The sequence below is a fragment of the Dysidea avara genome, chromosome 2, assembly GCF_963678975.1.
Source record: "Dysidea avara chromosome 2, odDysAvar1.4, whole genome shotgun sequence".
In the NCBI taxonomy this organism is placed as follows: Eukaryota; Metazoa; Porifera; class Demospongiae; order Dictyoceratida; family Dysideidae; genus Dysidea; species Dysidea avara.
The window spans coordinates 20,194,790-20,316,685 of record NC_089273.1 but is presented as its reverse complement, the minus strand read 5'-3'; the positions used below and the strand labels follow the sequence as shown (position 1 = coordinate 20,316,685).

Genomic DNA, 121,896 nt, shown 5'->3' with positions numbered 1-121,896 from the left:
GTGATGACAGATTTGTTCATATGCTAGGCAGCATACTCGACCCCCAATGTGTGGCTTTGACCCACACCCTGCGCAGATCACAGGCTGCTGGCTGGGTTGAGTAGTTGGTGGCTGTCGCCGTTGTTTAATTGCCAAGACAGCTCCAGGGTTTGCACTGTTCATTTCACTCCGCTGTTTCTTAGCAGCCTCCTGTGCTCTACACATGGTTATGGCAGTATCCAATGTCAAGTTTGGTTGCTTCAGTAGGTTCTCAGTGACATCACCATCGAGAGAGCCTTCAATTATCTGGTCCCGTATGCTTTTTTGCGTACATTGCTCTGAGCAGAAGCCACATGTCTTTGCTAGCTCGCGTAAGGAGACCAAGAAATCATCAAAGCTCTCACCAGGTTGCTGTGTGCGAAAGCGTAGATTACGTCGCTCTACAGATTCGTTGATATGACCATCGATATGGCGCTTTATTGCTGTGATGATGGCGGATGGGTCTTGCCGTTGCTCCGTAGTGAGACCAAGATTATTAACAATGGCGAGGGTTTCTCGTGACAAACACAAAGTTAATACTTGTACCTTAGTTGCTGCGGACTCCTCTGCCAGCCCTGAGAGGGTACAGTACGATGCCCATTGATCCTTCCACGCCTCAAAATCGGACCCTCTGTCTACTTGTATGTCGAGATTGGGCAAGTCAGTTTGCCGGAACACGTATGGCATCTTCTCCGGGTAGTTTTGTATCTGTCTACAAGGGAGCACGCGACAGAAACGACTACAACTTGGTTAAAATCACCTTTACAGGTGCCTCGACCGGCACAGGGATATAGTCTGGTGGTTCCTTTACAGTTGCCGAATAGCGGTAAGTCGCAACTGCTCAGTTTTGAACTGCTCACAGCGCCATGTAGGAAACACGAGGTCAACTCTCTTTATCACGTCATCACATAATAACGTACACACATTAATAGAATTACTTAATGTTACAAGTATGTATGCATGTAAAGTAAGTGTTACAGTTTACTGTTCCTACAATAGATTACAAGTTACTATATTTAAATCTGAAACGAGCGTAGATATGCCAGCCCTGTCACATCAAAGTGATGATAGTTTGGAGTTTTCCTGTATACAGGCCTTGCGAAGTGGCCAGTACTCAAGACAACTACATATATAGCTGTTTGCTACTTGATTTCAGTATATAATGCTGAAGAATCAGTGCTTGAATTTATTGGGATACAGCTACGATGAAAGAATCAAGTAAACAATGTTAGAGAAGTCTTTAGGCTGGACCACTCAACAGGTTGTGGTAGAGTTAGTGGCTGGTTACAGGAAATGGTGCTCTTACTGTGTCACAGTTTGAGTGGATGAACTGGTGTCATGACAATTTTGTGAATCACAGAGTGGTCAAGACACGTTTCAGCCCAAGTATGAATCAGCTGTGTTGTTCATTTTATGAGTTGAAGAATCTACAGTTGAAGCATCCCTATGTGTGGGTTGTATGGCATGTGATGCTGAAGTCCCACAATCAATGCATGCATCATAGCTAAAGCCAAATAGCATGAAGTGATTGTAGGCTAAAATGAAGGAAAGTGCTGCTAGGAAAATTAACACCTCGATATGGTTTTGTTGGATGAAGAAGAAGACAAGTAGCCTGATTGAAGATAAAATAACTGTGTATATAGCTATGTATTGTACTTTTCTACAGAGAGGTTTACAAAACGTAAAAAAAAAAAGAAAAGACAAGGCGCAGTCGTCATTGTTATTGTTGCAAAAAATGGTGGCCATGTGCTGCAAATTCTATATCTGGCCACCTGTAAATGTTTTGTTATACTTTATGCTGTTTTGTATATTATATGGACTAGTACTATTCCGTAAAGGTGATTTTAGTTGTGTAAAATGTCTCTAGGGTAATTTTAAAGGCGGAATTTTGGGTGCCGCAACAAATTTTTTGAGCGATCCTTATTTAAACAGTACTGTTTGATTAACACTGAAAATGTTAATATTGAAAAGATTATCCCAAAATAGTTGCTACTTTGGAATAGTATGGATGCCTCTCATGTTTTGTGCCTCTGAATGTGCTCCAATTAAACAGAACAGTGATAAAGGAACTTGTACAGCTGGAACTGCTGTTGTGTTTCATCTCGTTTCTACTGTGACCATTATTTAATTTTCAACACCAATTTATTACCTCCTATCACAGAATCCTTAAGTACACTAAAATTGGTTGATCCAATAAGTAAAACCACAATTTGTTCAGTGCTAATTTAGTTTAATTTCATATCCACACTGATATAACCAAGCCAGCTGTGCGTGTTTATACCATATTCATATATGGTATAAGCAGAAAATTTGATGAGGAATTAAATTTGGCAGTTGGTCATTTTCATGAAATTGACAAATTTAAATCCACCAAATATCTGGCCAACTAAAGAGATCAAAAACACAGAGAAATCCAAGGGAAGACATACACAGCTAATTCTGACAAAGCCAACATTGGAAGATATACTAGCTACTTAGAATGGTCCCATAGCTGCAGCCAGACAATTGCTTTCAGATCATGTTTTTCATATGTCGTAGGCCCGAGCATAGGGGCACGTAATCTATGGCCAGAGGAACCTGCAAGGTGTTCTCCTACCAAGTGACTACTGATACGATGCAGCTATAGTACTCAAAGCTATTGCTCAAGCTGCCATGAAGCTGTCATGTTGCCATCTAAATGTGGTCCGTGCCTTGGTCTGTGCATGATTAGTGTAGGCTCCTGTGAGCAAGGGGAATTGTCAAATTTAAATTTGTCAAATACGTAAACATGTTGTTTGATTCTCCAAATATTTTTCCTGTCAATATATTTCTGCTTTTACGGCAAGCCACTATCATGGCAATATAGTAATGCCCAGAGTATGCATAATGTTTAATAACAGTTCTGCTCATCTTGATGGCTCTATTTGTGAAAATGACCACAAAAAACCCTGCATTTATTTGCTACTTAAACACTGCCAAAGTGAATCATACCAACTTGTAGAATGACTAATAAACTGTTAAACAAATAGAATGTGGAACCAATAATATTTACTTGTGGCTTAATTATGTCTTTAATTTATATGATTTTTTCATTTATGGCTAACAGGTGCTGTACTTGTATGGTTCCTCATAGTGGATAGCACACTATATTACAGCAAGTTTATACCATGCATTATCAGTTACTGTCAATATGACTTACCAGTTAGTGTTGTTGCTGCTGGTACATTCAGTCATTGGTATTCCTCTACAAGACTTCTTTCCATTCAATGGATCTGCTGTTTGCTTGTATGATACTAGTACAGGATTAGTCCATACTAGTAATGTGTTGGATGTTAATGGAGTATCTGTTGATGATGTGACCGGAAGAGATTGTGAAGAGTTTAGACTTACTCCTAATGATGATGGAAGCTCATATAGTATTAGCATTGGGTTTAGTTTTCCATTCTTCACCAAGAAATTTAGGAATGTTTTTGTAAGTTAAAAGTTAAAGTTGTTACATTTCTGTGTTCAAAAATAAACCATGAAATTTATAGTTGTAATTTATGTAATTATTTTTAGTTCATACAGCATACGTAGTTCACTAATTCCAGCAATTCTCATCATTTATTGAACATTAGGTTTTTACAAGTATAGCACAAATTATTACATAAACTCTTTCTTCCTGGCCCGCTACAGTATCCTACTCAAGGAGAACAATAATTATTTGGAGCCTGCCTAATAGAATTAATCTGGAGGCATGGTGTGAATGTGATGGATGACATGTAACAGTAGCTCCTTAATCAGGGTAGTAAAAAAGATAATGTAAAAGCAATGTGCTCTGGCACGGCTTGCTAAGGAATCATAATTGTGTGATGTTTACCAGAGCAATTTCATTGTTCACAAAGATGTTTTTGCGGAGGAAATTTTCTTTTGGTTAAGTATTTCACATAATATCAAGTTGAAGCATTAGGTATTTCCCATAAAGTGCATAATCATATTGTACCTGGTGTGTATAGTAATATTGGTACTATCAGGAGTTCATAATTAAGTGCCACAAGGTGTGAACACACATTAAACACACATTACTTATCACACTTTCAGCGCTTATAAGCTCCTCATATTATCAAACCTATACAGGGTAAACTGATAATGCTAATAACACTTGTGGATAGTGTAACCAATGCTGTATGAAGTGGTATATATATGCATCCAAAACCTCAATGTTTGTTTAGGATGTGGCTTCTGGTCACCAGTAATTCATCAACAATTTGAGTAATTAATTACCTGTGGCCATTTTAAAAAACATAGTTGCTATATAAAGATGTACTGCACTATTAAGAAATTACACATGTATCGTACTGTACAAGGATTGGTTCTGCAGATAACACTGCTACTATACAAGACAGGGGCAGATCCAGGGGGTTTGTATATTCAGGAAAAGATTTGCAGATCTAAACATTCTAATAGAGCTGTCAACTATTTAAACAGTCACATTTTGTAAGTTGAGTTAAAATAATTATTATCTAAAATCATGTCTCAGTGTGTCCAAGACCTGAAAATTTTCCTGGAGCATCCCCTCAACCCCCATAATGGCATCTGTGTCTGTTGCATGTTTCAAACTTCACATAGCTCCACTTCTTAACTCATTAGCGTGCTCCTGATACTATACCAGCATAAGCAGCTGCAGCCTATATCCATCAATTCCTAGCGTGTCAGCTTAAAGGTTTGTTTGGTGAAAGTGGTTACCAGATTCAATCTCAGAATACATAAATTTCAAAAGTTTCCTGGGGGAGCATGCCCCAAGACCCCCTAAATTTAAGTGTGCATGCAACAGAAATTTTGGAAAACCTGCTGCCAAAATTCCTGGAGCCACCCTTGCAAGACTCCTACATGTTTTCACTATGAACTTCATACAACAGACTACAAAATTGTATTAGTAGCTGTGTGAACTGCAATTGTTGACCATGCGGTAGAAAATCCATTGACAAGTTTCAACTGGATTGTAACTACCAAGTCACGTAATATAAGGGTTAACTTAACCTTTGTGATCTCTACTAATAAATAGTACAAGTGTACTATATATAGCAGATATTTAGCTAGCTTGAGTAATGGCAGTGTTACGTATGTTGACATTACATTACTACTGTAAAATCAAATCTGCACAAAAAACAGCCAAGCTGTGAAAAAAGGTACAGCCTTAAAAAAACCTGGGTGAAAAAAGTTGTGAAATCAAAGGTGGCGGCCAACAAATGGCTGCCATGATGTTAATGCTAATAAATTTTAACAATGCGCATAGCTAAATTTATTAGCATAACATCATTGCAGCCATTTGTTGGCTGCCACCGTTGATTTCACAACTTTTTCACCCAGGTTTTTTAAAGCCGCACTTTTTTTCACAGCTTGGCTGTTTTTGTGCAGATATCAGTTGTTTTTGTAATTGCAAGTTCCAAAGCCAGCATATATGGTTGGCCTTGATAATTCCTTTGATCTATTCCCCCTTTACAGGAATCATCAAAGTCTACATAGCAAATGAAGAACTAAAATAAGATAAATTTTTGAAAGCACGTATATCTTTTTAAATTTTACTTTTATTCCTAGGGTTATATACCAGCACCCTTTGCCACCATCCCTAGCACTAAAGATGTTAGAAGTGCTAGACAAACCGGTGCTCCTAGTGAAAGTGGTGGACAGCCCTGATGTGTAATCTAGCTCCTCTCAAACACATATAGTGCAGCATAACATAGAATAACTAATCCTGCAACAAAGCCATAATATCACAGGACTCCTTCTGAAGAGACAAGGAAATAAGTCTTCTGTAAAATACAGCAGCAGTAGCACAATCAATACCACCACTGCACCAAATGTTGAAAATACAAGTGAGGTAAAAGAACCCATCTCATTTCCATAGTGCTACATTGTTCATAGTTGCATTGCTTCTCACATTCAAAACATCGATAAAGTGAGGATAATTGGGTACCACGATATGGAGGTGCATTAGCATTAATAAACACTTTGACATCAAAAATGCTTTCCATGCCTCCCTAGAATCCTGAAGCAGAAATGTCTAGACAAGCTCCATCCACCCATTTCACAAAGGCACAGATATCCCAATGATAGCTGGACAGGTTCGACTCAAATTAGGAATGAAAGATACCCTATCCTGAGGAAGCTTCCATAACAGAAAATCGATTACACCAATCAAGACTATGGAGCAACGGATACATAAAACGGCGATTTTTGATTCCATAAAGTGAATATGGCTGCCTACCCACCCACCTACACCAGCTATATTTGGCCGCATGACACACTTGATATTTTTAATTATTTATTTTTTTCCTCTGGTCCCAATGGCACTCCCTTCCACCCACATGTCTCTATGGAAAACAAGCTAGAAGAAAATATAGGCTTTTTTCATAATTTTTGTAGTAGTTACTCTAACAGAGCACACATTTTTTCTGAGCGCTTCAATATAACACATGTAAAATGTTCTAGAATTTCCACTGATAGATCTACAAGTTCTATGAATTACAAATGTTGATGAACTTTCATTTATAAAGCAGAAATAAATTAAGGTGAGCAGCCAACATAGCAGTGGTTCAGCGGTTAAGGATGCAGGTGTTAGATACATATGGAGGTCCCTGGTTCGAACTCTGGTAAATTTTTTTCAACAGTTTTTGTGCACCTTTTTACCCTACGGTGACTGCTCTATTAGAATATCTCGATCCCGCAATTTTAGACATGGTTGGAGATTTTGTTATAATTCCATGGCTGTTAATACAATTCTTTCAAACCACAAAAGGTTTGCACTATGATAGTTACTCCATGTACAGACCGATTTTCAAGTTATTCTGTCAAGCGGTTTACCCTGGAGGCGTGACAACAAATCACCTTCGCGATTTAAAATCAATGCGCATAATTCCTTTGGTTTTTGTCTGATCTGTACCAAAATTGGATTGTAAATGTACAGTATTACACTGTTACTGCCATCCAAATTTTAAGTAAATCAACCAAAGCATGTTTGAGCTATTACAATTTTTCTAGTGTGCAAGACGAAAAAGAAGAATATGACTGCTCTATTAGAATATTTTGATCCCACAATTTTACACATGGTTGAAAATTTTGTTATAACTCTATGACTGTTAGTGAGATATCTTTCAAATCACAAAAGTTTTGCACTATGATAGTTACTCCATGTACACACTGATTTTCAAGTTATTCTGCCAAGCGGTTTACCCTGGAGGCGTGACAACAAATTGCTTTTGGAATTTTGAAAAATTGTGCATAACTACTTTGTTCTTTGTCTGATCTGCACCAAAATTGGACTCTAAATGTACAGTATTACACTCTTACTGCTATCCAAATTTTAAGTAAATCAACCAAAATATGTACGAGTTATTACGATTTTTTCTAAAGTGTGCGAAGAAGAAAAAGATTAAGAAAAATACAAAGAAAATAAGACGAACTTCTCAGTGATGGATGGGTGGATTCACCTCAAATTTGGAATCAGAAGTGTCCTACCCTGAGGGAATTTCCACAGCAAAAATGGTTAATTTCCGTTTAGCCATTATTGAGCGATGAATACATAAAAACGGTGTTTACTTGGTTCCTGTAAAATACACACTTGTCTGTTGCTCTCCCGCACTGGCTGTACTTGGCCGCACGACACACTATCATGTGTCTTGATTTTTTTTTTTACCTTGCGAACTTTTGCAATTTTGCCTAAACATTTCCTAAAGTGATAACACATAAATTTGGAGCCACCTAAACTTAAACCCAGCATTCAAATTATTTTCCAGCACCACTAAAGCAGGTGATGATAACCAGTGTATTATGTAAATGCTTGTACTTTTATCAGATTAACACAAATGGAATAATTTCATTTACTGAACCACAGAATGTGTTTATCCCAGAAATGTTTCCTGTACCAGGAAAATTTTTGATTTCTCCATATTGGGTGGATGCTGACACTAGGGGAATTGGGGATATATTCTTTAAAGTAACATCCAATGCTTCACAGCTGCTAAGAGCAAATGTTGTGATACAAAGGGCTACTGTTCAAGGTAGAGGACTGTTAAGGTTTAATCCTCGATGGATGTTGATTGCCACCTGGTTCAATGTTGGATATTTTAGTACTCAGACTGATAAGGTGAGAATTTCTTGTTGAGTGTAGTGTAAAGATGTAGGTGTGTATTAACATGCACACCCATGTGATGTGCAAAAACCTAACAGCCTATGGGGAACAAAGCACACAGTGTTTCAAAGCATGTAAACAATTGTACTATAGTGATATGTGAGAAATTAAATTAAACTACAGGAGACCAAAGTAGGTGCTCACATTTAGACCACAGCAAGGTAAAATACTTGAATTTCATTGGCTACGTACAAGTATCTATATCCTGTAGATCCCTTGTTTATGTCTCAATAGATCCCTGTCTCTGGGGAAATATAAAACACAACAATTACGACAACGCATTGTTGAACTGGATAGCAAGTGCCATTACAAGTTAAAGTGAGGTGTATTGGGCTTGTTTCTACAATGAACACTACATTTTGCATGTCACAAGCAGCTGTGAAAGTACAACAAGCAGTGAATGAGCTGTGGTCTAAATCAGTTAGACATTGAAACATGGAATTTAGAAACCCTCAGGCCCTGTAGTAGCCTTTCGGGTTACTATATTTCATAGAACCAATGTCTAACTGTTATGTAACTACAGTATGGTATACAATTATTTCTCTTGTCTCACTACTTATTACTTGGATTTATACTCCATAGTGAAATTTTAATTTCTATACTATTGCAATTCCAAAGTAAGGATTTTCTCTGCTGTAGCTGTGAAAAGAATGTAGTTTTCAGGGTTAAAAGGTTATAAAATCAAAGATGGCTACCAAGAAATAGCTACAATGATAATAATGTCAATAATGTGTATGTTGTAACAGCTACCAGCATTCATGTCTTTTGTTTCACTACTTTATTATTGCTGGAACCCAACTTCATTAATAATTTTAATTACACTAACTATGATATACATGTGTGGCTGTGACTGCTTTATTAGAGTACCTTGATCTCCCTACTTATCTTGAGTGAGCTATGCAATGGATTAAGAGGTGTAGTTATCATGTCTTCTTTTCCATACCAACAACTGCATCTAGGTTATTAAGGGTATGGTCTAGTGATGTGCAATATTACATTTTGGAGGTTGGTATTCCTTCGGTAGGATTATTGCTATCATTATTTGATATCGATATCAATATTGGTATTATGTAAAAGCTACTGTACAGTATGTGTATGTTAAAGCATTGCCACAAGTGCTGTATGAAAAATAAAGTACGAGGCATGCGGCTGAGTGCTTTATTTTTCATATAGCACAAGCAAGGCAATGCTTTAAATGATTTATGGAACTTTCTAGTCATCTAGCTTTACCATATGCTAGGACTTGTAATTAACACGCGTTGCACAAACTATTAGCAGCTTGACTGCACCCAAACTAGTTTAACAAAGTAACTCACACATAGTTCACACCATATTTTGGCATAGTAGACGTTCATCACATATTTTGGGAGGTTTTAGTCAAAACCCACAATCAATTCTATTGTGACACATGGTGAAGTATTTCCGTGATATCTCCAGGACCTGTCCTTTTACATTAACAAACATAACAGCAACATTACCTTCTCCCACCCACCCTCGAAGCATTTAGGTATGTCTATAAAAGCAATCCAGTTGTAGAACTTGTATTGGCTGGGGATTGATCACTCAGCGTGGTGAGGCTATCAGCCTTCACCGGTTTGGGTGATCAGTCGTACTGGCATGAATGCTGCAGGCTATTAGCCTGCTAAGGCACGTGGGCAACTGTGCTTTACTTCCCACAAAGAGTGCTTTATTGTACGAATAAAGCACTCTTTGTGGGAAGAGTGCTTTATTGTACGAATGCTTTATTGTGGGAAGTGTGGGAAGAGTGCTTTATTGTACAAAGAGTGCTTTATTGTACGAATAAAGCACTCTTTGTGGTGCAATAAAGCACTGTTTGCCACAGTTAAGTGTACTTTATGAAATTTAAAGTACACTTTTTCCTTTGATCTTGCCAACGCAAAGTTCTATAAGTATATATTTATTTCAAATTGTGTGTGAACATAGTAGTTTCTTTAAATTATAACAATATTATTATAGAATTAATCCATACTACAAAGCTAACATTGTGTACTGTATGAAAGTACTTTTAAAATTATAATAGTGATTAATAATCATGTAATTAGTTCAGTAATTCATGCACAACACAATATTGTACTTATGTCTTCTTGATTTCAACTACATGTTCTTGTTAAGAAACACTGATTCATTAATGTGATCTCCACTTAACTGGGATCTTCTTTGGCTCACTACAGTAATGTATCCAGCTGCTGATATTAGTCTTTCACATAGCGTTAACATGGCTGGTATTGCTAGATACTCCCTTGCTATCTGTGCCAAGGTAGGATAATGGTTCTTGTTTTCTTTCCACCATGCTAAAGGATCCTCCTTTCTATCAATGTACTCAACACTGCAATATAATGACAATTCATGCTTGTTTTTGTCTTGACTGATTGATAGTTGCGTAGATTTCTTCTTTTTGGGATACTCATCACATTATTGTCTCACAAACACTTCTTCTTCACAGGAGCACCTTCTTGATTATCTTCAGCCTCATCTTCAGCATCAATGACAACACTTGCACTACTACAAACTGGATCTGTATGCATGATGCTAAGAAGTACTCTCTTTGCTCTAGCCAGTGCAGAACTGATGAAGCAGACTTCTTTGAATCTTGGATCTAATAGACTACATATACTATACATTTTATCTCCTCATAACCTAGTCATCTCCTTTCTATTGACGCTATCAAACCTGCAATTACTTGCTAGGTTTCTTCAGAAATAGGAACACTGCTTCCCTGGCTTTCTGGTATCTGGGTTTCATCATTATCAGGAACATGCGTCTCATCCTCGTCAACTACTTTTTTGAGAAGTCCAAACAATGTAACATTCAACAAAGGGATTACTTTACTACAAGATACTCTTTTTTCAGTGCTAAGCTCCCGTGTGGCTTCTTCTAGAGGCTGCAAGATTTAAACAAGTTCTTTCAGCACACACCATTCAGAAGCAGAAAGGCTTACCTGTGGTCCTGCAGAAGAAGCACGCATAACTGTAACTGCCGGCTTTAGCTCCAAATGATGCTGAAGCATGTAGTATGTGCTGTTCCATCCTGTCGGACAGTCTTTAATTAATTTGTGATTAGGCAGGTTCAAATGTCCTTGAAGCTCTTTCAGTCTTTCTGTGGCTTTAGTTGAGCAATTGTAAAAGGACACAATGGCTTTGGCTGATTTAATCATCTCTGGAGACATCTTAATGCCATCATCAATGGCCAGCTGTAGAGTATGGCCAAAGCAGTCCATTCTCCAAGACACAGTGCCAGATCCATATTAGATGCATTGTCTGTTACTACAGCAAATACTGAAGCTTGGTCAATGCCGTAATTGCTAAGGATCTGTTTTAAGCAAGCAGCAATATTTGCACTAGTGTGCCTTCCTGTAAAGTGCTCAACTGCGTGAAACCAATTCAAAGGTTGCTGTCAAATTATAACAGCATAGCCCAAGATAGGCATCATTAGCCTCTGAAGTCCACATGTCAGTTGTGAGAGCTAGTTTGCTTATACTTTGTTGGACGTCTGTGAGCTTTGTTTCAACTTGCTGCTTCATTTCTTGATACATTGTAGGAATGACATACCTCAAAATGTTATCCTGTGGGGTATCTCTTAACGAGGCTCTAATTGCTGCATCAATTCTATAAATCCTTTGTCTTCCACAAAAGAATATGGTTGGAAATCATGTATCATCATTCCAGCTATTCCTCTAGTAATCTACTTATGTAGGGTACTGTTGCTGTCTAACTTTGCTTTTCTTGCAGCCATACCAGGTAGAGTAATCTGTGGCTTGGTAGTAGCCTGGCTGGTTTGCTTACGAATACTCTTCTTTTCATCTGTTTTTTGTCTTGCTACTTCATATACCTTAGGGTGTTTTGTCCTTTGATGGCTCATCAAGTTCGTTGTATTAACTTCTAAAACATTAACAGTAGTCCCACAGTCCTTGCACTTGGCCATGTGATCTCCTCTACCAACTCAGTCCATCTTTTCAAAGTATAGCCATACTGCACTATAGCCAAGCTGTAAAAAAAGAGTGCAGCCCTCAAAAAGGCTATGGTGAAAAAAGATGTGAAATCCAAGGTGGCGGCCAAGAAATAGCTGTGATGGTAGGTTAATGGTAAAAAAAATTAATAATGACAATACAGGTGAATTTTGGTGCCGCTTATTCACCTGAATTGTCATTATTAAAAATTTTTACCATTAACCTACCATCACAGCCATTTCTTGGCCACCACCTTGGATTTCACATCATTTTTCTCCATAGATTTTTTGAGGGCTGCACTCTTTTTGAACAGCTTTGCTGTTTTGGATTAGATTTCACTTTTTGCATTTGTATACCCCAAAGCTGGCCTATGGCTGGCTTTGGGACTTTTTATCCTATTTTTTTTTCTTTATCACAGAAAGAAGAAAAGATGAAGCAGATTTTAAATACTTTAAATATTTCTGGTTTTATCAGTAAATGTACAATTTATATATGTGACCGGATTTGCGAAAAGGTACCTTTTCCACACATTTGACATACCAGCAAACAAAACGCTGTAACACTTGACTCCATATGCTAATTACCTTGCTCTTAGTATCAAAATGTAGCCAGATACTGTAGCTACATTTCTTGAAAATTTCAAGTAATTATATGCCATGATCAAAATGTTATGAAGTTTCAAAGTTCAAAAAATGGGTCAAATTTTGTGTGTGAAAAAGGTACCTTTTCGCAAATCCGGTCACATATATATATATATATATATATAATTCATATATTTATTACAGATTATCTACATGGTTGTTTCTGTGTAACTGAACACTCTACAAGGTGACTTCTTCTAGCTGATGTCTCTACAGGGTCACTTGTTTGTAGTTGAACTCTCTACATGATGGTTTCTTTGAGCTGAACTCTCTTAATGGTAACTTCTTCTAGCTGCTGTCTCTACAGGGTCACTAGTTTGTAGCTGAACTCTCTACAAGGTGACTTCTTCTAGCTGATCTTTCTACAGGGTGATTTGTTTGTAGCTGAACTCTCTACAAGGTAACTTCTTCTAGCTGATCTCTCTATAGGGTGATTTGTTTGTAGCTGAACTCTATACAGGTGATTTGTTTGCAGCTGAAATCTCTACCTGATGGTTTCTTTGTAGCTGAACTCTCTACAAGGTAACTTCGTCTAGCTGATCTCTCTACAGGGTGACTTGTTTGTAGTTGATCTCTCTACAGGGTGACTTGTTTATAGCTGAACTCTCTACATGGTGGTTTCTTAGTGGCTGAACTCTCTACAAGGTGACTTCTTCTAGCTGAACTATCTCTTTCCGTAGTTGAACTCCCTACAAGGTAACTTCTTCTAGCTGATCTATCTACACAGTGAATTGTTTGTTACTGAACTCTCTACAGGGTGATTTGTTTGTAGCTGATCTCTATACAGGTCACTTGTTTCTAACTGATCTCTTGAATTTTCTTCAGGGTGAGTGCTCTATTAGGATGACTGCTCTATTAGAGTATCTTGATCTCGCACTTGCTACACCAAGTTGGATTTTGTGTTATAACTCTGTGGCTTTAAGTCTGATTCTTCTACACCATTGAAGAGCTTTTCTAAGATGAATACTCCATCTGTACAGTGATTTTCAAAGCATTACCCTAAGCGGTTTTTCTGGTAGGCATGACAAGTAGTCGGTTTTTGTTAGCTAATCTCAATTGCATAGTTGTTACACACTGTTGGTTTTTTCATTGTATCTTCCTAGTTTGTATCTCAATTTCTTTCAAACCACAAAAGGTTTGAGGTTCAATAGTTAACCTATTCACCCACCGATTTTCAGCTTCTTCCCGTAAGCGGTTTACCCTGTAAGCGTGACAACATATTGATGTTATTTTTCGTGAATAATCACTAATAACTCTTTGCCTGTTTATCGTATTCCAGCCAATGTTGGTACTGAGATGTGCCGTTATACCCCCTTCTGGGTGCCAAATTTCAAGGCAATCGGATATAGCGTTTGCGTTATATGGCAGTTTTTGTAAGTGTGTGAAAAGAAGAAAAATAAGAAGAAAAAAAATGAAATTTTTGAATTTGCATATCTCGGGAACGCTTGAAGCGATTTCACTCAAATTTGGTATGTGTGGTACTGAAGTTGGAGGGCGGTGCGAAAATTGCATTTTCGTTCTTCTTGTCAATATACCTACAGGTGTTGCGTGCAGGCTTCCTGGGCCGCACGACACACTACCGTGTGTCTTGATACACTGTATATACAGCTGAAAATCTGTCTATCTGTCCATTTGCTTTGTGATGCTGCTAACTTGATAGCTAAAGCACATATTGACACACAACTTTAACAAAATTAAGTGTTCATCATCTGGCAACTACAAGTTTGCTGTTACAAATCAGTCCATGCTTTTGTTTGCTCTCTACAGTGTGTTGAAGGCATCGGTGCAGAGGAAACCTTGAGATACATTCCTAAAGCCAAAGCGTTTTCTACTACCCATGATAGCTTTTTTCTTCTCTGTCCCTCCTCGTCATGACACACTTTTTCATGTGTCAGCTGTTGATGATGTATACTTGGCAATCTGCGCATGTATCAACATGATTCACATGCAAAATGAAATGCTCACTCACCATCTGTTTATGTTGCAAAGTTTATTGCAAGTTTCTACATGCATTCCTTCGTCCACTACAATATATTGAAGGTCATGACGTAGAGAAAACTTCAGCTGCATTCCATTGTTAACCACACATTACATGGCTCAACTGCACCTCCCAATAGCTGTTGCAATTACCGCTGTGTAGGGTGAGAGTTCCATTACTACCAGTGACAAACTATGTTTTTCTGTTTTATATATTTTACTTTGAGGTGCATACTTTTTCTAACTCAACTTTTTTCTTATAGTAGGTTCATAGCATCCAGGTTATTGCTTCATAACATAATATGGACTGGTAGAAAAGTATACAGTAGCACATTTGATAGGTATAAGGCAGGCATGGGCAGATCAATTGGGTGTGTGTTTGCTTGTCTGTTTGTTTGCCCCATGTGTTCTATTAGAGTAAGTACCTTCTCTTTGTAACTTCAAGTTTTTGTGATGTTAATTACTTGCCTAAATTATAAAACAATTAGCCAGGACTGTGTATTAAATTAATTTTGCACAAACCTTTGCTTACAGTATAGCTACAACAAATACTCTTTGTTGACCACTTATTACAGTGTCTGCATGATAAGACAGCACCACATAATTTGCACATGTCTTGATAATTATTGGTTTAGTATATGTGGAATTCTGCTGTTTAGTCAACCTGCATGTTTATATCAAGACACACGGTAGTGTGTCGTGCGGCCCAAGAAGCCGGCGCGTAACACCCGTGAGTATATTGACAGGAAAAAAGAAAACGCAATTTTCGCACCTCCGTAGCTCTGTGCTTCCTTGATGAAACAAGACGATTTTTGCTGTGGATATGCCCCCGAACTGCAGCACTCCACATTCCAAATTTGAGCGAAATCGCTTCGCGCGTTTCCGAGATATGCGACTTCAAAAATTGGCTCAGTTTCTTCGTTTTTTTTTCTTCTTATTTTTCTTTTTCTTGTCGCACACTTACAAAAACTGCTATAAAACTCGCACGCCATATCCAATTGCCTTGAAATTTGGCACACAGAAGGGGGATATAAAGGCGCATCTCGGTACCAACTTTGGCTGGAATGCGATAAACAGGCAAAGAGTTATGAGCGATTATTCACGAAAATTAACACCAATATGTTGTCACGCCTACAGGGTAAACCGCGTATGGGAAGAAGCTGAAAATCGGTGGGTGAATAGGTTAACTATTGAACCTCAAACCTTTTGTGGTTTGAAAGAAATCGAGCTAAAAACCAGGAAGATACAACGAAAAAACCAACAGTGTGTAACAATTACGCAATCGAGATTAGCTAATAAAAAACAACTGCTTGCCACGCCTACCAGGTAAACCGCTTGGGGTAATGCTTTGAAAATCGCTGTACAGATGGAGTTATCATCTTAGAAAGGCTCTTCAATGGTGTAGAAGAATCAGACTTAAAACCACGGAGTTATAACACGAAATCCAACTTAGTGTAGCAAGTGCGAGATCGAGATACTCTAATAGAGCAGTCATCCTAATAGAGCAGTCATCCTAATAGAGCAGTCATCCTAATAGAGCAGTCACCCGAAGAGAATTCAAGAGATCAGCTAGAAACAAGTAACCTGTATAGAGATCAGCTACAAACAAGCCAACCTGTAGAGAGATCAGCCACAAACAATTCACCCTGTAGAGAGATCAGCTAGAAGAAGTTACCTTGTAGGGAATTCATGCAACTATAGAAAGAGATAATTCAGCTAGAAGAAATCACCTTGTAGAGTTCAGCTACAAAGAAACCACAATGTAGAGAGTTCAGATACAAAGAAACCACCATGTAGAGAATTCGTTTACAAACAAGTCACCCTATAGAAAGATCAGCTAGAAGAAGTTACCTCGTAGAGAGTTCAGTTACAAAGAAACCACCATGTAGAGAATTCATTTACAAACTATTGACCCTGTAGAGACATCAGCTAGAAGAAGTTACCTTGTAAAGAGTTCAGATACATAGAAACCATTCTGTAAAGAGCTCAGCTGCAAACAAATCACCTGTACAGAATTCAGCTACAAACAAATCACCCTGTAGAGAGATCAACTAGAAGAAATTACTTTGTAGAGAGTTCAGCTACAAAGAAACCACCATGTAGAGAGTTCAGCTGCAAACAAATCACCCTGTAGAAAATACAGCCACAAACAAATTGCCCTGTAGAAAGATCAGTTAGATGAAGTTACCTTTTAGAGAGTTCAGCTACAAAGAAACCACCCTGTAGAGAGATCAGCTAGAAGAAGTTACCTTGTAGATCGTTCAGCTACAAACAAATCACCCTGTAGAGAGATCAGCTAGAAGAAGTTACCTTGTAGAGAGTTCAGCTACAAAGAAACCACCATGTAGAGAGTTCAGCTGCAAAGAAATCACCCTGTAGAAAATTCTGCCACAAACAAATTGCCCTGTAGAAAGATCAGTTAGAAGAAGTTACCTTTTAGAGAGTTCAGCTACAAAGAAACCATTCTGTAAAGAGCTCAGCTGCAAACAAATCACCTGTACAGAATTCAGCTACAAACAAATCACCCTGTAGAGAGATCAGCTAGAAGAAATTACCTTGTAGAGAGTGAAGCTACAAACAAATCACCCTATTGAAAAATCAGCTTGTAGAAGTCACCTTGTAGAAAGTTCAGTTACAAAGAAACCATTCTGTAAAGAGCTCAGCTGCAAACAAATCACCCTGTAGAGAGATCAGCTAGAAGAAGTTAACTTGTAGAGAGTTCAGCTACAAAGAAACCATCATTTAGAAAGTTCAGCTTCAAACAAATCACCTGTAGAGAGTTCAGCTACAAACAAATCTCCCTGTAGAGAGATCAGCTAGAAGAAGTTACCTTGTAGAGAGTGAAGCTACAAACAAATCATCCTATTGAAAAATCAGCTAGAAGAAGTCACCTTGTAGAAAGTTCAGTTAGAAAGAAACCACCATGTAGAGAGTTCAGCTACAAACTAGCCACCTTGTAGAGACATCAGCTAGAAAAGTTACCTTGTAGAGAGTTCAGCTACAAAGAAACTATTCTGTAAAGAGCTCAGCTGCAAACAAATCACCTGTACAGAATTCAGCTACAAACAAATCACCCTGTAGAGAGATCAGCTAGAAGAAATTACATTGTAGATAGTTCAGCTACAAACAAATCACCCTGTAGAAAGATCAGTTAGAAGAAGTTACTTTGTAGAGAGTTCAGCTACAAAGAAACCATTTTGTAAAGAGCTCAGCTGCAAACAAATCACCTGTACAGAATTCAGCTACGAACAAATCACCCTGTAGAGAGATCAGCTAGAAGAAGTTACCTTGTAGATAGTTCAGCTACAAACAAATCTCCCTGTAGAGAGATCAGCTAGAAGAAATTGCCTTGTAGAGAGTTCAGCTACAAAGAAACCATCATGTGGAGAGTTCAGCTGCAAAGAAATCACCACTGCCCAAATTTCAAGGCAATAGCTCTTTCCAATCTGAAGCTATTAATTGTCAAAGTTGGCAAATTGGATGTGTGTGGAAGGCCCCTTTTTACAAATCCGGTCACATATGTATTATATATATAATTTGTACATTTACTGATAAAATATTTAAAGTATATCTACTTCATCTTTACTTCTTCCTGTAGTAAAGAAAGAAAACATAGGTTAAAAAAGTCCCAAAGCTGGCCATAGGCTGGCTTTGGGGTATACAAATACAAAAAGAAATGAAATCTAATCCAAAACAGCCAAGCTGTAAAAAAAGTGTGCGGCCCTCAGAAAGGCTATGGTGAAAAAAGATGTGAAATCCAAGGTGGCGGCCAAGAAATGGCTGTGATGGTAGGTTAATGGTAAAAATTTTAATAACGACAATTCAGGTGAATTTTTGTGCCGCTTCACAAAATTTACCCGAATTGTCATTATTAAAATTTTTACCGTTAACCTACCATCACAGCCATTTCTTGGCCGCCACCTTGGATTTCACATCTTTTTTCACCATAGCCTTTCTGAGGGCCGCACACTTTTTTTACAGCTTGGCTGTTTTGGATTAGATCACTTTAACTATTAGGTTTGCATGATGGTCGAATAAGGTTCATGCAAAAGATATCACCATGCATACTACTTTAGGATATGACCATTAATGCTTCATTCCCAATGCATTGATTCATGTTATTGTGGTTAATGTGGAGTGTGGAAATAGTACTGCGCACAGGGTAGGTACCAATGTTAGTTTTTTTTAAATATATTTGGCCTTCTGTGAGTGTCTTTTTTTGGCTGGATTTGCTGTTTAATGCACTAAGGGTGGTCCACAATTTTCAGCCTTTTTGCAAATGTACAAACCATATACCAGGGAAGAGGGGGTACAATCACATGTATGCTTTTTACAAATGCCGATCACATGAGTTTGTGAGAAATCTGAATACAGTTCATAAGGCTCCAGTAAACCACTACTGCTACTTAATTAATCCAATTCAGTGTCCATTTACACAGTGGACTAAAGCGAGTTGATGCTGTTAATGCATGGGCCTTAGCCAACATGACTGGAATGGTATGCTTTGGTGAACAATGAAGGGCTGGTTACCAATGAAATGAGGCTTTATAAGTTGAAAGAAAGACAAAGATGAAGCCCATTGCAACATGTTTCAAACTACAGGCTGTAGCTATCAGTGTGATAACTCTACAGGCTTTATATTTATATACTTTTATATAACAGCACTTACTTTCTTTTTCTTTAGCTAGTCTTAGTCTAGCAATTAACACTGGTAAACAATTAGTACTTAGACTATGACATGCATAATATACTTTGAAGTTTAGTCATTAGTATGGTTTTAAAATCCATTAGACTACAGCAAGGTGAAATACTCAAATTTCATTGGCTACTTACAAGTATCTAAATCCTGTAGATCCCTTGTTCATGTCTCAATAGATCCCTGTCTCTGCAGCAATACAAAACATGGCAAATACATGCCTGTAACATTAGCAATGCATGAGTGTTTAACAAGCACCGTTACAAGTTGACAGGGGCCTGTTCTACTCAAGAACGCTACATTTCTTGTGTTACAAGCAGCAGCGAAGGTATAACAACAAGTTGTGGTCAATATTGGTTAGACATCGATACACAGGGCTATTCGGAATTGAGAAACCCTCAGGCCCTGTAGTAGCGCACGAGTGAAGTGAGGGTGCTACTACAAGGCCTTTCAGATTTTTAAATTCCGTAGAACCCCATACCCGTGGGTATGTGTCTAAACTGGTTAGATACCCATGACAATATTTTTGTCACATGTATCACATGTTTTGCTGGATTCCAGTCACAGCAGCCATCAGAAATCACCACTAGAGTGTAAAGAAAGCATCACTGGATAGTAAAGATGATTATATTCATCTAGGAAGCCTACCAGTTAATTGTTTTAGCATTAATTCAATCAGGAAGCCGCCATTATTGGCAGTGACCAGAGCTGTACGAGTCATAGTCTAAATCAGTTATTGTACAAATCCACAGTGTCTTTGCTATTTTAGAGACCTGAGGAATGGCACATAACTACCTCGGGTGATATGTGCCATTCCTCAGGTCTCTAAAATAGCAAAGATTCCTCTGGTCTATAAAATAGCAAAGATACCTGGATTTGTGCAACAAGTAATAGTTGTAACACACCCATGAGGTTTGTATCTGATTTGTAAACACGGTTTGTATCTGATTTGTAAACACGACACCCGAGGGCTGCAGGCCCGAGGGTGAAGTGTTTACAAATCAGATACAAACCGAATGGGTGTGTTCTAACTGATTTGTGGTATGGGGCGTGCGCAGATCAAGGGCGCCCATTTGTAACACGGAAGGAGCATGAACGCAAGGCTAATATTGGGGTATCACTCTTTTCACCCTATTTCATAACCCTACAGAACTTAGACAAATAACGGTAAACCAAAAAGGCGAAAAAAAATTGCAGTCTTGAAGGGGGATTGAACCCAGGATCCCAGTGTGATGGTCCAGTGTGCTACCGATTATGCTACCGCTGCTAGCTCCCTTGATTCCCTTCTTTTGTATCTTATAAATGTGACTAACGAAATAAGCTGTATATAGTAAGAAGAACTTAACCCTAAAGGTGAAGAAGAAACCAAAGCTGAACCCTAACCCTAACGCTAACACTACTAGACGCTTCCCCTAAAGTCTACTACTCGTGGCAACTACTGGACGCTTCCCCTAAAGTCTACTACTCGCGGCAACTACTGGACGCATCCCCTAAAGTCGACTACTCGCGGAAACTACTAGATGCGTGCCCTAAAGTTGAAGAGAGAGAGCAACAACTACAGTAGGAAGTCTGGATGCTTTTGAGCTTAATATTACGTAAGGGTTATGAAAGGTGGTGAAAAGAGTAAAACCCGCTAATATTGGCTACTGCTGAGCGCTGCGTACAAGAAACGATTTTACTCATTAATTACTGTCTTAATGGTTAGTTAATTCATTGTTAGTTAGTTTATTCATTGGTAGCGCGTTTGTTATGCACGAGCGCGAGGTACCATCATCGATGCCAATCATTCCAGCCATTGTACAGCTTCTGAATCATTTAGACGGGTGTAACTGAAGTGTCTGATATTCATTGTTGAGTGGTGCAGCGCTATAATAGTCTTGGTTAGCTTAATTTATTGGCGAACGAGCCTGTGGTAGATTACCGGGCTCAGCCCAGTGGTTGTACTGCTTCCCATTCATTCAGATGAGTGCAGTGTTGTGTGTTCATTTGTTCCAGAGCGGTTTACCTCCTTGTCAGTCCTGGACATTATTAGCCTTGCATTGTGATTTCCTGTGTTGGTCTGGTGTTTGGTTTCGTTTGAAGTCTTTGAACTAATTAGTGGCCAGACTGTGTGGCCAAAAGGAGGTACTTAGCCATGCTACAATTATTTGTAAACCGGTTTACAACTGATTTGTAAACCGGTTTACAACTGATTTGTAACACTGGCGGCAGCCTTTGATCTGCCCATGCACCATACTACAACCTATACATACATAGCTGCACTGCTTGTTGCTTTTATTTACTACCTGCAGAAAGTGTTGTGGGTTTAGGAATACTATTGGGTATGGGAGGCTGGATTATGTGGGTACTAATTTGTTTACACTACATATAGTTGTGGTAGTTGTAGGTTGCCCATAGAGAAAACCTGTCTCTGCAAATGTACCCTGACTCCAGTCAGGGTACATTTGACTATGGTGAAATGCCCAACAAACTACTAGTACTCCTTTGCTACTGCCAGTGGTGAGATGGTGTTGTATGAACACATTGAAGAAAGTCAAGAATGAGTTGCTTCCATAATGTGTATATAGACATTTGCAAATGTGCATCAGTTTAATATTAATGCCTGTTGTGTGTAGAAACATTTCCTTCAGGGTATCAGTTTTAAAAGCAGCAAAATGATAAGATGCCTAAAAGACAAATAAACACCATAACATGGATTTTGCAATATTAAAATAATATCCATGTGTTTGTTCTGCTATACAATACATCCATACAGCATGTGTCAACATTTATACAGTACGCTTTGGGCCGGGGGGAGGGGTTAGAAAGAGGAGTACCCGTGAAATGGTTTAAAATTGTGGACCACCCCTAAGATTCTCACTTTTTGTCACATATGATACTCCTACCCTGTACTTCTGTGATGGTTTGATTGGCAGTATTTTGAATGGCACTGTTCATGTTTAGGGGAAACAATACTACCATACTGTTTGATTTCTAATCCCTTTACTTGGTAGCTACTGTGTGGTGCAGAATTAGAACCAGATTTGCATAGCTGGTCATGTGAATGTGGTATTCTTACTTAGTTCACTCACACACAACTAGATACTGACAACCAACAATAGTACAAATGTAACAAGTTCTAGAAAGTTCTCTAACTACACACGCATACAATCATATAATGTACTGTGTGCATTAGTTAGTCCACGTGCTACATGAACAACTATACATGATTTATGTGTATTAAATTTCCAGACTAACACATTCCAAGCTCTACTTGTTACTGATGGTAGACACTCATTTGTTGTTTTCAATTACCTTGATGATGGCATCAACTGGATTGGTGAAGATGCTAGTCAAGTAGATGCTCAAGTTGGGTTTAATTTTGGAGGAGAGATACTAAGGTCATATTCATTTCCTACCTCAAGGACTACAGCTATTGCTGATATTGAAAAAGACTCAAATACTGGTAGTCCTGGTCAGTATGTATACCGAGGTGATAGCACAGTTATAAGGAATGTTCGTTCATTAACAGTATCACAATGTGATGATCTTCCTAGTGAGTGTGGGGAATTAGTAAAACACGGAATACGGAATAACGGAATTGCGGAATAACGAAATATGCAAAACTTATCTTTTGCAGATTGTACAAATAGTTATATGCTCTATAGTAATTATACTTTATTTACCTTGTAACAGCTCTGCATGGCACACCACGGCGATGGATAGAACAGCAGCTGGCTGCATCAAATGGGACGAGCACACAACCAATCATCCTAGCACGATCTACCTTCGCTAACTTTACCTACCTACACTCTTGATTCAAACCTGAAGAGTTTTGAAATCCATTTAAAGACACACAACCACTGGACTTTCCTGCTGAACTCTAGTGTGACTCTAATAAATTCTGTCTTATGCACATGAAGGGCAACTAGTTTAACCTAAGAATAGAACTAAGTCTTGGCGTTTTGTAGCTATATCAACTAAGGAGTATAGATAAGTAAGTTTAGCGAAGGTATATCGTTCTAGGGTGATGGGCTGTGTGCTCGCTCGTCCCATTTAATGCTCGCCCAGCTGCTGTTTAGCTATCCATCGCCGTGGCGTGCCATGCAGAGCTGTTGCAAGGTGCAAATAAAGTATGATTGCTATAGAGCATGTAACTATTTGTACAATCTGCAAAAGATAAGTTTTGCTTATTTCGTTATTCCGCAATTCCGTTATTCCGTATTCCGCGTTTTACTAATTCCCGTGAGTGTGCATGTGTTATACCATATGACTTCAGGAAACCATTTTTTCAAAAATTATAACTTTTAATCTTGATGTTATATGTACATACTACAGGTTTTTGCATTTGAATTCGGCAACTTTGCAATTGAATTCGGCAACTTTGCAATTGAATTCGTCCCGTTTGCAATTGAGTTCATCGCTTTTGCAATTGAATTCGTCCTGTTTGCAATTGAATTCGTCGCTTTTGCAATTGAATTCGTCGCTTTTGCAATTGAATTCGTCGCTTTTGCAGTTAAATTCGTCCGTAACAAGAATGGCAGCTGGAGGAAGCACGAAAACATGATGTAGCAGCTGCTACAAGAACTTGTTCAAGTACAACAGTAGTAAACAACTCTTTATAAGGCAATAATTCTTACTCTACAGGATATCCAGCAACATTCCAAACTCTACTACGCCATTCGCGATGGGTGTGGTCACTCGTGAGCAAGTTAATTAACTTGTGAGACAGCTATCAACTTCGCGTACTACCAGCTTCAATTACTTTCTAGTGTCTCAAGTGTAACTCTCCAAGGCATAAATAGTTCATCTCTTAATGAACGGGTTGGTTTCTTGGAGCCGTTTTGTTTATGACGAATTGTAATGCAAACGCGATGAATTCTATTGCAAAACCGACTAATTCAACTGCAAAACCGACGAATTCAATTGCAAATTGGACGAATTCAATTGCAATACCAACGAATTCAACTGCAAACGGGACGAATTCAATCGCAAAGGCGACGGATTCAATTGAAAAAACCTGTAATATGTACATATTAAAAGAATTTCACCAGTTGTTCAGTTCGTTATAGTATTTAATTTTGTGCAGTGAATGAGATTGTATGTATTTACATCAAATAGCTATGTATTATGTTTAGCCAAAATAAATTGGTGTATGCGTGCCACAGGCAAGTGTGCATTATATATAAATTTTATCACCTAATCACTCGTAATTGAATGGTGCGAGCGAATGTGACGTTATGTTTGAGTTGTACCGTATGCGGCATAGACATAGGACATGAATTATGCTGATGTTTTAATGCTTATTTTCTGTGCATCAGATTATAGGGATTTTGGCTTATTTTGAAACCAAAAGTGTGTAATGTAGTTCTGCAGGTACCATTGGTAGCAAAGCTAAAAGGTGTTCTGGCCATTTAAATTACTTTGATGTCCTACTCTTTTCTTACCAACTGCTACAGGTATCAAGATAGTTTTGTGTCACACATAACACAGATCATCTGGGAATTAAATGAAGTTTATAATTTCTGTTATTCATTATAGCTATATAAGGTCAATTGGAAGTAGTGGAAATGGTAACTGGAAACAAAAAATGGAAATGGTCAAATTGTTATATACGTACGTGTATCCTAGAGTGAAAACCTCACTTAACTCCTCTTTACAAAGACCACCTCTATACAAAGATTACATTGTAGTTAGGTTCTAAAGATATACAGCTAAAGCATACTAAACGATCTAATTGATTAGAACACTACATGGTTACCTTTTATGAAGACCACCTCTTTACATTTGATAAACTTCAAACATGTATTTAGAAAGGGGTCAATGTCAAAGCAACCATTTTTGCTCTACTCTAAATACTTTCTTCTCAAACATTTTCATCATTTTTCTTACCCTTATCAATAACTGAAAACTGAAAGTGTATGATACATTGTAGAGAGAGTCCTGTGTGCAGCAGTGCTACTTTATTATAAAGGAAGTGTTTCTGTGGATACAAACACTGTCATCACACTTTTTAAAGATAGGATAGTTTAATTACCCTTAATACAGTAAAGGAGTTAGTTACTCTAATGCAACAACCAGCCGGGTGAATTGTAGTAGCTATCTAATAGAACAGTCACACATAACAAAAAGTAATAGTAAAGTAAAGGTTTAAGAAATGAATTACTAGACATGATGGGCATAACATGAATGAACCAAAGTAGGAGCAAACCATGAACAAGGAATTCCCTGCATAGTTACTGCACTACTGTGAGGAATTTCCTATTGTGATGCACTTGAATCCGTTATATATTTATCTACACAGTACTAGTGGACCCTGATACACCATCAATCATCAATGGTGGAGTAATGACATTAACTGGACCAAGTTTTGACACGACTAGTAGTCATGAGAAGATCACATGTGTATTCACTGATGATGATGGTGATGTAACTGAAGGTTTTCCACGGGGTTTTACTAGACTCATCAATGGCATTGTTGTAAACTGTAAGGCTATTTGCCCAATGCCATTGTTTAGAAAGTTGGGTTCTCATAATTTAACTGTTGTATTAAATGACAGAAGATATGTTGGAGAATTTGAAGTTGGTAAGTTGATAGAATACTATAAGTGTTGTACAAATAGGATATTCGCATGTTTGAGTATTAGCATTATAGTACCTGTAAAACCAGGTAAAGAAACTTACTTATATACATACAATGCTGTCATTACTTTAGGAAATGGTACTGTATGCATACTTTTGTATAGGATCATGAAAGTTTGTGTTTTCCGATTGAAAATATTCAAAAACCAGCTTCACAGTGTGTTTATTGCATCTTGAAAGTATCGGTTGATGTATTATCAAACAAGTACACAAGGAATTTTAAACTAGAGTAGGAATTAACCATAGCACATCAATAAAAAGTACTGAAACAAGTTGGAGTAGTCCGTGATATTAAATCACAGTAAAACAATAAGAAGTGTTATATCCCTACTGTGCTCAAGATACCATTACAAAAATACAAAGTAGGGATATACAGAGACAAATATAATGTTTTGCAGTAGACTGGTCATAATGTCCTGTCATGTGCTGGCTTGAACGGTAGTGGTAGGACAGAGTGGGACATTTAAACTAAGAGTTAGATTGTGTATGGTTATTAATTCTGGTATCATCGTTCATTACTCTTGTTGTGAGCTACTGTAACATGGCTAATCGAATGGGAGTAGGCCTAGTACATTCATGGCCACCCCCTTGGGTTGTAAGAATGTAGTGTCTCTTAGCAACCAAGTGGTACAGATAAACGGGTAGTTGGAAAAGGCAGATATGGGGTAATGGTAAAAATTTGGGTAAAAACTGGGGTAACTAGAGTAATGGTAAAAATTTAATAACCACAATTCAGGTGAATTTGTGCTGCCTCCTCCAATTTTCACTAGGATTTGGCACAAAATTCACCTGAATTGTTGTTATTAAAATTTTGCCATAACCTACCATCACAGCCATTTGTTGGCCACTACTTTTGATTTCACAACTTATTTCACCCTGGCCTTTTGGGGGTTGCACTTTTTTTACAGCTTGGCTGTTTTGGTTTAGATATTACTTCTTTTTGTGTTGTAAGCCATAAAGCCAGCCATAAGCTGGCTTTGGTGCTTCCTTTTAACTTTTTTTTACTACAAGAATTGTTGAATAAGAGAAGCAATTATAATAATATGTGCATAGCTTTTTGTCTGATTAAATATTTAATAAATGATTATTGCATAATAATAAGGCGACTTATTACATAACTGAACTGTATCTGAACTCTCATTGTTTGTATTTGAACTCTTTACAGGGTGACTTGAAATATAGTTGAATGCTCTACAGGGTGACCTGTTTCCTGCTGATCTCTCTACAGAGCGACTTGTTTCTAGCATTTGATCTCTTTACAAGATAACTTGTTTCTAGTTGAACTCTCTAAAGGGTGACTTGAAATATAGTTGAGCTCTCTACAGGGTGAATTGATCAAGCTGATCTCTTTACAGTTTCTAGCTGATCTCTGTACAGGGTGATTTGTTTGTATCTGATCTCCATATAAGGTTACTTGTTTCTAGCTGATCTCTCTTCAGGATGACTGCTCTATTAGAGTGACCGCTCTATTAGAGTATCTTGCCCTTACACTTGTATAACTCTGTGGCTTTAAATCTGATTCTTCTCAACTATTAAGAGCCTTTCTAAGGTGATTAATCCATCTGTACACCAATTTTCAAATCATTCCACTGAGCGGTTTGTCTGGTAGGCATGGCAAGTAGTCAGTTTCTTTTGCTAGCAAATCTTGATCGTACAATTGTTATACACTATTGTTTTTTCTTGTATCTTTGTGGATTTTAGCTCGATTTCTTTCAAACCACAAAAGGTTTGAGGTTCAATTGTAAACCTATCCATATATACCAATTTTCAGCATCTTTCCACCCTGTAGGCATGACAATATATGTTATTTTTGTGAATAATGACTCCTTGACTGCTTATTGTATTCTAGCCAAAGTTGGTACCAAGATGCACCTTTATACCCCCAACCCTCCTTCTGTGTGACAAATTTCAAGGCAATTGGATATTGCATTTGTGTTTTATGGCAATTTTGTAAGTGTGTGAAAAGACGAAGAAAAAGGAGAAAATGAAGAAACTAAGCCAATTTTTGAAGTCTTATATCTTGGGGATGCTTGAAAGGTGCCCACAGCAAAAATCTTAGTGTTTCATAAAGGCAACATGGAATTACAAATTTTCTTTCTTGCTGTTAATATACTTACGGTGTTGCATACCAGCTTCTTGGGCCGCATGACACACTACTGTGTGTTGTGGTGTTATAAAATGGAATTTGAAAATTGCACCAACATATGTGACCGGATTTAGCAAAATCAACCACATGTGTGCAATAGCCAAAAGTGGGATTCCCCAATTCATGGTGAACACAATGGTGTGAGTTGCAACTCTGTACTGCATTGCATTTGTAAATTATAGCTGTTTTTGTAAACACCTGTAATTTATTTTCCCAATACTTGCTGTACAAATCGATTTTTCTGTTGCTGCTACTTTGTAGGGCTGTAACTCCAAGAGTTGTAGGCATACAAGGCTGAAACCTGGCCAGAACATGCACTCGGCTAAGTAGATTATAAATGTTCAATAAAAAAAAATTTGAAAATGCACCATTATGTCAGGTTTTCGCAGATCTGGTCACAAATATTTTAGGTGTCAAAAGCATCCATATGGGTGATTTTCCAAATTCAGTCACATTTGTAAAATTTATCTACTACAAACTTTAAAATACAGAATAGGAGTTGCTTAAAAATCAGAAGGGATTGCTGAAATAAATCGACAATGATTGTGGTTATATCAAGTAAACTCACAAATTCCTATTGTGACTCAACTATAAAAATTCACTTTAGTTGACACTACTAAATAAGGCATAATGGGAATTTGTGGGTTTTAATTACGTAACCACTATCCTTGTCAATTTATTCCAGTGATCCCTTCTAGTTTCATAGTAATTTTAAGCAATCCCTATTCTTTATTTCAAAATTTTTAATTTTTTTAATATCATATGTGCTATTACAGTGTATTGTATACCGAAAAACTCAGTGTTATGGGTACAGGTAGAGCCTGCTGTTCTCTGCTGAGGTGATTCCTCAAAGCATTCAACAATGTTACAGTTTGTAATATTATTGCCAGTGTAATGCAAGTAATTTGTTTCTAAAAATCAAGAAAGGTTGCTTCTTTGATGTTCTAGAAGGCCCTTAATACAATAGCTTTAAGAGCATTACTTTACTTATGTACAATAATAATACAGTGTCGGTGAGTTCACTGAGTTACTACAAGCTTAATGGACTACATTTACAGTGGTGTAGCCAGAAAAATTTTTTTTACCGAGGCAAAGTTTATACATTGACCTAATTGAGAAGGTCTCACTCAACTGATTTACAAACACTTTCAAGTTTGGCAATTGCAGGTTGACTGGAAAGAAAGTGTTTCAGAAGACTGAACATTTTTCTACTTGTCATAAGTAATGCTCCAGCTTAGTTAATGCTACAGTATACCATGCTTCAATTGTAGTTTGATTGTTTATATCAGGTTTTTACAGGCTTTGCCTTCTTACCTGTACCCCCAATAATAATAATTATTATACTGGAAACTCAGCACAAAAAGCTGGCTTACTCTGGAGATATTTTTAGAGGTCAGGCCATCCATGGACTGCAACGGAGGTCATAGTCATGCACACTATAATACTTTTATTGATCTGTCGTGATGTTTAAATCAGAGATTATCTCTTTCATGTGATATTCAGGTGCATGTCAAGCTAGGAGCATAAGGGCATGCTCCCTCAAGGAAAATTTTTGAAATTATATGCTTTGAAATGGCATGTGGGAGCTAGTTTTTGATTGTAACTGCTAATGCATTATGTGATCATTTCAGTAGCTCAATGCAATGCTATGCAGTTGACTCATTGGAACTTTTGAAAAGTAATTTAAAGACAATTAACATAAATGTAAATGATTTAGACCAAGCAGTGTAATGAGAACAGTGTTAGAGTATCTCGATCTTTTTGATACAAATTCAAGTAGCTGAAAAGTGGTGCAGCCAATGCAGGACTTTGTCACCGTTGGTTCCGGCCTGCTTAGTACTACAGCCATATAGATCATCAACCTATTATGTGTGGTACAGTAATGTTATCTTAGTAGTAGTAAACGTTTGAGTAGAAAATTAGGGGTACCACTGAAAACTCAAGTTGCTTAGCCTGAATTGTTGAACATTTTTTACCAAGGCAGCTGCCTCGGTTGCCTCAATGGTAGCTACACCACTGCATTTAAATTGTGTCCAAAAGTCATCTTTGTAAAATAAGGTCACACATGAAGATTTACCATTATTTTAATACAATCTAATCCAAAACAGCCAAGCTGTAAAAAAAGAGTGCGGCCCTGAGAAAGGCTATGGTGAAAAAAGATGTGAAATCCAAGGTGGCGGCCAAGAAATGGCTGTGATGGTAGGTTAATGGTAAAAATTTTAATAACGACAATTCAGGTGAATTTTGTGCCAAAACCAAGCGGCACCAAATTCACCTGAATTGTTGTTATTAAAATTTTTACCATTAACCTACCATCACAGCCATTTCTTGGCCACCACCTTGGATTTCACATCTTTTTTCACCATAGCCTTTCTCAGGGCCGCACTCTTTTTTTACAGCTTGGATGTTTTGGATTAGATTTCACTTCTTTTTGTATTTGTATACCCCAAAGCCGGCCTATGGCCGGCTTTAGGGCTTTTTATCCTATCATTTTTTTCTTTACTACAGGAAGAAGAAAAGATAAAGCAGGGTGATTTCTTTGTAGCTGACCTCTCTGCAAAGTGATACTTCTAGCTGATCTCTCTACCGGATGACTTGTTTGTAGCTGAACTCTCTACAGGGTGATTTGTTTGTAGCTGAACTCTTTACAAGGTAACTTCTTCTAGCTGATCTTCCTACAGGGTGATTTGTTTGTAGCTGAATTCTCTACAGGACGATTTGTTTGCAGCTGAACTGCTGAACTCTCTACAATGAAACTTATTCTAGCTGAACTCTCTACGGGTGGCTTGTTTCTAGCTGATCTCTCTACAGGGTGACTTGTTTGTAGCTGAACTCTCTACAAGGTAACTTCTTCTAGCTGATCTTTCTACAGGGTGACTTGTTTGTAGCTGAACTCTCTACAGGGCAATTTGTTTGCAGCTGAACTCTCTACATGGTAGTTTCTTTGTAGCTGAACTCTCTACAATGTAACTTCTTCTAGCTGAACTATCTACATGATGGTTTCTTTGTAACTGAACTCTCTACAAGGTGACTTCTTCTAGCTGATCTCTCTACAGGGTGATTTGTTTGTAGCTGAACTCTCTACAAGGTAACTTCTTCTAGCTGATCTTTCTACAGGGTGATTTGTTTGTAGCTGAATTCTCTACAGGGCAATTTGTTTGCAGCTGAACTCTGTACATGGTAGTTTCTTTGTAGCTGAACTCTCTACAATGTAACTTCTTCTAGCTGAACTCTCTACAGGGTGACTTGTTTGTAGCTGAACTCTCTACAGGGTGATTTGTTTGTAGCTGAACTCTCTACAAGGTAACTTCTTCTAGCTGATCTTTCTACAGGGAGATTTGTTTGCAGCTGAACTCTCTACATGGTAGTTTCTTTGTAGCTGAACTCTCTACAATGTAACTTCTTCTAGCTGAACTCTCTACAGGGTGACTTGTTTGTAGCTGAACTCTGTACAGGGTGATTTGTTTGTAGCTGAACTCTCTACAAGGTAACTTCTTCTAGCTGATCTTTCTACAGGGTGATTTGTTTGTAGCTGAATTCTCTACAGGGCATTTGTTTGCAGCTGAACTCTGTACATGGTAGTTTCTTTGTAGCTGAACTCTCTACAATGTAACTTCTTCTAGCTGAACTCTCTACAAGGTGACTTGTTTGTAGCTGAACTCTCTACAGGGTGATTTGTTTGTAGCTGAACTCTCTACAAGGTAACTTCTTCTAGCTGATCTTTCTACAGGGAGATTTGTTTGCAGCTGAACTCTCTACATGGTAGTTTCTTTGTAGCTGAACTCTCTACAATGTAACTTTGTCTAGCTGAACTCTCTACGGGTGGCTTGTTTCTAGCTGATCTCTCTACAGGGTGACTTGTTTGTAGCTGAACTCTCTACAGGATGACTTGTTTCTAGCTGATCTCTGTACAGGGTGACTTGTTTGTAGCTGAACTCTCTACAGGTGATTTGTTTGCAGCTGAACTCTCTTACATGGTGGTTTCTTTGGAGCTGAACTCTCTACAAGGTGACTTCTTCTAGCTGATCTATCTACAGGATGACTTGTTTCTAACTGAACTCTCTACAGTGTGATCTGTTCATAGCAGAACTTTCTACCGGGTGATTTGTTTGCAGCTAAACTCTTGTATGATTGTTTCTTTGTAACTGAACTCTCTACAAGGTAACTTCTTCTAGCTGATCTCTCTACAGGGCAATTGGTTTGTAGCTGAATTCTCTACAGAGTGATTTATTTGAGCTGAACTCTCTACATGATGGCTTCTTTGTAGCTGAACTCTCTATTAGGTACCTTCTTCTAGCTGATCTGACTACAGGGTGACTTGTTTGTAGCTGAATTCCCTACAGAATAACTTGCAATGCTGAGTAAATTATAAATGCAGCTGAATGCTTTATTAGGGTGACTGTTCTATTAGAGTATCTCAATCTCGCATTTGCTGCACATAGTTGCCTTTCGAGTCATATTTATTTATTTATTTATTTATGATTACTGGGCAGTCAGCACAGCTGGTGTTCCCAGGAAAAAAAGGGAATCACAGTATTAGGTACAGTTATATACTAACTAATGTGGTGTTGATTGTTTGTAAAGTGTGATATTAAGTTAGTTGTAAACTCATCATAGTTTGTCATCTCCATAATAAATACAGGCAGTTCATTCCATTCTTTGATTGATCTTGAGTAAAATGATTGTTGATAAGATGTTGTTGATGGTGTGGGCAGGATAAAATGCAAGGGATGATAGTGTCTTGTTTGTCTCTCTACAAATTGATAATATAGGGGAATTGATAGGGATATGTCTTGATGGAGGATTTTGTGGAGCAGTTGCAGTCTAGATATCTTTCGTCGTGTCCGTAGGGTAGGCCAGGATAGTTGATTTAATATTTGTGTCACGGAGCTAGTTCTGTTGTAATCACTGATGACCCACCTGGCTGCTCTACGCTGGATTTTTTCCAATTTGTCTACATCAACATTATAACAGGGGTCCCAAACAACTGAGGCAAACTCCATTTGGGGTCTTACCATGGTAAGATATGCTTGTGCTTTTACTTCTCTTGAACAATCACTCAGATTACGCTTTATAAAATTTAAAGTATTAGATGCTTTCTTAGCTATGTTAGATATGTGTGACGACCATGACAATGTCTTATTCAACATGATCCCCAGGTAGAGATGCTGGTCAGTTTCTTTTAGGAAAGAATTATTAAGTGTATAGTGATGAACTATTGGTGTTAGGGATCTGCTACATCGAATTAGTGCACATTTTGTAACATTTAGTCTAAGCTGCCATATTTTGACCCAATGTGAGATTTGATCTAGGTCTTATTGGAGAATGATAGTGTCTTCTGGAGAGTTAATAACTCTGTACAAAAGACAGTCGTCTGCAAATATTCGTAAAGGCGACTTTATGTTGGTGGTGATGTCATTTATGTGCAACAGGAACATAAGAGGACCGAGGACTGTGCCCTGAGGGACACCAGATGTTACAGCTACTGAGCTAGATGTTATACCATCAAGAAGGATTTGCTGGGTGCGGTTGGAAAGCCATGCCTTAATCCAGTTATAAGTGTCATTCTGAATTCCATAAAAATGAAGTTTGGTAAGGAGTCGTTGAGGGGAGCAGTATCGAAAGCTTTAGCAAAGTCGAGAAGGATTACATCAACTTGCTTCCGGTGATCGAGGGCATATGATATGTCTTCTGTTAGTGTTAGTAACTGGGTGACACAGGAATGATTTGCTCGGAACCCATGTTGATTCTCTATGAGAATATTGTTGTTGTTTAAGTGATTCATGATGTTGTGATATATGATGTGCTCAAGGACTTTGGAGCAAATAGATGTCAGAGAGATGGGCCTATAGTTAGAAGCATCATCATGTCTTCCTTTTTTGTGAACTGGACATATGTTAGCTGTAAGCCAGTCTTTAGGAAAATACCTGTTGTGAATGATTTGGTGAATATCACTTTTAGCACTGGAGAGATTTCTTCAGCACAGTTTTTAAGAATATAGGGAGGAATACGATCAGGACCACTTGCTTTATTTACTTGAAGATTACAGAGTGCTTGCTGTATTCCATTTAAGGAGAATGTGATATCAGACATGATGGGAAATGAATTTCCAGTATCAGAAGATGTGGCCATGGTTGGAATATTGTCGATATCTTCATGAGTAAAAACTGACTTAAACTGTTTGTTGAGTGCTTCAGCCTTGCTTAAGGTATCTGTGTGGGGAGACCCATCAATCATGATTGTGGAGATTGCATTAGTGTCTTCTTTTTGCTTTTATTTACTTCCAGAATTGTCTTTTGTTCCCACCAAAGGAGTTGTCAAATAGTCTTCCATAGTAATTATTGTGGGCATCTTTTAACTTTACATTAATCAAATTCTTCATTCTTTTATAAGCATTCCAGTCATCTTGCCTATTATTCTTCTTAGCAGCGTTATATAGACGTTTTCTAGTTTTCATATCCTTTTTAATCTCATGGTTAATCCAAGGTAGACTCTTGTTAGATCGAACTGTTCTATGTGGTACATGTTTGTCTATGCATTCATGAATAGCGTCTTTAAATTCCGACCACATTGTATCAACGGATTTGGAAGTTGAGTCACTTTGTAGGAAATAATTCGCAAAATCCTGTAGGTCCCTTTTAATATTGGTGAGATCACATCTATGGTATAATGCTACCTTGTGTGGAGGCTTGTGTATGGCTGATTTATGTGTTACTGAGAGTTAAAACTGAATAGCATCATGATCAGAGATTCCTGGAACTACATTTAAATTATGAATATTGTTATTGCTAGATAAGACCAAGTCTAATATGTTGTTCTGGCGGGTGGGTTCAGTGACATACTGCTCTAAACTAGCATCATTCATGGTCTCAAGAAATACATTATTAAGTTCACTGCCATTAGTTGGATTAGGGTTTAGTAGACCATAACCATCTGACCACACAATACTAGGAAAATTAAAGTCGCCCATAAGTAAAATTGATGGTATGTTGAGTGACTTTTCTACTAATTTGTTTAGAGATATCTGAAGTTGTAAAATAGGATTTAAATTGTTGTCAGGTGAACGATAATATGAACAAACATAGATAGGTTGTGTATTAGGAATTGATACCTTAGCCCAAACTAGCTCTGCATTAGTATTTAGTTCACATTCTTCTGAAACATTAAATTACCTTTTCACAGCAATGAAGACCCCCCCAGCTCCCTCAACCCGATCCTTTCTTATTTCAATGTACAAATCAGGAAAAATTTCTGAGGAGTAATAGGACTGGTTAAGGTGGGATTCACAGCCACAGATGATGTCTGGGTTGGATTCGTCAATCAGTGCTAGAAGGCAAGCCTTCTTACTTGAGCTTCTGAGGCTGCAACAGTTTAAACTAAGACACTTAAGATTATTACATTGAGTTTTAGTGGATATTGAGACACGTTGACTAATGGATTGTAATTGTTGTCATTATTGTTGTGACTAGGGATTGATTCTGTAGGGGTAAAATCATCAGGACAATAATATCTTTTATCAGAATTTAGTCATTGGGAATCAGTGGAAGTATTGTCCATAGTTTGGGATGGCTCAGGCTGAGATGTATTTGTACTTGCAGCGTCAAAGGAAAGAGGAGCAAGCTGGCTGAGTTGGTTAAACTTTGAATTGGTGACTATGCCATGTGGCTGATTATTGACATAAATGTGAGCATTACGAATTTTGATAGATTTGCGAGAATAGCCTTGTTGGATAAGCTTCCATCTTTCTTTAAGTAGTAAGGATTCAGTGTTTCTCTCTTCAGGGGTCATATCAGGCTTGGCAAGTATAGGAGGAGAAAGCTTACTTCTATCATACAGGACAGCTTGAGCATCTAGTGCACGGAGAAACTGTATAAAAGTGGTCTTGGGCGTTGCTGAGTTGGTTTGAATTTCCCTAGTCGGTGTAAATCTTTAATTGCTGAGCTTTCAATATTGGGTACAACTGATAGGATGTTTTTAAGATCAGATTGGGATCTAGCAGGTTTAGATGTGTTTGGAGGACATTCTGCGATACCATAAAATACTACATTGCACTTCCTGTCGGATGACCTTTGCTGATTGATGAGGGGAGTTGTAGGTTGATTTGGGGGATCAGGCAATTGGTTACTAGGCAACATTGGCTGCTGGTGTATAGTTTTAGGATGGCTAGTCTGGTTCCCTTCTAGCTTGCTTATTTTGTCAGTTAGGGTCTTTATGGTCTCTTTTAAAGCATTGATTTCATTATATTGTTTGCTAAAGGTGCAGTGTGGACACAAGTATGGAGCGGACTCACTTAGTAACTTCTCAAACACAGGACGAGTAATGCCGGTACAATGTCTATGAATCCACCCCTGACATTCCCCTTCGCAGAATACAGCGTCGTGACCATCTGTGTTTTCTCCAGGCTCTAATATGATGTTGTCACAAATTAAACATTCAATCTGGTTGTCATCCTGAGTTTCCTTAGTCTTCTTAACAACATTGTTGTTAGGAGGAGTGTTGTGAATGGGCTTTTTCCGTTTGATCTTTCTAGTACGTCGACTAGGAGTACTCATTTCATGTATTTCGTGTGGTGACTGCAAAATAACGACAGAAAACACACAGTTCGATTGTTTAGAATGGTCGAACCTTTACAGGTACCGTTAGTGATGTTAGCCACGGTACAACAGCGTAAACGTTTTGGCGGGAATAGTCCGATGTCTGGGACTATAAGATTCTTCCTCGTCTGGTGTCTACGGTTTCTTCTCGTGGTAATTCTTCAGTTTCAGCAGTATAGTTGAGGTCTTACAACACCAGAGGACGAAGAAATACTCGGAGGGAGTCATAACTCAGTGATTTGTAACCTGATTCTTCTGTACTACTGCAAGGACTTTCTATGATGATTATTCCAGTTATATACTGATTTTCAGCTCGTTGCTCTAAGCGGTTTGCCTGGTAGACACGAAACTAAAAGTTTTTTTTATTCACAAAAATCAATCGCGTAATTTTGACACAGGTTGGGTTTTGTGTCATATCTGCATGGTCTTTATCCCAATTCCTTTCAAACCACAAAAAGGCACTCCTACGATGGTTGCTCCATCTACATATCAATTTTCAACTGATTCCTCCAAGGGTTTACCCTGTAGACGTGACAGACCTTCGACCTTAAATTACGCAAATAATCGGTCATAACTCCGTGAATGTTCATCGGATTCCTACCAAAGTTGGTATGGAGATCCGCCTTAATGAGCCCTTTAAGTGTGCCAAATTTCAGCCCAATCAGAGCACGCATTCGTGTTTTATGGCGAATTTTGCGAAGTGTGCGAAATGAAGATGAAGAAGAAAAAACGAAGAAATTAAAACGAACTTTTGTTCGCTCGTATCTCGGAAATGGCTGGAGCAATGTTCTTCAAATTTGGTATGTAGACTCCCCTAACTGGGCGGCATGTCTCTAACAAATTTGGTTCCAATCGGATAAGGGATCACAGAACTACATAGGTGTGCAAATTGCATTTTCTTTCTTCCTGTTAATATACTCACGGTGTGGCGCCCCGATTTCTTGGGCCGCACGACACACTACCGCGTGTCTTGATCATCCATTTTGATTTATTTTGTTTTAGTTCTAGCTGTGTTTAAGACACCAGATGTACATATATATGATGGTGATGGAGAACTAGAATTTGCTCTAATTGAATATGGCAGGCCTCATATGGCTAGATGGAACCCTGAACAAGTAAAGAAGGATCAATTTAAAGAAAATTGTACTATAACCTTTTCAGTTGAAAATTGGTTTTTTTTTTTGGGTGGATGGCAAAAGCGTGGCCATGGACTACCAGTGTTTAACATTGTACACACTGATTATGACAATGGAAATGTTACATTTCTACAAAGAATTAATAGACCAAGAATATTTCATTTTGAAATTTCAGTCATAGTTTTAGTCAAGCACACGAAGAATCTCAACATTATGTATACTTCTTCAATTTTGTCATTTGCTCAAAAACTATTTGGTCAATTTACTGGAGAAACTGCACTACTGAAATACTGTAATTTATGGTTTGCAGAAAGCAATGAAATTATAAAGCACAGTGCTCTTCAGGCTTGTCCATGTACTGTGGAGGGCATTATATTTGATCCTGAATTTGTCTCTGATCCTACATGTTCATCATTTGCTAGAAAATGTCATGAGAATATTAATGCTGCTGTTTGCTATTTGAAGAGTCTTAATGTGATGTAAGTGGCAGACTACGTATTTATATATGTATGCACATTCACATATCATGACCCATGGTAGTGGTTCATAATAGAGGTCACTTACAGTATATATTGTTGTTTTTCCATAATCCTGATAGAACACTCACATAATTACTACCTTAAAATCTCCCCCAACAACAAATGAAACCTTTGGATAATATGAGGTCAAAAGCAAAAAGAGCCTGAGATATGCCATTTTTTTCATTATTACTATTTTTTTCACTGATCTACAGGAAAATGTTCACTGTTAGGCATAACTTTCCTTCCTATGTCTTTCTTCCATATATGTTCCACTTCAAAAATGGAAGGATATGGTGGACCTATTTAAAATCCACTTTTGGATGTGTTTTTTACTCTGTGATATATTCTTCCAATTTTGGATGGAAATAGCTCATTTCCTATTTAGTGATGATGGTTCTGGTCATCCATTTTTGGAATAATCTGTTCCAAATTTATAGTCATCCAATAGTGGATGGTTTTAGTCTTCCAATTTTGAAATAATCTGTACCAAATTGTAGTCATCCAAAAGTGGATGGCTCTGGTCATCCAATTTTGGAATGATCTGTACCAAATTTATATCCACCCATAAATTGGATGGCTCTGGTAACTCAATTTTGCCATTGGCATACCTGCAGAAATAGATGCATGATCTCCCTTGTTTCATCACTTTTTATTTCTATTGTCCAAAGTGAAGCTTAAAAAATTCCTTGTACTTGTACTCATGGCAAATGATGAGTTACAACAAATTTGCTTACTGTTTAAGGCATGGTGCACAGATGATTTTCATTTACAAATGAAACCATTAATTTACTACTGCTAATCAACACCTTACATTGCCAGCAAAAACACATTGAATGCAAAGAAAGATAACTCCATGATGCATACATTCATGCCATCAAATTAATTTTGCGTCTGAGCATGCGCCCCAATAATCAATTACTGAATAGTGAAGTGGCCATTACACTTCATTTTCAGGGATGTTCTGCCTGTTACACAGCATTAAAAATGGAGAGAAGTGCCTCTGCAATTAATCTGGCTACAGGGTTTATGGAAATATGGGTGATTACAGATAGGGAAGCCACTACATGTTACCAGGAATCGACACATTGAGCTGTCAATGAAGAGAAATGGGGCACAAAGGCAACTTAATTAAGTCCATGATGCATGCATTGTACTTACTGTGGTATGGAAAAAGGCAACAGTGGGGGCTGAAGTGACATCAAACAGTGAAAAAATCAAACTCTTAGCCATTATTGAGTTACAAGGCAGTCAGTCATCAGAAAACTCTGCTGTATAGAAAATTTGGAAAATTTTGTTGCAGCTGATAGGTTCCTTCTGTTCCAAAATTCTTGATACCATCTTTGACATTGAACCCCACCTGGTAGGGCAGTCCTACAGGTAAAAGAACTATTTCATTTTTATTTGTACAAACATTGAAACATACTTCAAATGTTTGCTATACTTACTGCAACTAAGGAATGCTGCTTGATATCCATGTTAATTTGGGCTTTTGTCAGTTCCCTTTTCCTCTTCCAGCTCATTGAAAAAGAACTGACTATTTTCCTACACACACCAAGTGCCCGACTGCATCGACTGTCATCTTACACAGCTTTAGTGACAGCAAGGTGTAAGTTGTGGCCAAAACAGGGAAGCCTTAGCCAGTCCACGATCCTTGCAGCAGAAATGATATTGCTACCATTGTCTATTGTAAGGCAAATTTGGTTAACAACATCTAAGCTTCAAGTCTCCAATGCTGCTTTTATTGCTTCTGCCAAATTAGCTCCTGTGTGATTCTCAGGTAAATATTGGGTCTGTAAGCACTCATTACACAGTTTCCATTCATCATTGATGTAGTGTATGGTTTAGCTGATATAAGGTACCATCCTCATACTTGACCACATATCTGTCGTTGATGAAAAATGGCTTATCAAGCTAATTCCTTGCTTAACTTGCTGCTTTACGGTGGCATGAAGGCTTGGTAAAGCTATTCTTGAAATATGATTGTGACTTGGAATGTCGTAGCGTGAATCAAAAGTTTTAACCTTTTTCCTAAAGCCAGCACCTTCGACGGTGTTAACAGGTAAGCAGTCCTTGGTTATGAAATAAGTAATAGAATCGCTTAGTTCCTTCCATTTCTTTCCCTTCCGATCGTATGGCTGTGAGCGGACCATCGCTTCTTGATATGTAGGCTGATTAACCGGTGGAACGCATCTTGCTCGTCGTTCAGTGGAGTCCTCCTTAGCTTTCATTGCATCCATAGCCTCTTTGTACACTGTTGAGTGATTATTCTTTAAATGTGAAAACAAATTTGAGGTGTTTCCATGTTTAGCCAACACGCGTTTACGACAAAGATGACAAACGGCACTTCCATCGTTAACCACTCTCCCATCAGCACCTTTCTCTAAACCAAAATAATCCCATGCTACACTCTTCGTTCCACTTTTATTAACAAGCTCTGCCATACCGTACAAGCAACTGGCTTATTAGCACCAGCTGGAGTAATACCATTCGAGAACTGGTTATTTCCAGTATTCTTTGTATATCGGTATGCGGTATTAATAAATGTTGTTAATCCGTTTTAAAAATATATTGCACAACAACTAAATACCGGTATACTGCCCACCCCTACAATGGCCTGCCAGGTGAGGCTTTCTCCCATCCCATACATGAGTGAAGGTAGCCTAGTTACGTGAGACTAGAGAAACAAGACTATTAAAGTGTTTTAACCAACACAAACTGACCTCCAGCGATTGTAGTAGCAACTTCCAATCATGTTGTTTATTAAGCAGGCGTAGCAACCACTCGTCTTCCAATCGAAATAGTTGCTGTCACCCACTTTCAAGCACTGAACAGTAGTTTGTTTATTTAGTGGGTATCACGTGCTAGTTGGTTTGATTGGCATTAAATAGAATCGTACGTTTCTATCACCTTCACGAAAACACCCGTCCATTTTATGATTGTCTCTTCATACAACATGGATTCTATTCCCAGTGAGTGCGAAGCCTTAGGCCTTGTAGTTTTCTCAAACATTATTTATTATTTATCAAGACACACGGTAGAGTGTTGTGCGGCCCAAGAAGCCGGCGCGCAACACCCGTAAGTATATTGACAGGAAGAAAGAAAATGCAATTTTCGTAGCTTTGTGTTGCCTTGATGAAACAAGATGATGTTTGCTGTGGACACTCCCTCCAACTTCAGCACTCCACATTCCAAATTTGAGCACAATCGCTTCACGCGTTCCTGAGATATGCGACTTCACAAATTGGCTTAGTTTCTTCGTTTTTTCTTATTTTTTATTTTTCTTCCCCTTTTCGCACACTTACAAAAACTGCTATAAAATGCGAACGCCACATCCGATTGCCTTGAAATTTGCCACACAGAAGGGGGGTATAAAGGCGCATCTCAGTACCAACTTTTGCTGGAATACGATAAATAGACAAAGCGTTATGAGTGATTATTCACTAAAAATAACACAAATATGTTGTCACACCTACAGCGTAAACCGCGTATGGGAAGAAGCTGAAAATCGGTGGGCGAATAGGTTAACTATTGAACCTCAAACCTTTTGTGGTTTGAAAGAAATTGAGCTTAAAACCAGGAAGATACAATGAAAAAACCAACAGAGTGTAACAATTATGCAATCGAGATTAGCTATTAAAAAACGACTGCTTGCCACGCCTACCAGATAAACTGCTTGGGGTAATGCTTTGAAAATCACTGTACAGATGGAATAATCATCTTAGAAAGGCTCTTCAATGGTGTAGAAGTATCAGACTTAAAGCCACGGAGTTATAACACGAAATCCAACTTGGTGCAGCAAGTGCGAGATTGAGATACTCTAATAGAGCAGTCATCCTAATAGAGCAGTCACCCTGAAGAGAATTCAAGAGATCAGCTAGAAACAAGTAACCTGTATAGAGATCAGCTACAAACAAGTCACCCTGTAGAGAGATCAGCTACAAACAATTCACCCTGTAGGGAGATCAGCTAGAAGAAGTTACCTTGCATGTGGGGAGTTCATGCAACTATGGAAGCGATAGTTCAGCTAGAAGAAACCACCATGTAGAGAGTTCAGCTACAAACAAATAGCCCTATAGAGAGATCAATAGAAGAAGTTACCTTGCAGAGAGTTCAGTTACAAAGAAACCATCATGTAGAGAGTTCAACTGCCAACAAATCACCTGTAGAGAGTTCAGTTACAAACAAATCTCCCTGTAGAGAGATCAGCTAGAAGAAGTTCGTTGTAGAGAGTTCAGCTACAAACAAATCACCCTGTAGAAAGATCAGCTAGAAGAAGTCACCTTGTATAGAGAGTTCAGTTACAAAGAAACCACCATGTAGAGAGCTCAGCTACAAACTAGTGACCTTGTAGAGACATCAGCTAGAAGAAGTTACCTTGTAGAGAGTTCAGCTACAAAGAAACCATTCTGTAAAGAACTCAGCTGCAAACAAATCACCTGTACAGAATTCAGCTACAAACAAATCACCCTGTAGAAAGATCAGCTAGAAGAAGTTACCCTGTAGAGAGTTCAGCTACAAAGAAACCATCATGTAGAGAGTTCAGCTACAAACAAATCTCCCTGTAGAGAGATCAGCTAGAAAAAGTGACCTTGTAGAGATATCAGCTAGAAAAGTTACCTTGTAGAGAGTTCAGCTACAAAGAAACCATTCTGTAAAGAGCTCAGCTGCAAACATACCACCTGTACAGAATTCAGCTACAAACAAATAAGAGATCAGCTAGAAGAAATTACCTTGTAGATAATTCAGCTACAAACAAATCACCCTGTAGAAAGATCAGTTAGAAGAAGTTACCTTGTAGAGAGTTCAGCTACAAAGAAACCATTCTGTAAAGAGCTCAGCTGCAAATAAATCACCTGTACAGAATTCAGTTACAAACAAATCACCCTGTAGAGAGATCAGCTAGAAGAAGTTACCTTGTAGATCGTTCAACTACAAACAATTCACCCTGTAGAGAGAGCATCTAGAAGAAGTCATCTTGTAGAGTATTCAGTTACAAAGAAACCACCATGGAGATTTCTGTAATCAATATATGTATTATATATCTAATCCAAAACAGCCAAGCTGTAAAAAAAGTGTGCGGCCCTCAGAAAGGCTATGGTGAAAAAAGATGTGAAATCCAAGGTGGCGGCCAAGAAATGGCTGTGATGGTAGGTTAATGGTAAAAATTTTAATAATGACAATTCAGGTAAATTTTGTGAAGCAGCACAAAAATTCACCTGAATTGTCGTTATTAAAATTTTTACCATTAACCTACCATCACAGCCATTTCTTGGCCGCCACCTTGGATTTCACATCTTTTTTCACCATAGCCTTTCTGAGGGCCGCACACTTTTTTTACAGCTTGGCTGTTTTGGATTAGATTTCATTTCTTTTTGTATTTGTATACCCCAAAGCCAGCCTATGGCCAGCTTTGGGACTTTTTAAACCTATGTTTTTTTTCTTTACTACAGGAAGAAGAAAACATGAAGTAGATGTACGTACTTTAAATATTTTATCAGTAGATGTACAATTATATATATAATACATATGTGACCGGATTTGCGAAAAGGGGCCTTCCACACATCCAATTTGCCAACTTTGACAATTGATAACTTCAGATTGGAAAGAGCTATTGCCTTGAAATTTGGGCAGTGGTGATTTCTTTGCAGCTGAACTCTCTACATGATGGTTTCTTTGTAGCTGAACTCTCTACAAGGTAGCTGATCTCTTTACAGGGAGATTTGTTTGTAGCTGAACTCTCTACAAGGTAACTTCTTCTAGCTGATCTCTCTACAGGGTGATTTGTTCATAGCTGAATTCTGCACAGGTGATTTGTTTGCAGTTGAGCTCTTTACAAAATGGTTTCTTTGTAGCTGAACTCTCTACAAAGTAACTTCTTCTAACTGATCTTTCTACAGGGTGATTTGTTTGTAGCTGAACTATCTGCAAGGTAATTTCTTCTAGCTGATCTCTCTACAGGGTGATTTGTTTGTAGCTGAATTCTGTACAGGTCATTTGTTTGCAGCTGAGCTCTTTACAGAATGGTTTCTTTGTAGCTGAACTCTCTACAAGGTAACTTTTCTAGCTGATGTCTCTACAAGGTGGCTAGTTTGTAGCTGAACTCTCTACATGGTGGTTTCTTTGTAACTGAACTTTCTACAAGGTGACTTCTTCTAGCTGATCTTTCAATAGGGTGATTTGTTTGTAGCTTCACTCTCTACAAGGTAACTTCTTCTAGCTGACCTCTCTACAGGGAGATTTGTTTGTAACTGAACTCTCTACAGGTGATTTGTTTGTAGCTGAATTCTGTACAGGTGATTTGTTTGCAGCTGTGCTCTTTACAGAATGGTTTCTTTGTAGCTGAACTCTCTAAAAGGTAACTTCTTCAAACTGATCTTTCTACAGGGTGATTTGTTTGTAGCTGAACTATCTACAAGGTAATATCTTCTAGCTGATCTCTGTACTGGGTGATTTGTTTGTAGCTGAACTCTCTACAGGTGATTTGTTTGTAGCTGAATTCTGTACAGGTGATTTGTTTGCAGCTGTGCTCTTTACAGAATGGTTTCTTTGTAGCTGAACTCTCTAAAAGGTAACTTCTTCAAACTGATCTTTCTACAGGGTGATTTGTTTGTAGCTGAACTATCTACAAGGTAATATCTTCTAGCTGATCTCTGTACTGGGTGATTTGTTTGAAGCTGAATTCTGTACAGGTGATTTGTTTGCAGCTGAGCTCTTTACAGAATGGTTTCTTTGTAGCTGAACTCTCTACAATTTAATTTCTTCTAGCTGATCTCTCTACAGGGAGATTTGTTTGTAGCTGAACTCTCTACAAGGTAACTTTTCTAGCTGATGTCTCTACAAGGTGGCTAGTTTGTAGCTGAACTCTCTACATGGTGGTTTCTTTGTAACTGAACTTTCTACAAGGTGACTTCTTCTATCTGATCTTTCAATAGGATGATTTGTTTGTAGCTTTACTCTCTACAAGGTAACTTCTTCTATCTGATCTCTCTACAGGGAGATTTGTTTGAAGCTGAACTTTCTAAATGATGGTTTGTTTGTAGCTGAACTCTCTACAAGGTAATGTCTTCTAGCTGATCTCTCTACAGGGAGATTTGTTTGTAGCTGAACTATCTACAAGGTAACTTCTTCTAGCTGATCTCTCTACAGGGAGATTTACTTGTAGCTGAACTCTCTACAGGTGATTTGTTTGAAGCTGAACTTTCTAAATGATGGTTTCTTTGTAGCTGAACTCTCTACAAGGTAATGTCTTCTAGCTGATCTCTCTACAGAGAGATTTGTTTGTAGCTGAACTATCTACAAGGTAACTTCTTCTAGCTGATCTCTCTACAGGGAGATTTGCTTGTAGCTGAACTCTCTACAGGTGATTTGTTTGAAGCTGAACTTTCTAAATGATGGTTTCTTTGTAGCTGAACTCTCTACAAGGTAATTTCTTCTAGCTGATCTCTCTACAGGGAGATTTGTTTGTAGCTGAGCTATCTACAAGGTAACGTCTTCTAGCTGATCTCTCTACAGGATGATTTGTTCGTAGCTGAATTCTGTATAGGTGATTTGTTTGCAGCTGAGCTCTTTACAGAATGGTTTCTCTGTAGCTGAACTCTCTAAAAGGTAACTTCTTATAACTGATCTTTCTACAGGGCAATTTGTTTCTGGCAGAATTTTCTACAGGGTGATTTCTTTGCAGCTGAAGTTTCTACATGGTGGTTTCTTTGTAGCTGAACTCTCTACAAGGTAATTTCTTCTAGCTGATCTCTCTACAGGGAGATCTGTTTGTAGCTGAACTATCTACAAGGTAACTTCTTCTAACTGATCTTTCTACAGGGCAATTTGCTTGTGGCAGAATTTTATACAGGGTGATTTCTATGCAGCTGAACTCTCTACATGGTGGTTTCTTTGTAGCTGAACTCTCTACAAAGTAATTTCTTCTAGCTGATCTCTCTACAGAGTGATTTGTTTGTAGTTGAATTCTGTACAGGTGAATTGTTTGCAGCTGAGCTGTTTACAGAATGGTTTCTTTGTAGCTGAACTCTCTACAAGGTAACTTCTTCTAACTGATCTTTCTACAGGGCAATTTGTTTGTGGCAGAAATTTTATTCAGGGTGATTTCTTTGCAGCTGAACTCTCTACTTGGTGGTTTCTTTGTAGCTGAACTATGTACAAGGTAATTTCTTCTAGCTGACCTCTCTACAGGGTGATTTGTTTGTAGCTGAATTCTGTACAGGTGATTTGTTTGCAGCTGAGCTCTTTACAAAATGGTTTCTTTGTAGCTGAACTCTCTACAAGGTAACTTCTTCTAGCTGATGTCTCTACAAGGTGACTAGTTTGTAGCTGAACTCTCTACATGGTGGTTTCTTTGTAACTGAACTTTCTACAAGGTGACTTCTTCTAGCTGATCTTTCTACAGGGTGATTTGTTTGTAGCTGAACTCTCTACAAGGTAACTTCTTCTAGCTGATCTCTCTACAGGGAGATTTGTTTGTAGCTGAACTCTCTACAGGTGATTTGTTTGAAGCTGAACTCTCTAAATGATGGTTTCTTTGTAGCTGAACTCTCTACAAGTAAACTTCTTCTAGCTGATCTCTCTACATGGTGATTTTTTTGTAGTTGAATTCTGTATAGGTGATTTGTTTGCAGCTGAGCTCTTTAAATAATGGTTTCTTTGTAGCTGAACTCTCTCAAGGTAACTTCTTCTAGCTGATGTCTTTACAGGGTCACTAGTTTGTAGCTGAATTCTCTATATGGTGGTTTCTTTGTAACTGAACTCTCTACAAGGTAACTTTTTCTAGCTCATCTTTCTACAGGGTGATTTATTTGTAGCTGAATTCTGTACAGGTGATTTGTTTGCAGCTGAGCTCTTTAAATAATGGTTTCTTTGTAGCTGAACTCTCTCAAGGTAACTTCTTCTAGCTGATGTCTTTACAGGGTTACTAGTTTGTTGCTGAATTCTCTACATGGTGGTTTCTTTGTAACTGAACTCTCTACAAGGTAACTTTTTCTAGCTCATCTTTCTACAGGGTGATTTATTTGTAGCTGAATTCTGTACAGGTGATTTGTTTGCAGCTGAGCTCTTTAAAGAATGGTTTCTTTGTAGCTGAACTCTCTACAAGGTAACTTCTTCTAGCTGATGTCTCTACAAAGTCACTAATTTGTAGCTGAGCTCTCTACATGGTGGTTTCTTTGTAACTGAACTCTCTACAAGGTGACCTCTTCTAGCTGATCTTTCTACAGGGTGATTTGTTTGAAGCTGAACTCTCTACAAGGTAACTTCTTCTAGCTGATCTCTCTACAGGGAGATTTGTTTGTAGCTGAACTCTCTACATGATGGTTTCTTTGTAGCTGAACTCTCTGCAAGGTAACTTCTTCTATTGATCTCTCCACAGGGCGATTTGTTTGTAGCTGAACTCTCTACATGGTGGTTTCTTTGTAGCTGAATTCTACAAGGTGATTTTTTCTAGCTGAACTATCCCTTTCCATAGTTGCATGAACTCCCTACAAGGTAACTTCTTCTAGCTGATCTCTCTACAGGGTGACTTGTGTGTAGCTGATCTCTATACAGGTTTCTTGTTTCTAGCTGATCTCTTGAATTCTTTTCAGGGTGACTGCTCTATTAGGATGACTGCTCTATTAGAGTATCTCGATCTCGCACTTGCTGCACCAAGTTGGATTTCGTGTTATAACTCCGTGGCTTTAAGTCTGATTCTTCTACACCATTGATGAGCCTTTCTAAGATGATTACTCCATCTGTACAACGATTTTCAAAGCATTACCCCAAGCGGTTTATCTGGTAGGCGTGGCAAGTAGTCGTTTTTTTATTAGCCAATCTCGATTGCGTAATTGTTACACACTGTTGGTTTTTTCGTTGTATCTTCCTGTTTTTTAGCTCGATTTCTTTCAAACCACACAAGGTTTGAGGTTTAATAGTTAACCTATTCACCCACCGATTTTCAGCTTCTTCCCATACGCGGTTTACCCTGTAGGCGTGACAACATATTGGTGTTATTTTTCGTGAATAATCGCTCATAACTCTTTGCCTGTTTATCGTATTCCAGCCAAAGTTGGTACCGAGATGCGCCTTTATACCCCCCTTCTGTGTGCCAAATTTCAAGGCAATCGGATATGGCGTTCGCGTTTTATAGCAGTTTTTGTAAGTGTGCGACAAGAAAAAGAAAAATAAGAAGAAGAAGGAAAAAAACGAAGAAACTGAGCCAATTTTTGAAGTCGCATATCTCGGGAACGCGCGAAGCGATTTCGCTCAAATTTGGAATGTGGAGTGCTTCAGTTGGAGGGAATGTCCACAGCAAAAAATCGTCTTGTTTCATCAAGGATGCACAGAGCTACGGAGGTGCGAAAATTGCGTTTTCTTTCTTCCTGTCAATATACTCACGGGTGTTACGCGCCGGCTTCTTGGGCCGCACGACACACTACCGTGTGTCTTGATATATATATATATAATTTGTACATTTACTGATAAAATATTTAAAGCAGATCTACTTCATCTTTTCTTCTTCCTGTCGAAAAGAAAAAAAGATAGGTTAAAGAAGTCCCAAAGCCAGCCATAGGCCGGCTTTGGGGTATACAAATGCAAAAAGAAATGAAATCTAATCCAAAACAGCCAAGCTGTAAAAGAAGCGTGCGGCCCTCAAATTGGCACAAAAATTCACCTGAATTGTCGTTATTAAAATTTTTACCATTAACCTACCATCACAGCCATTTGTTGGCCGCCACCTTGGATTTCACATCTTTTTTCACCATAGCCTTTCTTGAGGGCTGCACGCTTTTTTTACAGCTTGGCTGTTTTGGATTAGATTAATTATTACATAAATCTTTTACTGTGGCCTCTGGTATGGTAGATGTCAGTGTTAGGAACAAGGAGTATGAGTTACATCATTTATAACCTGGCTTTTCAAAGTGTATTGAGTTAATATTGGGCGATTTTAATTTTGTTGGTGATTCTGAGAAACTCACATTTTTGTAGATTGAATGATATTTTCCAGTCTAGTGCCCACTGCTCTAGAGTTTTAAGGTCTTGCTGTAGTCTGTGGCAGTCATCTTGAGAGTGGATAGTAGTATACAGCAGTATGTCATCAATGTATAATTTATGTTTTGATGTTATTCTGTTAGGCTGGTTGTTGATAAAGTAGAGAAATAGTAGGGGGCAAGGACTGTCCACTGAGGAACACCAGAAGAAGTTCTAGATACGTCACTTAGCTAACCGTCAGTTATTACCTATTGAGATCTATTCAAAATGAAGTTCTTTATCCAATCTAATATTGTATCTCCACGGATACCATAGTGATGAAGCTTATGAAATAGGTAGTAATGGGTTACTCTATCGAATGCTTTGGAAAAATCCAAAACTACCACATCAGACTGATCTCCTTTATTAATAAGGCTGAAACGAATAGTACGAATATTCGTTATTCGTTCGTTAAGAAATATTCGTTATTCGTTAAATATTCGTTAATCGGATAATGTACACATTTAACCTTGAAAACATTTTGACAACTGAAAACTGTCATTGTAAAATGTAATTTTTCATCTTGATAATACATGTAAAGGACTTTTCTTTTTTAACATTTAAGGTTTTAGTAGTAATCAAAGTGATTTTGTCCCTTTCAAGCACCTAATTATACAGAAAATTCTTAAAGAATAATTCGTTAATTCGTTTGTTAATTTGAAGAATATTAGAATACCTAAAGTTTAATATTCGTTTCACCCCTATTTATTAAGTGTTTCAGCAAAGTCATTAACAGTTAGTATGAGCTGGTACTCACATGATCTTGATTGTTGAAATCCGTGTTGTTGATCACATAAAATTCTATGGCAAGATAGATGGGTGAATATGTGTGAATATATTATGTGTTCAAGGAACATATACAAGTTAAGGATACAGGCCTGTAGTTACTAGGAGAATCATGGTTGCCCTTCTTGAAATTGGATACAATGTATGCCTTTTTCCAAACTGGAGTTGTTGGAAACAGAGGGTTGAGGATGGCAAGTCACAGAAACAATAACACAATTATGGATTGCTAGATTCTGTTCACTGTTTGATCTTCTGTGCCTTAATTCACTTACTAGCTTTTGATGTTTTTCTTGATCCATTTTTGTTCTATCTGGAGCCAGATACACATTTTTATATTGGTCAAAGTTACAGAGCTTTCCAGGATGAGACAGGAATGTGCCTCTGGCAACCACATCATCAAAACTAATGAGTAGTGGTCTTGATTTGGACTCATTTTTGTGACGAAGGTGACTGACTAGATACATTAACATCATGACCAAAAATGGCGTTGAGTAGTTCTTTAATCTTTGGTGTGTCAGGTTTATACTTAGCATGGTTTTGCTTGGTTTATGAAACTGCGACATCCTGTTTATGGGCTTGTGTTTAGACCACTATAATGAAGTATGCTAGCCTGGAAAATGGCATAAAGTAGGGCTCTGTTAACGGGTGGTTGAGAAGTAAGGCAGTAGCACGGTTGTGCTCTAGGGATGGTTAATAACTTATACCAGCCGTTAATACCCTTATTACGAAGTAGTCGATACCCGTAAGTAATTGTGTGCTCTTCCTGCTATGAAGTGTTGAATTGTTCCATTCGATATAGTGTTTCTTTTATCCATTTAAGCTTTATTTTGATATCATACAGTACGATAGTGACTGTATAGTAGGGACCACAAAGGAGTAGGTGTGACCCACGAAATAATATCACCCGAAAAACAGCCTCAGTTTCCCCTGACGACGATGAGGCAGTATTGGTTAGGTAGAACTAAGCACAAACAAGCTTTCAGATTGACCTAAAATGCTTTCAACAAGTTGCCACAGAATTTTAAAAATAATTTATTTAACAGAATTTTCTACTGACTGAGTAAGTAAGTAAGTAACTGGCTGACTGGTGCCTTCAGACAAGCGTAACTCGATAATGGCTATGGCTATGGGTTTGATTTTTTCACTGTTTGACGTCGTTTCGGCCCGACGGGTGCCTTTTGGCATACCACATGCATTCTTCATGGACTTACCAGTGTCCTCCTTTGTGTCCCATTCATCTTTGCTGACAGCGAAAGTGTCGATTTGACAATAGTACGTGATGGCTTCCCTTTATAACGGAAATTGTCTGTATTTGTCATAGTGGCTATTGTGATAGCAGAGGTATTTTCAAACAGTTCTTGATTCATACTGCTGTGTAACAGATTGAACATAGCCGACAACGAAGCATAATGGATACTTTACTTTTCAGATAATAATTGATATAACTGGGGCGTGCGGCACCATTTCTTTCAGTTTGCGTGGATTGCAGAGGTGCTTTTCGACCAGTTCTTGATTCAAAATGCTGCGTAACTGGTTGAACAAAGCTGACAATGAAGCGTAATGGATACTTCACTTTTCAGATAATAATTTGGCCACACGGTGCCATTTCAGATGTGTGGGTTCACCAGGCCATAATAATTATTTACAAAAGTTAACAAACAAGTACACAGAAAATTTTGGACTTTTCAACTAGAGTAGGGACCATAGCACATTGATAAAAAGTACTGAAACAAGTTGGAGTAGTGCATGATATTAAATCATAGCAAAACAATAAGAAGTGTTATATCCCTACTGTGTATTTCCATTATGGTATCATGAGCACAGTAGGGATATAACACATTCTTATTATTTTACTGTCATTTAATATTGTGCACTACTCCAACTTGTTTGAGTACTTTTTATCAATGTGCTATGGTCCCTACTCTAGTTGAAAATTCCAAATTTTTCTGTGTACTTGTAATATCTAGTGGACACATTGAATATAGGTAACCGAACCAAGTCGTGCTGGCATGGCAGTTTTATATGGGCTGGCCCAGTTTGGCTCGGCTCAGTTCTGTGGGCATTTATACTGTAGTGAAAACTGAGACAAGTTATGCCAAACTAAGTCAGTGCACGACATAAGGCAAGTGTAAATGCAGTATAAGTGTCAGATGACTCGCTTAAATTATAAACAATTAAGTTTCTACTGCTCTGTTCTCTGTCAGCCAACTTGTCCAAGATATTCATTGTAGTTGTAGCAGAGGTTGTTGTAGAAGAGTGGCTGTTAGTTTGAGTGTGGATAATTGATCTCCATCTGTAGATTACTGTTCCTGGAGAGGAGACTTTCAATCTTCAAGGACAAATCACTGACTGACTGACTGTATTAGAGAATCATATGTAGATGAAAGTGACTGAACTGATTTGTTAATTTCCTCAACTGGAGGAAATTCACTTTGTGACAATTTCAAATCTGAAACTAATTGCTTGATACTACTGTTACAGTAGTTAAATTCACAGTAATACAATACGTCGGTGACCTGTGAGAACACAGCATTCGTTTTCATATAACTCACTTGAGATTCCTTCGCACTCATTGTGTACCCAGCAGTGACACAGATCACACTGTATTGCTTTACTTTCAGCAGTACAATCCTCGTCGCAGTGAGGGAATTTCCCACCAGGTAAATTATAGAGCTTGTTCTCATTGGGATTAGCTGCAGAAGCTGGAGATTCAGAGGCTCCTTAGGCTTTTTTCTTGGGGGGTGGGTGTCTCCACCCAGTCAGTCTGAACGTTTAGACATTCATGTTTCACTGCCAATTCTAAATAGGGAACACCACAAGAAAACACTCAATAAAGTGATGTTACTGGCCTTAAAAGGTACCATTATCCAAGAAAGGAATGCCATGGTACTACAGCATTTTCACTAAGATTAGTAAAAAGGTTGATGAAATGACTTCGCCAAAAGTATGAATATGCAACTCATATCATGTGATGTTTTAAAAAAGATATCTTTGGACTTGTCCATTCATCATAACAGATGTAGCTACAACATAGGACTCTATATAATCTATTTCCCATAATCAAATTCTTTTACCCATGCTTATAAAATAAATGGAGTGGTTGAACTTGTGTGGCTTGGTTGACTACTGTTAGCCTTGGATGAGCAATGATCAAAATGAGGTTTGTAATGCTTGAAGTCTCTCTACTAGCAAGTCCCTAACATGGATTTTAAAAACCTCGTTATCTTCCAAAGATCAGAGCATATTATGTAATAAAGGTATATAGGTGTGATTGCAGTGTTGTTCATCTGGCCATAAGCCATAAATTTTTGGTACGTACATTTTCATTCTATCATACCAAACCTAATCTTCTCAAATTTTAAAATCTAGTACAAAACAGTGCATTACAAAATAAAATTAGGACGGTTGTTAGAGTATTAAGTAGTTCATTTGTTGTACTAATATGTGACCAGATCTGCGAAAACCCGACATAATGGTGTATTTTTCAAATTCTTTATTATTGAATATTTATAATCTACTTAGCCAAGTGTATGCACTGGCCAAGTTTTAGCCTTGTATGCCAACAACTTTTGGAGTTACAGTCCTACTAAGTAGCGACAACAGAAAGATCGATTTGTACAGCAAGTATTGGGAAAATAAATTACATGCGCTGGCACACAATGCAGTACAGAGCTGCAACTTGCACCATTGCTCTCACCATAAATAGGGAAGGTAATTACTGAGTAAGTTGTTTCTTCTATTACCATTCTTCACTACATACAGAGACGAAATCAGTGAAGAAAAACCAATTACGTATGATTGTTTCGATGTGATTTAAACAAATGCCCATAACTTACATATCATTTAGTCTACTGCAATGAAACAAAAAATAATATCTTTGAACTCCTCTTGAGTAGGTGAATAAGATATCCAGGTTTTAATCATTGGACTGTTTCTTTACAAAGAACAAAGCATTAAAACTTTATGATTTTTTTTTGGATTACGCAAATATTTGACCTATTGCAATCAATGGCTTATACTGAAAATTTGGGCTTGTGCCATTATGTCGGGTTTTCGCAGATCTGGTCACATATACAAACTTTTGTTTTTATATGTAGTAATTTTGGCCAACAATGTTGTTATGATACTGAAGGAAAATATATTACTACCAATGGACCAGCAGGATCAGCTGATTATTACTTTCCAGGAACACATTACTTACAGCACCAATCATCAGATTATTTTCCATACAAAGTTTGCTGTGTTGATTCTAATCCTACATATTGTGCACAATATTATGAAAGAAGACCAATCGCAAAAGATAATGGCACTGTTTGCACTAGTACAGAATCTAACAAAGGTATGTACGTACGTATGTGAATGGTAGTGGTGTTACTTTGCTTTGTTTCATAGTAAATAAATTTTCGCATGTAACAATTTACAAAAAAAATTACACGATACACGAAAACATCTAGCTATAACTACTGGCCAAAGTTCTCAACTGTGCATGTGGGTAAACTATATTGTATGTATTGGCTTTGTTGGCTGACAATTGTTTTGCTGTATGCTGCGAAAGATTGAGATATACTGTAGTAGAGCAGTCATGTAAAATATATTTTATTAGGTAAATCATAGAAAACATGTTTAAACATATTTTTCTATGTTATAGAATTTTGAATGATATTATTACATGTTATGAGGTAAAGTACAATCCATGCCTAAACCGCCTAGTTGTTATGAACAGTGTGGCCTTCACAAAAAACACTTGGGTTAATAACATTGTAAACACAAAGGAGTTGGCTGCAATGTAATACATACATTTAGCATTGATATCATTAGTCACCCTTTTTTGGTTTTATAACTTTAAAATCCTGGTGTTTTGAAGATTTAAATACTGTAGTAAACAACATAAACAATGTGAGCAATAGGCTATTTATTTACTTATATAGGAGACAGATGCAACTTTGAAACCATATTGAAATTTATCCTTCAGGTGTATGTCATTATGTATATATTGTATCTTGAATCCTGGAGACTATCGCTTGAGCATTAGTGGCACAAGTGATTTGCCTGATAAATACGCACAAGCACAAGGGCTGCAGGCCTGAGTATATCAGGAAAATCACAAAGGTCCATGTTACAACTGGTATTTTCCACTTGGGTGACTCATCTCAAGTGTGGGAAACTGTAAGTACGCTTTTCCAAGTGCATTTTTTTGTGCCATTGTGAAATTTAAATTGTGGGTAACCTACAGTAACACAAGAAAAACCACAAGGTCTTATTGAGGCAGAGCGTAAGTGTGATGATGCTAACATGCAGAAAGCAGTGCACAATGAAGCAGAGACAACCGAAACGCAAGGTTATAATAACTTACTGTAATAGCTGTGAATAAACAAATATGTTGGCACACATTAGTGTCTATCTAAATCCATTAGGTGCCACGTAAAACATGGACTACAGTTTCATCAAAAGAATCTGATGATTCTGGGAAATGCCTGAAAATGTAGTATATCAAAAACATACTCCCTCCTAAGCAGGATGCAGTTTTTTAGTATACTACCTCTATTTCTCATTAATGAACACAGATAGCATTGCCATATGACATTTGTATACTTGTTCTTTCCTTTGAAGTGAGGTGTGAAAATGATGCATTACTTAATACGCATATGTGACTGGCTCTTCGAAAGCTGGTCTTATCGCCTATTTACAAGCATTGAGAAATGCCTGTTTTACATAATAAATTAGAGTGTTATAGCTTGCTATTGATCAGAGCTACCTGTTACTGTATCAGATTTTCACACATTTTAGACCAATTCCTTACCTTCAAGAGCATCCACTGTGCAAGTAGATAACAGCTAAGTTTTCTGCCAGTTAGACAGTTTTTTTAAAATTTGAGGTTGACTGTATTAGGCTAACTCCAAAATGGGCAGTGGATGATAGACGGCGAGAAATTGTTTACAAAATGTAAGAGGAACACATAGGGACCCAGTTATGTGCCATCTAGGGTTTGAAACTGGCTAAAATGAAAGGAAATTTACAGCACAGGTATGGAGCTCTACAGCCACATACAACCATTCCAAGGTTGTCCAGAGCTTCATCAGGACTCTAGACTACTTGAGTGCGAGCTTTTGAAAAGCAGCCAACAAAAGCATGTGACTCAAGTCCAGCTGATTTTGACAGAGAAATTTGATAATGTTTTCAAGTAGTTTTGTGTTCATGGTTAAAAAAAATTCTGCTGTCGTGGGTGATAAGACCAGTTTTCGTAGACCCAGTCATACAATATATGTGACCCAATTTTGGAAAACCATCCTTTTGGGCACATGCAAAATTTGCAGGAAAACTCAATTGAGCAATTCTTTTTAATTAATTTTTTTACACATTTGGATTTTTATTTTTATTTATTTTATTTATTAATGCTTTACAGCACAAGTGCTGAAGGTCTGTAGGACACCTGGTCCTACAGCCTGCTCAAAGACTTTAGCTACATAAGGTATGTTTGAAAAGTTGGAGAAAGGAGAAAAAATCCATGACTGGACCTAGGTAGCCTCGAACCTGCAGCCATCCGATTTACGCTATAGTTACATGATAATAACAAGGAGAAAACATCCTGACCACCTGGTAGACTCCTGGATAAAGCAACTGTGAAATTTCACACCCAAAGCTTCTTTCTGCTAGGAGATATGGATGATTTTATCAGACCATGTAGTGATTTCACTGTGCGTGGGACACCAATCAACTTGCAAATGGGGTGATTTGTTCAAGTGCTAGAATGGTTAAAACTAAGTCTTAGACAATGATACATGGCATTTAACTAAAGAAAAAGACCAGGAATACTTAATTCAACTATCGATTTATAATATTTTTAGACAGTAGGAATGGAATTATTTGTAAACAAAGTGATTTGTCACAATTTGTCATGCTTAATCACTCACAGAGTTCGATGCAATAATATGAAAAATTATTTTGTAATGTATTAGACAGTAAATTGACCATATCTCTGGAACCCTTCAAGATATCAAGCTGAAATTTTGGCACAAGGTTGACAAACACCCAGTGCCTCATTTTAGCTACAAAAGAGAAAATTGACCAATGTGCCAGAAAGTATGGTTTTCCAAAATTGGCCACGTATATGTGTGTATGTCTGAGCCAGTAGTAATATTAAGTGTGCATACTGTATCTACATAAGTAGCTGTTGTGTATTATGATGTAGATATACCTACACATACAATCATGTATAGTTTCTCCACTTACTAGCATCTAATCTCCTAAAGTACATTAGATCAATATCATGATGGTTAACTATAATGGGTTATTCCATGTCAAATCAACAAGTAATTTAGGGTCACCTCTCAGATTTTGATGAAACTTGGTATGTTTGTAGTACCTATGATGCTTATCAATCATGCAAATTTTTAGCTCCATTCACCCCATAGTTTCTGATTTATGACCACAAAAATTAGTCCATCTCTAGTTGCAAAATCGACTGTAAACTTTGGACTGTGTAAATATTTTTAAACACAATTTTCACTGATAAAGACTGTTGATTGATCCTTCCAGGGATCCCTAAATTATGGGATATCTGCTTAATTATGTTTCAAAAGTACTTTATTGAAAAGTTTATTTCAAAAAAGGCTGCTTGAAATTCTTCAAACTTTTTATTGAATAATTACTGGGTCATGGTATAAATTTTTTGTGGTGGGACCACAATGGGCTCAAGAGATATAATGAATTATGTAATACTTTCACACTTCAGATCAAAGGAGCCACCCGGGCTCCATTTCGTATGTAGCCTAGCTAACCGGGCTACATATGAAATGCAGCGAGGTACATCTGAGCAGTGGTTATATAGACATCAAGGCCAAAATTGATTGTGGGGATTGATTAATACTCACATGATTAGGATGCACAACTTGGATTTTGCCATGAAAACCACTCAGATGCAGAGCGTTTTGTTATCCTCGCCATCCTATGATTGAAAAACATTGGGCTAAGGTGAGAACTAGTGTTATAGTTTATTCACCAATCATTTCCACATGTTTTCAAATACGGTCATGCCCCCATCATGAAGCTGCCACTCTGCACGGAGGAACTACTCTACAAGCAAGTTTACCTATCTAGGCCTTCAGTGAACTCCGTACTTTTCCATAAATGATTCAATAACATTAATTAAACAAAACATTAAACTCGCCTTACCAAAATCCTTCATTATATCTCTAAGATATGTCCGTTCATCATAACTGAACGTAACCAGAACGTACTAGCTGCTGACCTGTAATCAAAAATTTTAGGTATGCATATATAATACAGCCAGTGGCTGTACTTGTATTGCCTTGCTCATATTGCCTTGGGTGATTGATCTCCTTGTACAGGCTATCAGCCTGATAAGTGCTACATATTAGTTGTAACACAGGGCATTTGGGCTTTGTATGATATGTATGCCCTCTGCCCTCGGGCCGCAACCAGGCAAAGCCTTCATGCCTGTGTTACAACTATTACTTTGTCTATTATTGCTGTATGGGGGTGTATACTCCAATAACCACTCGCAACAAAGCCATGCCAAGTTTGTCTTACGGAGTGAAGATATCTAAGTAGAGTCTAACCTGTATTAATGACCTCTGTATTGAAAGACCATCTATGTGCTGCAGTTAATTTATACTTCTTTAATTGAATAGTAATGTACAGCTCCAAAGCATCAATCCTTTCTAGTAAATCCAAAAATGGTCCACACTAGACAGGTGGACTTAAAATGAGATCACCATGTGCCATAAACATGTGAATGTTGTACCATCTTGTCAAATCCAACTGTAGTGCACTTATGTCCATACGTAGCCCTACTCCACACTATTCAAGTTATGTACAGGGCTGCATAGGTACAACAGACCTCCTCAAAAATGATACCTGTGTGATAACTAGGTTGATAATTAACATCATGCGATCCAATAGAATAATGCACTACAACATTCATACATTATTGGCCTAAATCATATAGCCTAATTAACTACATAGTACTGTTCCATATGTCTATTGTCAACTATTTCCTACACCTCCCCACCAAGCTTTTCACAAGATGTGAAAAAGCTTAATATGGGCCCTGCCAGGTGGGGTCCTCAATAAGTCTCTGTGGCCTCCTGCTGACTCTGCTAGAATGTCGTGGCAATGATAACTCCATTGATGAAGATTGTTGTTCTTGATATTGAATGAGTGGTGCTGGTTGTGGTAGTAACGACAATGGTACTCTGCGTCGGATGAATCTTCGATTTCTGATGAGGATCTTTCCTGATGATGTCTTAATCGTGTACTGGCGATATGGTCCAATTGCAATGACTTCTCCATAAGTGTCCCATAATTTTGTTCTGGGATTTTGCAGAGCTACTTGGGACTGTAACTGTATGTCTGGTAGTGGGCAAGTATTGCGGTTGTAATAATTTGTGGCCTGTTGCTGGACTTTTTCTGCCTTGACCCTAGCCTGATTTTGTTGTAATTGTGTTATAGGAGTGAATGAACTGGTGTGGGCAGGGAGAGTGTCCTGTATTGGGTGTCCGAACTACTTGTGTGCAGGTGACAGCCTGTCTTTCACTGAAGGTGTATTTCTAAACTATAGCAAAGCTCTGTAAAGCTTGTCACCATCTAAATATCTACCGTTCCAAGCTGTACGGATGATTTTCTTCATGGATTTAATGGTGGCTTCTGCTTTGCGATTACTTTGTGGGTAGTGTGGGGATGACATCTGGTGTTAGAACTTCCATTGTGTAGCAATTAATGAAACTGATTGGAAGAGAATTGTGGTCCTCCATCTGACCAAGATGTATCCGGGGCTGCTGTACTTGCAAATAACTCTCTGAGTACAGTGATCAAATTGGTGGTGTTTGCCGATTTACCCATGGGAACTACGGTTGGTCAATCTGTGTAGCAGTCCACAATAACAAGGTAACATTGGCCTCCATGATAACAGAAATCAGCTGCCAATTCTTTGTTAGGACGAGGTGGAAGTGGCTTTGCAATCATTGGCTTTCTGGTGTTTGATGGCCTATGAACTTGACATTGTGTACATTGTGAGACTATGTTGTCTATATCATTATCCAGGCCTGGCCAGTAAACTGTGAGCCGTGCGCGTTGCTTGGTGTGCACTACATCTTGGTGTGATTCATGCAGTTGGTTGAGGATTCCTCAATGCATCTGAGAAGGGATCAACAGGTGACAATCATATACAATTAAGTCATCATCAACAGTGAGGTGATGCCGCAACTGCCAGTAATGTTTACAAGACTCTGGTAAGTCTCCCCTATGGTTTGGAAACCCCTGCATGATGATGCCTTTCCACTGCTGGTGTTCTTCATCCTGCCTTGCCTGCTGTCGCAGGCCTTGGAGCCGTACACTCTCTTCTGTACTGCTTGACTGTCGGACTCTCATCTCTGAAATGGAAATGATTGGGGTATGGTCCTCCTCGCATTCTGCGATTGCATCATCTTGTGTCGGTTCCTTGATCGGGTAGCGTGACAGTGCATCAGGTGCTGCATTCGTACTACCCTTACACTGAAATTATAAGCCATCAGTCTGGTCCTCGGGTGTTACAATCTAGGGTTATCAATTTCGTCTAGTCGGTGGTTGTTAAGAATGGGCACCAATGGGCTATGATCTGTGAAGACTTGGAAATTCTGCAGGCCATGTAAAAACGTGTTACACTTCATGACTGCCCATGCAACAGCCAACAGCTCTAGTTCTATGACGGCATATCTGGACTCTGCTGGTGTGAGAAAACGAGAGCCTGCCTGTACCATGGACCATTGCTCTGTACCTATCTGCTGCTGTTGTAAGATGAAGCCTACCCCATGTCTACTAGCATCTGTGCATAGTCTTGTTGGTTTGTCTAGACTGAAGTATGCTAATGTGGGGACTTCTGTAAGGTGCTCTTTCACCCTAGTAAATGCTTGCTCATGTTCAGCAGACCATAAAAAGGCATTTTTTGTGCTTAATAGAGGATGCAATGGTACTAGCAGTTTAGCAATCATGTCTGTACTAGATGAAAGCTGATTAACAAGGCTAAAGAAAGAGCGAAGGTCAGAGCGGCTGGAGGGAACAGGAAAGGAGGTTATGGCATCAGTGATTGATGAGTCAATGCGGTAACCCTCAGTGGACAAGTTGAAGCCTGCAAAAGTGATTGTTGTCTGGAAGAATATGCATTTATCATGGTTGAGCAATATTTGGTAGTCTTGGCAATGTTGCAGAAACTGTTTGACATGTGTAATATGACTGTCCTTGTCCTTATCAAATATTACCACATCATCCACCAATCTGCAAAATGCTGATAGGCCTTCAAATACCTCTGCCATGTGACAGTTGTAATGTTCTGCTATGGATGATAGCCCATACGGTGCTCTTAAGTACTTAAACCTCCCAAATGGAGCAATGAAGGTGGTGTACAACTGGCTTTCCTCATCAAGTGGACATTGGTGGTACCCCTTGGCTGCACCAATCACTGTGAAGTATTTTGCTTCACTGGAAGAGATGTCTGCTACTGCCTCTGCAGGAGTTGGAGACTGGTATTGCTCTTGTTTGACGTATTGGTTAAGACAGGAAGGTCAACACACATGCGGGTCCTATCCGACCCTTTCTTAGGGGTTACTACTATAGGGGAGCACCACTCTGTCACTTCAGTAACTGGGGCAATGATGCCCTATTCTTGCAATACATCAAGCTCTGCTTGTAACTTGTCCCTGTAGGGAATAGGATTGACCTTGGCATCTTTACACAGAATGGCACAGCATCTTCCATCAGGGTAATATGGAACTTCTCTCCCTCCATCACGTGGATTTGGCCATCAAACACTGCTGGGTATTGAGCCACTAGGGTTTGGGCCACTGACTGGTTCTTAGTTTGCTGGATCAGCGTACATGCAGTTGTCATTTTCTGAGGATCTCCTTGCAGTAGCTGGACTGCTGGTTGTGGGTAGTATGGAGGCAGTATTCCTAAGCCTTTGGCAGTTTTCCATGAAATTAGTGCACCTGTTACTCCAGGATATATGTGCAATTCATCTTAGTACTTCAATGCACCCAGCTGGATAGTAATTGGTATCTTATCCAGTGGTACCATGCTGGAACCATTCACCGTTCTTGGACTGATGTTTGATAGAAGTATGTTGTCGATGTGATCGCCTAGTGCTTGAAGCATCTCCTGCCCTGCAGCTGAAATGTCTGCTCCTGAATCTGGGAGTACATCAATGTAGTGGGAACCAGCAGGTGATGAAACACAGACAGTAACGCTCGGTGCTGGCTCTGTGGCAGTGTCATCCACTTTGTATAGCTGCAAGTGGTTAGCCTGGCTATGATGCTGAGACTGCAGTCGGATGGCATTTGCACCTGGTTGGAGTTGAGGGACAGCCAGCTCCTGTGTGGTGCCATGGTACTGGTGAGATGGTAATGCCTGTGATTGTGGTGGCTGTAAAGTGTTGCCAGGGTGCTGTCGAATGCCCCTGATCCGACACACTTTGACGAAGTCGCCAACCTTATGGCAGGACATGCACACTTGGTTGTAGGCAGGGCACTATCGGTGTCCACCTTTGTGCATATTAGATCCACATCCTCAGCACATCTGTGTTGGTGGTTGGCTATGTTGGTGTAAAGCTGCCACCATCCCCATGTCCGGCACGTATATGTCTGAGCAATGTTTCTTTGCAGCCCCACGACTACGGCACATACTTATCGTCTTGGCTAGGGTGAGGTTGTTCTCTTGTAATAAATCTTTTATTGTATTGCCATCACTAGCACCTTCGATGATTTGGTCACGAATGTTCCTTTCAGTACAGGCATCAGAGCAAAATTTGCATGTCTTCGCCAGTTCACGTAGTGTAATAAGAAAGTCATCAAATGATTTTCCAGGTTGTTGCACCCTTTGATGGAAATTGCAGCACTCGACGGTTTCATTTAAGTAGCATTGAAGTGCCTCAATAATGGTCGTTATGTCATTCCTTTGCTCGTTTGTAAGGCCTAAGTATTGACAAAGTTTCTCATGAATAACACAAACTTAATGCTTCTACCTGCTTTGATGCCTCCTGTTGAGCCAGTCTGGATAGGCTTCAGTAGGATCTCCACTGTAGTCGCCATGCAGTGAAGTCAGTCCCTCTGTCTATTTGCAGATCAACCTGAATGTGTAGGAGGGCCATGGGGCAGCTTCTGAAGGTGGCGTTGATATCGGGTCCTCCTACACCTAGGAGAAAAACAATGCCAGAAACAGGTGTAACTTCACACTATACAGGTACCTGCACGGGTGCCTCTAACCGGCATCAGGGAATCAAGACTGTGGTTACAAACAGGATCTGGCTTATGTAGCGGTCCCTTTGACAGGTTTCTTGGCTACGTGCAGCTTCACGTGATAACTAGGTTGATAATTAACATCACGCGATCCAATAGAATAATGTACTACAACATTCATACATTATTGGCCTAAATCATATTGTCTAATTAACTACATACTACTGCTCCATATGTCTATTTCCTACAACCTGGGCACCTTGTACAGCAATAATAGTGTTCCAATACTACCTATTCTAACCCTGTCTTTATTTGGTATTGGAACAACTATTTTAAAAATCTCCCTATAATGAGACAAGATGAACCTCAAGTCTATAAATGATTCTAATGTTATTCACTATTGGGGATTGTGGTCTGTTTTTTGTTTGAGCCAAGATAGAATTTTTGGACTATTAGTTCCAACACCTATACATAAATACAGTTAGTTTTTTTTTGTGTATGAATTATGCTGTGTGTTAACCAGGATATCTGTTCATGATCTTACTTTATAATTGTACGTACATTTGGACCCAAGAAAAGTCTGTGGTTTCTCAGAAATGAGCACTGTATCAATGGTCCAGGGAATAGAAGAGTTATACTGTATACAGTAGATGTATTACTCGTACCAAGAATTTTTTCTGTTATAAACACTTGTTTGCACTGCACCTCAGTGTGTGATTTATATAGTACTGTAATAATTAAATGGTTTTCAAAGTATTTTGCATTCACACTTTGAAGATCAGTACAGGTAAATGTTAAATACACATAAAAATGTTTACCTCCTGTGTGAATATGTGCATGAATTTTTGACTTGATCTTCAAAGTGGTCATAAATATAAAGCAATTAATTTCATACATTGGGGTACAAGTAATGCATGTATACGGTAAAACCCTAGGACCATAATAAATTGCTCATATTGCAGAAGCCACAGAAATATCTTGGTCCAAATGTACTAATGGTATGTACACTACTGAAGTGGGAGCGTAAACAGGCATCCTGGTTATCTGGGTGTCCAGGTATCCCTTTGAGGAGTCCTGTTGTACGTACTTACTTATGCAGCCACATAATTAATAAAGAAGGTTTTCTGAAGAGGTGGTATAACATTCACATGCATGTTTATGGACACATGTGGTAAGATCAATAATTACTCAGTCTGTCTAATAGGGACCATTTTTGTATTTGATAGAAAGGGTTGATGCTTTGGTACTATACATTAATGTTCAATTAAAGAAGTATATCAAGACACACGGTAGTGTGTTTTGTGGCCCAAGAAGCCGGCACGCCACACTGTGAGTATATTAACAGGAAGAAAGAAAGCACAATTTTCACACCTATGTATCTCTGTGATCCCTATTCTGATTGGAACCAAATTTGCTAGAGAAATGCCAGCCAGTTAGGGGAGTCCACATACCAAATTTGAAGAAAATCGCTCCAGCCATTTTCAATTCCTTTCGCACACTTCACAAAATCCGCCATAAAACAAGAATGTATGCTCCAATTGGGCTGAAATTTGGCACACTTAAAGGGCTCATTAAGGCAGATCTCAGTACCAACTCCAATGAACATTCACAGAGTTATAATCAATTATTCGCGTAAAATAAGGTCGATGGTCTGTCACGCTCACAGGGTAAACCCCTTGAAGGAATGAGCTGAAAATTGCTATGTAGATGGAGTAACCATCGTAGGAGAGCCTTTTTGTGGTTTGAAAAGAATTGAGATAAAGACCATGAAGATATGACACAAAACCCAACCTGTGTCACAATTATGCAATTGATTTTTATAAACTACTAGTTTTTACTCCTACCAGGCAAACCGCTTAGAGCAATGAGCTGAAAATCGGTGTGTAGCTGGAATAATAGAAAGTCCTTGCAGTAGTACAAAAGAATTGGATCACAAACCACTGAGTTATGATTCGAAACTCAACTACGTGTAGCAAATGAGAGATCGAGATACTCTAATAGAATAGTCACCCTAATAGAGCATTCGGCTACGTTTATAACTTACTCCATTAAAGAATTATTTTACATTGCAAGTTATTCTGTAGGGAATTCAGCTACAGTTAATCTTATAGACAATTCAGCTAGAAACAAGTCGCCCTGTAGAGAGATTAGCTAGAAGAAGTCACCATGTAGAGGGTTCAGCTATAAAGACCCACTCTATAGAGAATTCAGCTGCAAACAAATCACCCTGTAGAGAGTTCAGCTACGAACAAATCACCCTGTAGAGAGTTCAGCTACAAACAATTCACCCTGTAGAGAGATCAGCTAGAAAAAGAATTTACTTTGTAGAGAGTTTAGCTACAAAGAAACCATCATGTAGAGAGTTCAGCTGCAAACAAATTACCCTGTAGAAAGTTCAACTATGAAAAGATCACCGTGGAGATAGTTCAGCTAGAAGAAGTCACCTTGCAGAGAGTTCCGCTACAAAGAAACCATCATGTAAAGAGTTCAGCTGCAAACAAATCATCCAGCAGAGAGTTCAGCTACAAACAAATCACCCTAGAGAGAGATCAGCTAGAAACAAGTCACCCTGTAGACAGATTAGCTAGAAGAAGTTACCTTGTAGAGAGTTCAGCTGCAAAAAAACCATCATGTAGAGAGTTCAACTGCAAACAAATCACCCTGTAGAGAGTTCAGCTGAAAACAAGTCATACTGTACAGAGATCAGCTAGAAGAAGTCACCTTGTAGAGAGTTCAGCTACAAAATAACCACTATGTACAGAATTCAGCTGCAAACAAATCACCTTGTAGAGAGTTCAGCTACAAAGAAACCACCATGTAGTGAGTTCAGCTGCAAACAAATCACCGTGTAGAGAATTGAGCTACAAATAAATCGCCCAGTACAGAGACCAGTTCGAAACAACTCACCCTGTAGTCAGATCAACTAGAAGAAGTTACCTTGTAGAGAGTTCAGTTGCAAACAAATCACCCTGTAGAGAGCTAAAATACAAACAGATAACCCTGCAGAGAGTTCAGCTAGAGTCAAGTCACCCTGTAGAGAGAATCCTGTAAAGAGTTCATCTGCATACAAACAAATCACCCTGTAGAGAGTTCAGCTACATTTCAAGTCACCCAGTATGGAGATCAGCCGCAAAAAAAAGTTATCCTGTAGAGATTAATTGACACGTAATAAATATATGTATTATATATATAATTTGTACATTTACTGATAAAAACAGAATTAGTCAAAATATTTATAAAATCTGCTTCATCTTTTTCCTCTTCCTGTGGTAAAGAAAAAAAAAGATAGGTTAAAAAGCCGTAAAGCCAGCCATAGGCCAGCTTTGGGGTATACAAATACAAAAAGAGGTGAATTCTAATCCAAAACAGCCAAGAGAGTATGGCCCTCAGAAAGGCTATGGTGAAAAAGATGTGAAATCCAAGGTGGCGGCTAAGAAATGGCTGTGATGGTAGGTTAATGGTAAAAATTTTAATAACAACAATTCAGGTGAATTTGGTGCCACTTGGGCTTGGCACAAAATTCACCTGTATTGTCGTTATTAAAATTTTTACCATCACAGCCATTTCTTGGCTGCCACCTTGAATTTCACATCTTTTTTCACCATAGCCTTTCTGAGGGCCACACTCTTTTTTTTTTACAGCTTGGCTGGTTTGGATTAGATATGTTTTAACTGCAGCACATAGATGGTCTTTCAATACAGGTGGTCACCAATATAGGTCACACACTACTTAGACACCTTCACTCTGTGGGACAAACTTGGCATGGCAGTGGTTATTGGTTTACATTCCCATACAGCAATAATAGACTACAAAATTCCACTGCATACCTTATTATATCCCATTGTGGTCCCACCACAAAAATTTTATGGAACATAGACCATGACCCAATCATTATTCAAAAATTATTTTTGAAGAATTTCAAGCAGCTTTTTTCAAAATAAAAAGGAATAAACTTTTCAATAAAGTACTTTTGAACCATAATAATGTAGATATATCCCATAATTTAGGGATCACTAGAAAGATCAACCAAAAGTCTTCCAACAGTGAAAATTGTGTTTGCACAGTCTGAAGTTTCATAACTAGAGATGGACCAATTTTTATGAATCAAATTAATATTATTGTGATCATAAATCAGAAACTATGTGGTGTATGAAGCTAAAAATTTGCATGAGCAATAAGCATCACAGGTGCAACAAACATACCAGGTTCGTCAAAATTTGAAAGGTGACCTTAAATTCCTTGTTGTTTTTACATGGAATGACCCATATTATACTTTGAAAATCAATTACTTTTATACAAGAATCTGTGGAAACCCAATGCAATCATGCAAGCCTGAATTTATGGTACAACCCATTGAATACAATGGGTGAAACATTATTGAAAAATTCTGTCAAATTTTTTGAACACTCTGTTATTAGTGAACGAAGGGCCAAACAGTAATGACTTGGATATCAAGACACACGGTAGCATGCGTGCGGCCAAGAAAGCTGGTGCACCAGACTGTGAGTATATTTACAGGAAGAAACAAAATGCGGTTTTCACGCATACATAGTTCCATGCTCCCTTCTCAAATTGAATCGTTTTTGTACTACAAATGCCGTTCACCTTCAAGACCCCACATACCAAATTTGAGCAAGATTGCTTAATGCAATCGTGAAATATAAGCCTTCAAATTTTGGCTTAATTTCTTCATTTTTTTTTACTTTCTTCGTAACGGGCTTGGAAGGCTTAAATTATTCTTTTTGCACACTTTTCAAAAAACTATTGTAAATGGAAATGTGTAGCTCAATTGTCTTGAGCTTTGGTACGCTTTACAGATGTATTGCAGCACAATCATGTACCAAGTTTGGTGCAAATCTGATTAATATTCATAGAGCTATGGACGATTAATTGAGTTTAAAAAGGCAGATTTGTTGTCACGCCTACAGGGTAGACCACTTATGCGAATAACTTAAAAATCAGTATGCATATAGGTTAACCATCATAGCTCAAACCTTTTATGGTTTAAAAGAAATTGCATTGACAGCTACAGAGTTACAAGGCAAAAACCAAACAACTGTAAATCGTGGAATTGAAATACTCTAATAAAACAGTCACTGCGGGGTAAAAAAGATGCATTAAAAATGTTTATAAAAAAGTAACTGACCAGCGTTCGAACCCGGGACCTCCATACTGAACACCCAAATCCTTAACCACTGAGCCGCTGCTGCCATGACTGATCACCTCACTTTATTTTTACTTTGCAAATGAAAATTCTAGCTAAAATTTACTCAATAGTCAAGTTCATAATTTCATAGATCTTTCATAGATCTACCAATGGAAATTCTAGATTGTTCTAGAACATTCTACAACAATTATGAAAGTACCTGTGTCGTGTGGCCAAGTACAGCCAATGTGCATGGGCGACATACTCATATTATGGAACCAGAAAATGTCATTTTCATGCATCTGTTGCAGCCTCTTTAAGGCCTTCGATATGCAACAGCTAATAATGAGTATGGAGCTCGTGTAGACGTTTATGCTTCAGGATTGTGGGGAGGTAAGCAAACATCTGAAGGCATATTTTTAAATGTCAAAGTTAAGACTATTGCACCTTCAGATTGTGGTATACCCAAGTATCCTCACCATAGTTTATTGACGTTTTGAACGTGAGAAGCAACTGAAGTATGAACAACGAAATTGAGATGGGTTCGTTTACCCCAATTGTATTTTCAACATTAAGGGGTGGTATGGGTCATACTGTTCAGTGCTGTATTTTACAGAAGACTTGCTCTCCTTGTCTCTCTTCAGAAGGAGTAGCTAGTGTCATATAGTGCTGTGATGTCAAGGTGGTGGCAAGAATTCATTAACATGCAGTTTGGTTCTTATTTTTCCAACCACCTCAGGGGAATACGTGTGTGGGGCTGCTCGCGAGCCTCCTAACCGCCCCCGAGCATACACTTACATATCGGCCAGCCCCACCACACCCCCTGGGTGGTTGGATAACACTGAGTTTTGTCACCCCTGAATTCACAGTATTTTACATACAATTATTGTATAAACACCACAACATGCGGGTAATAATGCTTACTTTGCCATGCAGTGTCATAATCCTGGGCTCATCTATTAACCCAAAAGGGGGGGAGGGATCCCAGGCGATGACCTGCGCCTTACCACCCAACCTCCCCCGAGCGTACTGTTACTGGCAGGTCAGCCCCCCCCCCCCCTTGGGTTCATACCTGTAACATTAAGACACATACCATATCTTCAAGCCATATGCAATCATGAAGCCACCTAAGGTATGCTTAAGCAGATAATTTGGACGTAATTGGGAAACTGAGGGGATCACTGGACGCTGTAGTAGCCATACTTATGCAGTATTACACACTAGACAATAAACGGTTAAGATATGCATTGACGGAAGCAGTAATAACGATGGCAGCAGCGGTAACTAGCATGCAGTAGACGTGATCTTCATGCAGCATTGCCCGCAGGATGATAGCAGTGGCAACAATAGCATTCATGCAGCAGCTATAACAGTCATGCAGCAGCAATATTCATGTGGCAGCACCCTCAGTGCAATAGCAGCAGCAGCAGCAATACTCATGCAGCACATGCAGCACCCTCAGTGCAATAGCAGCAGCAGCAGCAGCAATACTCATGCAGCACATGCAGCACCCTCAGTGCAATAGGAACAGCAGCAGCAGCAATACTCATGCAGCACCCTCAGTGCAATAGCAGCAGCAGCAGCAATATTCATGCAGCACATGCAGCACCCTCAGTGCAATAGCAGCAGCAATACTCATGCAGCACATGCAGCACCCTCAGTGCAATAGCAGCAGCAGTAATGTTCATGCAGCGGCACTCCCAGTGTATCATGTAGTAACACTCTTAGTACAATATTGTTCTGTGTATATCTGCACTAGCATTCTGTGTATATCTGCACTAGCATTCTAGTGTTCTGTGTATATCTGCACCAGCATTCATGCAGCATGCAGATATACACAGAACATGATACCGTGGAAAGCTTGTCCGGTAAAGCAAACTTGCCCAAATTTTTAGCCCAAATTACTCCAATTAATTTTATTATTATTATTATTTGATATTCCTCCCTCAGTTGCCCCAGTATCTAACTTGCACATTGGTAAATACCCTAGTTGCGCTTTAGTGTCTATCTTGACTCTACCATTACCCATAAGTGACTACTGCGGTTGCTTTGATCCATACCATACAAGTTAGCCAGTGCAAAAATTACTGATCAGTTGTGCACAATTATGGTAAACAAATAAAGAGGTACATAGCAGCAAGCAGCAATTACATAAGGTACAAGTATTGAGCATGTCATGTTGGTTCTGGTAATTCTAGTTAGATAAATTTTCAGTTAGAAGTATCTGGATCCCATGGTAGTTGATTGGATGTATCTGTACGAGACAGTAGTTGGTGAATAGCTGGAGTTAAATTCGGTTGGCGATGAATATATGAAAAGTAGGCATTGCTTGACCAGCGACCAAAGCTTTTAATTATCCATGCTGAAAGGCCAGCCGGCGCCTATTCGGAAGCTGTGAGAGGCTTATGCCATGTGATTGAAACCGGCTTGTGAGAGAAGTTGGCGAATTGTTCTGGTGATCATTGCACGGGATAGGGGGTTAAACCTGCCAGCTTGGTATACAGGAGCATCAAGTGATGTGTTTATACTACTTCCAGAGTTTCTATAGCGGTTGAATGCGCTGTGCAGACAGGTGGATGAGTTGGTTTTAAAAATATGAATGGTGTGGCCATGTCTGAATGGGTCAGTCTTCGATTGGTGAAGAAATATTGATATGCAGTCCTCGGAGCAGCTTATATCACGCCAACAAAGGTTAACGTATTCACTCACACGCATGAAGCCATAGAATGCCATAGTAAATGCTGCCCATAACATGAGTTTTTCTGTGAAGGTATTTGTGGACTCGCGGAGTTTCTCTTTCAGGATCCGAAGAATGTTGAGGGTGATGGGTTGTCGTGTACGTTGATTATCGCCCTGCCGACGGCGAATGCCTCTGCATACCAACCGGAGAAGATTATCAGTGGTGGGGTCTTGAAAGCCATGTTCAATGTGCCTTAAGCGGATGGCCGCCAGGTACACTTTTATGGTCTTGTAGGAGATGCATTGGGCCTCGTGTACACAGAAGTATTGCAGAGTTAGACAGGACGCTGGCAGTGCGGTTAGGTTGTACTGGTGACAGAGTGATTGGAACTTGGTGAGGCCTGAGTGGTAGGTACGCCTTGTGGAGTGGGCAACTCCATAATACTGGCACTGCAGGAGGCTTGCATGAAGGTTTGCATCAGCCATGCAGGGATGTTGTCCGGTGATGGATTGGCATTGGGGGCTAGTTTTTGGAACCTGTCCATCTGGAAACGGGAAAGAGCATCAGCAATGTTATTACATACACCTGGCACGTGGGCAAAACATACATTAAGGTTATGGTGTATGGCACAGATGTACAGTAGCCGTACTAAAGCCATAGTGTGTGTGGCACGAGTTGACCCCTTGTCCCAGATGTCCAGCACTGACCGGTTGTCGCAGTGGAACAGGATTTTTTGACGGGGTCAAAATGAACCTCAAGCATGCACAGCAGATACTATTGCGAAAAGTTCTTTCCAAGTTATATCCATGTGTTGTTGGGCAGGTGTCCAGCTGGATTGCAGCCATCTTCCCGACCAGTATGCTCCCCAGCCATGTAATCCTGATGCGTCTGTATAAAGGTGTAATGTTGGTGACGGTGTCCATTTATTACTCAAGATAAGGCATTTTCCTGACCATCTAGGTAGGAAGTTGATCCACCACTGGATATATAATTGCGCCTTGGTGGTTAATGGAATGTGATGATTTAACCGTGTTACTGATGTGGATAAGTCAATCATTCTACGGAGAAAAATTCTACCAGCGGGTAGTACTTTACAACAAAAGGATAACTTCCCAATTAACGAGAGTAGTTCCTTCTTTGTGCAACTATCCTTGTGTGTCATCCAGTGAAGCTCGTGAAGTAGTTCATATTTCTTTTCGGACAAGATACTGGCCTCCATAGTAATTGTATTCAGTTGAATTCCCAGGAAAGTCAGTGAGATGGTAGGGCCTTCGACTTTAGACATCTTAATTGGGGCGTTGATCTTGTCACATAATGTTAACATGGCTGTTAAGTTACGCGCACACACTGGTGAATCAGCGGGACCGGCAGTGAAGAAGTCATCCAAGTAGTGGAGTAGATGCTGTACACCATAGGAGTGCTGCAAAATCCAGTGAATAGTAGTTGATAATTCATTGAAGATGTGGGGGGCTGACCTGAGGCCGAAAGGCAGACATGTGTCTATATAGAATTGACCACGCCAACATACCCCGAGAAGGTTCCAGTCCTTTGGTCTAACTGGGATAAGACGAAATGCATTTTTTAGATCTATTTTGCTCATAACTGCACCAGGGCCTAGTGTGTTAATTATTTTGTATGCATCATCTATTGTGCAATAAGATAGGGAATATTCTGTTGGGTCGATGTAATCATTAATGCTACGTTCATGAGGTGCTGAGAGATGATAAATAATTCGCCATCCTCCGTCGTGTTTTGGAACAAGGCCTAAACCAGAGGTACAAAAGTTCGGGAGGGGTGGGTGGCGAAAGGGTCCAAGAATACGTCCGGCTCTGCACTCATCTTTCAGGGTGGTGTCAATTATTTCTGGCTGCTGAGATGCAGAGTGTAGGTTGTTAGCAAAGTACGTAAACTGAGGTCCTACATAGCCGATTGCACAGCCGTGTCGTAAGTTATTAATGAGCCACCTAACAAAGGCTTTGTTGGGATAATTACTTAGCTCACGTTCAAGAATGAATGGTCGTATCGGGGTCCATGGTAAGGGTATATTTAGGTCTGGGCTGCCCACGGAATGGGCAGCTCCTGGCAGGGTGGTCACCTCCACAGCAGTCGCATTTGTGGGCATAGTTGCAGAATGTGCGGAAGCAGCCTGCCTGGTTGTAATCTCGGCAGACGGGTGAGCATTTTTGAGGTATATCTGAGCGAGATGGCTGTCCAGGAGGTGGTCTGTTTCCTGCTCGATTGCTTGAAGGTAAGAGACGAAAAGGACATCTGTCAGGGAAATGTTTTATGGATCCACAATGAGGACATGGCTAGTGCAGTGATTGCATAGCATTTGTGGTAAAGCATTCAAGCCATAGATCAGGGTCACGAGTATCCCATCGTAGAGATGAGTCACTTGCAGCTTTGTGCGAAATTTTTGGTCATGTTTAAGCCATGCTGTCAAGTGATGGTCGGAGTTAGCTGAGGTTATAATGCATTGGTAATGTATTAATTCTAGTGCACAGGAGGGGTTAAGGGATGTGCAAACGGATAAGTATATGTTACAGGCCTCCATCCAAGTTGCGAAGGAGGGTATTTTAGCAGAGGAATTGCTGGCAATAGGCACTTGCTGAATGGTAAACGAGTCACCGTCATGATTAAGTTGAATTGTTACTGACTGCTGGGACAAGGGATTGCTTGTGCCGAACATGGCTTTAGGTAACAAGGTGACAAAATCGATGTACTCACCTCTTGCTATCTTATCTTTGATTCTAGTAGGGATAACAGGTAGTGGAGACCTTGATAGGTTAGCCGGAGGTGGCAGGATGGTAACAGCAGGTATTGTTGCGGGTAGTGGGGTCCTAGTGACTGCAGGTAACGTGGCATCAGACAAGATGGTGGTAATTGATGTTACTGTAACAACAGGAAATGAAGTTACCACTTGAGCTGGAACCGAGACAGTGGTATGAGTTGGCCCCGAAGCAACAGACAGGTTATCATCATCTGTACTATTTCCGCTGTTACTGGCCTGGATTCCTACTGGTGTGGTTTGATACTGTTGGAGGTAAGCAGTCAGCTGGTCTAGAAGTTGTTGTGGCAGAGCTAGAGAGCTGGGATTTGCAGATTGTGTTGTGGAATGTGTTGATTGGGTACTGGAAGTCGTTAATTGGGTAGTAGAATTTCCTGCTTGAGAGCCATGCGTGCTAGTGGTAGGGTTATTTCCAGCAGCTCCTTCAGAAAGTGAACATAAGTGGTTGTAGAGACGGTCTACTAATGCAGCTTTTTTTCCTGTTGTGGGCAAGCGGTAATGCTGAAGATGGGATTTCAATGCCGTCACTGTCAAAGCTGCTAGTTTGGATTTGGGCGCGCCTACGAGGCTGTAAGGTTCGGCTGCTAGACTTTCAGATGCGTGACGAGTGGCCGGCATTATAACAATTACTGTGGATGAGGACAACATACATTTAAAACAACAGAACGTACATAAAGTTAACTCACGCACATCGGAATGATAGCAGTGTTAGGACGATGGTAGTATCAGCACAAATGGCCGTATCCAATCCTAGTTGGGCGCGGCGGTACTATTGAGTGGTCCACGATCGAATTCGATGAGTCAGCAGTAGTACGAGTCAGCAGTAGTACACTTGTTCGCGGTAGCAACGATGACGGGCCACCTCTTCAGTGAAGATAGAACGTTTATTATAGAGATCTGGTCCTTTTTTACAGCTGGAGATAATATCACACTTTGAACGGCGTGTTGACTCACGGGACACGGTATAGCACGTGAGCTTCCAGAACTTACTTAACAGGTATTATTGTCTCAATATTTTATTATTGAATCTTCACCGCGTGCTATGACTACCGAGCACGTTAACTTCAATTTATTGGCAAGCAATAAATTACATTCTTACTTCAACCATGCAGTCCTGTAGTAAAGGGGAAAAAGGTGAAATGAATTATCAAGGTCAACCAAGGGCGGATTTAGGGGGTGCTTGGGGTGCTGAAGCACCCCCCCTCCAAAATTTTACAATGAGCAAGCTAGGGAAGCTTCTAGAAGCTGTAGTACAGGTGCAGTTGCATTTTATGCACATGTATGGGCAATGAAAAGATGGAAAGAGCAAGGGGAATAGCTAATCTTATCCAAGAATTATTAAGAGGGGTTCAAAATTATACTTTTGGAGTAAGTCTTACCTTAGAAGTTGCTAAATCCGAAATACTCTAATATAACAGTCAACTACTCTAATAGAACATCTATCATTAAAACTAATTTTTAAGAAGTTACCAGAGTGTAAGCTGAAATTAAACCTATTCTTATAGACCTGTACACTGCTACCCTCACCATTGTACCAAACATCCTGCCATATACCAATCACTTCAGGTAAAAGATTTATACCTTTAATGTACTATAAATTATATAAAACATCATTAATTGAAAATCTATTCTGAAAAACAGCGTCCTTTTCTGTCAAATAGTTTAAGTTTTTTTAGGCTCTGCTACAAACTTGATTCTTGGGTTGAAATGCTTCTCTTGCAAATAAAACAGTAGTCTTATATAATAGTGAATTTCTTAGCTTTTATAAAGTTCACAAGGCTGCAACATCTGAGAGCTGTTCGTTTTTGTTTCCCTTACTTGATCAAATCCCATGCTACATTTGTATAAATCTAGCAGCTTTGGAGTTTGCACTATCAAATCCCTTGAAGTTCAACTTTAAGCTTAAATGATACTGCAGCATTTATGTTGTCGTGCTAAAAAGGGATTAGTTGTGGCAAAAAACTTGTATTTGTAGACTAGTTGTAAAACAATTATAATGATGGATGGATCCATCATTTTAAAAGTTAGATTGAAATAGCAACCTGCACTTCAGAACAGTGGCTACATATGAAGGTAGATCCAATCCTGTGTTTTAAATATTCTCCTTGACCTTAGATTCAATTAACTATACACTCTTTATTCTCTTTGACAAGCCACTATTATACATTTTCTTAAAATCCAATAACAAGAAACAGTGTATAGTTCTGTTTTTTAATTAAAATTGCTTCCAACTGAACTCATTCAAATTAAAATTACTTTCAACTGAACTCATTTATCTTGTACCCTAAAAATAGCTTCTAGATTCAATCTTGTGATAGCCATTTTTCAAAAATTTCCAGGGGATTTGGGAGTATATATGCCACCAGATCTAGAGCCCCCCTAGCTATACAGCTGAGTGTACATGCACTTCACACACTGGTGAGTCAGTCTACTTGCCTTCTCCACTCCCACTTACCCTCTCTACTGTTTGGACAGCTAGTGTAGTTGAGCCATGAGACTGTAATTAAATTATGCTAAAATTCAAAACACTAAATTTGATCATGTGCAGCTGATACCCATATGTTTCCACTACTAATTCTTTAAGATGTTAGTCTAAGATTGAATTTTAGCTACATGGCTGCACCCTTTAGTTATATTGACAAGCTGTATGGGGAATAATGGTATCACATAAACAAAGTGACATCATTTTTCACTCAAAAGTACTACCAAATTCAATATCAATAGGCCAATTTTGCAAAATTTTCCTGTGGGGGGCATGCCCCCAGACCCCCCTAGATAGAGCATGCTCCGCATGCGGAGTGTGCTTCTCACACTAGTTGTATCAACTTTCTTGCCACATATGTAAATGTCCATGTTAGCACCCCCCCCCCCCCCTTCTGAAATCCTAGATCCGCCCCTGTCAACCATAGGCTGGCTTTGGAACTTGCAGTTACAAATAGAAGTGATATCCACACAAAAACAGCCAGGCTGTGATGCCTTTAATGCTAACAAATTTTAATAATGACTCTGTACATTAATAAATTTCATTATCATAAACATCATTGCAGCCATTTCATGGCCACCATCTTTGATTTCACAACTTTTTTTCACCCAGACTTTTGAAAGTCGCACCTTTTTTCACAGCCTGGCTGTTTTTGTGTGGTCACCTTATTTGCTTACTCAAGAGGAGCTTGAAAATCTTTGTTTCATTGCAGTAGAATCAAAGATATGAAGGTTATGAGCATTTGTTTACATCATGTCAAAATGATTGTATGTGATTGATCTTTCTTCACTTCATATTTCCGTCTTTGTGTGTAGTGAAGCAAGGAAAACTTACCCAGTAATTGATTCCCCTACTCATGGTAATTAGCATGGTGCAAATTTTAACTCTGTGTGTCATTCTGTTCATCTGTTCATATGTTACAACCATTTTAGTAAGCACCTGTCAATTATTTTCCCTATAGTTGCTGTACAAATCATTTTTTCTGCTGTTGCTACTTTGTAAGGCTGTAACTCCCAAAGTTATTGGCATACGAGACTAATACTTTACCAGAGCATGCACTTGGCTAAGTAATTATAAATATTTAATAAATAGGAGTTTGCAAAATGCATGATATGTATCATCAAATGGCTGCAATGATGTTAATGATAACAAATTTTATTAATGCACAGGGTCATTATTAAAATTTGTTAGCATTAAAGGCCGCATATCAAAACTTGTGTAAGATATTCCGGATTTCCAAATGGGTTACACCTGTTTTGTATAAAATAACACTGTCTTCTAAACAAGGTGCAATAACTTCCATGTACTGTGGTTGACAGACATGAAGTTTGGTTTATCGGATTCCTTGATGAAAGGCAATTCGATTCATGTCTAAGTCCTTTGTGTGGTAATGAATGAGAAGCTAAAAGGGAGCCTTGTACTGCGAAATTCACGTGTTCAGAATTCTCGTAAAAACCCGTGTTTTTCAACATGTCTCTGTAAACTAACCTGTTTATCAATTTGTACGGTCGGAGTCTTATTAAGCATCCTTCACTGTGTAGAATGATACAAAATTTAGCGAATTTGGTTGAGGATAACAACTTGTTAATTGGGATTTTCCCGTCGAGATAATTAAATTTTCCAGTAGTTTAATGTATGGAGCATGTATTATGTCATCATCAGCGTTAAATAACTGTTGCTATGGCTACATTTTCCCATTTGTGTGGTCGGCATTAAACAGAGAAATTCAAGGGCTTTCTTTTATTGTATGGTGTGCTGCAGAGATTTTGTGAGTTAAAGGTTGTAAATTAGTGTTTTTGTATGTTGTGTAAAATACATGTATTTTGCATTGGACAATGAATGACAAGGAATGTTGAGATTTTATGATCAGCCTGTTTTACCTAGTTGAGGTTTCAAAAAAGATATTAAACAGATATTAGATTTATTTAATGCATAATTTTTAATTTTTAAGGGTTTAACCCAGTGTTTTAAAAACTTTTAAGTTGACCACCTGAAAATGTTTGATTTGACAAATCCCATACATATGTTTTGATATGGGACCTTTTTACAAATCAATTTTTCTGCTGTTGCTACTTTGTAGGGCTGTAACTCCCAAAGATATGGGCATAAATTGTTTATTGTCATTTTATTGTTTTTGTGTTTACCCCCTTTGCAGCAAAAACCAATAGAAAAAAATTTACCCAGAAATGGATTCACCTGTTCATGGAGAATTAAATAGCATCTTTGTAGAGGGCCTCTTTTCATAAGTTATGACTGTTTAATTTAATTAACCCCTTCACCACCACATTTGTAGAGGCTCCAATCTATTGTTTCTAAACTACTATAACTTACACACCATACCATATAATCCTATAAAACTATATCAATTTACTCACTATAGAACAAGGAATTCGATTGTGAAGTTGTTGTTTACAAGAGCAACCACAAATCCATTATATAACTTTAAAGTATGAAAATTGATCTAAGTGAAACCAAACGTGAAATTTCACTACTTTACAGGCTAGCTTTGTTTATAATAATACAATAAACATTACTAACCAGTTTACAGTTGAAGCGATTATCTCTAAGTATGGTTTTCCAACATTTGAGCAAGTGCGCATGCGCATACAAGCACGAGGTCACTGTTTCGAGGCGTACAAAAGTAGCAACATGCCACTCCAACCTATATAATCCCTCTCCTTACTGTTTCTCTTTATTAGTAATGCCATTATCACATCGAAGAATCGTCTACAATGCTTGTTATCAATGTACCGAAAGTACACGATTGCATCATCTAACCGTGCAATAGTGCGCAAGAGACTGGTTATCCTTGTTCCCATTCACTTAAGGGTGTGCCCACTACAGGATAAGCGCAGGTGCTAGTAAAATGCTCAACTGAAGTTACAGAGCATTTAGAATGTGATGCTACGGGCATTTATAATCAGAAACTGCCACATGGCGGTGAGAGGGTTAATTAAGCACATGTAGCTAATTTTCTGTATTGTCACTGTACAAGGTGTTGCTCTTACCACTTTGTAGCACTGTAACTTTGAAAGTTCTTGTCTTCTAAAGCTGAAACTTTGGTTGATCATTCGTTTGGCTGTCTAGATAGAGAAAATGTAATAAAATGGAATTTGAAAATGCACCAATGTGTGGGGTTCTTATCCAGTCAGATAAAAATTATGTGTTGTAATTTATTGAATTTCAGTATGGATTAAATGCACTATAGCATTGAAGCAATATCATAGGAGAGAATAGTACAATTGTATGTGTACATGCGAATGTATTACTTTCATAAAATGCATGAAACAGTCATGTCATAACATGGTTTTAGAGATTAATATTCTTTCACTGCGACTAAGCATTCATATAAAAGTTAGACGTCAAGAACCAGGGTTCTACGGGATTTAGAAAACTCGAAGGCCCTGGGCTGTAGCGCACAAGCGAAGCGAGGGCGCTACTAAGGGCCTGAGGGATTTCTAAATCCCGTAGAACCCAGTGGTTCTTGACGTCTAACTTATTTAGACTACAACTCGTTATTGTACCTTGAGTTGACAGCTGCTTGTAAATGGGAAATGTATGGCTAATTACTAGAAACAAGCCCTCTACACCTCCCTACATGGCGGGACCTCAGCGGGGCTGTTGCTACCCATTTAAACGCCCATGCGTTGTCAATGTTACAGGCGCGTGCTATGTATCGAAGTACAGGACTCAGCGAGTGGACTACATCTCATTGTTGCTGTTGTTGTGCCTCGACAGCTGCTTGTAAGCAAGTAATGTAGTGTTGATTAGTACAAACAAGCCCATTATACCTCCCTCTAATTCAGTACGGCTGTTACTAGCCATTTAAACGCCCATGCGTTGCCAATGCTACAGGCGCGTAATTATCATGTTTCGTATCGCCTCAGAGCGTGGTCTCTATTGGACATGAGCGTGGCTCTACGAGATTTAGAGACCACATTTTCAGCCAATCAAATTTCAGTATCAAACTTGTTGTAGTCTAAAAAGTGTTAAACTAATAAGCATGTCATACTTTTATTTATAGTATGTGACCCTCTTGTTGCTCCTGATAATGGAGATATTGATTGTTCACTGGGAGATGATGGTGCTGCCAATATTAGGGACACTTGTACCTTCACATGTGATGATAAATTTAAATTACATGGCAGTGCTATGAGGGAGTGTCAATTTCAACATGGTAAAGGGACATCATGGAGTGGCAATGAAGCCAGATGTGAACCTGGTATGCATAGAATGTTTTTTTAAAGCATCTATTATCACTACACCAATAGTTCAACCTGTAACCTTGTTCATCCTAAAATGGCCAGCATAAAATCTTGAAATCAAAGATAAGCTAAACAATAGCTGCAAATGATGTTATTATACCACATTTAGTTTTCTGTATTCCACAACTGGCCATAATCTAGATATATTGACTCATTTATTTTACTAAGGCAGTGACAATGTTACATGTATGCACATATTGTATAACGGGAGTGATTCTCGGAAGAAAACATTTGTGAATTTTGTGATTTTAGGTGCATTTGTGACCGAATTTTGGAAAATCACCTATATGGGCTCATTCAACACCTTAAATATTTAATGATCAAATTACAAACAATATAGTGCAAATCTACTTGTTGATAGTTTTAAGCCATTCTCAATACCGTAAATTACAAGAAAATTCTTGAAATATTTTTAAATTTGTTCCATGCTCTTATTAGCAACACACTAAACATGAAAATTCAAATTATTTTACGCACGCCCATATGGGTGATTTTCCAAAATTCAGTCACATTTGTGAATGTTTTCTTGCTAAAAATTTTCCTACAATTAAAAAATTTTTTCAAGGATCAGTTGATGTAGCATTCATGTAATGAGTACATAAGCAGGTAGCTACTCACCTTGCTACTTGCTAAACTGCTATATATGTGTGATGGTATAGCCAGTGAGGCGCAGGATCGTGGCATGTGATTCAAACAGAGATGCAAACTTCAGTGACTGTGGAAAAATCAGTGCTACTAAATGGGGCAAATATAATTGCAGCCCAGCAATTCACTGTGCCAGAATGGCATGTCTTAGCCTCAATTTTAGTGCTGCCCCCAAGCTATATGAGGCGTCCGCGCTCATTATCGTAAATGCCTACTTCTCCAGTGAAATAGTGATCATGCATGGCTACTAGTATGCGTAGTATGCAACATGTCATATAGTTGAGCATTCCCTAGCTATCCATAGAAAAAAAGATTAATTCGTTGTGGGTGTGCACCCAATTATTAATTACTTTATGCAATAAATTGCAAACGTTTTCTCGTAAATGAGGAAACATAAGATCATTCGCGAATGTTTTCTTTCACAAATTGTTCCTGTTATACGGTATGTATGAACAATGAAATAATGATTTGTACATCTGTTTTTGCTCATACAGTAGGTCGTATATGCCCAACACTAATGGCACCAGAAAATGGTATGATTAATTGCTCACTGGGAGATGATGGTGTTCCTACTAATGGAGACACTTGTACCTTTACATGTGATGTTGGGTTTATGCTACAAGGTGGTACCATAAGGCAATGTCGAACTAAACGCCGTATGAGGAATTGGAATGGTGATGAAGCTCGTTGTGTGCAGGTACCAGGTATGAATAAATAAATGTGACTGAATTTTGGAAAATCACGCATATGGGTGCATGTGAAATAATTAGAATTTTCATGTTTAGTGGGTTGCTGATAACAGCACACCACAGTTTTGAAATTATTTCAAGAATGTTCTTGTAATATAATAGCTTAAATCCATCAACAAGTAGAATTGCACTATAAAGTTTGTGATTTGATCATTAAATATATTAGGTGTCAAATGCACCCATATGGATGATATTCCAAAATTCGGTCACAAATATTGTTATGTAATTTAACTAGTGTACTGTAACAAGTATGTAATAACCGGTTCAAAGCCAACTGGATACGCCTCAACAACATGAGGTAACACTTCTCATTCACACTCTATGCATGCGCATACAACAACAGTGCATCATATAGAATACAAGACAAATCATTATTAATAATAGTCCAGTGTTACACTATCCCCTCCTTCAAGAGAACTTGTCCCAAGTTCAGTGATGAACATAGTCAGTAAGACAACTCGGTGGGTGGCGGGTGCGAGATGGATAATGGCTAGAAGGCACTGAGCTTGCCTGTTGATCATCTTCATTCTCACTGTCTCCATCCTCTAACAGCTGTAAGGTTGGCTCCACGCTCTGTGATGATGTTGCAGGATCAGAGATAGGGGTCTGGGATTGGCCATTGTCAGGCTTGTGCTGCATTAATTGTACAACTCCAGTGAATGGCTTTAGGCAATCAAAATGCACAACACTACACTTAGAATGACTCTGAGTGTGCTGTATTCGGTAAATAGACTCAGAAAGGTTCTTCACAATGGTGTAAGGCCCAGACCATGGCCTGTGGAACTTCTTGTGTTGTCCTCAAGGGGTAGCAGCAGTATATAACCACACAATGTCACCTTTGGTGTATGGGCGTCCATGGGCTCTGTGATCATAAAGTTCTTTTTGTCTGTATAGATTGTGTCCTAATTTCTCCTAGACCTGCTTGTAGGAGTCTCTTAAAGTGTCCTGCAACTGTGCAACATAGTTACTATGATATACTGGCTGGTGCTGTGCAAGTTGAAATGCTAGGTCCACTGGGAGTCTAGCTCGTCATCCAAACATTAAAAAGAATGGTGTATAGCCTGTACTAGAATGTACACTAGTATTGTAAGCATAACACAGTTGCCTTAATTTGTCTTCCCAGTCCCATGGGTGATCAGCTATGGTAGTGGACAACATGGATAGTAGGGTGTGGTTAAACCGCTCAACCAGACCATCCGATTGTGGATGATACTAGTCTTTTTAATCTGTAAAAGGCTGCTGATGTCTTTGATGATGGTGGACTGAAACTGTCTTCCCTGGTCAGAATGTAACTGTTCTGGAAGGGAGAATCTGAAGAAGAACTCGTCAACAAGTTTGCGTGCTACCGTTTCCGCTTCCTAATTTGGAAGTGCATATACTTCTGTCCATCTAGTAAAATAATCGGCAACAACAAGAACATAAGAATTCTTGTGACAGCTTTCTGGTAGTGGTCCCAAGATGTCCATTGCTACTAGGTGGAGCGGGTAACCTGGATGAATACTGGTGAGTTGTACTCTGTTCTTGGGAGCTGGAGTTTTCCTCTGCGTACATTGTAGACATTGTTGGCACCATTTGTGTACATCCTCTGTATGGTCAGGCCAGTAAAACCTTTCTCGCAACCGGTTTAATGTCTTGTCCTCTCTTAGATGGCCACCAGCAACCCCGCTGTGTAGACTATTCAGTACTTCAGTTTTCAAGGAGTCTGGAAATACCAACTGTGTCTATTTCTCTTACCCTAACAGTCTTCGTAGCGGCGGGACAGAAGTCCTTGATTAACATAGAATTGCTTCCATTGTTGTAGTAGTAGCTGAAATTTCCTACTGGTTCTTTTTGTCGCACTAGAAGGTGGGCACTGTTAATCTTCCACAGACTTTAGTAGGGGACCAACAGTATCATATTCCTGCTGTAGCTTCCTCAAATCTGAGAGAGTGTGTTCACATAGTCCAGGTAGGGGTTCTGTGATGACTGGAGATACAACTTGAGAGCAATGATTATGCACTGTGCTTGTTACATTCTCCATTGTTGGAGAATCAGGGTGGTGGGAAGGATGTCGAGACAATGTATCAGCATTCTGATGATGGCTGCCTTTCCAATATTGAATGTTGAAGTTGTATTCTTGCAAATGCTCCAGCCATCTTGCTAACTGTCCCTCAGGCTCCTTAAGAGAGTGCAACCATTGAAGGTTACCATGATCCGTACGCAGCACAAAATGCTTTCCCAGTAAAACTGTCTAAAATAATTGATAAAAGTGACAGCTGCTAGTAATTCTTGCTGCGTTACAGAATACTTTCGCTCTGACTTGGACATTGCTCTGCTGGCAAAAGCTACCACTTGCTCAGTACCATCCTTGTGAATTTGAGACAGTACAGCTCCAATGCCACACCGGCAGGCATCAGTGTCCAAAATGAATGGTAATGAGAAATCTGGAAATAATAAAATAGGGCTAGTACTTAAGAGCAGTTTAAGCCTAGCAAAAGCATTCTCACATTCAACAGTCCATTTAAAAATTCTGTCTCGTTCCATAAGGCGTTGAATGGTTTGGCAATTCCAGCAAAGTTCTGTACAAATTTCTGGTAATACCCTGTGAATCCAAGGAACTGTTGGACTTCCTGTACATTTGAGGTGTAGGTCACTCTGTGATTCTCTGTATTTTACTAGGGTCAGTAGATATTCCTTCTGGAGAGATGACGTGTCCCAAGTAAAGAATTTGCTCTTTAAGAAAGTTACATTTTGACATTTTCTCCTTCATATTGACTGCTCTCAGTCATGCCGGTACAGATGCTAAATGGCTGAGATGTTCTTTGAATGTGCGGCCAAAAATTACAATGTCATCTAAGTAGACCAAACATTCACTCCACAGCATGCTTGAAAGAGCAAGGTTCATCAGTCTCTAAAATGTGGCAGGGGCATTACGGAGGCCTAATGGTACAATATTAAATTCAAACAATCCATCATGTGTGATGAATGCAGTCTTTTTCCTGTCACTCTCTGCAATGTCCACCTGCCAATATCCACTTAACAAGTCAATAGTACTAAACCACTTGGAGCCTGATAGTGATTGCAAGGTATCATCAATGAGTGGAAGTGGATACGCATCTTTGTGTGTCACTGAATTCAGTTTCCTGTAGTCTACACAAAACCGGGTAGAGCCATCCTTCTTTTCACAAGTACAACTGGTGATGCCCAGAGGCTCTTTGATGGCCGGATAATTCTCTTCTCTTCCATTTCCCTGAGTAGTTTTCATACTTCCTCTCGCTGTGCTGCAGGTATTTGTCGAGCAGATTGTCTTATTAGTAATGCATTTCCAGTATTAATGGTGTGTTGTAGTTTATCTGCCTTTCCCAGAGTCATCTGCAAATACATCAGCATAATTCAACAATATGGCATACAACTGCTCCTGTTCTGACTCAGTGAGTTTCTCTGCTGTAGACTCCACTGCTTGCCACAGTTGTTGTCGTTTAACATTTGACACATCACACTGTGTAGGAGAGTTATCTTCAACCCCTGCTAACATAATTGAGTTGCTGTCCAGAGCATGTGCGCATGCAACTCTAGTTCCCTTATATACAGTGATACTATCTGCAGAGAGATTCAATAGCCGTATTGGCACCAGTGGGTTTATTGTATCCTCTTGTATGCTCACAACTGAAGTGGCCAGCAGAAGAGATGACTTCCGTGGGAGAGGTTTTCACTCAATCATCATGGTACCTTCAGCCATGTCTCCTTGTATTACTGCTTCAATTTCCATCTCTGTACATCCTGGAATGGATATGTCATTAGACAACACTACATTCACAGTCTTTCTAGTTTGATGACTTGAATTTCTAGCCGAGATTGTCTGGTTATTTCCATTTAGTTTCATTGTCCCATGGGACAGATCAATAGCACATTGGTGGGTTTCCAAAAAGTCAAGTCCCAATATACCTTCTTTTCTCAAATCAGCCACTACCATCTCTACCTGATACTGTTTTCCACCCTTTTCCAGTTGTAACTTAGCTGTGCCACTATGAGCGGGGTGCCCCCAACTCCTATCAATCCTGGACTTTTCCAAGATGTTAATGATGAGGTGCCTTTAATTGTATTCCATGTGTTAGTGTCCATTAGTGACACAGCAGCCCCTGTATCTAGCATAAAATCCACAGTGTAAGAGTTAATAATACCATTTATGTGAATAGCAGCATGTGGATTGACAGCAAACAATCTACAATGTTATTGGCCATGTTTGAGTTACCCTCCCCTGCCTGGCCAAAGGCAAGGGGGGCTTCTAGTTTCCCTGTCTAAATGGGTGGCGCAGGGCACAGCCCCTGGCATAATGTCTCTAATTCCCACAGCGGTAGCAGATCGCGCTTGGCACCTGGTCTCTGTGCAGGTGCTGATTCAATGGCTTCCTATTATGACTGTAGTCTGGTCTGCGAATGCCCTGCTGGTTTATCCCCATCTCAAGCTGTGACATCCTCTGGGATAGCTGCTCAATTGCTTGCGTCAAGGTTTGTTCTGATGATTGTGACATACGTGCCGTGGCACCTCCACTAGAGCCAATTGTCCCAACTGTAAACCATCCACGTTTGGATTTAAGCTTCCCACCATAGCTGGCTTCACCATATACGACTCCACCTCCAGTGTGGCACGTACAGCTTCTTCTACCTTCTTGGGGCATTGCTGCTTGACTGCTAACGCCACCTGTGGGTTACTCAAGCAGCCTAGGTAGTGGGTTAGGGCCATCTGCTCCACACCCTTTGCATCTAACTCAAGGAAAGCCTTTTCAGTAAGGTGTCGCAGTTCTTCGGCAAAGTCTGCCCACCCTTCATTTGGACGTTTGGTTTGCACCTGCAACTCAGCATTGTAGAGTTCTTTCTTACTAGATGGTTCAAATCTCTGTGTCAGTGCTTCCTTAGCTTTGTCGTAATCACCTTGTGCCTCCTCAGAGAAACTTTGAAACACCTTCTGGGCCCTCCCTGCCAGGCATACTTTGATCCAGTTCAGTTTGGCTTCCGCATTCCAGTCATTGACAGTTGCAACGTTCTCGAACCTGGTTATCCAATCATCCCATCCCTTGCCTCTTTGGTAAGTATCTGGAATTATCAGTGGCTTGTTGCGTGACATCTTCTGTGACAGCAATCACTACAGGGTAACAGACGGAACACAACAGCAAACCAGCACGTGTCAAACTCGCCTCGTGTGGTACCGATTCAGACCACGGCACAAGATATTAATGCCTGGGGTTAGAAAGGAATCCACTTGTAAAAATCCTACCGACTACGTCAAGTGTAATAACCAGTTCAAAGCCAACTGGATACACCTCAACAACACAAGGTAACACTTCTCATTCACACTCTACGTATGTGCATACAATAACAGTGCATCATATAGAATACAAGACAAATCATTATTAATAATAGTCCAGTGTTACAAGTACACAAAAATTTTGGGATTTGTCAACTAAGATAGGGACCATAGCACATCGACAAAAAGTACTGAAACAAGCTGGAGTGGTGCATGATAGTAAAACCAATAGTTCGTAATATTTGTATAGGGGAGAGTGTCTAACTCTCAGTATAGCCTGTACAAACACCCTGCATAAAGCTCACCAAAGTTCACCTTTCATCAAATCAACACCTTCACTGGGGATAGAAAACTGTTGATTGGTGTTGATTAGTGTTGATGAAGGCAAAGCCTTTGTTCTGAAATAAGGCTGAGCTGTTACTTTATGCAGGGTGTTTGGTGAGTGCATTCAAGTTAGACACTCTCCACCGTACAAATATTATGAACTCTTGGTAAAATCATAAGAAATGTTACATCGTTTCCATTATGGTATCTTTAGCACAGTAGGGATTTGCACAGTAGGGATATAACATTTCTTATTGTGATTTAACATTGTGCACTACTCCAGCTTGTTTCAATACTTTTTATCGATGGTATGGTCCCTACTCTAGTTGAAAACTCCAATTTTTTGTGTACTTGTTTGTTAACGTTTTCTGTAAATAATTATTATTACTGGTGAACCCACGCATACCTCATCAAAAGAAAAAAATGGCTGAAAAGTGAAGTATCCAATACACTTTTTGGTTTCAGCTATGTTCAACCTATTACACAACATTACAAATCAAGAACTGTTTGAAGAGCACTTCTGCAACCCACAAAGAAATGGCACCTATCATAATGATATAGCCCTTCCTAAAAGAAAATGGCAGAAGGGTGAGGGAATTTTCCCCTAAAGTCCCATGCTGGATCTGCCATTGGCTTTGAATGTCTTAAACACCGTACCAGAAACAATAATTATTTTTGAGGCGCTTAGTGACAGGTTGCTTGACAGTTGGTTTGACTTTGGTTTCAGGTGAGTCAGTTTGCAAAAAAACATGCATATCTTTCATGAGGTATACAGGGGCGTCGAAAGTGGCAAGGCTCAGCATGCCCCAGGAAAATTAAACATTGCACATTTTGAGATGCTATTTTGGAGGCACTCTAGTACTGTGTGCAAGATGCTAGCTATTGTAATAGCTAGCTACCTGACAGGTGTTCAATGATAAAACTGGAAACTGACCAAACAAACCTCTATTAATATTGTTTAACTCCTAAGCCATATCATTTTGAGTTTATTAATTAAGAGATAAACTGTAAGAAATGTTTCCAAAGCAGCTACAAAGAGAAACAAAGCCAAAACAAGTATAACAGGAAATATTTTTAGAGGTTCTTGGTAGTGATGCACTAATTGTCAGTAAATAATTGGAAATCGGTTTATCAGCCAAATTTCAACAATATCAGTATCGGTAATTATTAGCAGATTAAGACTAAGTTGGTAATATGAATTCCAGATGATATCAACTTGATCACATGTAGCTTTATATAATTTCTGTGTTTTGATGCAGACTTTAAAAGTCATAATCAGATTTGTTGACTATAATCTCTATGTATATACAGTACTTGATCTTCTGAGTAATAAAAGGCATTGTAAAATAACTACTTACGAGATGGTCTGTTTTTATTCACAGGACACGTATGCCCACCACTAATGGCACCAGAAAATGGAGTGGTTCACTGCTCACTGGGAGATGATGGAGTTGCTACTAATGGAGACACTTGTATTGTCACCTGTAATAACAGGTTTACATTAAGTGGTGATGCAACAAGAACATGTCAAATTAAACGTCGTAAGATGAATTGGTCTGGTGGTGAAGCTCGTTGTGTAGAAGGTATTATGCATGAAACATTAACCATCATAAAGCAATGGTTTAATTGGTCTGAACAAAACATAATGGGATGTAGTTGTTAGAGTTAAACACTGGTTTTAACTTTTAATTTTGTTAGATAAAATTTTGACGATTATTAATTACGTAAGAATGTCATACCTGCATGATTCTTACATTGTTTTTTTTTTCACTTATTAATTGGGTACATGAAATCATGTGCCAACACCAGGAAGACAGGTGCATGCCCAGTCAATTGTCAGTATGTAAGCTATTCTACAACGGCTTCTATTTAGTGATCATCCTACATAAGCTAGAAATAGACCTACCCACAACTTCTGAAAACTATGTCTTATAAACAACTTCATTGATGGGTTCTAGGTTAGTTCTCTTTGATGTCCAAATCTTAATCAGGATATTTGGTTTTCAACTTGGATACTTGGTAGGGCTCGTAGGTGACTCAGTATTATCAAAAAACCACAGGATACAAATAAAACGATACTTGCATTGTTTAAATTTTGAAAAACAGCGTTACCACAAAATCAAGATACACAGTAGTGTGTCGTGTGGCCCAAGAAGCCGGCACACCACACCGTGAGTATATTGAAAGGAAGAAAGAAAACACAATTTTCACACCTATGTAGCTCTGTGATTCCTAATCAAATTGGAACCAAATGTGCTGGAGAAGTGCTGGCCAGTTAGGGGAGTCTACATACTATATGTGAAGAAAATCGCTCCAGCCATTTCCGAGATACGAGCGAACAAAATTTTGTTTTAATTTCGTTTTTTTCTTCATCTTCATTTTGCACACATCACAAAATCCGCCATAAAACACAAATGCGTGCTCATATCGGGCTGAAATATGGCACACTTAAAGAGCTCATTAAGGCGGATCTTAGTACTAACTAGTGTTGTTCCAGTTCTCAGTACTGGAACTAAAAGTAATTCCAGTACCAGCAATTTTATTTTAGTTCCACTTCTAGACCTAAAACTGGAACAATAATTTTTTCTTTTGTCAATACTGGAACTGGAACTAGATCAATAATTAATTTTCCTAAATTAATATGGAACTAGAACTGGAACTAAAATGAAAATTTATCACAGTACTAGAACTAATACTGGAACTGAAATTGGTCATAATGAGTTAGTTATTATCAATAAAAACAGCAAATAGAATGCTCATTGCATGATTACAGTGTGCTAATAAAAGCAAGTATCTCAAAAACATGGAAGTTAAAAGCCAAAATTGTCCTCAGAAACAAGAAAGAATTAACTCTAACAATGTAATGGTTTCTCCAAGCCTGAATATTAATATAAGGCATGAGCCCAGTTGTCCAATCCTCCAGTTCAGCCCAGTGTTTCTAGCTATATAACCTTTTGCATCATTTTATTGAATACTTATCAGTTCTTGAACTTAGCTATACTGCTATAAAAGAAATGTTATTGCTACTCATGTGTAGAATATGCAAATGAACCTATCAACTTTGCCCACCTGCATTGCTTGTTCATTTTACAAATAACAACTTGTGTTAATGTTTTGAGTAGGAATTGTTTGCTAGTCAATCTTGAAAAACGTGAAGAATAGCTGTTAAAAAATTATGTATTAAATACTTCCATTTATAGTTAAACTCTTAGCTGTGTATGTGCATGTGTGTCCACCATCCTTCTTGTTCTTAACATTGTAATGACATGCATCCTCTAACACAAGCTATAGGAATTCGGGTAAGCAAAATTAGCTGTAGTTTATTTGTCAGTCTTGCTTTTCCATATACAAGCTGTAAGTTGACAGGTCCACCTACAGGTATAGTCTAAATTTAGTGCCATGCACTGTGGAAACAATACTGTAGTTACAACCTGTTCCTAAACACTTGTACTAAAAAGAAAGAAACTTGTCCAGTCCATGGTCTATCCACTAGTCCAGTCCATGGCTTGTCCACTGGTCTAGTCCATGTGGTCCGTCCACTGGTCCAGTCCACGATCCAGTCCAGTGATTGTATACACCCAATGCAACACTGAAGTGAAACCAATATTTCTCACTACCTAGGTATTTCTGTCATTCTGAAATGTGTTTATATGTTTGATAATTAACTTCAATCATCCCTCATAATCAAAGCCTTGGAGCATCAATGCCTTGCACGTATAGTTAGTTTTGTAGTAGTTACTCTGCCTAGATACATAACACAATCAAATCAAAATCCATAGTTTAGCACACACTGTCATCATATGCAGAACTAAAAACAGAACTGTAATCTTAAAGGTTGTAGTTCTAGAACTAGAACTGGAACTGTAATTCTAAAAGCTATGTTTCCAGAACTGGAACTATAATTCTAAAGGTTATGGTTCCAGAACTGGAACTGGAACCATAATTTCAACAATTATAGTTCTAGACTGGAACTGTAATTCCAAAGGTTTATGATTCTAGAAATGGAACTGGAACTGAAATAACAAGCTGGTACTGGAACAACACTAGTACCAACTTTGATAGGAATACGATGAACATTCACGGAGTTATGACCGATTATTTGGGAATGTCTATTTTACGGACCGTCGGACTGGAAGTTCCTGTTTAGCAAGCGAAGTGTTTAATACGTTCAAGTTTATTTTACGGACCAGACTAGAAATAGTCTGTGTGCCAGCTCACGAACATTTTGCCAGCTCTGTCGTGCTCGGATGATTATAGCTTCGCACTACGATTGGTCTGGTCACTTTCGTGCTGGGCGTACGTATCTAGCTAGCTCGAGCTAGCCATAGCCCTGCAAAGCCATTTTAACTACAGTAACTGTATAGCTTACAGTAAATAGCAACCTCGATAGCAACTGTTCGCGGGTGAAGCTTATCAGAGACGACAGCAATCTTGCTAGCTAATGCCCTTAGCTACCTGGCAACAGCAAACGTTTAGCTAATATAGTGTTGAGCATGCTAGCGGCGCTTTTCAGGTGATAGAACAAATCAAATGATTGAAAATAGTGGCTACTCAACAATATATCAGTCTGTACATGTAGCAGCTTGAAAGCTTTTCATACAACCAAATAATCAAGCATGTGTGTAGATAATGATTTGAAGCACAGCCTGAATTTGTAAGCAATAGCTACTGACCAAGGAACATATAGTATCTGTTCCAAGCATCTTTGTTGCCATAGTAGCTACCACCGAGGGTGCCACTTCTCATCAGATCACTGATATCTGGTTGCCTTGGAATATAGAATTACACTATTTTGCTGTCAGACTTTAAATTCCCTCTTCTATAAGAAGTTTCCTTTACTAGAAAACATTGAAAACTATAGTGCTGATTTTGAAGATATTTCAATAAATTCCCACGGCTGGTCATAAAGATCCAGGTTGTCAACCAAGGCACAAAGCAATGGAATAAGTAATGCTAGTAATTTATACGAGGCAAATTTATATGCCACAGTCATCAAGATTCTCACGTATGCATGCACATCTACAAAATTTAGAATATGGATGGACCGGACTCTCTGTCTGTTGCAAACATGCCATTTGAGCTCAAACATGAGATAAACGTATGTAATTCCTGGTCAGGTTACTGACAGTTAGCCAGTGATGTCTATGTCACCATCATGTAGCATTAAATTTTTGGATATAACTAGCACTGACTGCTGAGGATGTATAGTTCATTGTGAGTCCATTAAAAACATCTTGGCTGATTGTACAGGGTAAACTGGCTGTTACTGATAATACTGCAATTTGTCCATGCTCCTGTGGTGATCACTGATTGATTGATTGATTGATTATTACTTTACAGCACTGCATGCATGCTTTATCAGAAACCCTGAGTATAGTGACTTGTATAATAATGCACGTACATTATTATTATTAATTGTAATTACACCAATCATGAGTGGCCCATGCATTGTCATTTAAAGTTTGCTTGTTAGTTGGGGACATGATATGGAGGAGACATCAAGACCATTTAAGACGACATCAAGAAACCACTGTCACCGAGCCATTTGGATCATCTGGGGAAGACCCAATAACAGAGACTGTTCCCTCCCTTTTGCCACATCATAACCCAAGATGTAGTTGTATACCAAACCTATAAAAGGTATTAGAGTTATTTACTATTTAATTATAATTGCTCTGTCAATTAAAGGAGGAAATGTAGCTAATGACTTGTAATAATGCATGCGCATTATCAATTGTAATTACACCAAATCACATGCACCTTGATGTAAACAACTTAGTTTCAGCTTTGTAAGAATTGCTGTAGTTTCATGCTGTTGTGTCTCATTCGAAGTAGGGATATACCTGTGTGTTTTTTGTAACCATTGTGTGGCTTGAACTTTTTGAGTGATTATAACACCCTGATCTATAAGTTTCATGTGGAAACTGGACTGCCATATGTACACTGTGGTATTGCGCATGAATCACACCTAGGTAATATTCAACAAGTCAAGCATTTAAAAGACTTGCACACATGTCCTTTCCATCTGGTGTCACACACACACATTGTGAACCTTCTTGAGATCTACCAAGAAGCTCTTTTGTTCCACTTTGATACCAGTATGCAATACCGCATAGTCAGATTTCCAGTCCTCTGTGTACAATTATCGTACAAACCAATATCAAATGAAAATGTTACAGTAGCTATAGCTTACTGTGTAATATTACAGCAGTTTATTATAGTCTAGCATGCTATAGCTACGTATACAATTGCAAATATCAAAAAGGCCATAGCTATTTTTTTTGACTGGCCAATTTTCCTTGATCTGTATCAGAAGAAAAAGTGTTAATTAATTTGGCAATTGGTTACACACTGAAACAATGTTTTGGCTCCGGTATGCAGCAATAGCTAACTATCCTATCGAAAATTTTCTTGTTCAGACTGCTCAACAGCTCAGTGACAACTAGCAATAAATAGCTACAGTGGAAGTTTACTTTCGTGGTCTACACACTCTCATATATATAGGCATAAAAAATATGCCTCCAGTCCCCAGAGAAGTCACACATTGCCTTGCACATGACTAATCTGCAATCTCTGTCCCTGAATCACCTGCACTGAAGCTGTAAATTAACTATCTTATGACTTCGGGTACGGCTAAATCTTCACTCTTGTCCACTTTGAAATAATGGCACACTACATTATGCTGAGATAGCTACTGAACACCACTAGCTCTGATGGGACCCGAAAACCAGCAGCTCTCACAAGCTTTCGGCCTTTAAAGCCTTACACACGGAATTCAAAAAGCACGGACGATCATGAAAGCATCGATCCACGTGCATGCATGCCTTAATTATACCTCTTCCGGTCTGGTCCGTAAAATAGACACCCCCGATTATTTGCGTAAAATAAGGTCGAAGGTCTGTCACACCTACAGGATAAACCCCTTGGAGGAATGAGTTGAAAATTGATATGTAGATGGAGGAGTAACCATCGTAGGAGTGTATTTTTGTGGTTTGAAAGGAATCGAGATAAAGACCATGGAAATATGACACAAAACCCAAACTGTGTCAAAATTACGCGAGAGATTTTTATGAACAAAAACACTATTAGTTTTCACGTCTACCAGGCAAACCACTTAGAGCAATGAGCTGAAAATCAGTATGTAGCTGGAATAATGGTTATAGAAAGTCCTTGCAGTAGTACAGAAGAATCGGAGTACAACCCACTGAGTTACAAGTCGAAAGGCAACTACGTGTAGCAAATGTGAGATCGAGATACTCTAATAGAATAATCACCCTTATAGAGCATTCAACTACGTTTCACTACTGGACAATATATCCATGCTATTACCATGGAATTCCCATAATCATCTTGAAATACCCATGAAAGTTTCAGTTGGTGTTTTTCATGGGTAATGAAATATCTATGAAATGCATGGAGCAAAATAATGTACCAATGAAAAACCCATGAATAAGTGAGTTTCATGGGTTTGTATGTATGTACAACCCATGAAAAACCCATGAAATCACACCAATGAAAATCCTGTGGAAAACCTATGAATGTGTTTCATAGGCTTTCTGTACATTTATTTAATTGTGATTTTACAGGTTTTTCATGGGTTGCACATACATACAAACCCAAGAAAACTCACTCATTCATGGGTTTTTCATTGGTACATTATTTTGCTCCATGCATCTCATATGTCCCATTACCCATGAAAAATACAAACTGAAACTTTCATGGGTATTTCAAGGTGATTATGGAAATTCCATAGTAATAGCATGGATATATTGTCCAGTAGTGTTTATGACTTACTCCATTACAGAGTTATATTACATTGAAGGTTATTCTGTAGGGAATTCAGTTACAAACAGTTAGACAATTCAGCTACAAGCAAGTCACCCTGTAGAGAGTTCACCTAGAAACAAGTCACCCCAGTGGCGTAGCCAAGGGGGCCAAGGGGAGGCATTTGCCCCCCTGTCACTAAGTGATTTTTTAAAAAACTTCCGTCACAAGCTTTCCAGTAACTGACACGCATTCCAAATTACTGTTTGTGCGTTACTACGTAAGTGCACACAACATTCAACTCGTTTGTGAATGGTGATAATAATACGATGATTTCTTGCGCGTTACAAGCAATTAATAAAATGATGCGCTAACAATAAGGTATGCCCAAATCCCCAGGGGTTTCCCCGTATAGACACTATGCCTTTGCTGAACGAAAATATTAGACACAGTTCTATATTTAGCCTACACTACTCACGTGATAGTGCATTTTTTCGAACCTAAAAAACAGATGACGCTCTCAAAATGACTTCGCAAGAGTCGCAACTCAGTTTATGGTTTAAGTGACAGGTGATATGTAATGATGCTACAAACCTACGAGGTGATAAAGTGTTAAATGGACCAACTTTTATTTTCCCGAGTTAATCACTCTGGATCTTTGTACAGTGTGGTGGCATGCCAGTTTAATTTTTTCACTTTGTCAGTCAGTCAGTCAGATGATCCGTCACAAGCTTACAAATTCTGCTATAAACAGGAAAGGTGTAGAGTTGGGATTTCATGCCAATACATGGCGTTTTAATTTCGCCGGCTGAAGTGAGCGAGCTCGTCATACTATACCAGTGTACTAGGACTGCAGCACAGACTGAGGCTGATGTAAGTAACTGTGACACATTGTATTTGTACTAACATTCACAATATAGTTCTGCTGGATTGTGGGCGAATTTGTTGGAGTACAGTTGTGGCATGTGCAATGATGCTCGACGAAAATACTTCCATTGACTGGTAGCAATCAGTAATGAAGTAGTTATGTAGCTAGTTACATAAGCTGTAATAATACAACACCGTATGTTGGCTAGCCCATCATTGGGTCATTAGCCTTTTGTGCAATTATGAACAATGTCGAGTGTTCTGTGGGGGATGCCTGCCCCCCCACCACCGTCTGGCTAGCTATGCCCCTGAGTCACCCTTTAGAGAGATCAGCTAGAAGAAGTCACCTTGTAGAGAATTCAGCTACAAAAACAACCATCATGTGGAGAGTTCAGCTGCAAACAAATCACCCTATAGAGAGTTCAGCTACGAACAGATTACTCTGTAGAGAGTTCAGCTGCAAACAAATCATCCTGTAGAGAGATCAGCTAGAAGAAGTCACCTTGTAGAAAGAGTTCAGCTACAAAGAAACTACCATGTAGAGAGTTTAGCTGCAAACAAATCACCCAGTACAGAGTTCAGCTACGAACAGATCACCCTGTAGAAAGTTCAGCTAGAAACAAGTCATCCTGTAGAGAGTTCAGCTACAAACAAATCACCCTGTAGAGAGATCAGCGAGAAGAAATCACCTTTTAAAAGTTTAGTTACAAAGAAACCACCATGTAGAAAGTTCAGTTGCAAATAAATCACCCTGTAGAGAGTTCAGCTACGAAAGATCACCCTGTAGAGAATTCAGTTGCAAACAATTCATCCTGTAGACAAATCAGCTAGAAGAAGTTACCTTGTAGAGAGTTCAGTTACAAAGAAACCATCATGTAGATAGTTCAGCTGCAAACAAATCACCCTGTACAGAGTTTCAGCTATGATAAGATCACCCTGTAGAGAGTTCAGCTAGAAGAAGTCACCTTGTAGAGAGTTCAGCTACAAAGGAACCACCATGTAGGCAGTTCAGCTGCTAACAAATCACCCTGTAGAGAATTCAGCTACAAACAAATCGCCCTGTAGAAAGATCAGCTAGAAGAAGTTACCTTGTAGAGAGTTCAGCTACAAAGAAACCATCATGTAGAGAGTTCAGCTGCAAACAAATCACCCTGTAGAGAATTGAGCTACAAACAAGTCATCCTGTATAGAGATGAGATAGAAGAAGGTACCTTGTAGAGAATTCAGCTACAAAGAAACCATCATTCAGCTGCAAACAAATCACCCTGTAGAGAATTCAGCTACAAACAAATCGCCCTGTAGAGATATCAGCTAGAAGAAGTAACTTTTTAGGGAGTTCAGCTACAAAGAATCTATCATGTAGAGAGTTGAGCTGCAAACAAATCACCCAGTAGAAAGTTCAGCTATGAACACATTACCCTGTAGAGAGTTCAGTTAGAAACAAGTCATCCTGTAGAGAGATCAGCTAGAAGGATTACCTTGTAGAGAGATCAGCTAGAAGGATTACCTTGTAGAGAGTTCAGCTACAAACAAATCACCTTTGGGAGTTCAGCTACAAACAAATTACCCTTTATAGAGATCAGCTAGAAGAAGTCACCTTCTAGAGAGTTCAGCTACAAAGAAACCACCATGTAGAGAGATCAGCTAGAAGAAGTCACCTTTTAGAGAGTTCAGCTACAAAGAAACCACCATGTAGAGAGATCAGCTGAGATCAGCTAGAAGAAGTCACCTTCTAGAGAGTTCAGCTACAAAGAAACCACCATGTAGAGAGATCAGCTGCAAAAAAATCACCTGTAGAGAGTTCAGCTAGAAATAAGTCACACTGTAGAGAGATCAGCTAGAAGCAAGTCATCCTGTAGAGAGTTGAACTACAAACAGATAACCCTGCAGAGAGTTCAGCTAGAAACAGGTCATCCTGTAGAGAGAATCCTGTAGAGAGTCCATCTACAAGCAAATTACCCTGTAGAGAGTTCAGCTACATTTCCAGTCACCCAGTAGAGAGATCAGCTGCAAACAAGTTATCCGTAGGGAGTAATTGACATGTAATAAATGTATGTATTGTATATATAATTTGTACATTTATTGATAAAATCTGAATTAGCTAAGTATTTAAAATCTTCATTATTTTCTTCCTGTGGTAAAGAAAAAAATATAGGTTAAAAAAGCCCTAAAGCTGGCCATAGGCCAGCTTTGGGGTATACAAATACAAAAAGAAGTGAAATCTAATCCGCAACAACCAAGCTGTAAGGAAATTCACCTGAATTGTCGTTATTAAAATTTTTTCCATTAACCTACCATCACAGCCATTTCATGGCTGCCACCTTGGATTTCATATCTTTTTTCACTATAGCCTTTCTGAGGGCCGCACTCTTTTTTACAGCTTGAATTAGATCAATATTACTACAGTATTTAACACTTAACAGAATGTTGTCTTAGAATATCTAGAATGAACCACATCTTGTAATGCTATTGAGAAATGTTGTAGATCAAAAGCGATCAAGATGCTTTAATATATCAGTCAAGTATTTGAATATAACACTCACTTACTGTATAAAATCATGTATAAATTTTCCAAGTAGTCAGCATCAAGAAGTATAGCTGTCTGTTGAAGACTGCTTCCTTTCTGCTCTTCGATGTAAGTCTTAGTTACTGGGTAAGCAATTTTTAATTCTTCAACCAAAATTAGGCAAAGCTTTACATACTCCTTTACTGCTTCTTTCAATGTCCACTAGTGGTAAAATAAAACTTAGTTTGTGTGAGCAAATTCTGTGTATGTCTGCTTCTCTTCTTTTCTACAATTCCTGAAATTTTGTCTATAAGCCACTGGTACAAGTTCATACGCTTTCAGAGCAACTTGCTTAACATGATCATACTGTGAAAAGTGCTTAAATGGAGCACAACTCCCTGGCCTTGCCAGTAAACACACTCACCATCCACACTTCCTTTGCCTATGATTAACTTGTTGCTACTTTCTCAAAATCAATGACGGAAGTACTTATCTATCTTTTTCTCTTGGAACGATGGCACATATCTGTTTATCTAATGCTGTGGTGGTTCCAAATGCTGTAGTTGGAGTGATAGTAGCTTCTCAAACTTTTTTAACTTCAGCTGTACTGACATTTCCTCCTCTAATACATTAAGTTCACGTACCTTCAGTTGGCTCTTTTTTTCTTACTCACAATCTTGATGTAGTTCTACATAGGTGCTTAAGCTTTCTAGTACACTCTTGTATGCGGTTGACGAAGATAAATCTGATGCTTTCCTTGGAAAATAGTTCCTTGTCAACTACAGTGTAGATGTTCTATACTCAACCTAAAACCTTGTACTTTCTATTTGTGGTGGTCATAGTTAGTTTAAAAATAATCTACATGTGTGGTAATTTGCTGTACGTGTGACTTCTTGACAGTTTGAATAACTTATAATGAAGGTTCAAATTAAATGACATCTTGTATGAATATATTAGAATAAACTTAAACAGCTCCAGTTCACTAAAAAAACCTGTCACAAAGAAACAAAAGAACAGAAATAATGATGAAATACTTTTGCAGGTACTGTTAACATGGTACTAAAGACTTTAAGCAGTTGTGACATGGTGGATGCCTTAGTGTATGTCTTACTGAGGTCCACTCTTATGAAAAAGACAGCTGCAACAATAACTTCCTTTGTAATCTAAAACAAGGTTGTTTTTTGGGGCATTGTCGTCCTTATAAACCACCAAATTAGATAAATGCACGTTTATTATTATGTTACCATCACATAGTATATAGTTACTTTGATAATTTTTATGCTGTCATACAGAACCATGAGTTGTTGAAGTCACTATTACAATCTTGGTTATAATTTGAAATGTGTACAGAAACACTTTTGCTAAAGCTACAGTAAATATGGTACAGCAGAGAAATAAAATGCCAAATATGCAATGATGATCATAATAGTATAGTGTTTAGTGTAGTACAGTTATTTAATCCTTTTGTATCTGTAACAATTACAGCAGTAACAGCACCTTCATCATGTAAACCTCTCTCTGCTCCTAATAATGGTATGATTGATTGTTCACTGGGAGATGATGGAGTTCCTACTAATGGTGATATGTGTACTTTTACTTGCAATAATGGCTTTGATCTAAGTGGCAGTCAAACAAACAAATGTCGAATCCGAAATAACAGAGGCAAATGGACTGGCAATCAAGCTACTTGCAATAATATTATGGGTATGACATAAAACTTCGTATATAATGGTTATTACTATAGATACAAACAAAATTGTGGATAAGTTCAGTTCTGGGATTAAGCATTATCCAGTACTTAATTACCACATGACACAGCCACAAAGGGGTACAGTGTGTACCCACATATCAACTTCTTCCCCAGTTTCTCTATTGCAATAGCATAATTATGCTGGCTCATATTTCTCCAAAATGATTTAAAACTACTTACATACTGTACTTTCTACAATTAAAAATTGCTTATTTCAACAAATTTACAAAAGCACTGACTTGCTGCTTGAGAAAACAAAACTACATAATTATGAACCACAATCATAAAAGCCTCATCACAGCATGATAAGTGTTGTCTACTCCTTGACTCATTGTTTGCTCATTAAACCATGTGATTGACTATCAGATACCTATATGTAACAGTAAAACTTTTCTTTTCTTTGAATGGCATAGAATGTCCAGTAATCAATATAATATGAACTGATGCTTTTTGTATTCAGTAGAACAAATGAATGATAACTTAATGCTTATTCTTATACTGTAACTGTGTTGTATATTTTAGTGGTGAAAGTATGAGCGTACATAGTTTAGTTGACTACTATACAGATACGGAGAATCGCATATATAAATAATTCTGTGATATTTCTCTTAAGCCAGCCTATGGTTTGGGTATATCATCTACGTAGATAAAACATAGTGACTTACAAGACACAGCTTCCAGTTACAAAATTTCCTGTAGTGCAGTGTAGTCTTATTGCACAATAGTATTGTTCTTAAAAGTTTCTACAAAATTGTAAACACAACTGCTGCACTCATCATTACAATCCTTTATTTATTAAAGATTATTTTGTCATTCTTATATGCAATAATTTTTGTGCATAGTCAAGACAATTACATAATTAAAATTTCATTAAATTTGTGTTTTCCTTCTATATACTTATATTAGGTTGTGTTGACATTAAAAGCATCACTGTTCAGATCATTACAAGAGGTAAAACAGCAACTGTGACATTTTCATCACACTCTGATGCCACTTTTACTTGCCAGCTAGATAGTGGAACTGCAGTTGCTTGTAAGTTGGACATTGATACTATACAGTACAGTTGTACTGTATAGTAAAGATCATGGAGGTTTGGGCTGTCTTTTCCAAAAACAATCACCCAAAAATCAGCTTCACTATTCCTAAATCATAGCTTTATGATGTTGGTTAGGCATGACCAAGCCCAATTCCTTCAGAGAGAGACCCCCAACCCTTCCAGAAAACTTCTCTATTTAACTGAATTTATCTACGAATTGACTATCTAGCAGACTAGCCATATATAACCACTCTTAATAGTTGTAACAAACTTTGGCTCCCTTTCATGTTTTCTATGCATCACATGAATTAAGAGCTAACTGATTCTGGCTGCCACATGTAGAAGATCAAACTCACTTTTTACTACAACTTGATGCCCATGCTTATAATTTTGTAGACTACGTACCATAATTATCTTCCTTTATTGTTTGGTCTGCTTTCTAGAGCTGTCTTATGAACCATGGCTGAAGTATTTCATGCCCTAATGAACGAACAATAGCTCAATTGCAAATGGGTAATGCATGCTTGCAGGCGTTGCTTTTAGTTTTTAATGTTTATAAGCTGAAAAGTTATTAGAAACAAATAATGGGAATAAAGCATAAAAATATTGAGGATCATTAGGAGCATAATAGGTTGAGTTTTTAGTGTTACAGCATAAATGCATAATAGGTTGGTACCAAATGGCAGGAAACTAGAAATGATTTGTGTGGGAAAAGGCCATGCAGGGATGGAAATTTGCATTCTGGTCTTACTTTGTATATTACTCCATTTCACATTTGTGTGAATAGTCCACTCACTTCCCCTATCCACCTACATGTATTGCATGGCCAAAATATAGGTTTGTATACCCACATGCTGGCTACTAAACAGATGCTAATAGCATCGTGGGGCGAGCCTGAGTGTATATTTTTGAAGTATTTATGGCAGTTGAAAATACTGAAACATTGTAAGGAATTGTTGAATTGTATAAAAGTTCATAATATTTTATGGAGGAGAGTGTCTAAGAATTAATATACCCTGTACAAATAGGCATGTGTGAAATAACTACTGTACAATAATAATTACAATGACAACAATGTAGTTCACAGGTGTAGTCAGTGAGTCAGCAGGGTATGTTACTGTGACCAGGCTATCATTGTCTGAAGTTGTCCGGTATTGATCGTCATGTAGGTCATCATTGTCGGAGACGCTTCCCCAGTCCCACAGCCACTCATTTCTGTCTTCACCATCACTGCCATCGTCATCATTTCTCAAAAAGAAAGCATGCCAGTGCGTACTACCTCTTTGCTGCTGTTCAAAACATAAGAAAGAATTCCAGGCTTCGTCAGGGAGGTCATTATCGTCGGAGACACTTCCCCAGTCCCACAGGCACTCATTTCTGTCTTCACCATCACTTGCCGCATCGTCAATATTTGTGAAAGACAAAGCATGCCAGTGTTCACTACCTCTTTGCTGCTGTTCAAAATGTAAGAAAGAATTCCAGGCTTGAGGGATGCTTGCCATGGTTGATACGAAGTTGAAGGCGTCAGTATGCACCGAGGTATGCACACGAGGTGTTACACGTACACCACATGCGCAGAAACATTGATTTCTAATTGTGGCACACTTACTTTCCTACTTTTCACGTGGCAGCACGTTTTATGAATGTTGGAGAAAAATGGCAAAGATGGATCCATCCAATATTCAAGAGAGGAAGTTAGCTACGGTACACGGAATTTTTGTGGGAGATGTTTCACCTATAAAAGTCAGTCGGAAATGCGCAGATAGGAAATATTTTGAAGCGAATCTTAGTGACGGTAATAATACAGTTCGTATGGTGTCCTTTGAACCTAAACTTAGAAAAGCAGTGGAGAATGCTCACAAAGACGGACGCGAGATAGCAGTAAGCAACTGTAGTGTGAAAAGGGGCTTGGGGAATGCGTTTGAGATATTAGCTAATCACAAGACGGAGATAATGAGCTCACCAAAGAAATTTAAAATTAGTGATGAAGCAAAGGATAAGCAAGCAGCAGTGATTTCTAATAGCTCGGATTTAGATACAATCGAAGAATTAAGAGATTTACAATAATTCCAATGTGTTAACATCATTGGAAAAGTGCAGTCAATTTCACCTTCTGAAGAAATTAAAGGAAAAGGTGGTACAGTGTTAGTGAAACAAGACTTTGTATTGGCAGATTGTACAGATGTATGCAGAGGTATTACATGGCAGGAGCAAGTAAATACGTTGAAAGAGGAATATTCTTACAAGCTAATAAATGTAACTATAAGATCATTCAGTGGGGCAAAGTATATATCACTAGGCCAAAAAAGTGAAGTCCAGCAAATAAGTGACATAGGTGGTGTTGTGGAGAAAGATGCATTTGATGGCAGTGGGAAACTCAAGATGTTTGAAGGAGAAATTGTGGCAGTCACGAATGTAGAGGAGTACACTAGTTGTAGAAACTGTAATGCGAAGGTGGAATCAAGTCAAGCAATAGTAGTGTGTGGAAAATGTAATTCTAAAATGAAAGTGTCAAAATGTGCTAAAAAAGCGGTTGCACATGTTATTGTGGAAGACACAGAAAAGCAAGAACACAAGGTCACTATATTTAGTGAAGTTGTTCATAGTATTGTTAATTATGCCGATTTGTCGAGTAGCAATGTTGATGTTGCAGAGAAGCTATTATTGGCACCTACATTGTGCTATACTGTGAATGTTAAAGACATTGCAACTTCAGTTACTAGGGTCGAACAAGCTTTATAAATAACTGCTTGTGTGACTGCATGCGTGATTAACTTTTTGAGCTATTGTATTATTAATTATTATTACAATTGTATATGATTATGATTATTCATCAGACAATTTAGTTAAAATGGCAGTGACAGACATGCAGTAATGGAGTACACAAATTTACAAAGTATAAAGTTAAAATGACAGTACATGTACTGCTTGATGATGGTCATGGAGTACTTCTTGATGATGATGGAGTGTTGCATGATGATGATGGCAGTGATGGAGTGGCCCTTGATGATGGTGGTGATGGGGTGCATGAATTACTCCTTAATGATGGCGGTGATGGAGTGTCCATTAATGATGGTGGTGATGGTGTGCATGAATTATTCCTTGATGATGGTGGTGATGGAGTGTCCATTGATGATGGTGGTGATGGTGTGCATGACTTATTCTTTGATGATGGTGGTGATGGTGTGCATGAATTATTCGTTGATGATGGTGGTGATGGAGTGTTATTTGATGATAAATTAATCCTTGATGATGGTGGTAACTGAGTGCACCTTGATGGTGAATTGTGTTGCAATAAATGTAAGCGTTCATCTTCATGAAGGCGTTCTTGCAACCATTTACTTTTTGAGATATTTGACAAACGTTCATATGAAAAGGGAGAGATAAAAAGTAGATCTTTCAAACGCCTAACTCTAGAGCAAGCAACATACAGTATGTTAATCCAGCACAAAATTCATTTTTCCCTATATCAACTGTCACTTTGTCTAAAGTCAGACCTTGAGCCTTGTGAATGGTAACTGCCCAAGCTAGCTTCAAAGGTATTTGCAATCGTGAGCATTGAACACCCACATGTGACCACGTGCGTCGTAAAGGAGTGATTGGAATTGTCCCATCAGCTAATGTTAGACCAGAATAGTGGTCAAATCTGACCATCACAGCTAATGGTAAGTCAGGAGGAGTGCTGTTATGATAGCATATGGACACTACAGTCCCCAGAGCACCATTTACCAGTCCAGCTTCAACCCATAAATTAGCTATAAGCATGACACGTGCTGTGTTAGCCAAATGTACAACTGGGTCTAGTCCTCCCGCATCATCTGTTGATGCTTTATAAGCATTGGGGCCACTGTGGACTGCTTTTATAATGGCAATTGGTTTGTTAATGCTTCTGAGTTTATCCAGATTGTATTCTACAACTGCTCGTACTGTAGGAAACAGGTGCAGGGCAGATTCAAAAGATGAGATGTCTTCAACCTGTGATGGTGTCTGTTTCATTAAATGCTGCCAATCAAGCACAGTTGTTTGGCCATTTCTTAATCAAAGAAGAATATCTCGAAAAAGTATTTGATCAGCATCTTCTCCAGACTGCCTCATAACTTGGTCAAGGACAATGGCTTTGTTAAAAGTATGGTAGGTAGTGCTACCTAAATCTGATAAATCGGTACGAGGCATTGTTGTATATAGAGGCAGGTCCATTACTGGAGGAAGTTGGCCAAAATCTCCAAACAGTATTAACGAACACCCTCCAAGGATACAAGCTCTATGATGAGGGAATATTTGACGTAGCCGTTGGTCTATCTGTCCAAAAAGTTTTCTTCCCATCATGGACATCTCATCAATAATCACATATCTAACTTCCAAAAATGACTGCTGAATGGTTTGAAGGGCCTGTCCTTGTAATTCCTTAAAATCACCTTTGGTTGGCAAATTGAATAAAGAATGTAAAGTGTGTCCATCTATTGTATACGAAGCAACTCCTGTTGTTGCTGCAATATGTAACTTTTCTTGCAAGAGAAGTTTCAAACACCTTATTAAGTATGATTTGCCAGTTCCAGCAGTGCCTGTTACAACCATGTATAGCGGTAGAAATTCATTTGAGTCCAAGTGTTGTGCAACTGCATTGTACACTTGTAACTGTTTTAGTTGTAACATATTTGGATTCACATTAGCAGTAGATGTTACATGTGTTGCTGATTGATGGTGTGAGGCTACAAAAGAAGGTATTTCATGTAAATTGTTGTATAGACGAGAAGAAAGGGTCCAGTCAATGTTATCATTAGGATCATTTGAAGGTTCCATGCCATGACTGATATTTTGACATATAAGCATCCATTCTTCAACATGTCTGGATGTGTGATTTCTAGGTTGTTCCTACAGAAATATAGAGATATATATGTATTATATTACTTAGCAACAATACCGCTAAGTCATTAAACAATTTACTATGCTAAGAGGGCAGATTAAGCTTGATATGTTACTAAAATATAATACCAAATATCATATTGTACTGTTGGTAACATACTTCATTGTTTTCACCACCATCATCTTCGTCATCTGAATTTGTGTCCACTTCTTGCAATCTGTGAATATCCTCATCCAGTGATAACGGTACATCAGCTGATAATAAATAATGTTGATAGGCTTCTACAAAGGTTTTGTGGTGTACAAGCAAATCAGAAAGTTGTCTAAATTGTACATGAAGCATCATCTTTTGTTTGCAGTATTGTTCATAATTAGGACTGTTAGGATCTGGGGAGCAATAGGGTCGCATAACAACTACAACATCCTTCCTTCTTCGTGTAGGATGAACAGATGGTTCTTTTGGCATGGTATAACACTTAGCAAATGTTAACAAGGTCATGGTATTGAATTCAGGGCTAGATGGTCTTCGCACATAGTGGTCAAAAATTGAAAGTGCAGTTGCTACCTGATCATCTTGTGTAGTGTTTTGAAGAATATGTGATCCATCTAAACTCAACACAACAAAATCCCTTGAAGCTTTAAACATTGGAAGCTGAAGCAGTAGATGGCAAGTTTCTTGAGAAGAGTAAACACGTTCACCGATACTATTTATTAGTAGCTTCTGTATAGCAGTAAGTGAATTATTGCTATCTTTAAGGCTATTCACGATCAGTTTGAAAGTTTCTTGTATTGGCTCTGAGTGTGGTTCACTTTTAGTGGCATATTTTGCACAATACTCCACAACCTTTTCTCTGGATACAAGATACTTCATATCAACATTCGCTCTCCACGAGGAAAGCTGAAGTGGATTATAGCTATTGACTAAAGTGTCATTACGTGCAGTTATCAACTGATACGTTCCATCTTCATGTGCAATAGTAGTGTCAGTTTGTAAAGGCTTTGGATAACCAAATCGACAAGCTTGCACTCCTTGTTTGGTTCGTAAACAATAGCTAGTAGAGCAACGTGTATGTCGCTGACACGTTGCTACAAGGTCTGTTAAATCAGAATTGTGGTCTTCGATCTGTGGATATGATTGACTACACACATGGGGATCAAGCTTTGCCAAAGGTGCACTTTCTAAATTACTGCCATCTGGCAAAACTGCTGGGTTTTGTGTGCATACCAGCTTGTCTATAAACTCAATTAGTTCATGTTTAGCAACTTTGTCACCTTGTTCAACAATTTCTTTAACAATAGGTGCATTATGTAGCCAAGCTAACCCGTGTACATGCGGGCTCCCTCGATGCTGCCATTCGAAACGTAGCCAGAAGTCTGAAGCACCAAGAATATCAACATAAAATATGTCTACAAATTTCTGGATTCGATGGTAGAAAAACCAATCGGCAATGGCAGGGTTTTCAATTAAAGCATTATTATGATGAGACCGTCCTGCGTTTTCAGCACCAATCAAACGTGCTAGTTCAGGCCACTGTAAGTCTGCTGCACTATGTGTAAAGAAAATTGTAGGCATACCAAGTGCATCTACCATGGAAATTAACCTACTCCTTTGCTGAAACCAGTATTGCTTAGTTCCTCTTAAGCTGGCTGCATAATGTAAAACACTATTCGCAAAATTTTCTCCCTGACGGCCTATCATGTCCCTCAGGTCTTCAATAGACAGGTGAGCATCTTCAGGATTTTGTCTTACATATACTCGTCCTGTTTGTAAAGCACGCCACCTCATTTCTGTATTGAAGGCAAAATAACGGAATCTAGAGTGCTTAGCAAATCTGCCATCATCATATAGCATGAGATGTTTGAAATAGTTCCCTATAGTAACAGTATTCCAGCGAGGTGCTAAAAATTCAGCTTTTCCAGTTGGAAAAAGTACAGGGAAAGCACAAGAAAAGTATCAATTACTATGTACACTTACATCACACTTCCATCTGGCATGCTTGAAAAGAATGTCATTAGATTGGAACTTAGATAACTAATCTGGTTATCTCTCAGATTACTGTGCAATGTAATGATTTACACTGTGCTCATAGCAGTGACTGTTACTCACATAATTTCAAGTGTATTGGGGCATGCTAACGTGTACACTTCTGGTTCTTTCCAGTCTCCTCTGCTCCTCTGTCATTGCAGCTCTTCGACGCCGCATATATTCGCGGTTTCTATGCCTTCTTCTTTCTGCTTCTTAAGGAGTTTCTGCATCCCTTCTGCGCCTGTACTGCTCTCTCCTACGTCGAAGACGTTCCTCCTCATCCATATCCATTAAATCGTTCAGTACACGTGGCCAGACATCACTCATCACATGGCAAAACCAGTGGCGGATCTAGGAATTTATAAAGGGGGTTTCCAGTTTAGAAGGTGGAAATATATATTGACATGAGATACGCAAAAGTTTGCACTACATCGTCTGGTTTGGTAAGGTGAGACCAAAAAAAAAAAAAAAAAAAAAAAAAAAGGTCACAGCCTAGTAATAGTACATAAAATATATTAAATAACTTCCTACACACTACTTTAGTAGCTACTGTGACTGCTCTATTAGAGTATCTCGATCGAGACGCATGCCGCGATAATTAAAACATTTAATTGTTACGCAATCATTTTTCAAAGGGGGTTTCCGTGGAAACCTTTGAAACCCCCCTAAATCCGCCACTGAAAACAGTAATCTACACCAATAACTGTCGTGATATGAACCATTACACATACCAAATATGGCTAACCAGTAGTCTACGCCGTTAACTCCTCCGTGAATGAACCATTACACATACCAAATATGGCTAACCTGTAGTCTACGCCGTTAACTCCTCCGTGAATGAACCATTACACATAACAAATATGGCTAACCAGTAGTCTACGCCGTTAACTCCTCCGTGAATGAACCATTACACATACCAAATATGGCTAACCAGTAATCTATGTTGTAAACTTCTCCGTGAATGAACCATTACACATACCAAATATGGCTAAGCAGTAATCTACACGTTAAGTCCTCCGTGGAATGAACGATTACACGCACTTGTATGGACTACGCACACCCTATAAGGAGAATGGTCTGGAAGCACGTGTAAGGTATCCGCTTTATATCGTAATTTATTGTAAATGTGTCCATTACACCGCTGACTCACTAGTGTGGGGCTCGCTCAGGCTCGCCCCAATTAATAAACTGATAAAATGTTTTATTAGGAGCTATAAAGCCGACAGTGGGAAGTAACAAAGAGTTAATTAGCTAGAATCATTGTATCTACTAATGTGTTTCTGAAATCCAAACTAGTTACTAAATCACTACTCAATGCGCCAGATACTCTACTTTTGTCTTAAATTGTATAATTCTCTAGGCACAAGCCCTCAAAAGTTCTCAAGACTAAGTCGTGGAAGTCATTCAATTACCTTGGTGTCCACATGTCCAGGGAAAATAAAAGGATTATCCCATACATCAACATTCAGGATTCGTCGTGCCTAACTGGACCAATGTACACTAGCCTGGATTGATGCTACAATTGTTATATATAATTTGTCACTTTTATGTGCTGTCTCTGTGCATACACAACTTTTTACCATGTAGATATAACTATGAAACTGTGTTGATTGGACACTATTACATTACAATTAGTGGTTTTGTACTGAGTAAACTGGATAACATACATTGATTGAAAACAATGTAGCTAGCATAATTAACAGAAGTTGCATATATTATTCTTTGTGTTCTACCTGGTTAAATGCAGCTGTGTTTATTGCCTTAGTTCCAAAAATCAATGCGGCAACTATTCAGAATTGGTCACCACTTGCTGTACGAGAATGATGTTTAAGTCTTTATTTTTGAAATCAATTGTGGCACCACTCAAGTGTGGCTACTATCAAAGGTGTGGCTTTTAGTCAAGGATATATGGTACTTATATAAAAACATTATACAGTTAGATAATTAAATACCTTTGTTATTGTATTATTGGCATTATGTAGAATTCAGTGAGTTTGAATATAAAAGTGAGATGATTGAGTTAATTATTTAAGCCCTTACAGGAAATCACCATTGAGTTGCAAGTTATAGGCATAAATTAAGTGTTCTGCCTTTCACATCAGCTTCTAGCCATAAGTATGTTATAGTTAAAAGAGCATTAGACTAGTTGCATGCAGTGAAATGTTCAAAGCAAAAGTTGTTATGGAAAAATAAATTTTCATGAATAAATAACCTGGCTAAAAATATGTAAACTATGAGTGCAAACCTTTCACTACTACTCACCCACACAATACTACAAAATGAGTTAGTGCTGCTTCATCAAGATCATGCCCCCTTACTTCTGCTTCATTTCTTTTACACTACTTTTGTGTTCAGTATTAACAGGAGCAATGCAACTTTTACACATTCCTTAGCGTATAACTTTTGTCTGATTTTTGGTGTTTCTCAACTCAGGACTGTTGCTAGATTCTGCAAGATGTCCTATAAAATCTTGGACAGTAGAGTGCACAAATTAGAACATAAAATGAATCTTTGTGCATTGCAGTAATTGTATTGACTAGAATGGATACCAAGACAATGCAACCATGCTTTGCAACATGCAATTACAATAGCTGGGTAAAGAATTTGATAGTATAATGTGATATAAAAAAATTAAATAGCTGAGAATACACTTGATCAGCTGGATGTGTAGAGATGCTAGTCATAGATGCTCATGTTGGGTTTTATTTGGAAGAGATACCAAAATCAATATGTATTTCCTATATGCCTCATAGACTGTGGTTGTTGTTAACATGCTTTACTGCTGCTAGCTACTGTGCAAGGCCACTACCAAGGTTTTACTCATTGAAACACCTCTATTATAGATCCAGCATACAAGGCCATCCAAGCAATTTCCCATTGCCATGTGGCAATTCAGTGTGTATTGTATAGGTGTTTAGAGAATATTAATCGGTGATTATTGGTAGCTATAATTATAATTATACAATTTATTATGATTTACTGATAAAAAGAGTTTGCATTGTAACGTATGCTTGTATTCCTGTTCTCTAACCTAGTTGCTTACTAATAGTAGGATAGCTTAGCATTGAATTTTGATGAAATCGTTATGAAGTGGATAAAAGCACCAATTTTTTCCTAAAAGTTAAACATTTGGACCATTTTTAGAAGGGGTGCCCCACCCCAATTATTATTGGTCACTGCTTGTAGCATAAAATCTAAATACTCTAATACAGCAGTTAACCACTAACAGATAATTATTGTATATATTATCTCCTTTAATAGGCTGTAGGCCTGTAGCTAATAATTTATCTGCAATAACACACTAAGAACAGTCTAAAATACTTCTATAATCTGACCCCAGAATGGCATCCAAATCTGCTGTATTACTCAAACTTCACTGTATAATTTCATTTCCAAAGTTACGCTATCCCCACTCTCTGGCTTGCTGCAGGTTAAGAAAAGCGACACTTTCTTTGGCTTCTCTTAAGTTGTTTATGCAGTATACAGTAAGTTTAATTTTTGACCTGTTTGCCCTTAAACTTGAAAGGACCATGACAATTTCATGGTAGCTCAGCATAATGCAAATATTGAAAAATTTACATCTTTGGTGTACTGTAAGCACTTTCATCTCTGCATGTTATGGATAGTGCTGTAATTGATTACAACCTCCTGGAGTTGGTCCACCCTGTTATGACTACACAGAATGCAATTTTACAACAGTGCATTTTGTTATGACAGAATAGAGTGTTACTTGAATATATAGACAGTGTACAAGGCAACCCAAGATCCAAAAAGATGCATACAGTGTAGGTACTTGAAATGCAAAGCAAAAAAGCAGACTGAATTGTCCATATGGTTACTTCAGAGCTTAATATCCTCAACTCAAACTAGTTTATTACTGAACATTGCATCAAGACAATCTATTCTAAGGTGGTGGTGGCTCTGTGGCTTAATATGCCACATGGTACCACATAATACAAAAAACCTTTGATGGTGAGGAGTCAGTGTTTAAGTAGTGGTTGAATGCAGAGAATATCTCAGACCCCAGCTGTTGTGGCTTCCTTGGCACATGCCTACATTGCATGTTGCAGAGGATCAAGTTACCACTAGATCTGGGATTTTTTATGCACTCTTCACAGTTTTAGATGCATGTTTCTGACTCCCTGTATTTACAGGCCTAGCCTTCTCACATGTTCCTAGTGGGATAGCCTCAATATTCCAAAAAATGTGTCCAGCACCAGTGCCTAATGTAACAGTTTCATACCTCAGATCAAAGGGATTTTTAGTGTTACAAATGTAATGTATAGCACACTTGGCAGCACATCAAAGGCTTGCTTACAACTGCTTTAAAGTGTCACATAACAGTTGCAACATGTACACTCATGGTCTGTCTGATATATCTACTTGATGGGTATTTTATTTTCACCCCACACATAATTAAGTTTTTAAAGTTTCCACCAATATGAAAGATTTAGTATTGTCTTTGTGACATTTACAGTTTATCATTTAAATATGGAGTGAAATACACTTAGTTTTCCTATTTTAACTGAATTATATTTGGCATTCAATATGCATACAGACTTGTCAAATGAATCAGTGAATGGTACTGTGAGTTAACTTTTGCATGTATGCAATTTGAGTAGTCTTCTTTATTGGTCCAAAGTTACCAAACTGCACTGTCTGCATGAACACAGTAGCTTGAGCCAAAAATTCCTGTTAATGTATTGACCAAAGTGAGATTACAAACATGTATCTTAAACGTTGGTAGTAACTGCTACTAACTGGTCTAAGAAGACTACTCAAATTGCACGCATGCAAAACTTGCTAATTTATTTTACAAGTCTGTACATATTGAATGCTAAATGTGACCCGGTCTGCAAAAAGTGGTTTTATAGCCTTTCGGCCCTTTCCAAATTGTCAAGTTTGACTAATCATAACTCCTCATGTTTGCAACCTATCACCTCATATTACACCAAACCATAGTGCTGTGTTAGGGGTATAAGTGATCCAAATATTAACCGGTCTGCGAAAAGGGGTCTTATAGCCTTTTCAATTACATGTACTTGGCAACCAGTAACTTGTCAATGACTTGTGAATGTGGTATCAACGTCACAAATATAAGGTTACGGGATACCAAGTGACTGTCAACCAAAAATTTTATTACGTAATTAAGGCGGGCTTGGTGTTGTTGTGTTGTGTATCAGCTGGTAACAGGCTTAAATTGTTGGTAGAATCATAGCGTGCTGACTAGACAGGTACAAGGTACAAGAAAACACACGTAACAGTACAAGATAACATAGAAACAACACACTTAGCAACTGGCGCACCTGTAAACGCATGCGTAGTTTTGCTGACCAATGGTGATATTTTCCTGAACCAAAAATCAGGACTGTCAAACTAGTTGTTAACATTTTGTATAAACAGACTACTAGTTTGGCTTCTTGTCTAGGTCCTGACGGAGCCATTTGTTAGAAATAATGTTTCTAGTGCTTGTGATATCAATGTAAAAATTAATTTTGTGACCACAGTGTCTTGCTTTAGGCCATATTGTAGTCATATTTCAGCAACTATACACATTATTCACAAATCCTGTTGTCAGTCCCTCACAAGTGATGTTCTTCAAATCTTAGAATTGTTAGTAAGTTCTCATGGTTCTTCATTGGTCTGATTTTTGGTTCACAGTTTTCACTAATTGGCATGGGGACAACTTATGTTTTCATAACAACATTTGAATTCCATGTCAATTAATGAGAAGTTAAGAATGCATAAATATTTGATAACAATGGATTAAAAAAATCAAACCCCTAATCATGAAAAATAATTGATAGTGTACATGTGGGGTTTACAGTATCCCGTAACCTTAAAGTAGAAAAACTACATATGTGCATTCCACTCCATACCATACATGTACTATACTGGGATAATTTGTATTCAGCCCACACATAATTAGGTTTGGTGGGTACCTTAATGAGTACACCATTAAGAACTTGTGTACCAAGAATGGTACTTTCATTCACCCTGTAACAATAATTTTGCTAAGCTACTCACTATATAGTACGTATGTGCAAGTCTGAGAAAACAGCCAAAAATAAAAGTGGATTTTTTCTCAAGAGAAATAACATTTCAGCCAATGAGATGATTAGTGGTGACAGTAGAACATACATGTACAGTTTTGCTCCCACTACAAGTTGGGAAAGAAACAAAATAAATGAAATGCTTTTATGGCTTCCACAAAGGTAATGTATAGTTAAAATTTTGATTGACCATAAACACTGTGTCAGACATTTGAATGAAAAAAAATTGAAATTTTTTTAGCGGGTCAGGCAGTACTACAAATGAGCCAAATTTCCAGAACTTATGTAACTTGAGTTAATGTCTTTGAGGGTTCAGTTCAATGTGTACATACTATGATTTGGTATATGTTGAAGATTGTGGATTATATGTTTCATTGCAATACCTTGATGTTTGTGTATACGGTAATGAATAATTTTCCAAGTATCCAAGAAAATACAGCTGGCAGTGTATTCATGTAACAGCCAGTTGGACTTGTATTCTTCTGAAAACTGCATTTCACTCCACCCAATCTCTAAGTCTATGAAAATATATTACACTAATGATGTTTAATGTACTCTTACTGTTCTACAAATACAGTATAAATACGACTAAATATGCAAAAGTTATAGAAATATACCCTGAGTGGTGAAAAAGAAGCAAATTCACAGAATAAAATAAGTCAAAAGGATCAAGGATGAACTTTTAAAAGATTTTTGGAGGTAGTTGGAACCCTATTTTGTCCTACCTCATAGGAGCTAACACTACAAGAAATATTGGATTTACTAGTGTTTGACAATCCCACCATTTCAGTATCTGTGTGGTTCTGTTACACATACTTGTGCTGACTTCTGTTGGCCACTCACCATCATACTTTAACAATGATACTTTACTACATACTGGAGAACAAACCAATGAATTAATCATGAAACTCCAATGATTATAATGAAAATGTTCACCATGAACTTACCCATGAAAAGTCGCAGTGGGTGTTTTTCATGTACAATGAAATGTACATGATATGCAAGAAATAAAATACAGCCCATGAACTAGTAAGTTTTAATGGGAACAACCCATAAAAAATATCTATGAAGTTGCACTCATGAAAATCCTATAGAAAACTTTTGAAATATACTCATGGGTTTACCAGGTAGGGACCCACCAATTATGCTCATTATTATACCTATTATATGCTATGCTGCGCTGCTAAAAAATTTACCTCTTATGCTTAAATTAATGCTCAATATTTATTTATTATGCTCAAATTAAGCTAAATATTTTTACCTCAGTTCCCATGCTTTTCTAATAACTTTGCACTTTATGGGAAAACAGTAAGTGGATTAAGGTTACGGGATACTGAGCGACTGTCAAACAAATTTTTATTACATAATTAAGGCGGGCTTGGTGTTGTTGTGTTGTGTATCAGCTGGTAACAGGCTTAAATTGTTGGGAGAATCATAGCGTGCTGACTGGACAGGTACAAGGTACAAGAAAACACACGTAACAGTACAAGATAACATAGAAACAACACACTTAGCAACTGGCGCACCTGTAAGCGTATGCGTAGTTTTGCTGACTAATGGTGATATTTTCCTGAACCAAAAATCAAGACTGTCAAACTAGTTGTTAACATTTTGTATAAACAGACTACTAGTTTGGCTTCTTGTCTAGGTCCTGACGGAGCCATTTGTTAGAAATGATGTTTCTAGTGCTTGTGATATCAATTTAAAAATTAATTTTGTGACCACAGTGTCTTGCTTTAGGCCATATTGTAGTCATATTTCAGCAACTATACACATTATTCACAAATCCTGTTGTCAGTCCCTCACAAGTGATGTTTTTCAAATCTTAGAATTGTTAGTAAGTTCTCATGGTTTTTCATTGGTCTGATTTTTGGTTCGTGGTTTTCACTAATTGGCATGGGGACAACTTATGTTTTCATAACAACATTTGAATTTCATGTCAATTAATGAGAAGTTAAGAATGCATAAATATTTGATAACAATGCATTAAGAAAAACCAAATCCCTAATCATGGAAAATGATTGATAGTGTACATTTGGGGTTTACAGTATCCCGTAACCTTAAGCACAGACTGTAAAGCTTTGCTTGTCAAAATGCATGTCACAGAAAAGATCAATATACTCTAATAGAACAGTCATTTACCTGGATATAAGCAGGAATTTATAGCATTGCACAGGTGCTCTACCTATTATGTTAGCATTATGCTCAATGCTTTCAGGCACCTATTATGATCATTATTTATTATGCCAGCATAATTAGTGTGCCCCTATTACCAAGTGTTTTCATGGGATGCAACTTCATAGATTTTTCATGGGTTGTTGCCATAAAAACTTACTAGTTCATGGGCCATGATTTATTTCTTGCATACCATGAGTATTTCATTGTACATACATGAAAAACACCCACTGTGACTTCTCATGGGTATGTTCATGGGGTTTTCATTGTAGTTTCGTGGTTATATCACTGGTTTAAATTGTTCTCCAGTAATATAAATGCTTGTTAAGTTGTGGTAAATATTCTACCATATATTATACATTTCAGTTACTATAATGTATTTGGCTAATTGTATCATACTATATTTGGTTCATATTTTAGCAGACCGATCCAGGATGGGACATTTGGGGCAAATACCCCCCTCTCACCTTGTGGAAGAATCATACTTCTGATTAAAATACTAAACTTTGTCAGGCCAAGTTATTTGTTTCTCACCCACAAAAATTAGGATTTCCATGCGGGCAGGGGGTCATTTTTCATTTTATTAATGATGGTAGAGTATGTACAATCAATACAACAACAGGACTAGCTTACACTGATATGTCTAATGAAGGAAGATAGTTTGAAATACTGGATGGTGTGAACTGCACTGAGTACAAGCTAAGTCCAAATAATGATGGTAGTTCTGGTAGAATGCCAACATCAGTGTCATTCCAAGTCTTCCAACATGTGTATAACAATAGTCTTTATGTATGTAAGCTAGTATTTATGTATGTAATAAATATGTAATTCTGTGTACTATAGTAAAGATATATTTTCATTACACACAAAATTTTTTTATGTATTATGCTATATTAAGCATAATATATATTGCACATTTCCCTGCAAAGTAATGTGCTATTATGTGGAATAAGCACACATGCAAACCACTATATTTACTTGGTTAAATGCTACATCCTGCATTCGAATAGTGGCTACACTGTGTCCTTGAATAAAAGCATAAACACCGCCTTTGAATGGTCACTACCTTTGACTAAATGCCACAGCTATTTTGAATTCATACAGAAGTGTTGTTCTAAGGAGTTAACTGCTTTACCTCATGTTAGGAAAGTAAAGTAGACTATCCTACATTTTATTCAGTCATATTCTCAATAATGAAACAAGCAATACTTATTCTATATCTATGTGTCTGGAGGCCATACACATGTATCTTTCATCCGCTGCTCCATTTTAGTGCACACATGCAGTGAAATATGCTAAAGCTGTTAAATATAAAGTAAGTAAGTACATAGCCTTTTTACAATAGCAGCTTTCATTTGATATACTAAATATTCACAGAGTTGCTTATATGCTACAAACACTGATTGTTGAAGCTGTATAGTAGCCATGGCATTTAATATAGTATGTTGGTCACTGTAAAGTGTTAATAATAAAATAATAGTTCTCTATAATATTAGCTTTAAGTGTGAGTGCATGTTCATTCAATAAAAAAGTGAATGTCCCTGCTGTGCTACACTCAATGCACAGTAGGGATATTCACTTCTTATTGTTTTACAGTATTTGGACATTACGTACTACTCTGATCCAACTTGTTTCAGTACTTTTTATTGCAGCACTAAACACTGTCCCTGCTCTAATTTAAAATTCCTTTATACTTTGTTTGTGAAGTTTTTTGCAAGCTCATGACCACTAAATAGCTTGTTTTCACAAAACCATACATGCAGTCACAATATTTTAAGAGTTAATCACAGCATAGATATTGGAGCCTACAGAAACAGTTTCCGTAGGCTCTAATATCTATGGCTAGATGGACTAGTATTATTCCGTAAAGGTGATTTCATCGCATAAAAAGTTTCTAGCTGGTACTTTAAGGGCGGTATTTTTGGCAGCATATGCGTCACTTTTGATGCAAACCCTACTTAAACAGCACTACCGTACTATGTGATATAGTATGTTCACATTGAGCTGAATCCTCAAAAACATTTAATAACTCATGGATGCAATTATACATGATCTTGAAATTTGGCTCATTTGTAGTGCTGCTTGACCCGCTAAAAATATTTCAAAATCTTTTTATTCAAATGGTGTTTGACATAATATTTACAGCCAATCAAAATTTTCACAATACATTCCTATGGGGAAGCCATATAAGTCCAGTGTCCATTACAGCTGGTAACAGCCCTTTCCCGGACTTGTAATGGAGCCAAACCATATACGAGTCTATTGTTGACACCTTTGCTGTTACCAATAATCATCTGGTTGGCTGAAATGTTAACTCTGTTGAGAAAAAATCCACTTTTAATTTTTAGCTGTTTTTCAGGATTCAGCTCAACGTGAACATACTATAGTAGGATGATTGTAAACGCAAAGACTATAACTGGCTAAGTGAGTTATGTCACAACTGAAACTACGTACTGTGACACATTACATATTATACCTTCACAACCTTCCTATGTGCATTTGATATATTATGCAAATTGAGTCACTATGTTACTGAATCACTCTTAAACTACTCTAATAAAGCAGTCAGTCAATATAATTTAAGTGATATAAAAGACTGGTTAACTTGTTAAATTGTATGGCATGGAATCACATGATTGGGATGTGTAGGAAATATCATGTTGAATAATCATAAGATTATTTCATTCTTTTATTGTAAAAGGCATTTGGTGGTTGGTTTCCAAACTTCTATTGCACTGATACTGTAACAAGCAGAAGCATGAGTAGCATATAATTATGTCAGTAAGTTATTAAGAGATACTCAGCTTTTAAAATGTTTCTGGAAAACCTGCTACCAGTTCAAGTACTGTATTTCAGATTACATATTTCCTAGGGAAGCACATCTTCAGAATTCCAAGATGTAGTATGCAGACTATAGTTGAGTGTCCATACAGGCCAAATACTAGATGAAGTTTTAGTAGAGAATTAACATGATAAACTAAGGCGCATGCCCCCCAGAAGATTTTAAACATGCTGAGATAAACTCTTAGACTACTTTTACAGTAATAAATGAATATTCTATGGGTCCATACCCCTTTTTGCAGCTAATACCACTGTAAAAATGGTTTGTTCATAGGTAGCTTTATGGTGCATGTCAGTAACTATGCAAATATTATGGCTTTAGGGATTATTTACCTTGACAGCTGGATAAAATGCATAGAAGTGGTAGTTAATAATCATGTCTAACTTAATTTGTGTGTATAATTATTTAGTTTATTTAGATTGCTTGCGTTTATAATAGTAATCGACATATATACACAGTACACCTAAAGAGGCCAAAAAAATTATAGAAGTAGACACATAAACTTGTGAAAGAGGCCAGGCTCACAAGGGCCATGATTGTCAATATGTCATCTAATCTTTCTCATATGCACATTTTACTGTTAATAATAATATTACTAACTGAGTGGCTTCAGTGCCTCAAATTCTTGACTGCTCTGTAGCTATTATTTAGTCTTCTCTTGTACAGATCCTTAAGATAACTGCTCTCAATCTTTCGATCATGTACTAAGGAGACACGCCCTCTTTTTAATTGTATTTTTTTATGATGGAAGTATTTTTTTGTTTAATATAAAAGATGATAGTATAAATCAATAATAAAAGAAAGGTTGTTCATGCTCAAACAGTGGGCAGAGTGCTTCTCTGTCCAATCCTGTGATGATGGAATTGTTGCCATTACAGAAGCAGCATTGCCACGTTGAACATCAATAGCAACCTTCTGAATTAAATTTCCAGTAGCTTATAAGGCCTGATACATATACTGGAAGGTGAAACTGTTTTCTTACGCAAATTCTTTCCCCCAAAGCATTGGAGCTGCCCTTAATTTTTGATCATTTACAAAGGAGACACGCCCCCTTTTTGGTTCGAAGGGTTACACCATTTGATAGCTTATGAGGCTTGTTATGTTGATTCTTGACTGATAAACGGCTGTAGCAGCCCTTAGGAAAGTTCTGCCACACCCCCTTCACTGATGTAGTTGAAGAACTCTAAAACATTCAGAAACAAATTTCAGTGAGTAGCATTTATGTTTAATGTTTAGTATAATACATCTTGATGCGTTTTAGTCTTGTATGTTGCTTCATATGGCATTTTTAAACTGCTGTACTTTTGCTTTTATGGCTTCACGAGTGAATGTCGTCTTAAAGCCATGACTCTTGCTCTATATCTTGCAATCACCTTAGAAAGCAAAGATTTTAATACCACACAGACCTGGGTAGGAATGATTGTAAAATATGCCATACGTTTTTAGTGCTGATATCTACTTCCTGTGGGCTGCAGATGCGCAAAATAAGATGAAGAAAAATACGAAGAAAACGATGGAGATTCAGGGCAATTTTGGAAATTTTTAAAAACTCCCAAAAACCATTTCTTTTGTGTTTTATACTTCTAGGTCAGTCTTTACAACACCAGAGGAAGGTCTGGAAGGTTTTTGAAATACATCCAAAGCCTGGAAGGCTGCTTTTGGCATACGTTCTATTAGAGAATTTTGAAAATTTTTGCCCTGATCCGTATTATGAACCACGATCATGGTTCATGATAGACTGTGTTCACTGTGCCAACTAGTGCCAATGTCACACTGACACATCACCAGTGGCCTCTAGTTACAACAGAGTCGATTGTGCCATATTGACTTAATTGATTGGGAACATTTGCCAATTGTTCCTTCACCATGTCCCTTGTTGTGCATAGCCTCATTTCACTGATGAGTCATCTTCAGAGACACATCACACCTACAATATAGCTAACTTAACTTGGTTTTTGTGTAAGTTGTGTTTTAGTATTGTGGTTTTCTGATGTCACTTAAAGCATAGATTATATATTCGTTATCCGATATTCGTTACCCGGGATATGAAACGGAGTACTTTGCTTTTGACACTCTGTGTTGTTGAGGCACTTAACTATAATGCACAGGTGATGGCAAACTCCTAAATGACTCGCTAAAAGAACCATTTGAAGGTGAGCTA

At 38.3% G+C, this 121,896-nt stretch overlaps 2 protein-coding genes and 1 pseudogene across 4 annotated transcripts; 1 reads left to right on the top strand and 2 right to left on the bottom strand.

Annotated features, from left to right (window-relative positions):
* The first annotated feature begins 3,150 nt into the window (after positions 1–3,150).
* Positions 3,151–110,397, top strand: LOC136246797 (protein mesh-like). 3 transcript variants are annotated; one of them, XM_066038355.1, is made up of 12 exons: positions 3,157–3,469; positions 7,832–8,122; positions 22,680–22,983; positions 25,732–26,013; positions 37,812–38,424; positions 54,363–54,604; positions 80,612–80,809; positions 81,992–82,201; positions 89,236–89,436; positions 100,476–100,694; positions 101,647–101,772; positions 110,026–110,397. In XM_066038355.1, the coding sequence occupies exons 1-12, from the start codon at positions 3,188–3,190 to the stop codon at positions 110,148–110,150; spliced, it is 3,093 nt and encodes a 1,030-aa protein (XP_065894427.1). In that variant the 5' UTR covers positions 3,157–3,187; the 3' UTR covers positions 110,151–110,397. The 3 variants fall into 3 exon arrangements, with proteins under 3 accessions (XP_065894428.1, XP_065894429.1, XP_065894427.1); XM_066038356.1 differs by lacking the exon at positions 89,236–89,436 and having other exon boundaries at positions 3,151–3,469; XM_066038357.1 differs by lacking the exons at positions 80,612–80,809; positions 81,992–82,201; positions 89,236–89,436 and having other exon boundaries at positions 3,152–3,469.
* Positions 104,715–106,102, bottom strand: LOC136246313 (ATP-dependent DNA helicase PIF1-like; annotated as a pseudogene).
* On the bottom strand, positions 106,755–108,587 carry LOC136246312 (uncharacterized; the record flags this gene model as incomplete). Its single annotated transcript, XM_066037710.1, has 1 exon — positions 106,755–108,587. A coding segment is annotated over one exon (1,833 nt), but the record flags the coding sequence as incomplete, so codon positions are not given.
* Positions 110,398–121,896: the final 11,499 nt, after the last annotated feature.

Bases quoted from the DNA above. Each gene is read 5' to 3' on its own strand.
- LOC136246797 (XM_066038355.1), top strand. From the start codon at position 3,188: ATGACTTACCAGTTAGTGTTGTTGCTGCTGGTACATTCAGTCATTGGT. The intron at 26,014-37,811 runs GTAAGTTGATAG...ATTTTGTTTTAG, and splicing joins TGTTGGAGAATTTGAAGTTG to TTCTAGCTGTGTTTAAGACA. The intron at 82,202-89,235 runs GTATGAATAAAT...TTTTATTCACAG, and splicing joins TCGTTGTGTGCAGGTACCAG to GACACGTATGCCCACCACTA.